General features: G+C 46.8%; 2 protein-coding genes and 1 pseudogene across 4 annotated transcripts; 1 reads left to right on the plus strand and 2 right to left on the minus strand.

Annotated features, from left to right (window-relative positions):
• Window positions 1-29299: 29299 nt before the first annotated feature.
• Window positions 29300-45105, minus strand: LOC149320260 (uncharacterized). 3 transcript variants are annotated; one of them, XM_089508308.1, is made up of 7 exons: window positions 45042-45105; window positions 39608-39800; window positions 38057-39016; window positions 37620-37765; window positions 35799-35965; window positions 34961-35081; window positions 29300-30930 (listed from the first exon to the last, which is right to left on the minus strand). In XM_089508308.1, exons 5-7 carry the CDS (start codon window positions 35871-35873, stop codon window positions 29780-29782), a joined length of 1347 nt encoding a protein of 448 aa, XP_089364434.1. In that variant the 5' UTR covers window positions 35874-35965; window positions 37620-37765; window positions 38057-39016; window positions 39608-39800; window positions 45042-45105; the 3' UTR covers window positions 29300-29779. The 3 variants fall into 3 exon arrangements, with proteins under 3 accessions (XP_089364434.1, XP_089364435.1, XP_089364433.1); XM_089508309.1 differs by lacking the exon at window positions 45042-45105 and having other exon boundaries at window positions 38057-38229; window positions 39608-39859; XM_089508307.1 differs by lacking the exon at window positions 45042-45105 and having other exon boundaries at window positions 39608-39859.
• An 8050-nt stretch (window positions 45106-53155) lies between these two features.
• Window positions 53156-56773, minus strand: LOC149320261 (uncharacterized). Its single transcript, XM_089508499.1, has 2 exons — window positions 54983-56773; window positions 53156-54709 (listed from the first exon to the last, which is right to left on the minus strand). The coding sequence occupies exons 1-2, from the start codon at window positions 55337-55339 to the stop codon at window positions 54086-54088; spliced, it is 981 nt and encodes a 326-aa protein (XP_089364625.1). The 5' UTR covers window positions 55340-56773; the 3' UTR covers window positions 53156-54085.
• Window positions 56774-134864: 78091 nt separating this feature from the next.
• On the plus strand, window positions 134865-135271 carry LOC149320262 (protein BTG3 pseudogene; annotated as a pseudogene).
• Window positions 135272-143825: the final 8554 nt, after the last annotated feature.

A 143825-nucleotide genomic window follows, 5' to 3' on the forward strand; every position in this document is an offset into this window, starting at 1 on the left:
TTCTTGAATGGCCCATATTCTCCAGCACCTTGTCCTCTTTTATGGTTATGAGGACATCTGGTCACCTGGTGCAAAGAGGGGCTACTGGGGAGTGCAGTGGCCAAAAGGGCACGCTCCTCCAGGCCCTTGCTTTCTCCCCAGGAGGAAGCCCAGCGCCAGGGCAGCCAGCAAACAGTTGCGTTTGGGGCAGGAGGGCCGAAATGGGTGCTAACCCTCCTCCAGTGCAGTCTGCACCCCCTGCACCCTCCTGGTGATGCCAAGGCACAAGGGCTGTGAAAGAGCACTGATGAGCCCAGCAATGTCCCAAGGGTTGGCATTAGTATGTCACCCCAGTGCAGTAGCATCATCAGCCCCAGTCATGGGATAGGGTCCAGATGGGGACCCCGGGGACCCCTCAGCCTTGCAGAAAGCAAAGGAATGGGGCACAGAGGAGGGGAACGATGCCACCACCCTAAGGTGCCCCCTTCTCAGCGGCTCCATCTGGCCTGATGCACCAACACCCCTACCCCGGAGGCAGTGCCAGGTTTGGGGGGGGGATGCTTGCTGTTCACCCTCCGCCTGACCCCTCCTGACCCCCCTCACCATTCTGGCCTAGCTGCATGGCACACCATACCAGCTGCCTCTCTGCTGGCCAGGACACCTCTGCCCACTGCGGCCACTGGTGGGGACCCCTTGTGGGTCTGAGGGGGCTGCTGGCCCGGTGGGCAGGGGAGGCAGTGGCCGCAGGGGAAGGGGATGAAGCAGACTGTGGCCACCACTGCACCCTCCCAGGTCACCCCATGTGAGATTTGGGAATACTCTGACTCATGCTCCACAAGCCACTTAATGTAAAAACAAGAAAGTTTATTGTAAGAACATAACAGAAAGTACCCTACAACACTTTTTTGTCAGGAATGGAAAGGTACATTAACATATGGTTTATATAACCCTCAGAAAGCAGTGGAGAAAATTAATTGGATAACACCCTCCCGGGCAGCGAGAGATCTCCTCCCCAATGATGCCATGTCCTCCAGTCCGGGACCCTTGGCAACCTCTCATAACAATTCCGTTCCCTCCCAGCGTTATCTCCCCACCGCACCTGGGACCTTGAAGCATAAACCCTTAAGCTACAGCTAGACTAAGTAATAAGAAATCATAACAGAAATATAAACCCCAACATCCCCCACCCCATATATATACACAGCAGCAACATACATATAATAGCAGCATATTAAAGTATAGTGAACATGTTAACATAACAGTCTAGTATAGGGTTGCCATATCCCGGCGGCCCCCGTGACAATCACGGTTTCGGGGGGCCCCTCCCGGTCCCGGTCCGGTTTGGGCCCCCACCCGTGCCTTGTTCCCGGTTTGGGGGCCCGCTCCAGCCATTGCCGCTGCCGCTAACGCGGCTGCTGCGGCGCCAAGACACCTCCTCCTCCGGCTCCGCCTTCCTCCTCTTCCCTCAGCGGGCGGCAGAAGCGCCGCCGCCACCGCGCCCCCACTGGGAGGGCTTGCGCGCCGCCCAGGCCTCAGCAGGGGCCAGGGGCAGCGTGCGCGCCTTCCCCACTTCCCTCTGCGCGCGTGCGCGCCTGCCTTCCCCGCGCGCCTGCCTTCCCTGCCTCCTTCCGCGCGCGCGCGCGCACCTACCTTGCTTCCCTCCGCACGCGCGCCAGCCTTCATAAGGAGGAGGAGGAGGGGGGAGAGGAGGAGGAGGAGGAGGAAGGAGCCGGAGGAAGGGTGCCTGAACTTAGGCCAGGGCAGAATTGGGGCAGAGGAGGAGGAGGAGGAGGAAACCTGAGTCAGTGGCCATTAGGTCTGCCTTTGTTTTTGGGGGGTTTTAAATTATTTTTAAAAATATAAAATACTTATTTTATTTAATATTTTAAATTTTTATTATTGCTTTTTATTTTTATTTTATTAATATTTATTATAGCTTGTTTTTATTTTATTTTATTAATATTTATTATAGCTTGTTTTTATTTTATTAATATTTATTATAGCTTGTTTTTATTTTATTTTATTAATTTTTATTATTGCTTGTTTTATTTTATTAATTTTATTATTGCTTGTTTTATTTTATTAATTTTATTATTGCTTGTTTTAGTTTATTAATTTTTATTATTGTTTGTTTTATTTTATTAATTTTATTATTGCTTGTTTTTGTTTTATTTTATTAATTTTTATTATTGCTTGTTTTTTATTTTATTACATTAATTTTTATTATCAAATATATACACCCCTGCCTTGTTTATTTTTTCATTATTTTTTATTATTAAATATACGCAAGTGCATTTTTTGTGTATTTATGGTGCTTTGAATGCTAACAAGTCTGCCTTTCTTGGACAATTATAGTGGTGATGATGATGATGATGATGATGGTGATATTGATATCAACAAGCCTCTGACTCATGCGCAGTGAAGAAAAACCACAGTCCCTTGCCCAAGTACACACTTCTGAGAAGTAAAGTTGAACCCGAGGGCAAGTACATTCCTGCCATCTGTCTAGGAATAATGCCAAAATGTCCTCCATTTTGATCATGCCTAAAAACATGCATTTATATTAACATTTTTTAAAAAAAAACCTCATTTTTTGCGCGTCCTCCATTTGTATAAAAATGTGTCCTACATTTGAAAATGCCCTACATTTGTCCTACATTTGTCCCAGTTTGGAGGTCCTCACTTATGGCAACCCTAGTCTAGTAGCAACAGGCACTTTAGGACTCAGATCCCCCTCCCAGCACAGAGACAGTGTCTGGCTGGCAGGGCGACTCCCTTACATTCCAACCTAACAGGCAAGCACAGAGTTTAACAGTCAGCCTCCTCTTTCTAGTACATTCTATTAACCCATTATACAATCAATATACCATGAACCCACTATTACCTATTAATATTTATCCTTAACCCTTAACCTATAACCCTCATGACAGAATCCCCAAATGAATAAATGAATGAAGGGGAGTTCTGACACCCCACCAGTGGCCTTAGCCCTCCACTCCTGCCCACTGACCGACCGCCAGAAGGAAGTGCAGGCAGGGCAGAAGGGTGGGAAGCGGGGCAAGGGGGGCAGTGGTATGCCAGGCATGTGGGGAAAGTACTGCACGCCTTCTGGGTCTGGGGGGGCTGCTGGCCAGTGGGAAAGGGAAGCAATGGCTGCAGGGGAGGGGACAAAGGGGTCCGTGGTCCCACTGCCAGAGGCCTCTTTAGTGGGGCTTAAAGCTGTACCCTCCTGCATGCCAACTGTGTGCTTTTTCACCTCTGACCCACAGATAACTGCAAGGGAAGGCCAGGGGCTGCAGGCTACACTCAGTACACAAGGGCCTGGCAAAAAACCCTCTGGGCATTCTTTGGCTAAAGAAAGGCTGTGAAATTCATGGGGGTCACTGTATGGCAACTGGTGACTCAAAGGCACATACTTTACCCTGAAGAAGTGTCAAGTGTGCCTCATTTGCATGAATAAGACCAGGAGTTATGAATGACCACCAAGGAATACCAACAGCTCATGCAGAAGTCAGTGGTCAGATTCCTCTGGAAAGCAGACCTTTCTATGGACTCTTTGCTTCAAGAAGGACACAAAAACCCAAGTGCTCCTTGGCAGCACTGTCCACTCTGGGCTGGGATAGTTTTGTAAAGGATGGCCACTTTGGAGCAGAGGCTCAGACAGAGACGCAGCAGGCATCTTCTCTCTGGTTGGGACCCTGAGCCCCCCAAAGTCCATTGGTTCTCTCACAATGGACACAAAGTCTGGCCCCAGAACAAACCTCCGAAAGGAATGGAATGCGCAGAGCATCGCCAGAAGAAGTTGGGCGTCCACTTCTTAGGGATACTTGCGCTGTGGACTCCTGCACGGTCTTAAGGGTGGACTAAGTGACCGCTGGGGACACCTTCCAGCTCTATGGGTCTTGGACAGAGAGGCCAAACTCTTCTCCGGTCCCAAATTCTATCCACACATTGGCCAATAAGAGATGGCTGGGATTACACCCCTAGAGACATAAATGGCATCATAAACATTCCCTGGAATTACTCTCTAGTGTTTTAGGAATGCAGCACCTATCATCCCCATCTTAGGGAGACGTGCTATCAAGGGATTACAGGAGCTCACTGTTATTGTTGCTGTTGTTGTATGCTTTCAGGTTGGCTTATGGCAACACTCTCCTAGGGTCCCTTGTCCGGATTTCTTTGGGGAGTGGGCTTGCCTCTGCTGTATGCCTCTGAGGCTGAGAGAGTGGCAATTGCCCAAGGTCTCCTGGTCAGTCTCCCTGGGTCTCCAAGTGATCCCAACCTGGCTCTCCCTGGAGAGTCCTAGTCCAATTCTGAGACCAGTATGCCATGCTGCCTCCCTCTCCCAGGACTTCCTTGGCAAGGTTTTGCAGAGAGTCGGAGGGACCACAAGGGCCACCCTGTCTGTCCCCCAATTCGGAAGAGCTTTGCCATTGCCTTCCTGGGAGAGCACCGGTTCCCCCGGCTGCCCCAGTGGGGTCCCACGGCTGAAGGGGAATTCGAACCCTGGGCCACAGTAGCTGGCCCTCCAGTGGCTATGGCCCATGGCTCCCTGGTGAGCCTTCAAGCCATCCCTGCCTTGTAGGACTAGTGACCCCAGTCCCCAGGCCTCCTTTGCCTTCCCACCTTGGCCTTACTCTGAGGTGGCTGAGAGAGTGTGACTCCCCAAGGGCTTCCCACTCAGGCCTCCTGTTCCTTTTTCTTTCCCAAGGAAGAAAAACAGAAGTCCAACGGTCAGCTGCCCCTAGAAGCAGGGAGGTACCCCTGCACTGGTGATCCCAAGAAAGGATGAGCAGGACAATGGGATTGATTGTCCAAAAACAAATCCGGCGCTGGACCATCCACCATGGATCCATCCAGTCCTCTCCCTGCCTTGAAGTCCGAATCCGAATGCAGCTGAAGGACTTTTAGGCCCTCCTTTCTGCTGAGGGCATTTAGTGTCAGGGATGGAATGGACATCAACTGAGGGTCAGACCAAAGGAGATGCTGGGCATTTGCCCAGAAGAGGTGCTCTCTCCAGTGGCAAAAGGTGTCTCTTTGTCAGAGCATGAGATTGCCCCTGCCTGTGCCTTTCGCAGGCTCGGGTTTTGGGGATTGGTCACTGGAAGGGAAACTTTGCTTTCACTGCTGGAAAGAAAACATTTCACTCTCATATAACATGAGTTACTTATAACGTCTGCTTTGACCCAGATACATCCAAAACATCGGTCCTCCATCAGGGAGACTCCAAATGTTGTGGGGTTTCAACTTCCAGAACTCCTGGCCTTTGGTTATGCTGGCTGGGGCTTCTGGGAGAAGAAGTCCAAAACTCCTGCATCTACGCTGTATTTCCTGGGAAACAACCATGCAAAAGAAAAAGAGAGAGGTACAGGCTCAAATAGATCTGGGAGATCTCAGCTGCATTCTCCTGGGTCAGGCAGCAGAGAGCTGAGAAAGGCAGCCCTCAATTGCGCAGCATAACATTTGCAAAATAACTAAAGGCTTCCAAGGCAGAGGACCCCATTAACCTTCTCCCACTCCCCCCTTTCACTCTTTCCTTGCTCTTCAATGGAGTCCCTCTTGCTGCAAAGTGGTTGTGGAACAGCGCCACCTGCTGGCTCTTTCCATGGGGATGCTTAGTTCTGGATCCGGCCATGTGGGGGCGCCCTTGCAGGGCTTTCTATGGGAGAAGCCCCAGTGGCCCTCCATAAATCAATAAATGGGGATAAAAGCCTGGTCCATGGATGGAGGAGAAGGAGCCTGAGGGCCATAGGGCCAAAGCAGGGGGCATATTTCTCAAGTCTGAAGATGACACCAAATTAGGAGGAGGAGCTAATGCCCCAGAGGACAGGATCAAAATCCAAAATGACCTAGAATCATAGAACCCTAGAGTTGGAAGAGACCCCAGGGGCCCTGATCCAGTCCAACCCCTTTATTCTGCCATGCAGGAACTCTCCATCAAAGCATCCCCATTGACAGATGGCCATCCAGCCCCTGTTTAAAGACCTCCAAAAAGAATAGACTAGAAAGCTGGGCCAAAGCTAACAAAATGAAATTCAACAGGGAGAAATGTAAGGTACTGCACTTAGGGCGGAAAAATGAAATGCACAGATATAGGATTATAGGGGAGACCTGACCTTGATAGGGACACAATAATAATAATGCTTTCTTGCTTCTGTACTTTGCTTTGCAAAAGAATCAATAGTTACAGAAGGCCCATAGATTGAGCCTACAGAGTAAAGTGCAAATGGGCTATGCTGGCCCCCACCCTTTCTTTCTGCGTGTGACTGTAGCATACGCACTCACATAATCACCCCCTCCTTCCTCTGGAGGGCTCTGAATACAATGGCCTGTGTTTAACTAGCAGCCTTGAAGAGCCTAGCTCAGCTGAGTATCTCTTTTGCAGTTATCTCTGTACATTCCAGGCTCTAAGCAAGCAAGCAAATGTAATGCCAAGAAGAAAATACAGGACCATTGAGTGAACAGTGAACGCAACCAATCGCTTGTTGTTTAGAAAACAGCCCTCTGCAAAGGGCATAAAAGGGGGGTGGCAAGAAGCCATCAGTGCTGCAGCCTTGCTGACGCCTACTTTGGTGTGCTGCTGCCCTGCGCAGAGAATAAAGCGTTTTTATTCTAGCCAGTTCGGGTTTCCTTGACTCTGCTTGTCCTCTGGCAGGCCACGGGCCTTCGGGTTCGTGGGTTTGGGGTCACCCGCTACATTTTCTGGGGGCTCGTCCGGGATCCCCCCCTGCCGTTTTGGAGGACGGAGTCAGGGAAGAGGGCGTTAGCCCCGCCACTCTGACACGACCTCGGCGGACGACGGGACTTCTGTGCGATGAGAGGGGCCCCAACTGATGACCGTTGGCAATCCTCGCACCGTCCGACGTGGCTGTCCCAGTGTTAGGTGCCGAACCAGGTGGCCAGAATAACCGCTGTGGGACGACCGGTGCACCAGAGGAAGAGGCAAGTATGAAAACAAGAGAAATGTGTTAATCAAATGTGGGAGGCTTTTGTGTGCAGTGTGCATGACCTATGAGGCTGGTACGGTTTCTGTTGCTTGCCGTGATCGTCCAGGGGCGCAGGCTACCAGTCTGAGTGTTCAAGTGGTTACTTCCCCCATTTTCCTTAAGTAACCACGAACTCCCTGTCAACTCTTGTGTGAATGGTGATTTATGTACCGCGGTTGGGAATAAATAAAAGAAAAGGAAAGTCTAGGCTATAAAAGTCGGTCTAGGTGAGGGTGATCTGAGACCCTAGTTACCGCAATGGGATCGGGGAAGTCAAAGGGACTGACCCCCTTGGATTGTATGTTAAAAAAAAAAGAAAAAAAAAGAAAACTAATAAGACGGGCTGGTGAGGGTACTCACCCAAGACCTAGCCTGCAACGGGACGGGCTGGTGAGGGTACTCACCCGAGACCTAGCCTGCAACGGGACGGGCTGGTGAGGGTACTCACCCGAGACCTAGCCTGCAACGGGACGGGCTGGTGAGGGTACTCACCCAAGACCTAGCCTGAAACGGGACGGGCTGGTGAGGGTACTCAACCGAGACCTAGCCTGCAATGGGACGGGCTGGTGAGGGTACTCACCCGAGACCTAGCCTGCAACGGGACGGGCTGGTGAGGGTACTCACCCAAGACCTAGCCTGAAACGGGACGGGCTGGTGAGGGTACTCAACCGAGACCTAGCCTGCAATGGGACGGGCTGGTGAGGGTACTCACCCGAGACCTAGCCTGCAACGGGACGGTTGGTGAGGGTACTCACCCGAGACCTAGCCTGCAACGGGACGGGCTGGTGAGGGTACTCACCCGAGACCTAGCCTGCAACGGGACGGGCTGGTGAGGGTACTCACCCGAGACCTAGCCTGCAACGGGACGGGCTGGTGAGGGTACTCACCCCAGACCTAGCCTGCAACGGGACGGGCTGGTGAGGGTACTCACCCAAGACCTAGCCTGCAACGGGACGGGCTGGTGAGGGTACTCACCCAAGACCTAGCCTGCAACGGGACGGGCTGGTGAGGGTACTCACCCGAGACCTAGCCTGCAACGGGACGGGCTGGTGAGGGTACTCACCCGAGACCTAGCCTGCAACGGGACGGGCTGGTGAGGGTACTCACCCGAGACCTAGCCTGAAACGGGACGGGCTGGTGAGGGTACTCAACCGAGACCTAGCCTGCAACGGGACGGGCTGGTGAGGGTACTCACCCGAGACCTAGCCTGCAACGGGACGGGCTGGTGAGGGTACTCACCCGAGACCTAGCCTGCAACGGGATGGGCTGGTGAGGGTACTCACCCGAGACCTAGCCTGCGATGGGACGGGCTGGTGAGGGTACTCACCCGAGACCTAGCCTGCAACGGGACGGTTGGTGAGGGTACTCAACCGAGACCTAGCCTGCAACGGGACAGGCTGGTGAGGGTACTCAACCGAGACCTAGCCTGCAACGGGACAGGCTGGTGAGGGTACTCAACCGAGACCTAGCCTGCAACGGGACGGGCTGGTGAGGGTACTCACCCGAGACCTAGCCTGCAACGGGACGGGCTGGTGAGGGTACTCAACCGAGACCTAGCCTGCAACGGGACGGGCTGGTGAGGGTACTCACCCGAGACCTAGCCTGCAACGGGACGGGCTGGTGAGGGTACTCACCCGAGACCTAGCCTGCAACGGGACGGGCTGGTGAGGGTACTCACCCGAGACCTAGCCTGCAACGGGACGGGCTGGTGAGGGTACTCAACCGAGACCTAGCCTGCAACGGGACGGGCTGGTGAGGGTACTCACCCGAGACCTAGCCTGCAACGGGACGGTTGGTGAGGGTACTCACCCGAGACCTAGTCTGCAACGGGACGGTTGGTGAGGGTACTCACCCAAGACCTAGCATGCAACGGAACGGGCTGGTGAGGGTACTCAACCGAGACCTAGCCTGCAAAGGGACGGTTGGTGAGGGTACTCACCCGAGACCTAGCCTGCAACGGGACGGGCTGGTGAGGGTACTCAACCGAGACCTAGCCTGCAACGGGACGGTTGGTGAGGGTACTCACCCGAGACCTAGCCTGCAACGGGACGGGCTGGTGAGGGTACTCACCCGAGACCTAGCCTGCAACGGGACGGTTGGTGAGGGTACTCAACCGAGACCTAGCCTGCAACGGGACAGGCTGGTGAGGGTACTCAACCGAGACCTAGCCTGCAACGGGACAGGCTGGTGAGGGTACTCAACCGAGACCTAGCCTGCAACGGGACGGGCTGGTGAGGGTACTCACCCGAGACCTAGCCTGCAACGGGACGGGCTGGTGAGGGTACTCAACCGAGACCTAGCCTGCAACGGGACGGGCTGGTGAGGGTACTCACCCGAGACCTAGCCTGCAACGGGACGGGCTGGTGAGGGTACTCACCCGAGACCTAGCCTGCAACGGGACGGGCTGGTGAGGGTACTCACCCGAGACCTAGCCTGCAACGGGACGGGCTGGTGAGGGTACTCAACCGAGACCTAGCCTGCAACGGGACGGGCTGGTGAGGGTACTCACCCGAGACCTAGCCTGCAACGGGACGGTTGGTGAGGGTACTCACCCGAGACCTAGCCTGCAACGGGACGGGCTGGTGAGGGTACTCACCCGAGACCTAGCCTGCAATGGGACGGGCTGGTGAGGGCACTCACCCGAGACCTAGCCTGCAATGGGACGGGCTGGTGAGGGTACTCAACCGAGACCTAGCCTGCAACGGGACGGTTGGTGAGGGTACTCACCCGAGACCTAGCATGCAACGGGACGGGCTGGTGAGGGTACTCAACCGAGACCTAGCCTGCAACGGGACGGTTGGTGAGGGTACTCACCCAAGACCTAGCATGCAATGGGACGGGCTGGTGAGGGTACTCAACCGAGACCTAGCCTGCAAAGGGACGGTTGGTGAGGGTACTCACCCAAGACCTAGCCTGCAATGGGACGGGCTGGTGAGGGTACTCACCCAAGACCTAGCATGCAACGGGACGGGCTGGTGAGGGTACTCAACCGAGACCTAGCCTGCAACGGGACGGTTGGTGAGGGTACTCACCCAAGACCTAGCATGCAATGGGACGGGCTGGTGAGGGTACTCAACCGAGACCTAGCCTGCAACGGGACGGTTGGTGAGGGTACTCAACCGAGACCTAGCCTGCAACGGGACGGTTGGTGAGGGTGGGTGTCCCCACCCAAGTCCTAGTCTGCAATAAGACAGACTAAATCTAGTCTGCAATGAGAGGAAAAAGTTCAAAAGGCAAAGTGCCATTGGGCTAATAAAAACAGCTGTTCAAAAGACTAGGGAGGGTGCCCCAACACCTGGTCTGCAAGGGTTAATGGAAAATCAAAAACTGGAGGCAAGATGTCTTTGGATTGAATGCTAGCAAACTTTGGAGAAAAAACACATTTCGGCAGGCACCGAAAAGCAGGGAAGTTGAAACAAACAAGCAAACCTTTTGTATGTTAGAGTAGTCACTTTTCCCTTTAGATTCCCCCATGCCAGCTATTGTGCCCTTGGACCTAAAACTTATAAAGAAAGTGTTAGCCTTTACAGCAAAGTACCAATCCAGATCAATGCTACTACATTAACGCATGGTACAATGTTGTAAAAGAAAATCTGCCATGGTTAAGGACAATGTTGCATGGTAGTTAAAATACAAACTACACGAGGAAAATCTACAATTCTGTGATTCTTCATGTGCTGAAGACATGGAGAGCAATTGTGAAGGAGACTGGCAACAGTGATGCAAGTGTGCCTAAGGCAAGAGGAAGATTCAAAACAACAACAGCAACAACAACAACAACAGAGAGGGTTCTCGAGTTTTGTGATCTATGGCCCAGTGAATGAGAACCTGAAGGAAAAAACAGAGACTGAGTAATAAAATGCTAAGAGTTTTAATTGTAAAATAAGACCCCTTTTTTCCCCAACCTATTGGAAGAGGTTAAAGTTTATGCAATCCATTGAATAGCCCATAAGTTCTAAAATGCTCCTGGAAGCCCAGTGCCTTTGAAACAGACTTTGCCTGAAACTAGAAATTTGTGATGAAGTTTGAAAAAGCCTATCTCCGTTTGCTCTGAGGACTGTGTCTAAAATTTAAAAAGGAGCAAACAGAAGATAAACCAGGAGCATGGGCAGAAGAAAGATTAAAAGCCTGGAGTGTTTAAAATGAAAAATGAAAGATGGGTGTTAGAGTAATTTAAAAGCACCCAAATGGACTGTGTATCATATAAGAAGAAGAAAAATCACATTAATGAAATACCAGTTTGTGTGAAAAACACTCCTGTTAAAGAAAAATATAATCCCAATCTGTGTGAGTTTAAAGGAACTATTATTATTATTATTATTATTAACCTTTATTTATAAAGCACTGTAAATTTACACAGTGCTATACATTATAATACATACAATGTACAACAAACTTCCACAGATTGAGTTAGAAAACAGATGAGTTTTGCTGTCCTAGAGTAACAGAGAACCTGGAGTAGCAAAGCAGGACAAGCTTGAAATTTGGTTGTGAAAGCAGTGTAACAACCACATTTAAAGAATAAAAGACGGGTTTGCAAAGTTATGCAGAACACATGAAGGAACCAAGCATGTTTGTAAAAGGAAAGAGACTCACAAGAAGCCTTTGGATTGTGGAAATCCAGGCTGAGGAAGGGTCTATGCATGGAGGCCCTGAGAGAGGAATCCTGAAATGCAATACAGAGCCCACAGCCAACCACCCAGAGAAAAGCAGGAGACAGTGAGGAAATAAATGGGACAGGATTGCTAACAGCTTTTTGGGAAAACTTTCATTGAGCAATTTAAAAAGGAAAAGTTTCCTTCTAGAGAGCCAAGGCTTTCTTTTTTTCTCCTGCCCCCCTTTATTCTTGCCATGGAGGATGAGAAAATGCTTTCAGTTCCTCAAGGCAAGGCCAGAGATAAGGCACTGTGTGCACTACAGAGAGGAGAAAGGAAGTTTGTTTTAAGAAGGCATGAGAGAGAAAAAGAGAGAGTTCTTGCAATACTCTGAAAGTGAACACTGGAGGCACTAGAGAGTCAACAAGGGTTCCAGAGCATAACAAGAGTGCTATCTTAATGAAAAAGGAGATGAAGTTACCATTGCAGGATAAGTTTTAGCTGCACTTGATAACGGCAGCAGCAACAACAACAATAAAACTACAGAGAGACATCTTGCTAAGTTGAAAGAGTCTGAGAAGGATTTCTAACAAAGAAAGGCATTTCCAGACTTTAAAGAGTTTTTCAGTTCTTGCTTTTTAAACTTTTGATGTTTATGAAATTCAACCACTTTTGAGAGTGTTTGGGACTGTTTGGATTTTGATTTTTGATTTTTGGGAAAAGGACACTGTTTCATCAATTTAGTGTTTTTGAGTTTTGGAGGTTGTAATCCTGAGTGAGTTTTAAATGTTTTGTAACCAGTCCTGAGAAGATTTGGTAAAACCAAAGAAATAAAGACTGTAAGAAAGGACAGAGAACTGATCCTAAGAAGACTGTTATAAGTGGAATATATAATATAGTAATATATATTATATATATATATCACCATAGCTCCCAGTAAGGAAGTAGACACATGATGCAAAGGATCCATGATGTCTCACAAAAGAAAGATGACAGCCCCAGAGCGTTTTTGGAGCACCTCCAAAATGCTTATTGTCAGTATAGCCCCCCCGGATCCAGAAGAATAAGACAAGTAGTGGTCATGAGCTATCTTTCCCAGTCAGCTCCAGATACCTGGAAGAAGTTGTAGAAGGACTGAGGAATGTCCCAGCCTTGGCAGACAGAGTTTACAGAGGAAAAGTGAAGAAGCAGATGCAGGAAAAAGCAAGTTTGCTGGCCCAGCAGCACTGAAGGAGGATGATGTGTCCCATTGGACTGGGAGGCCAGATGAGAGTATGTGGACTGATGATGCATGAGGATGAGGAAGAAGGCGTGGATGCGGAAAGGGTGCCATGAATAGCTCCCCTTCTATTCCGCTTCCTAGGATGTTCCTGCCATGGTAATGAGAGATGTGGAGGAAGAAGAAGACCAAAGTAGAAAACAGAATACAAGAGTCTTAGCAGACAGCTGATGGCAAGATACTGTCAAATATGGATTTTAAACCTTGCTTCTCTGGTGAAGCCACTGTATGACATGTTAAAAGGGAAAATCACTAGAGTCTGCACCTTTTTTGTGGACAGGCAAACACCAAGAAGACAACTGTAGCCCACCTGTTTTAGGATTACCAGACACCAGCAGACCTAGCATCTTGGTTCCTGGAATAAGCCTGTAGCCTGTTTCAATAAGAATAGGGACCCTGTGAGCCAAAGATAGCCAGGCTGCCTCAGAAGCATTGTGGCTATCTCTCTTTTGTTGGAAGAAGCTGTCAAACTTATTTAAACTGTTAAAGTTATCAGCTCACATTAAATTCAAACCCTGTGGGAAATTTAAAGGCCTAAGTAGAAGACAAGTTTGAGAGTGGAGAAATAATAATAACTTTATTACAGCCATTTGGTCAGCATAGTTAAAGACTGAGCCATGCTTAACTCAGCCACACTGTTTGCCATCCCAGAAGGCAAGGCCATCCCAACTTGGTCCAGAACTTGTCATTTGCATGTATAGCCTGTGTCAGACACTGAGATATTTGGCTGAACAAACTATATATATATATATATATTGACTGGCTCTCAAGTATGTGCAGAGATGTCTCCAAAGGTTGTGTGACCAGAGCCAAGTCAAAACCCCTACAAGAGACCTGTGTTACAGCCCAAAGTTGTACTTGAAGAAAACTAAACTAAATTGGGTTAAGGTTTTACCAATGGCATTGTTAAAAGTCAGGTGTACACCCACCAGGTTTTTGGGACTGTCACCTTAGGAATTGGTGTTTGGCAGACCACCATTAGCAATTCCCCAATTGCATGCAGATCCAGGAATTTTGGGTCCCAACAGGTTAGCTAAAGAGGTCCAAGCATTAGGGATTATTTTGCAACAGTTGTACAAATATGTGGGAGAAATAAGGTATCCGTTCCCCTTTACTGCTTTACATTCTTTCTCTCCAGGGGACACTGTGTGGTTAGAAGATTGGAAAACAACTACCCTGGGACCCAAGTGGAAGGGACCATTTGTGATTCTGCTGACAACTCCAACTGCAGTCAAGCTGGAAGGAGTTAAACCTTGGGTCCATTACACTCGCATCAAGAAGGACCACACCCAGCAGGGACCTGTGTGGACCATACAGACCAATAAAGACAATCCTTTGCAGGTAAAGATCACCAAACATCCTACAGATGGAGATGGAGGAAGGGGCAGCATCACAACATGAGCCCCCCTTCCGAGGTCATGATGCTAAGATCAGCCTCGAAGAAACAGGAGGAATGGCTTCTGAGGGCCATTCTGAAAGACAGAAGGGACTAATGGGAAACGGGATGTGTTGCACAATTGATGTAGAAACACAAACACAAACATTTTCATCACCCCCACCTATATGCCCACCTTGATCCAGATTAAGCTGCCTCACACTTAACCATATGGTAATCATTTGGTTAGTTGGATTCATAGTAATGATGTTCATATTCCCACCGAGATGTCACAGATTTTCAGAAAGCAGTTCTCTCTTGGTATACTCACAGAGAATTGGGAACGCTTTAAATGTATCTGACTGCTGGGTGTGTCACCAAATGCCCCTTGACTCACACACTGGGATGCCCTTTGAGGTAGTACCATTGAACTCTACTGAATTAACCAAACCATATAGAAAGGACAACAGCACGGGCTGGAGTTGGACAAAGTCAGAGCCCTCTACCCAAGGATACTATAGGATTGGTCAAAAGGTAGGACAATGGTGCTGGCAATGTAATAAAACTGCAGGACCCAGAGTGGGCACCAGTAAATGTGAAGTCAATATAAAAATAAATGGGGCATATGTCAATGGAAGCTGGATGACAGGATACACCTTGCTAAATCAGGGTATAAGTGGGTATTATGCATCATGGACAGTGTCTGCATCATGTAAAAGGTCATTCCCTGCCTTAAAAGGACATTATTTTATCTGTGGGATACGTGCATATGCCATTTTGCCTGAGAATTGGGGTGGGAATGATTAGAAATGAACTACCTGAGGGAATAATCAGAAATTACTGAGATTTGGAGGAAAGCAGGCAACTTGTAAAAGATTATGCCCCAAGGAGACACTGGAGAGGCCATAGAGGCCTATTGAACGCAGTATATAGGCTGCAGGCGGTGGTAGAAATCATGGCAAATGAGACAGGTGAAGAAGCCCTTCTTGGCCTAGCCAAAGAACAGAAAGAAATCAGAAAAATGGTGCTACGAAATAGGCTAGCGCTGGACACCATGTCAGCCAATCAGGGAGGAGTGTGTACACTCATAAAACAGGAGTGTTGTGTATACATCCCAGACAATGAAGAAGATGTCAGGCAGCATGTCGACAGAATAGCAAAAATAGCAGAGGTTCCTCACATGGGAAAAGGATGGAATCTATGGGACTGGCTGACATCCTGGTTGCCAAACTTTGGATGGTTAAAAGGTCTGTTTGGAACAGGGATAATTGTCCTCACAATAGGGCTATTGTTATGTATGTTAGTGCCATGCTTATTGCAATGTATAAAGAGAAGTATTACTAAGGCCACTGCAAGCTTTGTAGCAAAAGAAATGATGATAATGAGGGCATATGATGAACTTTCAAAGTGAAACTTGCTTTCACAACTTTCAAGAAAAAAGCGGGGAATGAGAGGGACATAATAGTGCTTTCTGCTTCTGTACATGGCTTTGCAAAAGAATCAGTGGTTACAGTAGACTCATAGAATGAGCTGCAGAGTAAAGTGCAGGTGGGCAAATGGCCCCCTACCCTTTTTTACTGCGGCACCTACTCACTTATCACCCCTCCTTTCTGTAGAGAGCTCTGAATACAATGGCCTGTGTTTAACCAGCGGCCTTGAAGAGCCTAGCTCAGTATCTCTTTTGCAGGAGCTAGCTATCTCTGTACATTCCAGGCTCCAAGCAGATGTAATGCCAAGAAGAAAATACGGGACCATTGAGTGAACAGTGAACGCAACCAATCGCTTGTTGTTTAGAAAACAGCCCTCTGCGAAGGGCATAAAAGGGGGGTGGCAAGAAGCCATCAGTGCTGCAGCCTTGCTGACGCCTACTTTGGTGTGCTGCTGCCCTGCGCAGAGGATAAAGCGTTTTTATCCTAGCCAGATCGGTCTCCTTGGCTCTGCTTGTCCTCTGGCCATGGGCCAGGGGCCTTCGGGTTCGTGGGTTTGGGGTTCCCCCACTACAAGACCTTATATCTCCTTCTCACGGAAGCTTCCAGAAGAACCTTCATCTTGCTCTCTGATTGGTCAAGAGAGCCTTCCGTAGCAGTGATGTCACTCTGCATTTGCATAAACCTCCCTTTTCTGCCTGAAGAAGACCTCCATTGACTGGAGCCCAGTCATGGCACTTTCCCAAGGCAAGGCTTGAACCTATTTCCCAATGTTGTTCTTGGGGTCTGCCTCCCAGTTGTTTCCAGGTCTTATGGTGACCTTATGGGAATCTCTGAAGGGGTTTTCCTGGCAGGTTTCTTCAGAGTGGGTTTCCCATGGCCATCCTCTGAGGCTGAGAGAGTGTGACTTGCCCAAGACTTCAGTTCTTTTGGAAACCTTTTTGCTTTATCTTCTAGAAGGCAGCTGAAGTGTTGCTTCTTACTCTGAAGAAGGAGAGGAACCTTCTGGCATCCAAAAGGCTAACACTCTCTGGAGTTATGTCTGATCATATGAATATATAGGATTGCAATACCTGTTCATTTATTAAATGGTTTCATATCATAGAATCTCATAGATATGTCCCTTAATAGCAGTTAACCAAATTAAACAGTATATAAAACAAAAACATGAAACAAGCTAGACATGGCAACTGTTACATGGATTTGTAATTGTTGACCGGCCGAACCCAAATTGTGCTCAACAGTGGTTCCTTTTCATCCTGGAGAGAAGTGACCAGTGGGGTCCCACAGGGCTCTGTCCTGGGCCCAGTGCTATTCAACATCTTTATCAATGACCTGGATGACAGAATTGGGAGCATACTTATCAAATTTGCAGATGACACCAAATTAGGAGGAACAGCTAATACTCCAGAGGACAGGACCAAGATTCAAAATGACCTGAATAGACTAGAAAGCTGGGCCAAAGCTAACAAAATGAAATTCAACACAGAGAAATGTAAGGTATTGCACTTAGGGCGGAAAAATAAAGTGCACAGATATAGGATGGGTGACACCTGGCTGAATGAAACTACGTGTGAAAGGGATCTAGGAGTCCAAGTAGACCACAAGTTGAACATGAGCAAACAGTGCGATGCGGCAGCTAAAAAGGCCAATGCAATTTTAGGCTGCATCAATAAAAGTATAGTGTCTAGATCAAGAGAAGTAATAATGCCACTGTATTCTGCTCTGGTAAGGCCCCACCTGGAATAATATTGTGTCCAGTTCTGGGCAAAGCAATTCAAAAAGGACATTGAGAAACTGGAGCCATGTGTCCAAAGGAGGGCGACTAAAATGGTGAAGGGTCTGGAAACCTTGCCCTATGAAGAACGACTCAGGGAGCTGGGGATGTTTAGCCTGGAGAAAAGAAGGTTAAGAGATGATATGAGAGCCCTGTTTAAATACTTAGAGGGGTGTCACATTGAGGAGGGAGCAAGCTTGTTTTCTTCTTTTCCAGAGACTTGAACCCGGAGCAATGGATGCAAGCTCCAGGAAAAGAGATTCCAGCTCAACATTAGGAGGAACTTCCTGACAGAAAGGGCTGAGTTTTTTTTTTTTTTTTGGGGGGGGGAGGGGGTTGACATTATATCTTTATTAAATTTTTCAACAATGTCTTCATTATTATTATCAATGCAAGTCACATAAATGCAAACTTCAGTAACACAGAAGACATTTGATCTTCTTTCTCTTCACTTCCTGCTTTAAAAGAGCTTATCTGTGTTGCCTATCAGACGTCTTTTTGTTTCTTGCAATGAAGTTATAGAATCCCCTCATTGAATTATCACATTCCCCCCCTTTTTTAATATACAAAGGGTTGTATATCCAAACATATTCTCCTAATTTTATCTAACAATGCCTATAACTTTGATTTCTTGAAAAATATTTCTTCTCCGGCTGTCTTCACATATTTTATTTTGCTGATATTTATGCCTAATATCAGATCAGGTTTTAATCCTCAGCCCACCTTTTCTCCCAATACCTCACTTTCTGCATCCAATCCTTTTCTATTCTGTCTCTCTTCTTATCCTCCAGAGAACATGAAAGTCTATCCAACTCTCTGATCCCATTCAGTCTTAACAGCCACTCGTCTACCTGTAACTTCTCCTTTGATTTCCAGTATTTGGCTCTCAATATCCTGGCCGGAGTTATCATGTATGGCATAATTCGCCATGGCTTCTTCTCATCCTCTGCCTTCATGAAATGTCTCATATCCAGAAGGTACAATTCCGGTCTTTTCTTGTATTTGATACCATAAATTTGCTGTATTCTTCTGTGTCTATCATCCCAAAACCCTTTTACCTTTTCACATTTCCACCAGATGTGGACCATCGTTCCTTTTTCTTTTTGGCAGTTCCAACAACTATCTCTTTCTATTTTGAACATCTTTTTCATCCTGACATTTGGTGAAAGAGTTTGTTTTCCCCCAAGCTTTCTAATGGGATTTCACGTCCAATATCCTTTGCTTTATTGGTTCTTTTTATCACTCTCTATCTCTGAATAATTTATAACATTTAGCTATTTTTTTATCTTCTTCTTTCATTATTAATTCATCTAATTATGTTGGTTGTATCTCAATTCCCACCGTCTTCATGTCCTCATTAAATCTATATTTTATTTGACAGTAACTATACCAATTTATTTCTTTTTCCCCAGAATCAATTCCTCCTTAGATTTCGTACAAATTTCTTGTATTTCATGTATTTTTATTATATCATTATATCTTAACCAATCTTTTTTTGAGTCCCATCTATTAGCGAAAGCCTCCTGAGTTGATACCCAACCTGGCATTTTGTAATCGCATTTTGCTTTGACCAATTTCCATGTTTCCAGCAGTGCTCTTCGAATTGGGTTGCTATTGAAGTCTTTATTCACCGAAGCTTGATTGTACCATAGGAACGCCTGGCACCCAAATCGTATGTCTGCTCCTTCCACATTGGATTTAATCCACTCCTGTGGCCATATCATGTTTCATGCCCCCCATCTATAGATGTCTATATCTGGCATGGCACCTCCTCCTCTCTCTTTCTTCTCTTTTAAATTGTTCCACTTAATTCTTGCTTTACCCCCTTTCCAAATAATTTGTTTAAGTTCTTTATTCCATTGATCTATGATTCTTGGGATAATACTAATTGGTAAATTCATAAAAAGGAATATAATCTTAGGGAGTATGGCCATTTCTATTGCATTTATTCTGACAAGGAAAGATAAATGTAGGTTTGACCATCTATACAATTCTTTACATATCTTATTCCACATTGTTTTATAATTATTATCAAAAAGATTTGTGTTGTTATTGGATAACCAGACTCCTAAATATTTTACTTTATTTGTGACTTGACATCCCGTTTTTGGTTTCAATCATTCTTTTTCTTGCTTATCCAAATTTTTTTGTCTTATCATAGATTTTCTCTTCTTGATCTTAAATCCTGATAGTATTCTGAACCAATTTAATTCACACATTAAATGTTCGGTATTATTTGTCAGGTCTTCAAGAATCACAACTGGGTCGTCGCAAAGGCTCCCACCTTTGTTTCTTCTCCCTTTATTTTAAGTCCTTTTATCCTTGAATTATTTCTAATCTTATTTAACAAAAATTCCAATACAATGATGAATAATAATGGGAGGGTGTTGCAGGAGGACGCAGATCAGGACTGCTCCTAAAAGCGTCTCCACGGCTGCGGTTCTTGGTGGAACGGGATTGCCTTTGACCCGTCCATATCTATCCTGGATATAGGAAGATATCGTATTGGTTTGTTGGGGACCCTCGGAGCAGGCCTGGGGGTTTGTTGGAAGTATTCCTCCCCCCTTGGTTTGCCGCCCCTCGCTTGGGTCGTAGAGCCAGCGCCTCCCGCAGCCGTAGCCGTTTGGTTTCAGCGGCATGCAAGAAACCCACACCCTTTTAAGAGACTCCTTTTCTTCTTTTTATCTGGCTTTGAAGTAAGATTAAGGAGACTCCTTTGCAGCCTTGGTTTCGTGGCTCCAAGGTGTTTAAATGTGATAACGGCGAAGCTTTACAAAAGCCTTTTTTGGAAAGGAGAAAATCAAGAGGAAGGTTCGCTCCTTAGCTTCTCTGTTAAAACCTTGGAAGATTCGTAAGTAAATCAGGAAGAGGATGAGGGGAAGTGCTACAAGACAATGATAAAAATAACAAATAAATCTCAGCACTAATTTATTGCTACTTGAAATTTGGTTAAGTGGTGGAAAAAGAGTGGATGAAGAAGGAAGAAGGATTTTGCAGAGCTGTATTATGAAAGGAAAATTGAACTAAAGACTTGTTTTGGTTTCTTTTTGGGGGATTGCGATGGACCTATTTAATTAAGAGAAATGACTGATGGAGTAACCTTGCAAAAACTGAAGATACTAGTGAACTGAAGCCAAATATCCTTTGCATAGGAATGAATACGTGAGGACAATTAAAGTGCTAGGAGTGGGTTAACTTTTGGAGGAAAAACTCCAGCTGTTTTTGGCAAAGTACTGATTTGTAAGAGCTTGTTGCTTTGCCATTATCTTGGAGCCTAACATGAACGGACAATCTTGGAGGGAATAATTTCAGCTGTGTAATTGAAAGAAGCACCAAGATAGTACCTAATTGCTTGGCACTCATTGGACCTTAAAAGGATTTGACAAGCAAGGAAGGGATTAATTACAGCTGTGTAAACAAAAGGATCATTACGAGAGGGCTTTGTTACCTCGCTCTTTCTTGGACATTTCAAAACTTATCGCTTACTTCTGAACTACCAGACGTGGATGGTGACGTTATAGGAGACTGTAAATTTGACCTTGGCTTATATCTTATCTTCTTCCATTACTTTGAAATTTATCTAGGGGCTTAAAGAACAACTATAATTCAAAATAGGACAGTATAAGGATACTACCTACATGGACACTAGAAGTTCAGTGCGTAAAAAGGAAATTGTAAGAGCCCTTTCCCTTTTTAAGACTAAATGCAGATGGTAATTGGTTTGCTGGGTTAGTCATTAACTGTTTCTGTTGTATTTCTTTATTGTGCCTATAATTACAAAATATACTGAGAGGGGTATTTTATAGAGCTTTGTATCTATTGGTAAGCTTTCTTTATTACTAGAAATTTACATTGTATCTAATAAGAGTTTGATTTCTCTTTCTCTTTGCTTTTACTTTCTAGAAAGATCAAAATAGCAGTATGGCTCAATCCAAAAAAGCTCTTACTCAGAGTCAATTACAATTGACTGTACCCAGGAGGAACTCAATGGAAGATAGTATTAAGGTCACGGACCCCAATATCTTGATTTTGGATGAAATTAGGAAAATTAGGCAGGAAATGAAAGAAATAAGATCAGAATTGAAGGAGGATATTAAGGAGGCTATTCAGGAAATGAGAAATGAAATGAAGGAAGTTAGGAATGAGATAAGGAAAGATATAAAGAAGGAAATAGATGTTTTAGGGAAGAGAATGGATAAAATCGATAATGATGTATCAAAAACAAAAAAGGATCTGGACACCTATAAAGAGAAGACACTAGTGTTGGAAAAATCTAACATTGAGTTGTTGCAAAGACAAGACCAGCTATGTTTGAGAGATCTAAATCAGGACTGGAAACAGAGAGAAAAAACTATTAAAATCAGAGGGGGAGAACCTGTTTGAACGTATAATTCCACCTCTTGCTGAATATATTGGTTTTCCTATTGATAGGACAGAACTTGAGATAGATAAGATCTATAGAATCCAATCTAGACAAGCTAAAGATAAGGGTATCCCGAGAGATATTGCTGTATGTTGTGTAAGAACTAGAGTCAGGGATATAATAATACAAAATAGTTATAATAAAAATCTGTTCATAGAGGACTCAGAAGCAAAAATCTTCAAAGATATCCCCCCTGCTGTGATGCTATCTCAGCAAAAATATAGATCTTTAGTCAACTTACTGAAAAATCTGGAGATTGACTTTAGGTGGGAGAGGCTAGAAGGTCTCTCTTTTGTCCTGCGACAAAAAAGATATAGGATAGACAATATTGAAAAAGCAAAGGAAATGGAAGAAAGACTGAGGAAAGAATATAAGGATGACCCCGGTAATAGAAAATTTCAAAATAATGAATGGAGATCCAGACCCAAAGAAGTGGCAAATAAATTAAATGACCAAGAGAAAGAGGAAGAATTGGACAAACAACCCGCAAGTGAAGATCTGATTGGAGCATATTAATAAGGGAAAACAATAACTGTTTTCCATATAATTAAGATCTTGAAATAAGCTTTAATTAAAACCAGTATTAAGGAAAAATATTTTTTCTCCCTTTTTTAATAATAAAATCTTAGTTTTATTTATTTTGCCTGTCTTTATTTGGAAATATAAGTAAACTTAAAATGACGATTAAATTCAGCTCTTTGAATGTTAGAGGAATAAATTCGAAATATAAGAGAAATCATGTGTTCCATTATTTGGAAAAACTCAAAAGTGACATATCCTGCATACAGGAAATTAAGATTAAAAGAAAGGAAGAACGACTTCTGAGAAATTCTAAGTTAGGGACTTGTTACTGTTCCTTAATAAATAATAAAAGAAAAGGGATTGCAATTTACGTTAATCAAAAATATGAGTCGAAAGAGATCTTTAAAGATAACAATGGACAATATGTGGCTGTGGAAGTGAAGCTGAAAGGGATAATAATGGCGAGAGCGGACATCCTTGTCTTCTTCCTCTTCTTATATTAAGTTCTTTTGTTAGTTCTCCGTTAATTTTTAGACAAGCTGACTGTTTTTTATAACTTTCTCTCACTCTATCTTGATCCTCTTCTTTCTCTTTCTTTCTTCTTTAACCTGAACCTTTGCTTTCCTTGATTCTTCTTGTCGTCTTCTTGTCTGAAAGTCAGTCGCTTGCTTTGCCTTTCGCCCCTTTCTTCTTAAACACTAACACTTTCTCTCTACTCTTACATTCATAACACACACATTACTACTTATCTGTGACTTCCTCCGCTTTGTAAGAATGATCCAACTAAATACTCTCTTATACTTTGCTCTCTCGCTTATCACCTCCTCCTTCAGTATCTTAACAATGCTATACTTTCCAAATGTCCCAACTACTATATTGTATCTGATACGAATATATTTGACACAGATAATAACCACTAGGTTTTCCAGTCTTCTTTTCTTTTCTCTATAATCATCATAGTTGAGATTATATAATACGCTATATCGCTTTTTTATTGTTTGTTTGTTTCTATACTGCTTCCTTATTTTATCTCTTTCTCCCTCTAGCAAAAATACAAATTATTTTCTTATATCATAAAAATAAAAATACAGAGTAGAATAACATAGGCGGGTTACAGACCCCCGAAAAGCAACGGCCTGCACCCGCCCCTTTCCCCGCCAGATCGGGGCCTCAGCGGCCAGAGCGGCAGCCGCTGAGGCCCCGATCCGCCGCTTTCCGGGCTGCGGGGAAGCGGCAAAAGGCCCCTTCCCCTCAGCCTGGAAAGGGGTGTCCTTGGGGCTTCAAGCCCCAAGGACACCCCGCGGCGGCAGGGAGAAGGAGAAAGGGGCCGTTTGGCCCCTTTCTCCTTTGGTCCGCTGGGCGCAGCCGTCTGAAGGCTGCGCCCAGCAGACCAAATGAGGAAGGAGCTCCAAAACGGAGCTCCTTCCAGGGTCGCGGAAAGGGCGCCCTAGGCGCCCTGCCGCGACCCAAATACGTCACAACCGCGCCGCCTCGTTTGGAGGCGGCACGGTTGTGACGTATCGATGGTGGCGGCCGTGCGGAATGGCCGCTGTTATTTTGTGCGCGCACAGCGCGCACTAGGGTTAGGGCAGTGCGGAAGCACTACCCCGCCTTAACCCTAGTACGCGCTCCGCGCGTACTTTTAAGCCCGTGTGTAACGGGCCATAGTTAGTAAATTAAAGTGCAACAAGAAGTATCGTCAGTAGATAATCAAATTATTTCCCCATTTATTCCTAATGAAGCCTAATACTTTCTCCCAGTCTTCTGACATAGTTTCTCCCAAATTTTCTCTGAATAGGCGTTACACTTTCTCCATCTGCAATAAATCATAGAGAGAGTTATTCCATCCATCCTTTTGTCTTCCATTTCCTCACATGTAAACCCTGGCGCTAGCTAACATAGACATCCATATCCTCCCATACTTCTTATCTGTATTCTCCTCCAACATGTTTAATAACATTAATCCTGTGGTTTCTTCTGGTGTAATTTCTAGCATCGTATTTATTGCGTCTATTATCTGCCTGCAGAATTCGTTCGCTTTTCTGCATTTCCACCAACAATGAAAATAGGAGCCTGCTGCTTTTTCACATTTCCAACATAAATTACTCGTTTTCTTATATATTTTGGCTATTTTTATTGGGATTTGATGCCATCTCAAGTACATTTTCAACCAGTTTTCTCTCAAGCTTTGTGCCAATGTAATTTTGATATCTTTCTTCCATATGTTTTTCCATTTATCGTAATCAATCGCGTCTCCTATGTCCTTCGCCCAGCTGAGCGAACTGTTTCTTGCTCCGTGTCCCACAATAATAATAATACTTTATAAACTTTGCCCATCATACCTTTTTTGTTTTCTCTAATTTCTAATATTTCTTCTTATTCAGATTTTTTTAAATCCCTCCTCATTCTTTTAAATCTCATCCTGTTCTCTCTTGAATTTGTCAATATTCAAACCAATTTAAACCTATTCCTTCAGCTTTTAACTCTTCCTGAGATTCATCCCTTCTCCCAGACAGCCTCACCTTGAAAAGTGGTGTTCCCAAGCCGAGTCTGAAGTCCAAAGGAACTTGCCCAACCCCTCCCTGAGCCAGCCCCCAATTCCCAAGCTAAAGCAACACAAGCGGAGGTTGCATAGATACCGAGGTTGTCTATACTTCCCTTCCCTTCTCCCAGACAGCCTCACCTTGAAGAGCGGTGTTCCCAAGCCAGCTTCTCTCCTCCTTGAGAACCAGTCTCCAGTTGCAACCCCATCCCTCTCTCCAAACGCCCTCCTTCATCTAAAAGCCACTCCATCTGTCTTCCTAACATTTCCCACTACATGCTTTCTATAACCCATTACTCTACAATACTTACCATGAACTACAACTATAACGCTTACTTTAACCCTAATAACTAAACCCTAATATTTTTACCCTTTATGACAGAACTCTTATACACTAGTTCTGACACGCAATGGGCCAGTCCCAATCCTTCAGGTATACAGCACCAGTCTGAAGTGACAATTCTCCTGTCTCAATCTTTCAGGCAAGGAGCATGATCCTGAGGTTGCAATGGGCCAGTCCCAATCCTTCAGGTAAAGAGCACCACCCTGAAGTCACAATAGTACTGTCTCAATACTTGATCCAAGGAGCATCAGGCTGAAGTCACAATGGGCCAGTCTCAATGTTTCAGGCAAGAAGCATCAGCCTCAGGTTGCAATGGTCACGTCTCAAACCTTCAAGGAAGCAGCATTAGCCTAAATTCACAATGGTCCCATCTCATTGCTGCAGGCAAGGAGCACCAGCCTGAAGTCACAATATGTCATGAATCCCTTTATTCATGCATTTATTCATTTGAAATGAAATACCATTACAGATATGCAACCTGTCCGTCTCCAACAGGTCTCTCCTCTGAATGCCTGACTTAATGCGATAATGGACTGGATGAGGGAAAACAATCTCCAATTGAATCTAGGTAAAACGGAGGTACTTGTCATAGGGACCCCTAATCCGGAAATGGAGTTATGTCAGCCAGTTCTGGATGGGTTCACACTTCTCCTGAAAGACTCAGTTTGGGAGTGCTCCTGGATTCATCACTTCATCTGATGGCTCAGGAGCTGATACGCCAACTGCGCTTCTTCCTGGAGCAGGGAGAACTTGAAACAGTAGTACATGCGCTGGTCACCTCTCGGCTCGACTTCTGTAACGCACTCTGCTTCATGGCTGATTTATTGACTTGCCTCCCTCTCCCCCTGACCCTTGCCCTTGCCATCGTTCGTGGGATGGAAATTGTTATCTCACTTTCAGAAAATGACCCATTTCTTGCCCGGAAAAAACTTTTTTCCTGTATTGCGTTTGGAAAGTTTTAAATTTTCTTGCTGTTTAATGGCTTTTTGGGGGTTGATTAATGTTTCTATAATTGGGAGGAGGGTTGGGGGTTTGAATAGTACTTCTTAAATTATATCTTATTTTATTACTGTAATCTGCTTTGATTTCCTTTGAGAAAAGGCAGGATATAAATAAACATTATTATTATTATTATTATTATTATTATTATTATTATTATTATTATTACATCCCTTCAAGGGGGTCCAAGGCCCTTTCAGTATGCTCCCACAACGGGGGGGGGGCATGTTTCTGGGGCTGTGGGTCTCTCTGATGGTCCTCCTCTGCAGGGTTGTTGTGAAGGAAAAGTATTTGAGGGAGGGTGCCCAATCTGGATCCTGTCAGCCTCTAAGGCTAGTTCCCAGGTTTCCAGGGGATTGCCAGAGCTTTGAGGTCCCTCCATCTCCCTCTTCTTGGCTTTGGCTTAGATTTTGGCTCTTCTCTCCCGCCCCAGAGCCCCCTCCCCCAGGACTCCAGAGAAAAATTCCCCCCCCCCCCTAAGAAAAATATTATATCTAATGCTATTGAACCCTATACTGTGTGATGCTTTCTATTTGGCACAAAATATACCCTCTTTGGGAGGGTATATTTCCATCTGCCTTGAAACAGGCTATAGTGAAACCACTTGTGAAGAACCCCTCCCTAGACCCCCTGCAGATGAGCAACTATAGACCGGTCTCCTTACTACCTTTTTTGGGCAAGGAGATTGAGAGGGCAGTTGCCTTTCAACTCCAAGCTGTCTTGGACGAAACCGATTATCTGGACCTATTTCAAACTGGCTTCAGGGCGGGATATGGACTGCCATGGTCGCCTTAGTTGATGATCTTCATTTGGGTATCAACAGGGGAAGTGTGACCCTGTTGGTGCTCTTGGACATCTCAGCAGCCTTCGATACCATCGACCATGGTATCCTTCTGGTACGCCTGAGAGAGTTGGGTATCGGGGGCACTGCACTCCAGTGGCTCTGTTTCTATCTCTCAGGAAGATTCCAGATGGTGGGGCTGGGGAACAGCTGCTCTCGGAAAAGAGAGCTGACATCTGGCGTCCCCCAGGGCATCATTCTGTCCCCCATGCTGTTTAATATTTACATGAAACCGCTGGGACAGATCATCCGGAAACATGGAGCACGATGTTATCAGTACACTGATGACACCCAGATCTATCTCTCCATGTCTCCAACGGATACAGTGACTAAGGATGGCACCTCTCCTCTGGATGCCTGTCTGGGATCAGTAATGGGATGGATGAGGGAAAACAAACTCAAGTGAATCCAGAGAAAACAGAGGTACTCGTGATAGGTACCTCAAGTCCAGACAGTGGAATTTGTCACCCAGTCCTGGACGGGGTCACACTTCCCCTAAAGGACAGAGTTTGCAGTCTGGGAGTACTCCTGGACTCATCCTTACAGTTATCATCGCCAAGTGGATGCTATGGCCAGGAGTGCTTGGTACCAGCTTCGGCTGATACGCCAACTGTGTCCCTGCCTGGACCGAAAGGACCTTGAAACAGTAGTACACACACTGGTAACCTTTCGTTTGGATTTCTGTAATGCGCTCTACATGGGGCTACCTTTGTACCAGGTTCGGAAGCTTCAGCTAGTTCAAACCGCTGCAGCCAGATTGGTCACTGGAACTTCCAGGTCAGACCATATAACACCTGTATTAAGATCTCTTCACTGGCTGCCAATTAGCTTCCAGGCTCAATTCAAAGTGTTGGTGATTACCTATAAAGCCGTACATGGCTTGGTCCCAAGTTACTTGAGGGAACGCCTCTCCCCACACAATTCACCCCACACTCTCAGAACAACAGGGAAGCACTTACTCGAGTACCCCAAGGTGAGACTAGCAGCCACGCACCAAAGAGCATTTACAGCGACAGCTCCTACGTATTGGAATAAACTCCCAGAAGAGATTCGACTTAGCTCTACCCTGGATGCCTTTAAGAAGGAGTTAAAAACTCATCTCTTCCGGCTAGCATACCCTCCTGATGCTTTATAAAGAAAACTACTCCCTAATACAAGTTTTACCTGGAGATGTTTAATTACGACCGATAGACTCTTTGACTGTTTTATACGTTGTTGTTTTTTAAAAAAAATTATTGTTATTGTAATTGTAATTATATTGTGCCATGATGTGATATATACATTTTGACTGAATCTGTAAACCACTTTGATGTTGTTGGAAAAGCGGGATATAAATAAAGTTTTATTGTTATTATTATTTATTTATTAAAACTCTTCCCCAAATGAGGCATCAGAAGGGAGGGTCTCTCCTCTGCCCCACTTTCCAGGAGGGAGGGGGCTCCTCAAAGCCCTTTTTGCCTTTGGATCCCCCTCCCCTCCATGGCCATACCTCCCTCCAAGGGTCCCCCCTGCCCTCTCTTCTCATAATAACCCCCCAAATACCTGGGCCCCAAGGAATCCCCTGAGAAGGGAGCAGAGAAGGAAAGAGGGAGAGGAGGCCTGCCAGGCCCCCTGCCTTACTTTAGGGGGAAAAGAGGGGCTTCCTTACTTCTTATAACCCCCCAAGGGTCCCCCAGAAGAACCTCCTGCCATTCCTCTGAATGAACAAGGGCTCTCCCCACTTCCCTCACTCATTTAGAACAGACTGTGAAAGCAGCAATGACTTCAGGGGCTGAGACTGTGCAGGCATAGATGCCCCAAAGGCCCCTCCTCAGCATGTGCAGGGATTGCCAGGGCCTGCTGCTGCTTATTCCTCTGGAGGACATTGCAGGAAAGGAAAGTATGTGCCGGGGCTTCAGCAGCCTCCCCTTCCTTCCTTCCCCCCCCCTTTCTTCCTTTGAGGAAACTGCAATGGAGCCCAAGGTGCAGAGCTGGACTCAGGAGGGAAAGGCAGGAAAGGAAGGCTCTGCTTTGGAAATAAAGCTCTCTCTGTGTATCCTGTATATGTTTGCCTCTACTGGTCTTATGGCTGGGAATGGTGCTGAAGGACTGAGGAGAGAATAAAGGGTCAGTTTTGTGCAAATGAAGAACTTCTGTGCATAAGAGTCCAGTGTGTTGAAACAGCAAAGAACTTTATTGAGAACACATAGAAATTCAGTGTTTAAGCCAGAACTGCCCACACCAATACATACAATACATTAAAACCTCAAAACCTAAAACATCACCCTCTTCCAAACCTAGCCTCACCTCAAATTCCCACAATCTATGCCCCACAGGTAACAAGCTCCCCTTTGCCATTCCCAGAAACTAGCCCTTTCTGTTAATACCGGCCTCCAACTTTCTTTAACAAACATCCCACACCTTGCAAAAGCTGTAATTCCCATAACTATTCTAGCCAGCTGTAATAAATCCCAACTCCCCATCTAGCTAACCTATACCACGAGCCACAATCCCCAGCCAAATATACAACCCAAATTAATTATCAATACTATTAGCACAGAAAACCTAATCTTAACAAAATACAACCTTAAAACATAAACAGACATATGGACAGACAAAGATGACAAGCAAAATCACAAGGGCCTTTTCTTAGCACCACTGATTGAAAATATGTTTTCTGCTTTCCTTATTGACAAAAATAATATTAATTCATTATTGGGATTTGTGTGGCTTCTCTCCTGTGTGGACTCTCTGATGTGCCAATAGGTATGACTTCCGAGAAAAACCTTTCCCACAATGCTGGCATTTGTATGGCTTCTCTCCTGTGTGGACTCTCTGATGTCTCACTAGGATTGACTTCTGAGAGAAACCTTTCCCACAATGCTGGCATTTGTATGGCTTCTCTCCTGTGTGGACTCTCTGGTGTTTCACTAGGTTTGACTTCTGAGAATAACAGTTTCCACAATGCTGGCATTTATATGGCTTCTCTCCTGTGTGGACTCTCTGATGTGTCACTAGGACTGACTTCTGAGAGAAACCTTTCCCACAATGCTGGCATTTGTATGGCTTCTCTCCTGTGTGGACTCTCTGATGTACCAATAGGTATGACTTCTGAGAGAAACCTTTCCCACAATGCTGGCATTTGTATGGTTTCTCTCCTGTGTGGATTCTCTGATGTCTCACTAAGTCTCCCTTCAAAGAAAAACATTTCCCAGAGTGCTGGCATTTGTGAGGCTTCTCTCCTGTGTGGACTCTCTCATGCAACACTAGGTTTGACTTCTGAGTAAAACATTTCCCACAATGCTGACATTTGTATGGCTTCTCTCCTGTGTGGACTCTCTGATGTGTCAATAGGCTTGACTTCAAAGAAAAACATTTCCCACAATGCTGGCATTTGTATGGCTTCTCTCCTGTGTGGACTCTCTGATGTGTCAATAGGCTTGACTTCAAAGAAAAACATTTCCCACAATGCTGGCATTTGTATGGCTTCTCTCCTGTGTGGACTCTCTGATGTGTCAATAGGCTTGACTTCAAAGAAAAACATTTCCCACAATGCTGGCATTTGTATGGCTTCTCTCCTGTGTGGACCCTTTGATGCATGACAAGGATTGATTTGTAAGCAAAACGTTTCCCACAATGCTGGCATTGGTATGGCTTCTCTCTTGTGTGGACTGTCTGATGTCTCACTAGGATTGACTTCTGAGAGAAACCTTTCCCACAATGCTGGCATTTGTATGGCTTCTCTCCTGTGTGGATTCTCTGATATGTCACTAGGTCTGACTTGTAAGCAAAATGTTTCCCACAATGCTGGCATTTATGTGACTTCTTTCTTGTGTGGACTCTTTCATGACTTACAAATTCTTCTGTAAAGAAGGACAATGACAGATGAGACTGACAATCAGAGTTAAGAGAGAAGGATGTTACCCCGTGATTTAGCCCTCAGTAACCCATCCTTATTAATAATAATAATAATAATTTGTTTTATTTATATACCGCTATTCCAAAGATCATAGCGGTGAACAGCAAGTAAGCTAATGAGCAAGTAAGCTAATTTGCCCCCCACGGTCTGGGTACTCATTTTAGCTCCCTCCTCGGAAGGATGCAAGCCTGAGTCGAGCTTGGGCCCTTTTGCTGGTCTTGAACTCGCAACCTTGTGGTTTTGAGTTAATGGCTGCAGTATTAGAGATTAAGTTAAGAAAGATTCTGTGAGTAACCCAAGCATGACCCTGCTGCTTATGCCCCTAAATCCATGGAACAATCATATCCTTACTCATAGGAGCTAGCAAAGAATGGGGACTGCCTTGAGGGAATCCGTGAAAGCAGAGAGTCAAAGGACTGTTGAAAAAATATTCCATTAAACATGTCCAAAAATACTTCGATTGACAGATGGCATCATATCCTGTGAGACTGCCATAGAGTCCTGAGTCAGAGCCCAAGGCATGATAGAAGCTAACTGCAGAGGTCCCTTCATGCTGTTTGGCACCAGAAGATGACTCAAAACCAATACAGTATACAGCTGACATGTGGATTGGATTGGATTGGATTGGAGTTGTGTGTACAAGAAAAGGTGAAGTTGATGGAAGTCGGAGAAGAGAGCTTGCAAGTATTCGTATTATTTTGCAACTCAAGAGAGAGAATCTCCAAGGATTTCCATGAAATCAACTTATTTTAAGTGTGGGAAGTGGTAAGTGCATTGCCAATATCTATATCTGGATATTTGCTTCCGTACTCTGCTGTGTTATTATTGAGCCAAGAAGGACCCGAGAGCCTTTTTGTCTGAGATATTTGTACCAAGAACCCAATGAATTCAATTTGGTTTCAGACCATTCTTCCCTTCAGGAAACATTCTAAAGCAATTTAAACCCTTTTGGACACTCGGTTTCTGCTCCCAAGCAACAATTACAGTATAAATATCTGTCCTGGGTGGCTGTTCCTTGACGTCAGTCCAATTACAGACAGACAGTCTGTGGGTTTACATGGCTAAGCACCTCAATGCAGTCGCCAACCCCACTTGTTGCAGGAGCTCCTGCCTTCTCTTCCCATTTCGAATCCTCAGCAATTGGGATCAAGATTCGCCTGGGTAAAGTATTACCACTATGAAAGTCTTTCATCTCTTGACCACTCCCACCTGATATCTAGTTCTTGAGCATATTGTTGAACCCTTGTGTGTGTGGTGTATTCTACCTTTCCCCTAAATAAATCATAAAACCTAATTCAAATGGCTTGGGAGTTCAGTGTGCTTCTGAGCCTGGCACAGTTGGGCTGAATCCTGAGGTCACTCTTGCCCCCAACCGAACTATATCTCTCTTTTCAGCTAAGTACTAAATTCCCCTAAAAGCATCGCACTTGCGGGTGTCGCCCCCAGACTCCAGCATTTCGGGTAACAAAGGGCCTCTGGAATCAACCACGAAACTAAGCAAGCTCAGGTAGGAAAAGAAACATTAGAGAACAAGCAGGTTTTGTGTCTCCCTTTCCTCCCTTCATAGATATTACTCATAATTGCTAAATGGAACCCCTAAATATGTCTGAAAAACAAGGATTTGAGCTGGTTCTGAGAAGTTCTCTCAATCCAGTTCTTAAAATCTGTCAGGTTGGTTGGCTGCCCTCAATCCCCAAGGCCCCTCTCCTGACCCTTCTGAGAGGTCCCTTCCTCTCCGCACAGAGCTAGGCGATCCTGGCTTTGCTCCTGCCTTCCCCTCCTGGCTCCCAGAGGCCTGATCCCCTTCCCTTTCTCCCTCCGCTCCCCAACCTTCCCTCTTGCTCTTCTGCACTGCTTCAGCATTTCACTTTCAGCATTTCTTCCCTGCCTTTCTGTTTTTTACATCCCCCCATCTCTCTATCACAGACAGAAACACACGCACAGAGTGTGTGTGATGCATCAAAGGGACACTTTGAGGCCCATTTTTGAGAAAGGCAGGATAATCAATACACAAATAACTCATTGGGAAAGGCAATGCAAGGGGGCTGGGACCTGAACTCCCATTTTGGTGAAGGTCAAGTGCCAGAGAGCAGCCTTAAAACAGCCTTAAGGCATCTCTAGGACAGGGATGGACCACTGTTGGGTATTGGGGGGGATCACATTGCCCCCCAGGGAATCTCAGGGCCACCCCACATTGTATTCCCTTTGGGGGTATAAATAATATTTTGCCCCTCAATATCCGACAGCATCCATTTGGGGAAGTGGTATCCATTTTACCACTGTTCTCTGAGCCATTGCAGGGCCAAGGGAGGCATTTTACCCAAGAAGCCTCTCCAGAGTCTCAAAAGGCTGGAAGAGGGGACAAAAATCCAGGAAACTTGGTCAGGGATTGGCTGAGGAGCATTTGGAGCCAAAAAGCATTTGTCTCCATGGTTCCTACCCACAAAATCCTAGAATTGACATTTTAAGATCCTCAGAAAGTGGAGAGCAATAGTCCCTCACTAAACTACAAATTCTAAGATTTCACATAAAGTTGCTATGACAATTAAACAACATGTCAAAGGGATCTAGGAGTCCTGGTAGACCACAACGTGAACATAGGTCAAAAGTGAGATGCAGCAGCTAAAAAGGCCAATGTGATCATAGGCTACATCAATGCGAGTATAGTGTTATGGCAGGGGTTTTAACTGGATGGCTCTTCTAGTTTCTTTCAACTCTATGATTCTATGGTATAGATTAAGGGAAGTAATAGTACAACTCTATTCTATTTTGGTCAGGCCCTCACTTGGAATACTGTGTCCACTTCTGGTCACCACAATTCAAAGTGGATGTTGAGAAGCTGGAGTGTATCCAAAGGAGATCAATGAAAATGGTGAAGGGTCTGGAAACCATCAAGCCCTGTGAGGAGTGGTTTAGGGAGCTGGAAATGTTTAGCCTGGAGAAGAGAAGGTTAAGAGTGTACATGATAGCCCTGTTCAAATATTTAAAGAGATACTGAAGAAGGAGCAAGCTTGCTTTCTGCTGCTCTAGAGCAAAGGACATGGAACAATGGATAAAAGCCACAGAAAAAGAGGTTCCACCTAAACTTCCTGACAGTAAGAGCTATTCAACAGAGCATGGTGGTGTCTTATTATTATTGTTGTTATTATTAATAATATTAGTTTATAAAGCGCTCCTTCTTTGAAGGTCGTTAAAGATCTTTGAAGGTCTTTAAACAAAGGCTTGGTGGCCATCTGCTGGTGATGCTTTCAATGTGATGGTGATGCATGGCAAGGGGTGGAACCAGATGATCCTTGTGGTCTATTCCAGATCTATGATTCTGTACACTATGATCCGTGAAAGGGATCTAGGAGTCCAAGTAGACCACAAGTTGAACGTGAGTCAACAGTGTGATGCGGCAGCTAAAAATGCCAATGCAGTTTTGGGCTGCATCAATAGAAGTATAGTGTCTAGAACAAGGGAAGTAATAGTGCCACTCTATTCTGCTTTGGTCAGAGCCCACCTGGAATATTGTGTCCAGTTCTGGGCACCACAATTCAAAAAGGACAGAACAATGGAAGCAAGGCACAGGAAAAAAGGTTCCACCTAAACATTAGGAGGAACTTCCTGACAGTAAGAGCTATTCAACAGTGGAATATACTCCCTCAGAGCATGGTGGCGTCTCATTATGGTTATTATTATTATTATTATTATTATTATTATTATTATTATTATTATTATTATTATTTTCTAAAGCACTCCTTCTTCAAAGGGTTTTAAAGGTCTTTGAAGGTCTTTAAACAAAGGCTGGGTGGTCATCTACTGGGGATGCTTTCAATGTGTATTCCTGCATGGCAAGGGGTTGAACCAGATGGTCCTTGTGGTGTATTCCAGCTCTATGATTCTATAATTCTAAAGTGGAATCATAGTGCCATGATAATGTAGTGAAAGGGACCTCAGTCTTCATAGGAAAGCAATGAATTCAGCTTCCTTACCCACAGAGGCCACATTCTCGTAATTCTCCATCATCACATCATTGTACATAAGTCTCTGCTTCTTCGTCAACAGTTTCCATTTGTCCTCGGTGAAATATACCGCCACATCCGCAAAGGTCACCTGCAACAGAAAATAGCCCTCATCCAGAGAGTGACTAAGCAAAAGGGGAGGAAAGCACATGGTGCATCCAAATATTATTTGATCACTTTAGAATTCAGTCCAGGAAATAAACTTTAAATGCTGTCAGCCAAAAAAAAAGCTACTGCCTTTGAGATCCAGTTTGTCTCGAATCTATTCAATATAATACACAATATAATTTAGGCCACAGCTGGGATACTGATGATGGATTAGGATACTGACTATCCCAACACATATAATACATTTAGCCACCAAAGAATTATGGTGCATTTAGACATTTCTTGTCACATTTCAGAGGCAAACATCATTTTTAATAACAGTCCTGGGGAGCACTCTGGGCTTGAAGGCCACTGGGCCCACCCCATATTTAGATACAGATATTTTCTCCCATAGCCCCTAACATTTCATAGATGGGGAAAGCAAGACACATGTGGACAAGCAACCCAGAAGGCAGTGAAGATGGCCAAAGTTGTTTATGAGGAAGATCACACAGGCTAGCAAGGGTACAATAGTTTGCTTTTGCTTCAGCCTCCTGGGAAGGGCCCTATCCTGCCTCCTTCTTTCCTCTCCTCTCCCCACTTTTGAGTTGATGGGCTGCAGACTCAATTGCACTCAGGAACTTGGACAGTATTTTATTTGTTTCCTTTCATAAATTTGCCCAGCAGTGGCACAGATGCAGCTATTATGATAGTGACTCACCAAAGAGCTGTTGTACTTCGGCAGCCTCTTTCTGTTGGAGCCCAACTCTCTCCATTTGGCCTCTGTGTCAGCCATCAGGTAGGTAGGGGATCCTGGTGGCCCTGCACTTGGTCACTTCCAGCAAGACAGGACCCAAAGCCGTGTCCAAGGAGGCCGAGATGATGTTCCTGAGAAAAGGGACCAGGGTTAGGATTGGCTTGGCAAGAAACCCTGCAGCACTCAAAGACACAGAGAACAGCATCCTGCTGGTGACACACACAGGTGACATATGCCTCCTTTGGGCTGATGCAGAGGAGGGCATCCCCTTCCTCCCTCTGCACCAAACAAAGCCCCCTGGACCTAGCATACATTCACTGCAGCTCCCCTACACAACAGATACTCCACGCCTTCTTGGAGTGGTGGGGGATTAGGGGATGGGGAATTGGAGAGGGCCCTGGTTATGTCCCCGTAGCTAGATGTGAAATGGTTGCATCAGTTGTGACACCTCCTGACCGCCCCAGTGACCCTCAGAGGAAGATGTCTTCATTTTGCTTCTCACTACATAAACACAGCTGGAAGCTTCTTCAATACCTCACACCCAACACTCTCACTAGGCATGGAATGACTATGTGGGATTGCTTCCACAATTCTATGGTAGGACCTGTGTTTACTGAATGGCCAGTTGTAGCCTGATTCCACCTGGAGCAACACTGGAGAATAGAGGGTTCTGCTGGGTCAGGCTGTCTGGCCTGGTGGTTCCTCATTCTTCCAATGGCTCACTCTCTCAGCTGTAACCTTTCCACACAATCCTGGACTGAAACATTTAAACAAAGGTCCTCTTCTAGCTCCAATGTGGTGACTTTCACACGAAAACGGGGACTTTTCAGAGCTTTCCGTGTGATTTTGGTGCCTGGCTATATTTCAGTGCATTTTTGGTGACTTTTGCCCATTTCAGCTCCAGCCCTGACTCTGAGAGCGAGGCTGGCTACAGAGCAACCAACCTTTTGGAGTGTCACACACTCACAGTTTTCAGCCAATCAGAGAGAGGACTGGAGAGTGGTTGCTGCCCCCGCCCTCAGGAAGCGCACGCTCTCTCTCTCAACCCCCGACTCCCTCTTAAGTCTAGCTTTCTTAGACTTAAGTGTACTTCCTCAGATGCATGGGAACTGTAGTTCATTGTGGCACCAGAGCTCTTTCTCACAAAACTACACTTAATCCCAGGGTTCCCTAACACTGAGCCAGGGCAGCTAAAGCAGTCTCAAACTGGATTATTTCTGCAGTGTGTCTTGGACCCAGCTCAGGCTGCATCTTCACTCCAGACTCCAGAGACAATCTAGTTTCATACCGTTTTTACTGCCATGGCCCAGTGCTATGAAATCCTGGGAATTGTAGTTAGTTGGTACACCAGAGTTTGCTGAGAGAGAAGGTTAAATGTCTCCAAAAACTAGAATTCCCAGGATTCCATAGCACTGAGCCATGGCAATTAAAAGGGTGTCAAACTGGATTTATTTCTGCAGTGCGGTTGCAGCCAAACACATTTCTATTTGGCACAAAGCTTCCTGGACCCCCTTCATGTCAAAATATATATCTTAAAAGGACTGAAAGATTCTTTGTTTGGTTCAATGGTGATTGTGAGAGTTGAAATAAGTTACAATTGTTTTTATTCAATTATGTTTACGTTTATTTGCAAAACATCCGCCATTTTAACATTATGGGAATTTTCCGGGAATTGTGACTGAATATTCTGTGTGATCTGGGGGGATTCAGCGGGTTTTGGACAAACATTTTTGGGAATTATCTTCCGGGCTTGTTGGCAACACTGCTCCGGGAATAAAGGCCTACCTTCAATACAAAGACCCTGATTCCTGCAGCTCTAGAAAGGGCTCTTCTGCAGTCCTTTATGGCCGGAGCTTCCCCGAGTCAGACGCCGTCTCCTCAGCCGTAGAGAAGGGTTGCTCTGAGTGCGAAGGAGGAGGAGGTCCACAGGGCTGAGGGAGGGAAGGCAATGGGGAAAAGGTCAGTGCCAATGGCCATGGAGGGCAGAAGGGGACAATGCTTAGGAAACTCCTCTGAGTCCCAGCCCTAAGAATGAGTGGCAGGAGTGAGTCCAGGGGGCTAAGGGGGTCTCCTTTCCCAAAGGGGGAGGCAAGGACCGATGGCCCCTCCCCAGTTAGGGCCCAAAGGGAGGGTCTCTTCCCCACCTCTCTCTCCCAGTCCCCAAAGTCCAGTCTGTCAGGGATGATGGGAGTTGTTGCTCTTCACCTCAGGCTGTAACTCACCACCTTGTTAATGAAGCTGAGCTGACCAGCTTTGGTCAGTGGTTATTGCTTTCTCCCAAAGCAGCAGAGTTTTCTGAGAATAGGCTGAAGACCCTGACAATCTTCTCCAAGCCTTCTCACTCTTCTTCTTCAGATGTCTCCAAACACCATCAGGATTCTGCTGGTTCTTGTATCTTCACTCAAGACACCAACACAACTCAGTAGTCTTAGATAAAAGATCTACTTTATTCTACTATATACAGTTACTATCTCTATATGCCCAACAATCCACAATATCTCTACACTCCACCAATACTCCACAACTACCAACAAGTTACATTAGCAAAACTGGCAATTATTATAGCAAATGTTTGTTACCACCCACTAGACAATTACCACCCAGCGGGTGTGTACTCTCACAATGATTGGTTGACTTTTGTTCATCCCATACTCAAGTCCAACCCATGAACATCATCTGATCACCTTGAACATGTAACAAGTCTCAGGTGTTACCAATATACATTCCTTAATTTTGTCCTTGGCTTCCAAGACTTCTAAATTATATCATCCTTTACACCTGTGTGATTTCTGAATTGTTCATGCTTAGTCATTCTGACTCTCACATACATATTTTATTTCTATAACTGCATGTCCCATGTTGCATTTCCTTGACACAGTCTCCACCTGGCCCTGAGTCACTGCCTCCCCTTCCTCAGACCTCCCACAGGCCCCTATAAATGTATAGGTTTATGAGTGAAGATTGCATCCTGAATTATGCTCATTTTTGGGAAGTGAAGACCTATGTAAATTCATCATATAAACCCAGTGAAAGAAATACCTCACAAAGTTCTAGTAAACACCACATACACACACAGTCCCCATAAAAAGGACTGACTGGCGCACTGTGTGTCTGGGGTTGGAAATCTCACTTCCACTTTCTGGGAAGACAATGCTGCCAGAGATGAATTTGGGGCTTTATGCCTGCAAAGCATAATAAAAAAAAAAAAAATAAATAAAATTTTTATTTATACCCCGCCCTTCCGAATGATCAGGGCGGCTAACAAATGCGTCGAAGCGCGCAAACAAAGTACAAAGTTAAAAACAGACACAATAATAACAATCCATAAAAAACAATAAAAAACCCCCATTAGCCCAACCTCACGGCCACGAGAGAGGAGGGAGGCCCACAGGATGTTTTAGTCGGGGAATGCCTGATTAAATAGGAAGGTTTTTAAACCCTTCCTAAATTGGGCCAGGGTGGTGGATGAGCGGAGCTCCGCGGGCAGCGTATTCCAGAGGGCTGGGGCAGCTGTGGAAAAAGATCTTCTGGCCGTAGCAGCCAACCTAGCCCCAGGCACCTTCAGGAGTTGCTGCCCAGATGTTCTGAGGGTGCGAGGCGGAATGTACGGGGAGAGGCGGTCCTTCAGGAATCCTGGACCCAAGCCATTTAGGGCTTTATAGGTAATAACCAATAAGCATGGGCTCAGTCTCTCAGCTGCAGCCCTTCCACACAATCCTGGACTGAAACATTTAAATAAAGGACCTCTTTCAGCTCCAGGAATAAAGACCTACCTTCAGTACAAAGACCCTGATTCCTGCAGCCTCAGAAAGGCCTCTTCTGTAGCCCTTTATGGCTGGAGCTTCCCCGGGTCAGAGGCCGTCTCCTCAGCCGTAGAAAAGGGTTGCTCTGTGTGCGAAGGTCAGTGCCAATGGCAATGGAGGGCAGAAGGTGACAATGCCTAGGAAACTCCTCTGAGTACCAGCCCTAGGAATGAGTGGCAGGAGTGAGTCCAGGGGGCTGAGGGGGTCTCTTTCCCCACCTCTCTCTCCTAGCCCCCAAAGCCCAGCCTCCCCACTGGCCCTGGTTCCCTGCCTCCCTTCCTCAGACCCCACAGGCCCCTCCCTTCCTCCCTCCCTCCCTTCCTCCCCCCTCCCTCCCAAAATGGAGGGCGTAGGCACAAAGGGACACACAGCCTTTCTTTTGGCCCAAGGAGCCTGGCCTCCTTCTCGCTCTAGAGCCTCAGGGAGAGAAAAAAAGAGCCTCTGTTCAACTAAGGCCTTAGAGAAGATTCCGGAACATTATTCCCCACAGTCACAAGAAGCACAAAATGGCTGCGGGAACACAAAATGGTTGCCTCTGCCTTGGTGTTTTGCAGTTGGAAGTTTGAGGCCTTCAGGGAACCCAAAATGGAGGATGAAAGGGCCCCAAAGTCGGAAGGGACCCCAAACAGGATTTCTGAACCTAAACCAGGGGTCGGCCTTTCTGCCGGCCCCTGTGCAGTCCTGCCGCCGATTGCCGCCGTTTCCGCGCCGCTCCGGGCGCCATTTTATTTTTCAAAATGGCGGCCGAAGTCTTGCATGACCTTTCCCAGGACAGGAAAGGTCACGCGAGACTTCGCTGCCATTTTAAAAACCAAACTGGCAGCGGAGGAGGAAGAGGAGGGCCGCGTGGCCTGGGGTGGAGGAGGCAAAGGATGAATACCGGCGTGGCCCTCCCTGCCTCCCTGCGGGGCTCCGCGCGGCCCTCCCCCGCCTCCCTGCGGGGCTCTGCGCGGCCCCGCACTGCCCACCTCCTCCTCTGTCTCCTCCGTCCTGCCCCCAGGCCGTGCGGCGCATGGAGGAGGGGGAGGAGAAGAAAAAAGAGGAGGAGGAGGAGGGAAGAAGAGCAGAAGGAGGCAGCAGGAGGAGGAAGAGGAGATGGGGCAGCAGCAGGAGGAAGAGGAGGGAGGAAGAGCAGGAGGAGGCAGCAGCAGGAGGAAGAGGAGATGGGGCAGCAGGAAGAGGAAGAGGGGGGAAGAGCAGGAGGAGGCAGCAGCAGGAGAAAGAGGAGGAAGAGGAGATGGGGGCAGCAGGAGGAGGAAGAGGAGATGGGGGCAGCAGGAGGAGGAAGAGGAGAAGGTGGTGAGTGGCCAGAGGCCACAGGGTTTTTTTTGTTGTTGTTTTATTTTGCATTCTTTTTAATTGCTAACAAGTCTCCCTTGCTTTGACAATGATAGTGTGGTGGTGATGATGATGAGTCAGCTTGAGAAGCATGCAACTACTGTTTCAGAAGCTAAGAGAGTGTGACCTTGCAAAGTGTGTTTTGTGTGCTTTTAATGCTAACAAGTCTCCCTTGCTTTGACAATGATAGTGTGGTGATGATGTTGATGATGATGATGATAATGATAATGATATGAGTCAGCTTGAGAGGCATGCACGCACTGTTTCTGAAGCCAAGAGAGTGTGACTTTCCAAAGTGCCTTTTCTGCGTGTTTTTGGTTCTTTAATGGTGATACTGATATCAGAAAGCCTCTGAGGCAAGGCCAATGTAAGTTGCTGTGATTTTTACAAACTCATGCGCAGTGAAGAAAAACCAAAGTCCCTTGACCAAGTACACACTTCTGAGAAGTACACTTGGTCCAAGAACGGTGAAACCACCTTGACATGTTCAATATGCATAGCCATGTTAAACCCAAAGGGTTTGGTTATGGAATAAGCCTCTGAAATATGCAAGAGGCCATGTTAGGTAAAGCCATGTGAAATGCACAACTGTGCTGTTGTGTGTGTTTTGGAATGCAGGTTGGGGGTGTTTGCCCAGAAAGGGACCGAGGAGGAGAGGGCGGGCACACGCCTCCTCCTCCTTGCAGGGCTTCGGTGGAGGCTCTGCCCCAGAGGGTGGCTCCGCCCCAGAGGGTGGAAGCTCCACCCCCCGGCTTTGGCCCCCCCGACTTGTCTGAGGGACACCAACCCGGTCCCCGGCTCCAAAAGGTTGCCTACCCCTGACCTAAACAAAACAGAAAGGTTTCCCTGATCGCACCCGATGGCTGTGAGAACACAAAAAGTCCCCAAACAGGATTTCCAAACCTTAACAACACCTAAACATTTTCCTGATGCTATTAAAAGGAGGAACCTGATTCCCTCCTTAATTACAATCAATAGTGAAAGATATTACTATTAATATTAAGAGTGCCCATTGTCCACAACCCAGCTCAGGTCTTGACCACTCAGGGAGGCCAGTCCAGCTGCAGGTGGCCCTCCGTCCGTCCTCCTTTCCTTCTGCATTCCTTCTCTTTTCCCCAGCATCAGCCCCTTTCCCAAGAAGGCTGCATCCACACTATAGAAATAAGGTACTTTGACACTGCTTTAAACACTCAGTGCTATGGAATCCTGGGATTTTACCTTTGGGACACTTAGCCTTCTCTGCCAGAGAGCTCTCATGCCACAACAAACTACAAATCCCAGTATTCCATAGGACGGAACCAGGAGAGTTAAAGTGGTTTCGATCTGGATTTTTGTTTGTAAAAGGATAGAAGCACCCAAGTCTAATTTTTATTCTTTTAGAAATGGTTTTGCTTTTTTTTAAATAAGCAGTTTGTTTTTCTATCTAATTCTTATTCTTCTTGTTCTTTGTAGGTTTGTTTGTTTCATTCTTGGTAATCTGAGTTATTCTGGTCTGTCTCCTTCCTTTTTGCCTGAAAATCTATTAATAAGGAAACTGGGGAGACTTTTAAAACCTCCCAAAGGAGCCACTTTTGGCCTTTTTTGCAGCACTAGCCTCCTCTTAGAAGCCAAAGCCCAATGTTTGTGAAGACTAATAATAAGGCTTGTATTAAAACTATCCTCCCATTTCTAATCCCTGTTAAAACCCATGTTCCCCAGAAAGAGCAGAGCTGTGTAATAAGAAAACCCTCTCAGAAAAGACACACAAAGAGACACACTTCCTTCCTTTTGGCCCAAGGAGCCTGGCCTCCTGAATCTGGAGCCTCAGGAGAGAAAGAGAAGCCTCTGTTCAACTGAGGCCTCAGAGAAGGTTCCAGAACATTATTCCCCACAGTCACAAGCAGCACAAAATGGACGCCAGAACACAAAATGGCTGCCCCTGCCTGAGTGCTTGGCAGTTGACATTTGAGATAGGGTTGACATAATTGTCCACTAATTTAAGGTCCTCCATTTTTCTTAAATGCCCTACATTTTGGGCTGAGTGTTGTCCTGCAGTTGTCCTACAGTTTGGTCTTGAATTTTTCCTACATTTTGTCCCTGGTTTTAGTGGTCAATTATGGCAACCCTACATTTGAGCCCTTCAGGGGGAGAGAGAGAGAGACTGAGGGGAAGAGTGGAAGGAAGTCCTGGAGGGAGGGAGCCTTGGGAGATATAGGGCCTTCCTGAAATATTTGGTGTTCGCTGCCTAACAAAGGGGTTTCTGGCCTCATAAAGGTTTGGGGGCAAACTGGATCTGAAAGACAGCAACAGTCTTTTCTCTTGCCAATGGGATTTAAAGTGTATTTCCTGGACTGGATCTCCCAGCATCCACATGGCCAGAAAGAGGAGGGGGCCCTGCCCTGCAGTAAGGCCCCTCCAATCCCTCTGAACCTAGGACTGCAACTCCCACATCTTTCTTTCTTTCTTTAGAATCATAGAGTTGGAAGAGACCGGACGGGCCATCCAGTCCAGCCCCCTGCCATGCAGGAAATCCAAATCAAAGCATCCCTGACAGATGGCCATCCAGCCTCTGCTTAAAGACCTCCAAGGAAGGAGACTCTATCACCCTCCGAGGAAGGAGTGCATTCCATTGTCGAACAGCCCTTACTGTCAGGAAGTTCCTCCTAATGTTGAGGTGGAATCTCTTTTCCAGCAGCTTGTATCCATTGTTCTGGGTCCTGTTCTCTGGAGCAGCAGAAAACAAGCTTGCTCCCTGCTCAATATGACATCTCTTCAAATATTTAAACAGGGCTATCATATCACCTCTTAACCTTCTCTTTCTTTCTTTCTTTCTCCCTAGCTACCTTGTGTTAGTGGTGTTACTCCTCTTATTGTGCCTCCAAATTGTTTCTGACTCATGGTGACCCTAAGGGAAGGCCTTCGCAGGCTTTTCTTGCCAAGATTTGTCCAGAAGTGGTTTTGCAAGTGCCTCCCTCTGAGGCTGAGAGAGTGTGACTTGCCTAAGGTCACTCAGTGGGTTTCCGTGGCCAAAAGGGCATTCAAACCCTGGGCTCCAGGGTCATAGTCTAATGCAGGGGTAGGCAACCTTTTTGAGCCGGGGGCCGGGTTGCTGTCCCTCAGACAACTAGGGGGCCGAAGCCAAAAAATAAATAATTAAATAATAAATAAATAAATAAATAAACCGGGACAAATGTAGGTCAACATTTTCAAATGGTGGACACTTTTTAAAAAAAAGTGGAGGACACGCAAAAAAAATTGCTGATTTTTTAAAAAATGTTAATATAAATGTATGTTTCTGAGGCATCTATAGACAATTGCCCCCTTGCCCCTGCACGCGAGAGGCCAAAGGCCCCGGCGGCAATCGGCGGCAGGACCGGGCTGGGGCCGGTCCCAAGGCCTCGCCGGGCCGCATCCGGCCCGCGGGCCGCAGGTTGCCTACCCCTGGTCTAATGCTCCAGCCGGTAAACCACACTGTCTCTTTGTTGAGGCTTTGTCATTTTTTGTGGTGTGGCTCCAAGTCATTGCTGACTTCTGGGGAGCCTCTCCTGGGGTTTTCGTGGCAAGAGTTGTTCAGAGGAGGTTTGCCATTGTCTTCCCTGAGGCTGAGAGAGTGTGACTTGCAAACGGTCACCTAAGTCCAAAGCAATAATTCAATCTGAGATGGCTTTAACTGCCCTGGATCAGTGCTAGGGAATTCTGGGAAATGTAGTTTTGTGAGACATTGAGCCTTCTCTTTCAGAGAGCTCTGGTGCCCCAATAAACTCCAGTTCCCAGGATTCCCTAGCACTGGGCCAGGGCAGTTAAAGCGCTCCCAAACTGGGCTATTGCTGCCGTGTGTTTTGGACCTTACTTGGCCACAAACTGTCCATAGCCTGCAATGCATCTCCTAATTCTGTTGGCAGTCCCTCCCTCCCAACACTTTCGCATTTCCCCCCAAAACCAGCGCAAAGCTGGCAGATGGAAAGAGGTTTTAAAGCAGCATTTAAATCTGTACTATTTCCTTTTAAAAGACTAAATGTCCCAAATGCTATTATCAGTTTTGCAGCTGTTATTACAGAAAGACGTAGAGTGCAAACTCCTCAAGTACCTTTATTTTCTGGAGTGAGATGGGCTTTTCCAACTGACTCACTGTGATGATCTCCAGTGGCCCTGTAATAATAATAATAATAATAATAATAATAATAATAATAATAATAATATTTTATACCCCCCTCTCTTCAGCCAAAAGGCTATCAGAGTGTCTTACAAATTGTTAATTAGACATTTAGACATTATGGCTCTTAGCCCAGCAGACCCTTAACTTCCTTAAATCACGCTGCCATCATCCAGTGAATCATAAAAGGACTTCCTTTAACCTACACTGGGACCAGTTAAGGAACCTTATTTCTACTTCTTTGCTGATCTTCCCAAGCATCAACTGAGCTAAGACACGTGTAAAAGGAGCGTCGAGTAGTAGATACTCCAAGGAGGTATTTATTATAGATAACAAAATATCTAAGGAGATATCTATTATAAATAACAACATATAACTGAAATATAAGTCATGCAAGATATTAAGAATCTTGCAGGTACAATATTTGTAAGTATATAATATTCAATTCATACAAGCTATTAAAATAATAAATAGACCTAAGCGTCCAATTCTGAGACTAACTTCCAAGATCCGCTCTTTAACTCTCTCTCTCTCGATCTCCAACCGACACAATTCCCCCAACTGTCTCTTGGTCTCTCAGGCCTTATATCTCCTTCTCACGGAAGCTTCCAGAAGAACCTTCATCTTGCTCTCTGATTGGTCAAGTGAGCCTTCCGTAGCAGTGATGTCATTCTGCATTTGCATAAACCTCCCTTTACTGCCTGAAGAAGACCTCCATTGACTGGAGCCCAGTCATTGCACTTTCCCAAGGCAAGGCTTGCCCCTATTTCCCAATGTTGTTCTTGGGGTCTGCCTTCCAGTTGTTTCCAGGTCTTATGGCAGTGATGGCGAACCTATGGCACACGTGCCAGAGGTGGCACTCAGAGCCTTCTCTGTGGGCACTTGTGCCGTCACCCCAGCACAGAGTTTGCCAGAGTTTCTTACTAGAAAGCCAGAGGGACATGGCGCTTGGCAATAAATAAGTGGGTTTTGGGTTAGTTTGGGCACTTGGCCTCTAAAAGGTTCACCATCACTGTCTTATGGTGACCTTATGGGAGTCTCTGAAGAGATTTTCTTGGCAGGTTTCTTCAGAGTGGGTTTCCCATGGTCATCCTCTGAGGCTGAGAGAGTGTGACTTGCCCAAGGTAATACTCCAGAGGACAGGATCAACATTCAAAATGATCTGAATAGACTTGAAAGCAGGGCCAAAGATAACAAAATGAAATTCAACACAGAGAAATGTAAGGTATTGCACTTAGGGCGGAAAAATAAAATGCACAGATATAGGATTATGGGGGACACCTGGCTGAATGAAACTACTTGTGAAAGGGATTTTGGAGTCCAAGTAGACCACAAGTTGAACATGAGTGAACAGTGAGATGCGGCAGCTAAAAAGGACAATGCAATTTTAGGCTGCATCAATATAAGTATAGGGTCTAGATCAAGGGAAGTAATAGTGCCACTCTATTCTACTCTGGTCAGGCCCCACCTGGAATATTGTGTCCAGTTCTGGGCCCCAAAATTCAAAAAGGATGTTGAGAAACTGGAGCATGTCCAAAGGAGGGCAACTAAAATGGTGAAGGGTCTGGAAACCATGTGCTATGAGGAAAGACTCAGGGAGCTGGGGATGTTTAGCCTGGAGAAGAGAAATTTAAGAGGTAATATGACAGCCCTGTTTAAATATTTGAAGGGATGTCATATTGAGGAGGGAGCAAGCTTGTTTCCTGCTGCTCCAGAGAACAGGACCTGGAACAATGGATGTGAGCTCCAGGAAAAGTGATTCAACCTCAACATTAGGAGGAAGGAACTGACAATAAGAGTTGTTGGACAGTGAAACATACTCCTTCCTAGGAGTGTGGAGGATTCTCTTTCCCTGGACAACTTTAAACAGAAGCTGGATCGCCATCGGTCAGCGATGCTTTGACAGAGTTCCTGCATGGCAGGGGTGGAATGGATGGTCCTAGTGGTCTCTTCCTGCTCTAGGATTCTATGAGTCTATGATTCTGAGATCACAATGGGACAGTTTCAATGCTTCAGGTGAGGAGCATCAGCCTGAGGTTGCAATGGGCCAGTCTATAGACCTCAGGAAAGAAGCCACAGCCTAAAGTCCCAATAGGCCAGTCTCAATGCTTCAGGTAAGGAGCATCAGCCTGAGATCCCAATGGGGCAGTCTGGATCCTTTAGGAAAGGAGTCTCAGTCGGAGGTTGCAATGGACCAGTCTCAGTCCTTCAGGCAACCTCCTTTTCTGGGATAGATTTTGACTTCCAGTTTTGCGCAAACATTATTCTAGCTAAGGTTGTCATATAAAACAGAGCCTTCCCATATTTATTGTCCAAATTTTCTTCAAACATCCTTAATAAATAATATTCTGGTTTTTGTTATTATTATTATTATGTTTGTATTATTATGTTGGTATTATTATTATTATTATTATTATTATTATTATTATTATTATTATGGTCCAATGTAGTTTGCAGTCAATGAACGCATTTTGGAGCCAATGACGGGGGCTACAGGGCTCCTGTAGGGAGGCAGCTTTCGGGGCTGGAGCAAGTGAGGCCCTCCTCCTCCCCCGGCCTCTACCCCTTCAGTCCTTATTCTCACAGAAGAACCCAATTGGGGAGTCCCCCATGGAGGCCCCCACCTTCCCTTCCCTTCCCTTCCCTTCCCTTCCCTTCCCTTCCCTTCCCTTCCCTTCCCTTCCCTTCCCTTCCCTGCCAAGACAGAAAGGCTCCTCTGGCTGCCAGGCCTCCTTCTCTCTCTTGGGAGTCTCCGTGGGTCTATATTTCAGAGGGGAATCAAAGGGTCTATGTGTGTGAATAGACATTTGCCTCTTTTCAGATAAGAGAGGACCATCTCTCGTGTTGAAGCTCTTTCTACTCTCCTCTCCCAAAACAGAAGGAAGCAAAGGCCCATTCCAGATGGACCTTGGCTCCACCCCCAGTACATACTGGGGACTTTAAGGGCTTGAGCCATTTCCAGAAAGGAGTAATTATTAATAATTAATTGTAATTATATGTGAGTCAGTTGGAAAAGCCCATCTCACTCCATAAAATAAACGCACTTGAAGAGTTTGCACTCTACGTCTTTCTGTAAAAATAGCCACAAAACTGATAATAGCATTTAGGCAGGTTATAAACCGCTGCTTTGAGGCGGTCTGCCGCCGCGCCGTTTGCTCCGTGCGGGAGCCGCAGCAGCCACACCGGGTGGCTCCCGCACGGACCGAAAAAGAAGCTCCAAAATGGAGCTTCTTCTTGCGGCGCCTCTGTGACGTTGCGAGGCGCCAGGGGCGCATTCGCGACGTCACAGACGCCGCGACACGTTCGGACACACAGCGTCCGATACGTAAAGATGGCGCCAGCCGTGTGGAATGGCCGGCGCGATATTCTACGGACAGAGTCCGTATTAGAGCCAGGGGCATTGTAACCCGCCTTAGTCTTTTAAAAACAAATAGTGCAAGTTTAAATGCTGCTTTAAAACGTCTTCCCTATATAAGCACAGACTTAGTAAAATAAGAATATTTTCAAAAAAATACGGATTGAGGAATGGAATATAGAATATAAAGATAAGAACATTTGATAGTATTTGATAGAGAAAAACCAGACATGGGTTGAACAAAGACAATAAAACAAAACTGAAAAGGGAGAAGGGAGGGAGGTGTTTTGTAAGGGGAAAATACAGGGAAGAGCAAAATATCAGTACAGAATATATAGGTTATGCCAAGATAATAAATAGAACATCTATTGGAAGGTATTTGAAGTTGTAAATATGATCAATCTGTAAATATCGTGTATGTTCAAGAGATGCTGGCAGAAGTTATAAGTAACTGGAAAGTACAATCGCAAATGTATGTGAATTTATAAATAAAGCCCACCTGAACCTAATAAATAAATAAATAAATTGTCACAGTGAGCTGCCATATTTTGAATTAGTTGAAGTTTCCAGACTTACTGCAAGGGCAGCCCTATGTAGAGCACATTGCAGAAGTCAAGATGTGAGCTTACCAGCGCATGAACCATAGTTTTGGGGTCTTCAGGCTCCAGATAAGGGCGCAGCTGGCGTATCAACCGAAGCTGATAACAGGCACTCTTGGCCGTCGCATCTATCTGAGCTGACATCTGGAGCAAAGGAACCAGGAGCACCCGCAAACTGCAAACAGAGTCCTTTAGGGGAACTGTGACCCCGTCCAGGAGCGGTAGACAAACCTCCATACCTGGGTTAGGGGCTCCAACAAGAAGTCTCTCTCTCTCTCTGGCTTTGCTTCGCGAACGAAGATTCAGGAAGGACTCATCCTGCGCTTTGTACAAGCGCCTTGGTGACTAGAAAGGCCAATTCGGGATAAACAGGTCCGGTTGCAGAAAGCACAGCGGAAAGTCTCCTTGGGTGATGTTTCCTGGTTGCGGTTCTTTCTGCGTTGTCATTTCTCTTTGAGGCTCATTTGGCGTGAGCTTTTGAAGAAGGCTGCAGCGTCATGGATGGTGCGTCTCCATGCCTGCCGATGCGAGGCCAGGGAGGACCATTGTTGGTGAGCTTTCTTTAGGCCACCTTTTCTAGGCCCCTCTCCATATGGAGCAAGCAGTGCTCTCCTTAAAAAAGGCTGCCAAACAAGACTATCATCCCCGGTCCGTCTCGAGCAACCAAAGTCCTGAACCGCCTGCATGCAGGGTTGGGTCTGCGGCTTCCAGTGCATCTTTACACCTGCCGTTTCGTCCCTCGCCTATCGCTACAGGGCTTTTTCGGAGATTGGATGTGTCCTTCAAGCCTGTGCAATGGATTTTTCTGGTGGAGCGCAGTGCGCACAGAACTGGCCTCACCTTTTCTTTTTTTTTAAATGTTTTTATTAATTTTTTACAAATAAAATACATCATATTGTGTTCTTACATTCCAATAATTTTTGAGTTTACCTTTATAAGCCTTCCTTGACTTCCCATCAAAATTGTATAAAAAACCAGTTCATTATCAATTGTCACTTTAGGCATCTCCTTTATAATCCTCATTGTTCTTTATATGTATTGTTCTTAAATCTATTACTACCCTCTTTGCCATGATCCATTCACCTTTTCTTATTCTTGTTACATTTTATTACTTATGTACTATTACCAAGTGAAATGGTCTCTTTATTCTTTTAATCTGTTGACTTTAAAAATTATTCATATATTATAACAGAATAGTCCCCCTCTTCTTGTTTCATGTACCTTATCCATGGTTCCCATTGTTTTTTTGATTTGTCCATTGATCCTTTATTTACCCAGCAGGTTAATTTGTCCATGTCCATATACTCATATACCTTAATTACCCATGATTTTATATCTGGTACCTTTTCCAATTTCCACACAGAGGCTAAAAGAGTCCTTGCAGCTAGGATCATGTAAAATATTATTCTTCCGTGTTTCCTTTCTAATTCACTATCCTCTACCATATTTAACAGATGCATCTTAAGATCTTTCCCAAAATTTACTTTTAGAATATTTTGAATTTGTTGGTGAACTTCAGACCAAAATTTACTGACAATCTTACATCTCCGCCAGCAGTGTATCAATGTTCCAGTCTCTTCCTTGCGCTTCCAGCATTTGTTGTTACAGTCTTTAGAAACTTTGGCTAATAATTCAGGAGTTAAGTACCATCTAAATTGCATTTTGATCAGATTTTCTTGAAGAGCATAGCTTTTAGTGAACTTCATTCGTCTTGTCCAATTTTTTCCCCATTGTGCTAGTTGAATATTTTGTCCCAGTTCCTGAGCCCATTTTATCATACAGTCTTTTATATTTTCCTGTTCAAGTTCTTGTCTCAGCAGTAATTGGTAGATTTTAGAAATTTCTTTAGTCCCTTCTTGCATTATTATCTTTTCAAACTCGGCTTCTCCCTTACCTATTCCATATAATTTTAGATCTTGATTATATTGTTCTTTTATCCTTCTGTATAAAAACCTCATCTTGTAGTTCTTCCTCAGTTTTTAATCTTCTTTTATTATTTTCATCTCTAGTCAGATCTTCATATGTTGGCCATTTTTCACATAGCATTTTTTCTCTTGTATAAAAAGCCTCATTAATAGACACCCATAGTGGGATTTTTGAAAACCACCTCCGCTTTATTTTCTGCCATACGTAGTAAATCGTTCTTCTTATAAAATGATTGCTAAATTCTTTATTGACTTTATCTTTCCCATAGAATAGGTAACTATGCAAGCCATACACCAGACCAGCTCCTTCTAGATTTAGTATTTTGTTCTTTTTTAGTCTGATCCAGTCTAGGGTCCAGGTTAGGGGGGCTGCAAAGTAATAATAATAATAATAATAATAATAATAATGTTTATTTATATACCGCTTTCCCAAATTAGATCAAAGCGGTGTATATAATATAATATAACTTTAGGTCCGGAAGTGCTAAGCCCCCTCTTTCTTTTGCATCTTGGAGTAATTTAAATCTAATCCTGGGCTTTTTAGAGTTCCATATGAATTTTGACAGTTCTTTATTCCATTTTTGGAAGGGAGTTTCATTATGAATAATCGGTACATTCTGAAATAAAAACACCATCCTTGGTAATATCATCATCTTAATAGCGGATATTCGACCCAACCAGGAAAGTTGCAATTTTTCACACCTTGTTATGTCTTTTCTGATTTTGGACCAAATCTTTTCATAGTTATTCTTAAATATATCTGAATTTTTTGTTGTAAGCCAAATTCCAAGATACTTCACTTTTTTAACTATTTGAAAATTGGATTTTTCTTTAATTTTCTCTTGTTCCTCTTCAAATATATTCATCGCTAGCATTTTTGTTTTGTCCTTATTGACCTGAAAACCTGAGTATTCACCATAATCCTTCAAAGTTGTTAGCAGATAATCTATGTCATCCACAGGATTACTTAAGGAAATATCCAAATCGTCTGCAAAGGCCATTGTTTTGTATTCCCATCCCTTGATCTTCACTCCTGCAATTTGTTTCTTTTCTCTTAATTGTTTTAGTAAGGTTTCTATTACCACCAAGAATAATAAAGGGGATAGGAGACACCCCTGTCCTACACCTTTTTGTATATCAAAAGTTTCTGTTTTTTCTCCATTTACTATTAATTTGGCCTCCTGCTTTTTGTATATATTTTGGATCCAGGTCAGGAAGTTTTCTCCCATATTCATTTCTTTTAGTGTCGCAATCATATATTTCCAATTTACTTTGTCGAAAGCTTTTTCCGCGTCCAAGAAAATCAATAATAATTTTTTATCGTAATTTTTTTCATGATATTCAATCAAATTTAGTACATTTCTTATATTATTTCTCATCAATCGATTAGGTAAAAAACCATTTTGATCCTCATGTATCCAATCTTTTAAGATGTTTTTTTAATCTTTCTGCCAGAATTTGAGCAAAAATTTTGTAGTCGGTGTTTAAAAGCGATATCGGCCTGTAATTGGATGGATTCTTCAGGTCTCTATCTTCTTTGTGAATTAGGGTAATATTTGCTTGGCGCCATGTTTCCGGAGTATTTCCCATTACTACCTCATTCATCGTCATGTGAAGTGGGTACAGCAACTGTTTCGTGAACTTCTTATAATGCTCCATGATAAAGCCATCCGGGCCTGGTGCCTTACCTGATTTGCTTTTCTTAATTGCCGCAATTATTTCCTCTTTTGATATCTCCTTATTGAGTTCTTTTTGTTGCTCATTGCTAATTTTGGGCACATGTATCTTCTGGAGATAATTTTCCACTTCTTCATCTTTTATCTTTACTTTTTGATACAGATTGGTGTAAAATTCCTTAAATATATTTTGTATTCTCTTTGGATTTTTAATTATTTTCCCCTCCAGTTGCAATTCTCCAATTTGTCTTTTTGTTCTTTCTTTTCTCAATTGGTAGGCCAAAAGTCTTCCTGGTTTATTTGCAGATTCGAAGTATTTTTGCTTGACAAAGGTAATTTTCTTTTGAATTTCTTCTTGTGTAATTGACTCTATTTGTTTCTGTAAAAATTTTATTTCTTGTTTTGCGTTCTTATCATTCGAATTAGCTTTGAGTTGATTTTCTCTTTCTTTTACTTCCTCTAATAATTTCTTCAAATTCCTCTCTTTTTTCCTTTTCAATTCGGCTCCTTTTTTCATGAATAAACCTCTAACAACAGCTTTGGAGGCATCCCATACGATTTGTGTTGGGACTTCTTTGTTCATGTTTTCTACAAAATACATTTCAATATTTTCACCCATTTCCTTTATCACATCTTCATTATTTAGTAAAGTCTCACTTAATCTCCAGGAAAATTCCCTTCTACCAATTTTTATTTCCAACCTCACTGGATTATGATCCGACCACACTTTAGGCAATATGTCCATTTTGTCAATTTTCAACCCAAGATAGGAAAAACATGTCTAGGCGTGACCACGACTTGTGTCTATTTGAGTAAAACGTGTAATCTCATGCATTTCCATATTTCATTCTCCATGCATCTTGAATTTTCATTAAATCAATTAAATCGAAAAATTCCTTTGGTAATTTACCCTGTGATTCTTTTATTTTCTTCTCTGATTTCCTATCTAGTCCCGGATTTACTACACCATTCAAGTCCCCCATTAAAATTAAATCGTCAAAATTTAATTCTTTTAAGTCATTCAACAATTTATTATAAAATTTTCCTTTACTCTCCAATACTCCATAAACTCCGACACAGATCAATATTCTACCCTGGGACTTCAATTCAATTATCAAATAGTTACCTGCATTATCTATTACAATTTCCTTTGGGTCTAATTTAGGGTCAACATACATCACCACTCCCTTCTTTTTTTGATTTGAAGCCGCAACAAGTTCTAGGCCCAATTTTGGATTTCGTAGATGTTTAATATCCTTCTTTCTTATCCTCGTCTCTTGCAAACAGATTACCTCTAACTTTTGTTTCTGTAATAGGTGAAAAATTTTTTTCCTCTTGTGTGGTGTGTTCAATCCTTGTACGTTCCATGTCAAGAGTTTTAATTTCTCCATTTTCTTGGTATTATTGAAAATCTTAATATACTTTATTGTACTTCTTCACCTACTTCCTCGTCCACATTTTCCATCTCTTCTTCATCCTCCTTCCTTATCTCTTCAGCTTCTTTTTCTTCTTCTAATCCCCCAGTGGCTCCTTCTCCATAAATCTCCGTCTCTTCAATCCGTGTTAATTTTTTCTCTTTCAGCTGTTCTAAATTTTTTGCCATCCTATGAGTCACCATTGTCCTTTTTGACCGTCTCTCTTTTTCTTCTTGTTTTTCTTCTTTTGACATATCCTGTTGACATTTAAAATGTTTCATAAATTTTCTTGCTTCTTCTACAGTCTTAATCGTAATTCTTTTTTTCCTGAACCAGAAGGTTAAACCCTCTGGTACTTCCCATCTGTATCTTATAGCTTCTTGTCTTAGTTTTATTGTTATAAATTGGTACTCTTTTCTCTTCCTTAGTTGCTTCATGGGAATGTCTTTAAATATTTTCAAAATTTGTCCTTCATATTCTAGGGGATTTTCATTGTGTTTTTTTAGAACCTCATCCCTCATAAATTTCCTCACAAAATAAACGATCACATCCCTCGGTAATTGTCTTTGTGATGCAATATAAGAGTTCACGCGAAACAACCGATCAATTTCATACTCAAAATTTACAGGGGCCTGTTACAGACTGCCAAAATAAAGCTGCTTCGGGTCTCTTTGTAGGTATGCTGTTTAAATGATGCATGCATCCTAAGAATCTGGAAGCTGCACCAAAGCTGCACTCCAGTGCTTAGGAATGGAGTGGGGCTTTGGTGCGACCTCCGGACTCTTAGGACCCATGCATCACTTAAATAGCATACCTCCAAAGAGACCCGAAGAAGCTTTATTTTGGCAGTCTGTAACAGGCCTGGATCTCTACCCAAAAATTCCGCCAAGCAATTTGATATCTTATCCATGAGGTCCTCGTCTCTCTCTCTCTTCTGGTAGTCCCCTTATCTTAATACATTTATCTCTAAATTTCTGTTCCCATATGGATTTTTCTTCCAGCTCTTCTTCAAATCTTTTCTTCATCTTCTCCATTTCAGATTCTATGTTGTCGCTCCTCTTTTCTATTTTCTGTATTTTCTGTTTTGTTGCTGTCATTTCTGTGGTTAATTTTGTAATATTTTGATTTATCTCTTTCATATCTGATCTTATTTCTTGACGAATTCCCTTTTCAGTATCTTTAATCTCAGATTTTAGCTCAGCCTTTGTCTCCATTAAATCTGTCCTTAATTTTCTTATTTCTTCCAATAGCGTTGTAATCATATCTGGTTTTTCTGCTGAATGTTTTCTCTGTGGTTGTTGCCCTTCTTGCCCGAGACTGACATTTTTACAACTTGAACTTTAACTTACAAGTATAGAATGTCCTTTTCAAAAAATCTTATCCACAGTTCAATTATCAAGGCTTCTGTCAATTCAGAAAGTGATAGCAACAATAATAACAATATTACAATATATCAGGTTTTGTTTTTTTCTCCCCTTTCTCCCTCCTCCCCCCCTTCTGTCAGAACTCCAAAGCTAATTACCAAACAAGATTCACAGTTCCTATAGTCATTGATCATCTTGCTTAGCAATTGCTTTAGAACTGTAGTTCTGCCTGCTTGTAGTGGGGGGGGGGGTTAGCGCTAGCTGGTGCTTGGGAATGATTGCTGCTATGGAATGGAATGTGATAAGGCCGAGACATCTGTAAGCGTCCTCAAGGCCACAGTGTTGGCTTCTCAGGATTCCTAGTCCTGGAAGGAGGGGGGAAAGGGCTCACAGGAAAAAAGGTGGGGAGGAGTAGCTGTTTTAACTTAGTGCTTGAGGCTTGGCTTGCCAGATTCTGCTGAAAAGTTTGTCTAGTCACATATACCTGCATTTCCAATAAAACTTCACTGCTTTGAAGCAAGTTGCTGTTCTGGATTTCTGGTGGAGGTTGCTGGGTCTTACACCTTCTTTCTTTTTCAGTATACCACTATCTCCAGATTTTTAAATAGTCAAAATCTAGACTCCCTTCTTATCCCTTCCTATATCATAGATCCAACTAGCTGTCACTACCAATTACTCCTCAAGCATCTAAGTTCCCAATGAAAAGGGAATACAGAACATCAAAGAAATGTCTCCCCCCTTTTTTCCCCCCTTTCCAGTTCAAAAGCAAATTTATATGTATATACTTTTCCTGAGATAATTCCTTAGTACATTAAAGTCTTTCTCATTTGTATCGTTAGCGATCCAAAAAGTTTCATTCACTTTTCTTATTTTCTTCCTTGTGTCCCTTTCCTAATGAGGGGACGCTGAAATCGCTAGCAAGTAAGAGCAAGCGGGAACAAGAGGGGGAGAAGAAGACGAAGCCACAAAAAAACCTACACTTCCCATATACCCTTTTGCCCTTTTACTGGACTCTTTGTTCTCAAGAAGTCTTTGTTTATGCTTACTTACTACAATTCCCAGAGTACTTTTTGTTCTTTTCAACCTTGTAGCCTCTACGCCCTTTTACTGCCGTGTTAATTATCAACAGGGGCGGAGTTGAGTGGAGATTAAACTACAATTCCCATGTCTCCTTATTCCCTTCGGTCACCGTCACTTCCTGTTTGCGTCTTGGAGGAAACTCCTTCTCTCCGAGTAGCACAGCAGCCTCCGTTAAGGGAAGAAAAAAACTACAGATCTTCTACGTTGCTCTGTCGCCTCTGGACACTCCTCCTCCCGTCCTCGTCGGCCCCTCCTCCCGTCCTCGTCGCCCCCTCCTCCCGTCCTCGTCGGCCCCTCCTCCCGTCCTCGTCGGCCCCTCCTCCCGTCCTCATCCTCTATGGTTTATTTAACTCTTTATTCGCCAAATCTTCTAGTTTAGTGTACATTAAACTTTCTTTTTTTCTTTTTTTTTCATTTAAGAGATATATTCCCAATGTTTATCATTCAATGTCCTTTCGTCACTTCTTCAGGGGTACTTACTGCTCTACCTCCTTCTCATTTAGAGTTCATTTAAGTTGTTAATTACAGATTTAAAAAAGCGAATTTACTCTCAGCCAAATCGCTTCTTCACTCCTTTTCAAAGTCCTTTTATCTTATATTTTTAAATACTTATGCCATATAAAGATGTTTGCAAAAGTATCACCTCAATCTTGATGGGAAGTCGATTAATTGATCCAATCCTGGAGATCCTTTAAAGTAAAATTGGCGGCGCCACTGTCCATTAATGGAGATTCAAAGCGGCCATGGAATGCTCTTCGGCCCCACTGGTCCCGACCCTCTCCTCCCGACAGCCGTCTGGGAAGTCTGAGAAGCGGGATCACAGGATATCGAGCCTCCGCCGAGCCCCCTTCGGCCCCCCTATGCCAAGGGGGGAACTTCAGGGTTGTCAGGCTAAGCCTAAACCCCCCCAAAAGCCGCGATGTCCGATCAGCCCTTAGCCAGCTAGCCAAGAAGCTTCTCAACGGGCGCCATTACCAACCGGAAGCCAGAACTGGCCTCACCTTTTAAACCAGAGGTTCGTCTGCTGAGGCCTTGACAAGCATGGACAGTGGCAGCGAGGTCCTCGGGTTGTAGGTTTGATTAGAGTTTCCTTCTCTGAGATGGTTGACCTTGCAGGGTTAGACGAGCACCAGCTGCCCGGGTTTGGGATTAGAGTTTTCCTTCTCCTAGGATGGTTGCCATAAGGCTAGAGAGCCCATCCTGCCCTTTGGCGCTCTTGGTCAGACCCTTTGGTTGTGACCTGTCTGGCATGGGAGGCCCCATAGGTGGCTATTATACCACCGCCAGCATAGCTCACAGCTTCATTAGGATACGCAAGCCTCTCCCCCACGACAAGGGGGTGTTACATCTATGGACCTTTCTCTGAAACCTCAATATCTCTGGCCAAGGTGGAGCTGGCAATATGTGTTTTTTTTCCCATTCCTTTAAAACAGTGACCCCCAAACTATGCCCTTTATGAAATTTTGGACTCCAGCTCCCAGAAGCCTCAGCCATGTTGGCCAACAATCTGGGATTCTGGGAGCTGAAGTCCAAAATCCCTGAAAGAGTACAGTTTAGGGACCCCTGCTTTAAAGCAATGGTTCCCAAGCTTTAGCCCTCCATATGTTGGGGTTTGTAGTTCAGTGAGGCCTAAGACCTCTCTGGCTGAATCTTCTAAATTCCCCTTCCTCAACTGCAAATCCCAGAATGCAACAAGAGGCATCCAGAGCAACTGAAGTGGCATAGCAATGCTTTAAGAGTGTAGTGTGATAGAACTGCAAACCCCAGAATGCAACAGGAAGCAGCCAGAGCAGTTAAAGTGGAATAGCAACAGTTTAAGAATATAGTGTGACAATCTCCTAAAAGCTCTCTGGCTAAGAAGTCTAAATGCCTTTCCCCTATACTGAAAATCCCAGAATGCAACAAGAGGCATCCAGAGCAACTGAAGTGGCATAGCAATGCTTTAAGAGTGTAGTGTGATAGAACTGCAAACCCCAGAATGCAATAGGAGGAAGCCAGAGCAGTCAAAGTGGAATAGCAATGCTAATATCCTCAGTCCACACTTAACTCCAAAACCCCAGAATGTAAGAGGAGGCAGCCAGAGTAGTAATAATGGGACAGGAGTACTATAGGAATAGTGGAACAGGAGAACTATATGTAGAGCCTGATGTGGCATAGTGGTTTGAGCGTTTTGGATAACAACTCTGGAGACCAGGGTTCGATTCCCAGCTTGGCCATGGAAACCCACGGAGTGACTTTGCCCAAGTCACACTCTCTCAGCCTCAGGGGAAGGCAATGGCAAACCCCCTCTGAACAAATCTGTGAAGAAAACCTCAAGATAGGGTCAACCAAAGCCAGAAATGACTTGAAGACACACAACAAACAAATGAAAGAATGTAGTGCAGTAATCTTATCTAGTCTCTGGAGCAGCAGAAAACAAGCTTGCTCCCTCCTCAATGTAAGATCCCTTTGAATATTTAAACAGGGCTATCATATCCCCTCTTAACCTTCTCTTCTTCAGGCTAAACATCCCCAGCTCCCCATGTCTCCCCTCACAGGGCTTTATGGTTTTCACAAACACCCAATCCCCCAAACGCCGCAGGCCTCCCACTCCCACGGAACCTAGGTCCAAAACACACTGCAGAAACGATCCAGTTTGAGACCACTTTCGCTGCCCTGGCTCAATGCTAGGGAACTCTGGGAACTGTAGTTTTGTGAGACATTAAGCCTCAGACAAGAGGTCCGGGGCCACAGCCAACTACAATTCCCAGGATTCCCACAGCATTCAGTCTCCTATGGCAGTTAAAAGTGGTGCCCAGCTGGACTCTTTCTGGAGTGGATGCAGCCATGTTCTCTCCCACAAGCCTTCAGAGGACAGCAAGTGCCCTGTTTTAAAGGCATCTCATGAACCCTTGCTTTGAGGACTGTTTGAATGAAGACCGCTTTCACTGCCCTGGCTCAGTGTTAGGGGAATTCTGGGAACTGTAGTTTTGTGAGACATTGAGCCATTTCTGTCAGAGAGAGCTCTGGGGCCACAATAAACTCCAGTTCCCTGGATTCCTTAGCACTGAGCCAGGGCAGTTAAAGCAGTCTCAAAGTGAGCTATTTCTGCAGTGTGTTTTGCCTCAATGTCTCACAAAATTAAGAGTTCCCAGAATTCCCTAGCATTGAACCAAGGCAGTTAAAGCAGCCTCAAACTGGGTTATCCCTGCAGTGTTTTGGACCTCCATGGGATCCTATCACTAAGGGATAACAATGGGCTCAAAACAAACATAGTGCAGAAATAACCTAGTTTGGGACCGCTTTAGCTGCCCTGTCCTAATACTAGGGGATTCTGGGAGCTGTAGTTTTATGAGACATCTGTCTTTCTCTATGAGAGAGGTCTGGTGCCACAATAAACTACACTTCCCAGGATTCCCTAGCACTGAGCCAGGGCAGCTAAAGCGCTCTCAAACTAGGTTATTCCTGCTGCGATGTTTGGACCAATGTCTCACGAAGCTAGACTTCACAGGACTCCTTAGTATTGAAGCCAGGGCAGTTAATGCGGACCTATATGTCTCCCAAAACTACACTTCCCAGAATCCCCCAGCACTGAATCCAGGGCAGTTCAGGCGGAATGAAACTGGGCTATTCCTGCTCCCCAGAATTCCCCAGCATTGAAGCCTGAGCAGTTAAAGCGGATTGTTTCTGCAGAGGCTCAAACGTCTCCCAAAACTACATCCCCCAGAATCCCCTTCGCATTGAAGCCAGGGGAAATCCCTGCCTTGGGAAGACCTTGTGCTCCCTTCCCCTTCCAGGCCACGTTCTGACCCCAGAGCCTGAGTCCCTGCCCTTCCTAGGCCTCCCTCTCCCCTCGCAGACCTCAAGGCCCACCGTCTCCATGGCGACCGAAGGATGGACGGAGGGCCAGCTCAATCCTCACGCCTTTCAGCTCCTGACACCGCCTTTTGGAAACTGGTGGAACTCTCCGGCCCCGCCCCTCACTTCCCATTGGCTCTCCCTTAGGATACGCCCTTTCCTTATTTCCTCGACTCCCTGCGTTCTCACTTTTCTTTCTTCTTCCCTGTCCGTCTTCTCTAAGTTCCACCTCCTCTACAATCTTATTGGCCTCCTAAGAGGCAGAGAAGAATTCACTCAAGCCAATAAGAATGGGGAGCAGGTGGGACTTAGAGAAGACGGACAGAGAGCAGAGAAACGTTGCGTTTGATGGGCAGGAGGGGCGGGACTTGAGAGAGCGGGGGTGTTTCTCGGCTCCTGATTGGCCCCCAAAGGACCCGCCTCCAGGGAGTCAGTAACCAGTCTTAGCGCGCTCCTATTGGCCAGGCAAGGCTCTAACGTCATCAGCAGCGCTGCCCATTGGGTGAATTCCCTGCCACTATCATCGCCATTAGTTTCAGGCTTTTCTTTTTCCCTCTCCATGCTACTAAATGGGCAAAAATAAATAACAGAATAGGGAAGAAGGAAAGCTGGTTTTACCTCACAGTCCAAAACACACTGTAGAAATAATCCAGTTTGAGACCACTTTGACTGCCTTGGCTCAATGCTAGGGGATTCTGGGAACTGTAGTTCTGTCAGACATTCAAGAGTTCTGGTGCCACAATAAACTACATTTCCCAGGATTCCCTAGCACTAAGGCAGGGCAGTGAAAGAGGCCTCAAACTGGATTATTTCTGAAGTGTTCTTTGGGAACTCTATGTCTCACAAAACTACATTTCCCAGGATTCCCTAGCACTGACTATACAATCTCACCACAAATGAACCTTTAGACCAGGGGTAGGCAACCTTTTTGAGCCGGGGGCCGGGTTGCTGTCCCTCAGGTGACTGGGGGCCAAAGCCGGGGGTGGAGCTTCCACCCTCTGGGGCGGGGCCGCATGCCAGGGGTGGAGCTTCCACCCTCCAGGGGCAGGGCCACATGCCAGGGGCAGAGCTTCCACCCTCCGGGGGCTAGGCCTCCCCATCTTTGCTAGCCCCTCACGGGGCCCCAGGCCCCGTCAGAGACAGGCAAAAAAGCTGGTGGGGGCCGCCAGCGCTGGAGGGCCCCCTGGAGGGCCCCAGCGACGGCACTGGGCCTCCCATAGGCCCCCTGCCACCTTCAGAGCCCTCATGGAGGGCCCCAGAGACCGCAGCAGGCCCCCGAGGCCCCCTGCCGCCCTCGGAGCCCTCCTGGAGTGTCACAGAGACCGCAGCGGGCCCCCCAGAGGCCCCCTGCCGCCCTCCTGGAGTGCCCCAGAGACCACAGCGGGTCCCCCCGAGGCCCCCTGCCGCCCTCGGAGCCCTCCTGGAGGGCCCCAGAGACCGCAGCGGGCCCCCCAGAGGCCCCCTGCCGCCCTCGGAGCCCTCCTGGAGTGCCACAGAGACCGCAGCGGGCCCCCCAGAGGCCCCCTGCCGCCCTCGGAGCCCTCCTGGAGTGCCACAGAGACCGCAGCGGGCCCCCCAGAGGCCCCCTGCCGCCCTCGGAGCCCTCCTGGAGTGCCACAGAGACCGCAGCGGGGCCCCCAGAGGCCCCCTGCCGCCCTCGGAGCCCTCCTGGAGTGCCACAGAGACCGCAGCGGGGCCCCCAGAGGCCCCCTGCCGCCCTCGGAGCCCTCCTGGAGTGCCACAGAGACCGCAGCGGGGCCCCCAGAGGCCCCCTGCCGCCCTCGGAGCCCTCCTGGAGTGCCCCAGAGACCGCAGCGGGCCCCCCAGAGGCCCCCTGCCGCCCTCGGAGCCCTCCTAGAGAGCCCCAGAGACCGCAGCGGGCCTCCTAGAGGCCCACCGCCGCTGCGGCCGCCCATCACAGCTTTTCGCTGCTCTGGGCGCCGCCATTTTGGGTGGCAAAATGGCGGCGCCCATAGCCCCAGAGGCCGCTATGGGCGCTGCCATTTTTTCACCCAAAATGGCGGGGAGGTCGCACGAGACTTTGCCGCCATTTTGCCGCCCAAAATGGCAGCGCCCAGAGCAGCGAAAAGCTGTGACGGGCGGCGGCAGCGGTGGAGGCAACAGCAGCCAGGGACCAGGCGGCAGGCCTCCACGGGCCGCATCCGGCCCGCGGGCCGGAGATTGCCAACCCCTGCTTTAGACCTATAGCAAGCACATTTCCTATTTTTGTACTAATTATTTCTATTCAATTTTTGTTCATATCCAACAAAAACCTCTCTCTTATTTGCCTAAAAAGAAACCAATTACATTGTTTACCTTCTCTTATTTCTTCTCACGTTTTTGATTTAATCATACTGCTTTGCTTATTTATTAAATCATTGTAATAATAATAATAATAATAATAATAAAATTTATTTTATTATTATTATTATTATTACAATGATTTAATAAATAAAACAATTATTTAAAAATAGGGCAGAGGCACTTAGAGCAGTTGTTGAACAATTAATTAAATTAATAGGAGATTGCTGGAATGTTCATCTGGAAAGATATATGTCTTGATGGACTTTTAAAAGCCTTAAAGACTGGTGATGTATTGGATCTCTTCCAGAGTCTTTTCCATAATTTGGGAAAACATCCTCTGGGTAACTGCAGAGAGCCTAGTTTTTGCTGGCTGCAGTAAGTGTTTACTAGAGGACTTCAATGTGTGTGGTGGATTGTATAGGAGAAGGAAACTGGACCCAATCCATGTTGAGCTTCAAAGGTTATAACCAAGACCTTGTTAATTGGCAGCCAGTGAAGAGACTTTAGTATAGGTTTAATATGGTCACCTTTAGATCTTCCAGTGACAACTCTGGCTGCCATATTTTAAATTAATTGAAGTTTCTGGACTTGGAACAAGGGTAACCTAGGTAAAGCACATTGCAAAAGTCAAAACGTGAGGTTACCTGCACATGCTGGGAGCCGCCTCTCATTGCTGCACAGTGGTATCGCAGCAACCAAATTGTGTGGTACTGCTGCGCAGCAAAAAAGCAGGTCCAAGAGTACCAGCAAGGTCACACTTCCCCTGTTGATACTAAAGCGAAGATCATCTCCTAAGGTGACCATAGCAGTCTCAACTCTGTATCCCATCCTGAAGCCAGTTTGAAATGGGTCTAGAAAATTGCATTCTTCCAAGACTACTTGGAGTTGAAGAGCAACTGCCCTCTCAATCACCTTGCTTAGAAATGGAAGATGGGAGACTGATCTGTAATTCAAATTGATCCAGTATGATCTTATTCATGGAGTCACTGGAGACCTCACTTATGGCCTCTGCAATAATGTCGGTGTCCAAGTCATCTTTTATCTGATAGGTTTTATCTGCAAAATGGTCAATTAAAGCGTCACCAGTGAGCTGTGATAGCTCTTATAATGGGTACTTGGGGGTGGGTACATCATTATGATCCAAGATGAGCCCCCCCCCCACTTCAACAGTCCCATTATACTTTTCTTTCCTTGGCACTTTCACTCCTTCCTTCCTTCCTTCCTTCCTTCCTTCCTTCCTTCCTTCCTTCTCCTCCTTTAACCTCCAGCCAGCCAGGCAGAGAGCTGAGCCAAGCCAGAAGCATCCCTCTTTCTCCCCCAATTCCTCCAGAGGCCAAAGAAGGCAGCAAAGGCAAGGCAGCAGTGACAGGGGCACAGCCAGATCCCCCCCCCCAAAGCCAGAGGACGCCAGCCAGGAGAGAGCCCGCTCCCTTAACATCCCTGGCTCCCAGTGGCAGGAACACAGTGGTGACTGGTGGCTGTCGCTGCGGGTGCCACTATAAAGGGTCCCTTCAGCCTGCCCCGGGAACAACCCTCACCGGTCCAAGGCCAGAGGATGCCAATTGGCTGTTCTCTTTTTCCTTGTGTACTATTATTTCCTATGTTCTTGGACAGATCTGTGGTAGGACACTTGGAGGGAGATGGGCATGGACAAGGAGAGTATCATTCAGATGGCGACTTGGGGGAGGCAAGGGATATTGATTGTGGAGTGGCTATACAAGGGTATGTGTGGGGTAACGGAAGATATGGCGCTAACAGGGTGAAATGTCGTTACAGAGGAAGGAGAGATCGATGTTTGATATCTCTCTTCCGTTCCATTCACCCTGCTATCCCAAAAGGGCTGGAGAGCATGCCAAATTAACCACAGAACCTTTCCCTGCTTTTGTGTAATGCCAGGTCAGTCAAAAATAAGTCCATGATACACATAGTCCATGATCACCTACTGGACGAAGAGGCTGACCTGGCTTGTTTCACGGAGACCTGGCTGGGTGATGATAGCTCAGCCATCTGGGATCAGGCCTTACCAGCCGGGTTCTCCGTCACTGAGCAGGTAAAGGGATGTGGGCGATGGGGGAAGTGGCTTTGGACCATAAAGACAATCTTGCCTTGGCCAGGATACCTATCCGTAAGATGGACCACATCGAATGTATTTACCTCAGCTTAAAGACCAGGGAAAGTCTGGGCATTCTGTTGGTTGACCGTCCACCCCGTTCCTTAACAGACTCCCTAGCCGATCTGACACAACTTGTCTCGGAGCTGCTGCTGGAGTTGCCTAGGCTCACCCACAAGCCCACAAAAAGCTATGGATGCCAGCCATGAAAGCCTTTGACTTCACCTTCGACATTACATTGGACTCAAAGGCCCACAAGAATGGACTGGATGGAATGAGCCTGCAAATAATTGTTCCTGCGAAGCATAAGAAAGAGATTAAAGGGTGCATAAATAAAGCAGTTTGACACCATTTTTACTTCCATGGCTGAACACTATGGAATTCTGGGGGTGCATCTGCCTCCATTCCAAGTATGCTTACACAAAAAGACTAGCTTAATCCATTTGAGGGATTCAACACTCTGGACAGTGATCATGCTGGTAAATGTGTCTATTATTTTTACCTGGTAGACAGAGAATTGATCATAGAATCCTAGAGTTGGAAGAAGAGACCCCAAGGGCCACCCAGTCCAGCCCCATTCAGCCATGCAGGAACTCACAACCAAAGCACATCTGACAGATGACCATCCAGCCTCTGTTTAAAAACCTCCAAAGAAGGAGACTACACCGCAAGCCTAAGAAGTGACCCAATGTCATAACGGCAAAGGACAACAAGGCACTGCAACAGACAGAACATTCAAGAAAATGTACAGTATTACATACATTTGTTTCATATGGCTTATTGACAGCTATATTGCATATACTGTACTATGTTTTATTATGTGTTGTTGTTGTTGTGTGCCTTCAAGTTGTTTCTGACTTATGGCAACCCTAAGACATTCACCTATCTTTGGGTTTCCTTGGCAAATTTCTTCAGAGTGGGTTTGCCATTGCCATCCTCTGAGGCTGAGAGAGTGTCACTTGTGTGAGGTCACCCAGTGGGCTTCTATGGCCCAGCCATGAGTGCCCTAGTCCAACACTCAAGCCACTAAGCCAAGCTAGCTCTCATTTTTAATTATTTTAAATATTATCTCATTTTATTATGTACTCAACTGTATTCTTCTGATGCAGCTAGCTTCATTAAAATGCCTTGTTGGCTTGCAATATACCTATAGAACTCTGAGCAAATGCTTAAAGCCATACTTTACTAGCAACAACCTCTTGCTGGATCTATATTTAAATTATTCCTTTCATCTGTCCCTTATGCTGAAATTAAGGAGGGGGAACCCTTCCAACATTTGCATTGTGTCCTCAAGGAGCCCATTTGTTTGGAAAAGTGGGATGAAGTCTATGTTTACATAAAGAAGAAGTGGGGAAGATATCCCATTTATAAGTATCTGGGGGGCAAAGAAAGAAAGTGAGCAGAAATCAGAGCACCAGAGGATAAGACGATCATGTAGACATTGGAAAGGCAAGCTGATTAAAATATGGAAAAAGAACTATTTAAAGAAGATATGCTTTAGTGAGTAAATGAATCGATGAAAGGTTAGTTTTAGGAAGTATCAAATGTACTTTATGAGTGGTTTCTTTGTTTGTTTTCTATGTATTGTTATTTTTTGTATGTATGTATTTTTTAGGAATAAATTTTATTTTTTAAAAAGCTTGTGAAACGGAGTTGTCTGTCAGGAAGGGTGATATGATCCCCATTTCACCTTCTTCCCCCAGTTTCTGGAAGTTGCCCTAGGTCTCCTCCTCCTCCTCCTCTGGCCTTTGCAGAATCTTGCAGCCTAGATGGTTCTTTGTCTCCATGCCCCCACCTTTACAACCCCCAGAATTACCATAGAAACAGAACTAAACCATTTGTCATCTTCCTACTGGCCATTCCTTACTGGACACTTCAACAGTCAGGAGGCCAGGAGTCCAGGTCTCCAGCCGTTTCTTTGGTTTCAGCATGGCAGGTAGGCAATGAGGATACCTAGCTGTTCGGATGGACCCTCAGTTCATTTGGAGAAAGGATAAAGTCACAGGGCTAGCCTAGGGAAGGGGAAACTCTTGGAAACGGAGGGAGAAAAGGGTGACAGTAAATCAATAAAAGGGGGAGTAAAGGAGATCCAGAACTAGAGGACACAGTGCTGCCCCAATAAGATCAGCAGGACTTACGTTGACCAAAACCTTCCAGGTTCAGTAGGACCTTGCCTTGACCAAGAAGACAAGAAGTACTGAATCTCTATATGTGAAATTTGAGTGAAAACACCAAGAATTGAGAGGAAGAGGAGCAAAGACACAGCAGAACTGAGGGGGTTATCTTATTTATTTATAGCACAGGGAAGTACTGAAGTGTCTTGGAAAGGTGACAGGAGGTTTGGAGGCCCTTGAATTTAGAAGACTGCCAGTGTTGTCTCGTGGTTTGAGTGTTCGACTATGGCTCTGGAGACCAGGGTTCGAGTCCCAGTTGAGCCATAAAACCCACAGGATGAGCTTGGACACGCATCACTTGCTCTCAGCCTCAGAGGAAGGCAATGGCAAACCTCCTATGAACAAATCTTGCCAAGAAACCCTATGACAGGTTTGCCTTAGGGTTGCCGTAAGTTGGAAATGTCTTGAAAAGCACACAACAACGGACTCATTGAAGAGTAGTTCTGATGTCTACAGAAAATAGAGATATGTATCTGTATTAGAAGAAGCCTTCAACTGATAGACTATTTAATTCAGATGCTTATTTTTACTCTTGTTTTGGTTTGAGTTGCATAACAGACATTAGACCTCCAGGCACCTTCAGTTCAGTTCAGTTCTAGCCAACTGACTGTTGCTCTGGAATCCATGTCGCATCAAAACATTCTCTGGCCTCCTAGGATCCGGGGGTTACTCTGGAATGATGAGATGGTCCTAGTTCTATGGAGTCTCTTGGTTGCAAGATGGATCGACCCAATCCCCCTGGTTTATTTTCTCTTAGGATGGATCTACACTATAGAAATACAATGAGCCCTTGGCATCCACTGAGGTTTGGCTTCCACAATACCTTATGCATACCAAAATCCATGGGTGCTCAAGTCCCACTGAATGCAATGGCATAATCAATTGGTGTAGTTTAGGTCATGTCGCTGCTCCTGTGCAATGCCAGGTCTGTCAACAACAAGACCCACATCCTCCAGGATCTGCTGGAGGACTCTAAGTGTGACCTGGCTTGCATTACCAAGACCTGGCTGGGGCCTGAAGGGGATGCGGTGTGGGCTCAGGCCCTGCCCGCTGGGTTCTCGGTGAAGGATCAGTGCAGGTTAGGTGGGCGGGGGGGTGTGTGGCCTTGATACATAGGAACACCGTGTCCCTCACCAGGAACCACATCCGACAGACCTCCTATATCGAGTGTATTTACCTGACCCTAAAGGCTAGGGACAGTCTAGGGATTCTGTTAGTGTATCGGCCACCCCGTGCATTAGCGGACTCCCTTAACGAGCTGACACAGCTGATCGCTGAGCTGTTGTTGGAGACACCCAGGCTTCTTGTCCTGGGTGACTTCAACATCTCCCTCACGGCCAGCCATGTTCCATCCGGTGCGGCTCGGGAATTCATGGAGACCATGGCGGCCATGGGCCTGTCCCAGCTGATACAGGGTCCTACGCACTGTGTGGGTAATACCCTCGATTTGGTCTTCTGTTCGGAGGCGGAGAATCCGTGGGTGGAAATAGTTAATGTTTCCCCCGTGTCATGGACGGATCACTTCCTGGTAGAGGTGAAACTCAAGGCCTCTACCCAGATCTCCCCCGGGGGTGGTGGACCTGTTAGGATGGTCCACCCTCGAAGGCTGATGGAACCTGAGAGGTTCCAAGAAGCCTTAGGGGGGCTCACGGTTGGAAATGACGGCGACTCTGTTGATGCCCTCACCGGTATTTGGAATACCGGTCTTTCTAGGGCTATACACAGGATCGCTCCCAAGCGCCCTCTCAGGCCCGCTTCCAAGCGTAAGCCCTGGTATACGGAAGACCTCCGGGCAAGGAAGCGAGTTCTGCGACGGCTAGAGTACCGTTGGCGCAAACACCTTCGCTTACACGACAAGACTCTCCTAGACCAACTGTTAAAGGACTACGGAGAGGCAATACGAGCAACAAAGAATTCGTTCTATGGTGCTCGTATTGCGTCCGCTGAGTCGCGTCCGGCAGAGTTGTTCAGGGTGGTCAGGGAGCTAACTCAGCTCCCTCCCGCCCTGAACCAGATCCTTGAACCTTCTAAGGCCTGCTGTGACTTGTTTAACGACTTTTTTTGCGGATAAAACTTCTCATATAAGCGAAGGTCTGAACGCCGACATTATAGCAGAACCTAGAGTAGAAGTGTCCAGAGCCTCCGTGGACTATGTTAAACTGGATCAGTTTGAGTTGGTGAGTACCGAGGATGTGGACAAGATCCTCGGAAGTGTCCGGAAAACAACCTGCTCTCTTGATCCCTGCCCCTCGTGGTTAGCAGCCCAGGGGGGACCGGCTTTAACATTGTTGTTACGCCGGATAATTAATACATCTCTGAGGGATGGGCTATTTCCATCGGATCTTAAATTGGCCATTGTAAAACCGAACCTAAAAAAGCCCTCCCTCGACCCCCTGGTTCATAATAATTATCGGCCTGTTTCGCTGCTACCGTTTTTGGGAAAGGTGATCGAGAGGGCGGTTGCGATCCAGCTTCAGGCGGTCTTGGATGAAACGGATTATCTGGACCCATTTCAAACTGGCTTCCGGGCGGGTTACGGGGTTGAGACTGCCATGGTCGCCCTGGTCGATGATCTCCGTCTGAGCATCGATGGGGGAAGCGTGTCCCTGTTGGTGCTCTTGGACATCTCAGCGGCTTTCGATACCATAGACCATGGTATCCTTCTGGAGCGCCTGGCAGAGGTGGGAATCGGGGGCACTGCGCTCCAGTGGTTCCGTTCCTACCTCTCCGGGAGGTCCCAGATGGTGCAGCTGGGAGACGTGTGCTCTGATGAGAGGCCCCTTAAAACTGGGGTCCCTCAAGGAGCCATTCTGTCTCCCATGCTATTTAATATTTACATGAAACCGCTGGGAGAGATCATCCGGAGACATGGGTTATCAGTACGCTGACGACACCCAAATTATTTTCTCTATGTCTCCGACTGATGCAGTGACCGGGGATGGCGTCTCTCCCCTCGTGGCCTGTCTAGAGTCAGTAATGGGCTGGATGAGGGAAAACCGACTCAAATTGAATCCAGAGAAAACGGAGGTACTAGTGATAGGTTCCCCTGGTCCAGGAATGGCGGTGGTTCCACCTGTCCTGAACGGGGTCACGCTCCCTGTGAAGGACTCTGTGCGCAGTCTGGGAGTGCTCCTTGACTCGTCGCTTCACCTGACTGCTCAGGTGAATGCGACGGTCAAGAGCACCTGTTATCAGCTTTGGCTGATTCGCCAGCTGCGCCCATACCTGGCCCAGAGGGACCTAGAAACTGTTGTACATGCTCTGGTAACTTCGAGACTGGATTTCTGCAATGTACTCTACATGGGGCAACCCTTATACCAAACTCGGAAGCTGCAAATGGTGCAGAACATGGCAGCCCGGCTGGTCACTGGTGCTCCCAGGACCAGCCATATAACACCGGTTCTGAAAGACCTCCATTGGCTGCCCATTCGCTTCCGTGCCCAATATAAGGCGTTGGTAATCACCTATAAAGCCCTAAATGGCTTGGGCCCAGGATACCTGAAGGACCGCCTCTCCCCGTACATTCCGCCTCGCACCCTCAGAACGTCTGGGCAGCAATTACTGAAGGTGCCTGGGGCTAGGTTGGCCTCCACTACACGGAGGTCATTCTCCACAGCTGCCCCAGCCCTTTGGAATACGCTGCCCACCGAGCTCCGCTCGTCTACCACCCTGGCCCAATTCAGGAAGGATTTAAAGACCTTCCTGTTCCAACAGGCATTCCCCGAATAAAATCCTGTGGGCCTCCCTCCTCTTCCGTGGCCAAGAGGTTGGGCTATGGGGCTTTTGTTGGTTTTTTTCTGTATGATTACTGTATTGTATTTTAACTCTTGTCTTGATGTGTTTTGATTGTATTTTAACCCATGTTGTAAGCCACCCTGATTTTTAGAAGGGCGGGATATAAATAAAAAATTTTATTTTATTTTTTTATGTGTCTTCTTATGGCTGATCAGGAAGGGCCACCATTGATGCGCTTATCTTCTTCCTTTGTGTGTATTACAGATCTGTCGCCAAACACACAGCCAACCGAGGGTTCAACCCAAACATCTCAGAGCATCTCCTCAGTGGTGATGACCATGCCAAGAGCAAATGGAGGGCAAGCTTCTTGGAGCATTAGTGCAACTTCACCTCCATCGCTGAGTGCCACTTCTGTCCGGGATGAGTCCATTCTGCCGAACCCTGAAGAAGCCTTTAGCTCTGACTATATGCCTCACCCTCAGCAGCAAGGAGCATTCAGGCTTCATTTTCCTACCCAAGCTGCACCTTATCTTTCCCTCCAGGACAGAGGGAGAAGAAGCCGGCTTCCCAGGCCTATGCCTAGGAAGTTTCCCTATGAAAAGCTTCCAATAGTTGGACGTGACATGGAGCAGTTGTATGTTTCCCACCTGCATCCCGTACCCAGACTCCAGCTGGTACTGATCCAACTTCCAAAGCACTTTCCAGTTCAGCCAGCCCCCTTCCAGGACAAGACAGGCCTCTTTTTACTCCCAGGCAACTTTGGCCCCCATTCCCCTCGCAGAGGGAAATCCCAATTTGCAGGCGTTCCCCGTCCCTCCTGTCCCAAACAACAGCGTCGTTTCCCTCCTGGAAGAAGCAAAACCCAACCTTGTCCAGAGCCCTCCTGCGACCAGGGGACCTTCTGCAGCCTCACTATCAAAAGCCATGAATGTAGAAGACTCTGAAGGTAGATGCCTCTCTTTCTGGAAAATATAGATTAGGCCTGGGAGATGTGGGCTGGTCCGGGGGGTGCTTTCCTTCTGCTGAGACCTTCTAAGAGCCAGACGATTGATTGATTGTACTTATATCCAGCCTTTCTCTCAAATGGGATCCAAGGTGGCTTAGAATAATTTTTAAAAGTACACAACTAAAACATTAATCTACAAAAGTTTTTAAAAAAGGAATTACAGTATATACTCATGTATAAGTCTAGAAATTTTAGTAAAAAAAATGACCCCAAAAATCTGAGTCGACTTATTCACAGATCAAAGTACATACTGTACTTTAACTCTCATAAAAATAGAAACCATCCCCTGGGGAAACATAAGAGTGTAATTGTCCTGGAAGCACCAATCTTCCTCTAGTCTCTTATCCATCTGTCCTTTAGTGTGAACAGAAGCAGTTATGCATACTGCAATTTTGTAAGCTCTTTGGCATTATTTTCCCTTGCTTCATTCATCCTTTAGATCCTTTGGTACATGACCCTAAGTCTTACTCTCGACTTATCCTTGGGTGGTATCAAAATCCATCATTTTGGCCACTAAACCTGCCCTCAACTTATACATGAGATCGACTTATAGTGGAGTATATACGGTAAATGTCAGCTTTATTAAAAATATGATTAAAATGTCTATAACACTAAAAACATATTAAAACACGGTGTGTGTATGTGTCTCTCTGTATGTGTGTGCATACACTGCGAGCCCTCCATATCTGTGGATTCTGCATCCATGGATTCAACCATCCACAGCTTGAAATTATTCCAAAATCATCATCATCATCATCCAAAAACAAAGCTTGATTTTTCCATTTTGTATGAGGGACACCATTATATATAATGGAACTTAAGCATCCAGGGATTTTGGTATCCATGGAGGAACTTACTCCCAGCGGATACCAAAGACTCACCGCTTCACACACTGCAATAAGCATAGAAGGACATGGCTGGAAGGGCACTGCAAGTTCTGAAAAATAGGGCTGGTTTTCTGTAATGCAATTATAGATCCATAACCTAGAATTCTGATCAGTAACTGCTCCATATTCACTAACAATATGTCATCATGACTGTAGCAAGATCCCATGAATGCCCCCCCCCCCCAAATCTACATAAGGGATGTGTGGGGTTGGGAGTGACAAAAATCTCTACAGAAAGGCTTTTTTTCCAGCCTTGTCCTACAGGCCTTTCTTGCCCTCAGAGCTTTGCCCTGATGGGCCTTTGCTGATAGATATGGGACAGGGAACTGGGATAAAATGGTTCTGTGTTCCTCTCTTTCAGCAGCAAAGCTCTCTTCTGGGGAACAGCATTCCTGTGATGGAGGCCTCCTTATGGACTCAGACGGGGCAAAGCATAAGGAGCAAGATGCTGGAAAGGTGAGCCAGAAGCCACATGGGTCTCTAGCCAAGAAAGCATCTCCTCAACCTCACAGCATTGCTCTTCAGAAAACCCCAACAACTGCTCTAGAGCCTCAAGAAATCAAAGACATCTTGGCTGCAGAAAAGCAACTCAGCTCTAAAACTCACAAAAAAACAGATGATTCAAAACCATCTAAGTTCAGCAAGAAAAGAAAAACAATGTCCACAGAAGGAGAGACATTACCAAAAAAGCCAAAGATGGACCCAGATAAGTCCCAGGTTCCTAAATCTCCAGAGCCACCACTGATCTCTTTGCAGAGTGAGAAAAAGGACCTTTGTTCTGAGAAACCAGGAGACAAAGAAGGGAATCTCCAAAGGAAAAAGTTGCCCCAGAAGAAACAAGGAGCCAAGGACAATGCGATGGTGACGGCTGCTCCAAAGGCAAAGCCCCAAGACCTAAAATCTGAGAAAGGTTTGTCTAAGACTGTAGATCAAGGCAAAGGGAAGCCTAACGCTCCTGTCCCAGGCGTTCAAGGGAAGAAGAGAGATGTGAAAACGGCAAAAGCAGAACCCCCCAAGACAATCCCCAAGAGCAGTCTGGCTCTGCAAATGATGGAGTCCGTCCATGTGTTCTACCCCTTGGGGAAGAAGCTTCCAAGTGTCCCCAGGAAAAGGACTCACCCTGAAAAGAGGCCACCATCGTGAGCCATTGCAGAGAAACCCCTGCCTATACTGGCCTTCTTGGGGGGAGGCATGGGGAAGCCACTGCCCAAAATACCACGGAGCCCGAGCTCAAGATCAGTAGCGGAGCCACCAGGATCTTCCTTGCCTCAGCCAACCTTACCCAAAATGAAGCCGTCTCTGCCGAAACAGGTGCCTTTCCCTTCTGTGCCATCACGGCCATACGCAGGGACCTCAACCAAAGCCACACAGCTCAGGCCACCAGAAGCTCTCTGCTCCCAGCTGCCACCACCAGCAACAAGGAAGCCAGCCCTACTCAGGCCTGCCGACATACCCTTTTTTGCAACCCAGATACCTCGTCCCAAGCCACCTTTCTCTCAGCCTTTCCAAACCAGAAGAGACAGAGTGCGTCACCCCAAAACGACAACTCTCCATTCTGGGCCAGCTTTGACCATGGAGAAGATTCGGAAGTCTACCTACAGACCTTCCGCGCCCCCAGCCAGAAGAAGTGACCTTCTCCCTGTTGACCCTCCTCCATCTCCGCCCTACAAAGGGGACACCTTCATCCCATGGAGGACACCCCCTCCTGACCTGGAGGTCTCCAAGCCCATCACTGAGGAGCAGCAGCCCATCCGAGAGAAGATGAAGCGCCAGGCCCAGAGGGAGAGGGCAGAGGCGGCCTGATGGACAAACTGGGCAGGGACAGGTTTAGGGAAAGGGAGAAAGAAAGGGCGATTGCCGACCACTACGGCTACCCTTAGGCTGAGAACTCTTAAAACTAAAAGAGCTTTATTTAGGCACTGAATAGCTTCCCACCCTACAATTAGGGACACATTAGTTCATTTGTGGTCAACTGTCATCAAGTCAACTTCGACTTATGGGGACCCTATAAATGACAGACCTCCGAATCTCACCTTTTTTATCAACCACCTTGCTTAAGTCCTGCAGGCTCAGGGCAATCATGATTGAGTCTATCCTTTCATTCATAGTCTTGGAAAATTATCCTGCCTTTAGTTTCATTAGTATTTTTAAAGCATATTCACATTTATTTCCAATAAAATATATATATTCCTATTTATTATTGCCTTGATTGTTACCTTTAAGGTAACAAATGGGTTAGACTAGCAAGCTTAGGTCAGTGGAGGTGGGAGTGCCATGCCACACAAGAAAGGCATATTGACCCCAATAGAATCACTAGGTGGGAAACCAATCCCAAGGGCATGCAAACATAGGAACGAACAGTCCCGCTGACATGACGACTCTACAGAGTGGTGTAGAAATACTGAGACATAGTGAAACAGTCACCAATGCAGGTGAAACATGCCCATTGGTAGAAAAACAGGCTTGCCAACTAACCATATGTTGCACAGACTGTAGGTAAACTTTGCTGGTCCATAATAAATGGCAGGTGTAAACTAAGGGCAGGGGAAAACCCTGACCTAGATAGCACAGATTTCTTGGTAAAGAAGATTATGCCAAAGCCATAGAATAGGTGAGTGACATGAAATATAAGGAATCTCACTACTGTGAGTGGCTATTGGAAGATACCAAGCACAAAGGTCTGGTATACAGACATTGTCTAATCCGAAAAGTGGATTGAATCCAACATGAAGGGCAAAGAGCTCACAACAATGCAAGGCTGCACAGGCCGGGACATTGGTATCCAGGAAAGAGGGGCTAACAAAGTCCTCAAACTTGAGGCGTGTCATTCAAAGAATCTTGAAAGTAGGAAACGGGCAGTGGCCTGATAAAGCCTCTCAAAGCCATGATTTGGAGATTCTGGCAGTGACAGACACAGCCTAGAACGCTAGTTAGTCTAGGGCTAAATGTTCTCTTTAGAGAGTATGAAAAAGACAATCTGTGGTCAACAATGAGATGGTTGGAAAGTGCATTCATAGAGAGAGAGCCTAATGACATCGAACTGGAGAAGAGCTCCAGCAATGATTCCTGGAACAACGGTGGACACCAGAGAGGAGGAATATTACCTCATTAAGTCACAACAAATTTCTGACTAGAATAGAGGAGATTGCAAGATCCAATTGTTGTGGCACACAAGACACGCTGTATCTGAGCATAATGTTCCAGGCTATCAGCATGAAGCATGCAGATCTTGGTGAAAACGAGAAAGAAAAACAACAGTAGCTGGTATGATGCCAACAAGACTAGTCACAGCATTGTAAAAGTGAAGGGATACCACACTGTCAGGTTGAAAGAAGTCTCTGTGGGGATGGTATCCCATGGCATGATGTCCTGTAGAAGCTGTATCAAGGATATTGAGAGATGGCAAGAACAGCCAGAACTGGTGGTCAAACAGTATAGCAGGAGTGAACTGGTGTCAATCCATCATGAATGGGCCCTAGGAACAAAAATGTTCAGAGCAGTGGAGCTGGAATAGACGTTAAGAGCCACAAAGTCCAATTCTAGCCAGCTGGTGCAAAACACCAGGCAATATGACAGAAATCATAATCATAATAATGGGGAGGAGATTTTTAATACAAGCCTTCTTCTTATTCTTCACAAACATTGGGCTTTGGCTTCTAAGAGGAGGATTGCCCCCCCAAAAAAGGCCAAAAGTAGTTCCATTTGGAGGTTTCAAAAGTCTCTTCAGTTATCTAATTAAGAGATTTTTACGCATGAATGAAGTTGACAAACTAGACCATCTCATATTGCCAAGAATGAATCAAACAAACAACAACAAAAATAAGGATTAGACAGAAAAACAAAGTGCTTAGTTTTGAAAGTAAAACCATTATTAAAAGGGGGAAAACCAGACTTGGGTGCTTCTACCCTTTTACAACCAGCTCAGGCTGTATCTGCACTGCAGAAATATTCCAGTTTGAAACCGTGTTAACTCTCCTGGCTCCATCCTGTGGAATCCTGGGATTTGTAGTTTGTTGCAGCACCAGAGATCCAGAGCCACCCAAGGCAAGACTCTCCAGGGCTCTCTTGGCCCTCCGTTGCTTGCGAATACAGTGGACCCCTGGTATACGGGGGGATCCTTTCCGGACTCCCCCCCCCGCATATACCAAAATCCACGTATGCTCAAGTCCGCGTGCAGCAACATTGGGGACAAAAGTCCCTCTGCTCCCCTCCCCTCCCCAACTTTTCCCTCCTCGCCGCCACGGTCGGGGGAAAGGCCGTTTGGGGGTGTTGGAGGCCAAGAGGCCTCCAGCCCACCATCCGGCCCTTCTGTGGAGGTGGCAGTGATTGTGGCGGTGGCAGTGAAGAGGAAGCGGAAGAGCAGCGCCAGAAGCTGCCTCTCCACCTCGGCCTGCACGCCACCGCTGTCGCTACTGCGGAAGGGCCGGGTGGTCACCGGCACAAAAGGGCCAGGTTTGGGTGTTGGAGGCCAAGAAGCCTCCAGCGCAGCACCCAGCCCTCGTGCAGAGGCAGCGGCGGAGAGGAGGCCTCTGGCGCTCTCCTCGGCCTCCTCTCCGCCACCACCATCACCACCACAGAAGGTGCCATAGCTCCACTGCCGCTGCCAAGGCGAAAGGGCCAGGTGCAGCCTGGAGGCCTCTTGTCTAGCTTGTTTCATGTTTTTGTTTTATACACTGTTTAATGTGGTTAACTGCTATTAAGGGGCATAGCTATGCGATTCTATGATATGGGGTGCACTATAAACCTTTTAATAAATGAACAGGTATGGCAATCCTATATATTCATATGATCAGACATAAATCCAGAGAATGTTAGCCTTTTGGATGCCAGAAGGTTCCTCTCATTCTTCAATGCAAGATGCAACACTTCAGCTGCCTTTTATAGGATAAAGCAAAAAGGCTCCCAAAAGAACTGAAGCCTTGGGCAAGTCACACTCTCTCAGCCTCAGAGGATGACCATGGGAAACCCACTCTGAAGAAACCTGCCAAGAAAATCTCTTCAGAGACTCCCATAAGGTCACCATAAGACAGTGATGGTGAACCTTTTAGAGGCCAAGTGCCCAAACTAACCCAAAACCCACTTATTTATTGCCAAGCGCCATGTCCCTCTGGCTTTCTAGTAAGAAACTCTGGCAAACTCTGTGCTGGGGTGACGGCACAAGTGCCCACAGAGAAGGCTCTGAGTGCCACCTCTGGCACGTGTGCCATAGGTTCGCCATCACTGCCATAAGACCTGGAAACAACTGGAAGGCAGACCCCAAGAACAACATTGGGAAATAGGGGCAAGCCTTGCCTTGGGAAAGTGCAATGACTGGGCTCCAGTCAATGGAGGTCTTCTTCAGGCAGTAAAGGGAGGTTTATGCAAATGCAGAATGACATCACTGCTACGGAAGGCTCACTTGACCAATCAGAGAGCAAGATAAAGGTTCTTCTGGAAGCTTCCGTGAGAAGGAGATATAAGGCCTGAGAGACCAAGAGACAGTTGGGGGAATTGTGTCGGTTGGAGATCGAGAGAGAGAGAGTTAAAGAGCGGATCTTGGAAGTTAGTCTCAGAATTGGACGCTTAGGTCTATTTATTATTTTAATAGCTTGTATGAATTGAATATTATATACTTACAAATATTGTACCTGCAAGATTCTTAATATCTTGCATGACTTATATTTCAGTTATATGTTGTTATTTATAATAGATATCTCCTTAGATATTTTGTTATCTATAATAAATACCTCCTTGGAGTATCTACTACTCGACGCTCCTTTTACACGTGTCTTAGCTCAGTTGATGCTTGGGAAGATCAGCAAAGAAGTAGAAATAAGGTTCCTTAACTGGTCCCAGTGTAGGTTAAAGGAAGTCCTTTTATGATTCACTGGATGATGGCAGCGTGATTTAAGGAAGTTAAGGGTCTGCTGGGCTAAGAGCCATAATGTCTAAATGTCTAATTAACAATTTGTAAGACACTCTGATAGCCTTTTGGCTGAAGAGAGGGGGGTATAAAATATTATTATTATTATTATTATTATTATTATTATTATTATTATTATTACAGGGCCACTGGAGATCATCACAGTGAGTCAGTTGGAAAAGCCCATCTCACTCCAGAAAATAAAGGTACTTGAGGAGTTTGCACTCTACGTCTTTCTGTAATAACAGCTGCAAAACTGATAATAGCATTTGGGACATTTAGTCTTTTATAAACAAATATTGCAGATTTAAATGCTGCTTTAAAACCTCTTTCCATCTGCCAGCTTTGCGCTGGTTTTGGGGGGAAATGCGAAAGTGTTGGGAGGGAGGGACTGCCAACAGAATTAGGAGATGCATTGCAGGCTATGGACAGTTTGTGGCCAAGAAAGGTCCAAAACACACGGCAGCAATAGCCCAGTTTGGGAGCGCTTTAACTGCCCTGGCCCAGTGCTAGGGAATCCTGGGAACTGGAGTTTCTTGGGGCACCAGAGCTCTCTGAAAGAGAAGGCTCAATGTTTCACAAAACTACATTTCCCATGATTCCCTAGCACTGAGCCACGGCAGTTAAACTGGTCCCAGTCCTGCAGCTGGACTGGCCTCCCTGAGCTGGGTTGTGGACGATGGGCACTGTTAATATTAATATATTTCACTATTGATTGTAATTAAGGAGAGAATCAGGTTCCTCCTTTCAATAGCATCAGGAAAATGTTTAGGTGTTGTTAAGGTTAGAAAATCCTCTTTTGTGACTTTTTATGTTCTCACAGCCATCAGGTGCCATGAGGAAAACCTTTTTGTGTTGTTTAGGCTTAGAAATCCTGTTTGGGGTCCCTTCCAACTTTGGGGCCCTTTCATTCTCCATTTTGGGTTCCCTGAAGGCCTCAAACTGCCATCTGCCAAGCACTGATGCAGAGGCAACCGTTTTGCGTTCTGGCGGCCATATTGTGCTGCTTGTGACTGTGGGAAATAACGTTTCGGAACCTTCTCTGAGGTCTCTTCAGTTGAACCGAGAGGCTCCTCTTTCTCTCCCTGAGGCTCCAGAGAGAGAAGGAGGCCAGGCTTCTTGGGCCAAAGGGAAGGCAGTGTGTTCCTTTCTGCCTCTGGCCCTCCATTTTGGGGAGAAGGAAGGAAGGAAGGCAGGCAGGCAGGAAGGAAGGAAGGGGCCGGTGGGGGTTGAGGAAGGTGAAGCAGGGGACCCAGGGCCAGTGGGAAGCTGGGCTTTGGGGGCTGGGAGAGAGAGGTGGGGAGAGAGACCCTCCATTTGGGCCCTAGTTGGGTATGTCACCAGCAGGATGCTGTTCTCTGTCTCTCTGAGTGCTGCAGGGTTTCTTGCCAAGCCAATCTTAACCCTGGGCACTTTTCCAGGACCTTCATCTCGGCCTCCTTGTACACGGCTTTCGGGCCTCTCTTTCTGGAAGTCACCCAAGTGCAGGTAAGGTAAGGAGCATCAGATTGAAGTCACAATGGGCCAGCCTCCATCCTTCAGGTAAGGAGCATCAGATTGAAGACACAATGGGCCAGCCTCCATCCTTCAGGTAAGGAGCATCAGATTGAAGACACAATGGGCCAGCCTCCATCCTTCAGGTAAGGAGCATCAGATTGAAGTCACAATAGGACAGCCTCCATCCTTCAGGTAAGGAGCATCAGGTTGAAGTCACAAGAGGACAGCCTCCATCCTTCAGGTAAGGAGCATCAGATTGAAGTCACAATGGGCCAGCCTCCATCCTTCAGGTAAGGAGCATCAGGTTGAAGACACAATGGGCCAGCCTCCATCCTTCAGGTAAGGAGCATCAGATTGAAGACACAATGGGCCAGCCTCCATCCTTCAGGTAAGGAGCATCAGATTGAAGACACAATGGGCCAGCCTCCATCCTTCAGGTAAGGAGCATCAGATTGAAGTCACAATAGGACAGCCTCCATCCTTCAGGTAAGGAGCATCAGGTTGAAGTCACAAGAGGACAGCCTCCATCCTTCAGGTAAGGAGCATCAGATTGAAGTCACAATAGGACAGCCTCCATCCTTCAGGTAAGGAGCATCAGATTGAAGTCACAATGGGACAGCCTCCATCCTTCAGGTAAGGAGCATCAGATTGAAGTGACAATGGGCCAGCCTCCATCCTTCAGGTGAGGAGCATGAGATTGAAGTGACAACGGGACAGCCTCCATCCTTCAGGTAAGGAGCATCAGGTTGAAGTCACAAGAGGACAGCCTCCATCCTTCAGGTAAGGAGCATCAGATTGAAGTGACAATGGGCCAGCCTCCATCCTTCAGGTAAGGAGCATCAGATTGAAGTCACAATAGTACAGCCTCCATCCTTCAGGTAAGGAGCATCAGATTGAAGTGACAATGGGCCAGCCTCCATCCTTCAGGTAAGGGGCATCAGGTTGAAGTCACAATAGGACAGCCTCCATCCTTCAGGTAAGGTGCATCAAATTGAAGTCACAATGGGCCAGCCTCCATCCTTCAGGTAAGGAGCATCAGACTGAAGTCACAATAGGACAGCCTCCATCCTTCAGGTAAGGAGCATCAGACTGAAGTCACAAGAGGACAGCCTCCATCCTTCAGGTAAGGAGCATCAGATTGAAGTCACAATGGGCCAGCCTCCATCCTTCAGGTAAGGAGCATCAGGTTGAAGTCACAAGAGGACAGCCTCCATCCTTCAGGTAAGGAGCAACAGGTTGAAGTGACAATGGGCCAGCCTCCATCCTTCAGGTAAGGAGCATCAGGTTGAAGTCACAAGAGGACAGCCTCCATCCTTCAGGTAAGGAGCATCTGGTTGAAGTCACAATAGGACAGCCTCCATCCTTCAGGTAAGGAGCATCAGATTGAAGTGACAATGGGCCAGCCTCCATCCTTCAGGTAAGCAGCATCAGGTTGAAGTCACAAGAGGACAGCCTCCATCCTTCAGGTAAGGAGCATCAGATGGAAGTGACAATGGGCCAGCCTCCATCCTTCAGGTAAGGAGCATCAGATTGAAGTCACAATAGGACAGCCTCCATCCTTCAGGTAAGGAGCATCAGATTGAAGTCACAATGGGCCAGCCTCCATCCTTCAGGTAAGGAGCATCAGATTGAAGTCACAATAGGACAGCCTCCATCCTTCATGTAAGGAACATCAGATTGAAGTCACAATGGGCCAGCCTCCATCCTTCAGGTAAGGAGCATCAGATTGAAGTCACAAGAGGACAGCCTCCATCCTTCAGGTAAGGAGCATCAGATTGAAGTCACAATGGGCCAGCATCCATCCTTCAGGTAAGGAGCATCAGGTTGAAGTCACAAGAGGACAGCCTCCATCCTTCAGGTAAGGAGCATCAGGTTGAAGTCACAATGGGCCAGCCTCCATCCTTCAGGTAAGGAGCATCAGGTTGAAGTCACAAGAGGACAGCCTCTATCCTTCAGGTAAGGAGCATCAGATTGAAGTGACAATGGGCCAGCCTCCATCCTTCAGGTAAGGAGCATCAGATTGAAGTGACAATGGGCCAGCCTCCATCCTTCAGGTTAGGAGCATCAGACTGAAGTCACAATAGGACAGCCTCCATCCTTCAGGTAAGGAGCATCAGGTTGAAGTCACAAGAGGACAGCCTCCATCCTTCAGGTAAGGAGCATCAGATTGAAGTGACAATGGGCCAGCCTCCATCCTTCAGGTAAGGAGCATCAGATTGAAGTCACAATGGGACAGCCTCCATCCTTCAGGTAAGGAGCATCAGGTTAAAGTCACAATGGGCCAGCCTCCATCCTTCAGGTAAGGAGCATCAGGTTGAAGTCACAAGAGGACAGCCTCCATCCTTCAGGTAAGGAGCATCAGATTGAAGTCACAATAGTACAGCCTCCATCCTTCAGGTAAGGAGCATCAGATTGAAGTGACAATGGGCCAGCCTCCATCCTTCAGGTTAGGAGCATCAGACTGAGGTCACAATAGGACAGCCTCCATCCTTCAGGTAAGGAGCATCAGGTTGAAGTCACAAGAGGACAGCCTCCATCCTTCAGGTAAGGAGCATCAGATTGAAGTGACAATGGGCCAGCCTCCATCCTTCAGGTAAGGAGCATCAGATTGAAGTCACAATGGGACAGCCTCCATCCTTCAGGTAAGGAGCATCAGATTGAAGTCACAATAGGACAGCCTCCATCCTTCAGGTAAGGAGCATCAGGTTGAAGTCACAAGAGGACAGCCTCCATCCTTCAGGTAAGGAGCATCAGATTGAAGTCACAATAGTACAGCCTCCATCCTTCAGGTAAGGAGCATCAGATTGAAGTGACAATGGGCCAGCCTCCATCCTTCAGGTAAGGAGCATCAGGTTGAAGTCACAAGAGGACAGCCTCCATCCTTCAGGTAAGGAGCATCAGGTTGAAGTCACAAGAGGACAACCTCCATCCTTCAGGTAAGGAGCATCAGATTGAAGTGACAATGGGCCAGCCTCCATCCTTCAGGTAAGGAGCATCAGGTTGAAGTCACAAGAGGACAGCCTCCATCCTTCAGGTAAGGAGCATCAGGTTGAAGTCACAAGAGGACAACCTCCATCCTTCAGGTAAGGAGCATCAGATTGAAGTCACAATGGGACAGCCTCCATCCTTCAGGTAAGGAGCATCAGATTGAAGTCACAATGGGACAGCCTCCATCCTTCAGGTAAGGAGCATTAGAATGAAGTCACAATAAGACAGCCTCCATCCTTCTGGTAAGGAGCATAAGAGGACAGCCTCCATCCTTCAGGTAAGGAGCATCAGATTGAAGTCACAATAGGACAGCCTCCATCCTTCAGGTAAGGAGCATCAGATTGAAGTGACAATGGGCCAGCCTCCATCCTTCAGGTAAGGAGCATCAGATTGAAGTGACAATGGGCCAGCCTCCATCCTTCAGGTAAGGAGCATCAGGTTGAAGTCACAATAGGACAGCCCCCATCCTTCAGGTAAGGAGCATCAGATTGAAGTGACAATGGGCCAGCCTCCATCCGTCAGGTAAGGAGCATCAGGTTGAAGTCACAAGAGGACAGCCTCCATCCTTCAGGTAAGGAGCATTAGATTGAAGTCACAATAAGACAGCCTCCATCCTTCAGGTAAGGAGCATCAGATTGAAGTCACAATGGGACAGCCTCCATCCTTCAGGTAAGGAGCATCAGATTGAAGTCACAATAGGACAGCCTCCATCCTTCAGGTAAGGAGCATCAGGTTGAAGTCACAAGAGGACAGCCTCCATCCTTCAGGTAAGGAGCATCAGATTGAAGTCACAATAGTACAGCCTCCATCCTTCAGGTAAGGAGCATCAGATTGAAGTGACAATGGGCCAGCCTCCATCCTTCAGGTAAGGAGCATCAGGTTGAAGTCACAAGAGGACAGCCTCCATCCTTCAGGTAAGGAGCATCAGGTTGAAGTCACAAGAGGACAACCTCCATCCTTCAGGTAAGGAGCATCAGATTGAAGTGACAATGGGCCAGCCTCCATCCTTCAGGTAAGGAGCATCAGGTTGAAGTCACAAGAGGACAGCCTCCATCCTTCAGGTAAGGAGCATCAGGTTGAAGTCACAAGAGGACAACCTCCATCCTTCAGGTAAGGAGCATCAGATTGAAGTCACAATGGGACAGCCTCCATCCTTCAGGTAAGGAGCATCAGATTGAAGTCACAATGGGACAGCCTCCATCCTTCAGGTAAGGAGCATTAGAATGAAGTCACAATAAGACAGCCTCCATCCTTCAGGTAAGGAGCATAAGAGGACAGCCTCCATCCTTCAGGTAAGGAGCATCAGATTGAAGTCACAATAGGACAGCCTCCATCCTTCAGGTAAGGAGCATCAGATTGAAGTGACAATGGGCCAGCCTCCATCCTTCAGGTAAGGAGCATCAGATTGAAGTGACAATGGGCCAGCCTCCATCCTTCAGGTAAGGAGCATCAGATTGAAGTGACAATGGGCCAGCCTCCATCCTTCAGGTTAGGAGCATCAGACTGAGGTCACAATAGGACAGCCTCCATCCTTCAGGTAAGGAGCATCAGGTTGAAGTCACAAGAGGACAGCCTCCATCCTTCAGGTAAGGAGCATCAGATTGAAGTGACAATGGGCCAGCCTCCATCCTTCAGGTAAGGAGCATCAGATTGAAGTCACAATGGGACAGCCTCCATCCTTCAGGTAAGGAGCATCAGATTGAAGTCACAATAGGACAGCCTCCATCCTTCAGGTAAGGAGCATCAGGTTGAAGTCACAAGAGGACAGCCTCCATCCTTCAGGTAAGGAGCATCAGATTGAAGTCACAATAGTACAGCCTCCATCCTTCAGGTAAGGAGCATCAGATTGAAGTGACAATGGGCCAGCCTCCATCCTTCAGGTAAGGAGCATCAGGTTGAAGTCACAAGAGGACAGCCTCCATCCTTCAGGTAAGGAGCATCAGGTTGAAGTCACAAGAGGACAACCTCCATCCTTCAGGTAAGGAGCATCAGATTGAAGTGACAATGGGCCAGCCTCCATCCTTCAGGTAAGGAGCATCAGGTTGAAGTCACAAGAGGACAGCCTCCATCCTTCAGGTAAGGAGCATCAGGTTGAAGTCACAAGAGGACAACCTCCATCCTTCAGGTAAGGAGCATCAGATTGAAGTCACAATGGGACAGCCTCCATCCTTCAGGTAAGGAGCATCAGATTGAAGTCACAATGGGACAGCCTCCATCCTTCAGGTAAGGAGCATTAGAATGAAGTCACAATAAGACAGCCTCCATCCTTCAGGTAAGGAGCATAAGAGGACAGCCTCCATCCTTCAGGTAAGGAGCATCAGATTGAAGTCACAATAGGACAGCCTCCATCCTTCAGGTAAGGAGCATCAGATTGAAGTGACAATGGGCCAGCCTCCATCCTTCAGGTAAGGAGCATCAGATTGAAGTGACAATGGGCCAGCCTCCATCCTTCAGGTAAGGAGCATCAGGTTGAAGTCACAATAGGACAGCCCCCATCCTTCAGGTAAGGAGCATCAGATTGAAGTGACAATGGGCCAGCCTCCATCCGTCAGGTAAGGAGCATCAGGTTGAAGTCACAAGAGGACAGCCTCCATCCTTCAGGTAAGGAGCATTAGATTGAAGTCACAATAAGACAGCCTCCATCCTTCAGGTAAGGAGCATCAGATTGAAGTCACAATGGGACAGCCTCCATCCTTCAGGTAAGGAGCATCAGATTGAAGTCACAATAGGACAGCCTCCATCCTTCAGGTAAGGAGCATCAGGTTGAAGTCACAAGAGGACAGCCTCCATCCTTCAGGTAAGGAGCATCAGATTGAAGTCACAATAGTACAGCCTCCATCCTTCAGGTAAGGAGCATCAGATTGAAGTGACAATGGGCCAGCCTCCATCCTTCAGGTAAGGAGCATCAGGTTGAAGTCACAAGAGGACAGCCTCCATCCTTCAGGTAAGGAGCATCAGGTTGAAGTCACAAGAGGACAACCTCCATCCTTCAGGTAAGGAGCATCAGATTGAAGTGACAATGGGCCAGCCTCCATCCTTCAGGTAAGGAGCATCAGGTTGAAGTCACAAGAGGACAGCCTCCATCCTTCAGGTAAGGAGCATCAGGTTGAAGTCACAAGAGGACAACCTCCATCCTTCAGGTAAGGAGCATCAGATTGAAGTCACAATGGGACAGCCTCCATCCTTCAGGTAAGGAGCATCAGATTGAAGTCACAATGGGACAGCCTCCATCCTTCAGGTAAGGAGCATTAGAATGAAGTCACAATAAGACAGCCTCCATCCTTCAGGTAAGGAGCATAAGAGGACAGCCTCCATCCTTCAGGTAAGGAGCATCAGATTGAAGTCACAATAGGACAGCCTCCATCCTTCAGGTAAGGAGCATCAGATTGAAGTGACAATGGGCCAGCCTCCATCCTTCAGGTAAGGAGCATCAGATTGAAGTGACAATGGGCCAGCCTCCATCCTTCAGGTAAGGAGCATCAGGTTGAAGTCACAATAGGACAGCCCCCATCCTTCAGGTAAGGAGCATCAGATTGAAGTGACAATGGGCCAGCCTCCATCCGTCAGGTAAGGAGCATCAGGTTGAAGTCACAAGAGGACAGCCTCCATCCTTCAGGTAAGGAGCATTACATTGAAGTCACAATAGGACAGCCTCCATCCTTCAGGTAAGGAGCATCAGGTTGAAGTCACAATAGGACAGCCTCCATCCTTCAGGTAAGGAGCATCAGATTGAAGTGACAATGGGCCATTCTCCATCCTTCAGGTAAGGAGCATCAGATTGAAGTGACAATGGGCCAGCCTCCATCCTTCAGGTAAGGAGCATCAGGTTGAAGTCACAAGAGGACAGCCTCCATCCTTCAAGTAAGGAGCATCAGGTTGAAGTCACAAGAGGACAACCTCCATCATTCAGGTAAAGAGCATCAGATTGAAGTGACAATGGGCCAGCCTCCATCCTTCAGGTAAGGAGCATCAGATTGAAGTCACAATGGGACAGCCTCCATCCTTCAGGTAAGGAGCATTAGAATGAAGTCACAATAGGACAGCCTCCATCCTTCAGGTAAGGAGCATCAGGTTGAAGTCACAAGAGGACAGCCTCCATCCTTCAGGTAAGGAGCATCAGATTGAAGTCACAATAGGACAGCCTCCATCCTTCAGGTAAGGAGCATCAGATTGAAGTGACAATGGGCCAGCCTCCATCCGTCAGGTAAGGAGCATCAGGTTGAAGTCACAAGAGGACAGCCTCCATCCTTCAGGTAAGGAGCATTAGATTGAAGTCACAATAGGACAGCCTCCATCCTTCAGGTAAGGAGCATCAGATTGAAGTCACAATGGGCCAGCCTCCATCCTTCAGGTAAGGAGCATCAGATTGAAGTCACAATAGGACAGCCTCCATCCTTCAGGTAAGGAGCATCAGATTGAAGTGACAATGGGCCAGCCTCCATCCTTCAGGTAAGGAGCATCAGGTTGAAGTCACAAGAGGACAGCCTCCATCCTTCAGGTAAGGAGCATCAGATTGAAGTCACAATGGGCCAGCCTCCATCCTTCAGGGAAGGAGCATCAGGTTGAAGTCACAATAGGACAGCCTCCATCCTTTAGGTAAGGAGCATCAGATTGAAATCACAATGGGCCAGCCTCCATCCTTCAGGTAAGGAGCATCAGGTTGAAGTCACAAGAGGACAGCCTCCATCCTTCAGGTAAGGAGCATCAGATTGAAGTCACAATAGGACAGCCTCCATCCTTCATGTAAGGAACATCAGATTGAAGTCACAATGGGACAGCCTCCATCCTTCAGGTAAGGAGCATCAGATTGAAGTCACAAGAGGACAGCCTCCATCTTTCAGGTAAGGAGCATCAGATTGAAGTCACAATGGGCCAGCCTCCATCCTTCAGGTAAGGAGCATCAGGTTGAAGTCACAAGAGGACAGCCTCCATCCTTCAGGTAAGGAGCATCAGGTTGAAGTCACAATAGGACAGCCTCCATCCTTCAGGTAAGGAGCATCAGATTGAAGTGACAATGGGCCAGCCTCCATCCTTCAGGTAAGGAGCATCAGGTTGAAGTCACAAGAGGACAGCCTCCATCCTTCAGGTAAGGAGCATCAGATTGAAGTGACAATGGGCCAGCCTCCATCCTTCAGGTAAGGAGCATCAGATTGAAGTCACAATGGGACAGCCTCCATCCTTCAGGTAAGGAGCATCAGATTGAAGTCACAATAGGACAGCCTCCATCCTTCAGGTAAGGAGCATCAGGTTGAAGTCACAAGAGGACAGCCTCCATCCTTCAGGTAAGGAGCATCAGATTGAAGTGACAATGGGCCAGCCTCCATCCTTCAGGTAAGGAGCATCAGATTGAAGTGACAATGGGACAGCCTCCATCCTTCAGGTAAGGAGCATCAGATTGAAGTCACAACAGGACAGCCTCCATCCTTCAGGTAAGGAGCATCAGGTTGAAGTCACAAGAGGACAGCCTCCATCCTTCAGGTAAGGAGCATCAGATTGAAGTCACAATAGTACAGCCTCCATCCTTCAGGTAAGGAGCATCAGATTGAAGTGACAATGGGCCAGCCTCCATCCTTCAGGTAAGGAGCATCAGGTTGAAGTCACAAGAGGACAGCCTCCATCCTTCAGGTAAGGAGCATCAGGTTGAAGTCACAAGAGGACAACCTCCATCCTTCAGGTAAGGAGCATCAGATTGAAGTGACAATGGGCCAGCCTCCATCCTTCAGGTAAGGAGCATCAGATTGAAGTCACAATGGGACAGCCTCCATCCTTCAGGTAAGCAGCATTAGAATGAAGTCACAATAGGACAGCCTCCATCCTTCAGGTAAGGAGCATCAGGTTGAAGTCACAAGAGGACAGCCTCCATCCTTCAGGTAAGGAGCATCAGATTGAAGTGACAATGGGCCAGCCTCCATCCTTCAGGTAAGGAGCATCAGATTGAAGTGACAATGGGCCAGCCTCCATCCTTCAGGTAAGGAGCATCAGATTGAAGTCACAATAGTACAGCCTCCATCCTTCAGGTAAGGAGCTTCAGGTTGAAGTCACAAGAGGACAGCCTCCATCCTTCAGGTAAGGAGCATCAGATTGAAGTGACAATGGGCCAGCCTCCATCCTTCAGGTAAGGAGCATCAGATTGAAGTCACAATGGGACAGCCTCCATCCTTCAGGTAAGGAGCATCAGATTGAAGTCACAATAGGACAGCCTCCATCCTTCAGGTAAGGAGCATCAGGTTGAAGTCACAAGAGGACAGCCTCCATCCTTCAGGTAAGGAGCATCAGATTGAAGTCACAATAGTACAGCCTCCATCCTTCAGGTAAGGAGCATCAGATTGAAGTGACAATGGGCCAGCCTCCATCCTTCAGGGAAGGAGCATCAGGTTGAAGTCACAATAGGACAGCCTCCATCCTTCAGGTAAGGAGCATCAGATTGAAGTCACAATAGGACAGCCTCCATCCTTCAGGTAAGGAGCATCAGGTTGAAGTCACAAGAGGACAGCCTCCATCCTTCAGGTAAGGAGCATCAGATTGAAGTCACAAGAGGACAGCCTCCATCCTTCAGGTAAGGAGCATCAGATTGAAGTCACAATAGGACAGCCTCCATCCTTCAGGTAAGGAGCATCAGATTGAAGTCACAATGGGCCAGCCTCCATCCTTCAGGTAAGGAGCATCAGATTGAAGTCACAATAGGACAGCCTCCATCCTTCATGTAAGGAACATCAGATTGAAGTCACAATGGGACAGCCTCCATCCTTCAGGTAAGGAGCATCAGATTGAAGTCACAATGGGACAGCCTCCATCCTTCAGGTAAGGAGCATCAGATTGAAGTCACAATAGGACAGCCTCCATCCTTCAGGTAAGGAGCATCAGGTTGAAGTCACAAGAGGACAGCCTCCATCCTTCAGGTAAGGAGCATCAGATTGAAGTGACAATGGGCCAGCCTCCATCCTTCAGGTAAGGAGCATCAGATTGAAGTGACAATGGGACAGCCTCCATCCTTCAGGTAAGGAGCATCAGATTGAAGTCACAACAGGACAGCCTCCATCCTTCAGGTAAGGAGCATCAGGTTGAAGTCACAAGAGGACAGCCTCCATCCTTCAGGTAAGGAGCATCAGATTGAAGTCACAATAGTACAGCCTCCATCCTTCAGGTAAGGAGCATCAGATTGAAGTGACAATGGGCCAGCCTCCATCCTTCAGGTAAGGAGCATCAGGTTGAAGTCACAAGAGGACAGCCTCCATCCTTCAGGTAAGGAGCATCAGGTTGAAGTCACAAGAGGACAACCTCCATCCTTCAGGTAAGGAGCATCAGATTGAAGTGACAATGGGCCAGCCTCCATCCTTCAGGTAAGGAGCATCAGATTGAAGTCACAATGGGACAGCCTCCATCCTTCAGGTAAGCAGCATTAGAATGAAGTCACAATAGGACAGCCTCCATCCTTCAGGTAAGGAGCATCAGGTTGAAGTCACAAGAGGACAGCCTCCATCCTTCAGGTAAGGAGCATCAGATTGAAGTGACAATGGGCCAGCCTCCATCCTTCAGGTAAGGAGCATCAGATTGAAGTGACAATGGGCCAGCCTCCATCCTTCAGGTAAGGAGCATCAGATTGAAGTCACAATAGTACAGCCTCCATCCTTCAGGTAAGGAGCTTCAGGTTGAAGTCACAAGAGGACAGCCTCCATCCTTCAGGTAAGGAGCATCAGATTGAAGTGACAATGGGCCAGCCTCCATCCTTCAGGTAAGGAGCATCAGATTGAAGTCACAATGGGACAGCCTCCATCCTTCAGGTAAGGAGCATCAGATTGAAGTCACAATAGGACAGCCTCCATCCTTCAGGTAAGGAGCATCAGGTTGAAGTCACAAGAGGACAGCCTCCATCCTTCAGGTAAGGAGCATCAGATTGAAGTCACAATAGTACAGCCTCCATCCTTCAGGTAAGGAGCATCAGATTGAAGTGACAATGGGCCAGCCTCCATCCTTCAGGGAAGGAGCATCAGGTTGAAGTCACAATAGGACAGCCTCCATCCTTCAGGTAAGGAGCATCAGATTGAAGTCACAATAGGACAGCCTCCATCCTTCAGGTAAGGAGCATCAGGTTGAAGTCACAAGAGGACAGCCTCCATCCTTCAGGTAAGGAGCATCAGATTGAAGTCACAAGAGGACAGCCTCCATCCTTCAGGTAAGGAGCATCAGATTGAAGTCACAATAGGACAGCCTCCATCCTTCAGGTAAGGAGCATCAGATTGAAGTCACAATGGGCCAGCCTCCATCCTTCAGGTAAGGAGCATCAGATTGAAGTCACAATAGGACAGCCTCCATCCTTCATGTAAGGAACATCAGATTGAAGTCACAATGGGACAGCCTCCATCCTTCAGGTAAGGAGCATCAGATTGAAGTCACAAGAGGACAGCCTCCATCCTTCAGGTAAGGAGCATCAGATTGAAGTCACAATGGGCCAGCCTCCATCCTTCAGGTAAGGAGCATCAGGTTGAAGTCACAAGAGGACAGCCTCCATCCTTCAGGTAAGGAGAATCAGGTTGAAGTCACAAGAGGACAACCTCCATCCTTCAGGTAAGGAGCATCAGATTGAAGTGACAATGGGCCAGCCTCCATCCTTCAGGGAAGGAGCATCAGGTTGAAGTCACAATAGGGCAGCCTCCATCCTTCAGGTAAGGAGCATCAGATTGAAGTCACAATGGGCCAGCCTCCATCCTTCAGGTAAGGAGCATCAGATTGAAGTGACAATGGGCCAGCCTCCATCCTTCAGGGAAGGAGCATCAGGTTGAAGTCACAATAGGGCAGCCTCCATCCTTCAGGTAAGGAGCATCAGATTGAAGTCACAATGGGCCAGCCTCCATCCTTCAGGTAAGGAGCATCAGATTGAAGTCACAATAGGACAGCCTCCATCCTTCAGGTAAGGAGCATCAGATTGAAGTCACAATGGGCCAGCCTCCATCCTTCAGGTAAGGAGCATCAGATTGAAGTCACAATAGGACAGCCTCCATCCTTCATGTAAGGAACATCAGATTGAAGTCACAATGGGACAGCCTCCATCCTTCAGGTAAGGAGCATCAGATTGAAGTCACAAGAGGACAGCCTCCATCCTTCAGGTAAGGAGCATCAGATTGAAGTCACAATGGGCCAGCCTCCATCCTTCAGGTAAGGAGCATCAGGTTGAAGTCACAAGAGGACAGCCTCCATCCTTCAGGTAAGGAGAATCAGGTTGAAGTCACAAGAGGACAGCCTCCATCCTTCAGGTAAGGAGCATCAGATTGAAGTGACAATGGGCCAGCCTCCATCCTTCAGGTAAGGAGCATCAGGTTGAAGTCACAAGAGGACAGCCTCCATCCTTCAGGTAAGGAGCATCAGATTGAAGTGACAATGGGCCAGCCTCCATCCTTCAGGTAAGGAGCATCAGGTTGAAGTCACAAGAGGACAGCCTCCATCCTTCAGGTAAGGAGCATCAGGTTGAAGTCACAAGAGGACAACCTCCATCCTTCAGGTAAGGAGCATCAGATTGAAGTGACAATGGGCCAGCCTCCATCCTTCAGGTAAGGAGCATCAGATTGAAGTCACAATGGGACAGCCTCCATCCTTCAGGTAAGGAGCATCAGGTTGAAGTCACAAGAGGACAACCTCCATCCTTCAGGTAAGGAGCATCAGATTGAAGTGACAATGGGCCAGCCTCCATCCTTCAGGTAAGGAGCATCAGATTGAAGTCACAATGGGACAGCCTCCATCCTTCAGGTAAGGAGCATTAGAATGAAGTCACAATAGGACAGCCTCCATCCTTCAGGTAAGGAGCATCAGGTTGAAGTCACAAGAGGACAGCCTCCATCCTTCAGGTAAGGAGCATCAGATTGAAGTCACAATAGTACAGCCTCCATCCTTCAGGTAAGGAGCATCAGGTTGAAGTCACAAGAGGACAGCCTCCATCCTTCAGGTAAGGAGCATCAGGTTGAAGTCACAAGAGGACAACCTCCATCCTTCAGGTAAGGAGCATCAGATTGAAGTGACAATGGGCCAGCCTCCATCCTTCAGGTAAGGAGCATCAGGTTGAAGTCACAATGGGCCAGCCTCCATCCTTCAGGTAAGGAGCATCAGATTGAAGTCACAATGGGACAGCCTCCATCCTTCAGGTAAGGAGCATCAGATTGAAGTCACAAGAGGACAGCCTCCATCCTTCAGGTAAGGAGCATCAGATTGAAGTCACAATGGGCCAGCCTCCATCCTTCAGGTAAGGAGCATCAGGTTGAAGTCACAAGAGGACAGCCTCCATCCTTCAGGTAAGGAGCATCAGATTGAAGTGACAATGGGCCAGCCTCGATCCTTCAGGTAAGGAGCATCAGGTTGAAGTCACAAGAGGACAGCCTCCATCCTTCAGGTAAGGAGCATCAGATTGAAGTGACAATGGGCCAGCCTCCATCCTTCAGGTAAGGAGCATCAGATTGAAGTCACAATGGGACAGCCTCCATCCTTCAGGTAAGGAGTATCAGATTGAAGTCACAAAAGGACAGCCTCCATCCTTCAGGTAAGGAGCATCAGGTTGAAGTCACAAGAGGACAGCCTCCATCCTTCAGGTAAGGAGCATCAGATTGAAGTGACAATGGGCCAGCCTTCATCCTTCAGGTAACGAGCATCAGATTGAAGTCACAATGGGACAGCCTCCATCCTTCAGGTAAGGAGCATCAGATTGAAGTCACAATAGGACAGCCTCCATCCTTCAGGTAAGGAGCATCAGGTTGAAGTCACAAGAGGACAGCCTCCATCCTTCAGGTAAGGAGCATCAGATTGAAGTCACAATAGGACAGCCTCCATCCTTCAGGTAAGGAGCATCAGATTGAAGTGACAATGGGCCAGCCTCCATCCTTCAGGTAAGGAGCATCAGGTTGAAGTGACAAGAGGACAGCCTCCATCCTTCAGGTAAGGAGCATCAGGTTGAAGTCACAAGAGGACAACCTCCATCCTTCAGGTAAGGAGCATCAGATTGAAGTGACAATGGGCCAGCCTCCATCCTTCAGGTAAGGAGCATCAGATTGAAGTCACAATGGGACAGCCTCCATCCTTCAGGTAAGGAGCATTAGAATGAAGTCACAATAGGACAGCCTCCATCCTTCAGGTAAGGAGCATCAGGTTGAAGTCACAAGAGGACAGCCTCCATCCTTCAGGTAAGGAGCATCAGATTGAAGTCACAATAGTACAGCCTCCATCCTTCAGGTAAGGAGCATCAGATTGAAGTGACAATGGGCCAGCCTCCATCCTTCAGGTAAGGAGCATCAGGTTGAAGTTACAAGAGGACAGCCTCCATCCTTCAGGTAAGGAGCATCAGGTTGAAGTCACAAGAGGACAACCTCCATCCTTCAGGTAAGGAGCATCAGATTGAAGTGACAATGGGCCAGCCTCCATCCTTCAGGTAAGGAGCATCAGATTGAAGTCACAATGGGACAGCCTCCATCCTTCAGGTAAGGAGCATCAGATTGAAGTCACAATAGGACAGCCTCCATCCTTCAGGTAAGGAGCATCAGATTGAAGTGACAATGGGCCAGCCTCCATCCTTCAGGTAAGGAGCATCAGATTGAAGTGACAATGGGCCAGCCTCCATCCTTCAGGTAAGGAGCATCAGATTGAAGTCACAATGGGACAGCCTCCATCCTTCAGGTAAGGAGCATCAGGTTGAAGTCACAAGAGGACAACCTCCATCCTTCAGGTAAGGAGCATCAGATTGAAGTGACAATGGGCCAGCCTCCATCCTTCAGGTAAGGAGCATCAGATTGAAGTCACAATGGGCCAGCCTCCATCCTTCAGGTAAGGAGCATCAGATTGAAGTCACAATGGGACAGCCTCCATCCTTCAGGTAAGGAGCATCAGATTGAAGTCACAAGAGGACAGCCTCCATCCTTCAGGTAAGGAGCATCAGATTGAAGTCACAATGGGCCAGCCTCCATCCTTCAGGTAAGGAGCATCAGGTTGAAGTCACAAGAGGACAGCCTCCATCCTTCAGGTAAGGAGCATCAGGTTGAAGTCACAAGAGGACAGCCTCCATCCTTCAGGTAAGGAGCATCAGATTGAAGTGACAATGGGCCAGCCTCCATCCTTCAGGTAAGGAGCATCAGATTGAAGTGACAATGGGCCAGCCTCCATCCTTCAGGTAAGGAGCATCAGATTGAAGTCACAATGGGACAGCCTCCATCCTTCAGGTAAGGAGCATCAGATTGAAGTCACAATAGGACAGCCTCCATCCTTCAGGTAAGGAGCATCAGGTTGAAGTCACAAGAGGACAGCCTCCATCCTTCAGGTAAGGAGCATCAGATTGAAGTGACAATGGGCCAGCCTTCATCCTTCAAGTAACGAGCATCAGATTGAAGTCACAATGGGACAGCCTCCATCCTTCAGGTAAGGAGCATCAGATTGAAGTCACAATAGGACAGCCTCCATCCTTCAGGTAAGGAGCATCAGGTTGAAGTCACAAGAGGACAGCCTCCATCCTTCAGGTAAGGAGCATCAGATTGAAGTCACAATAGGACAGCCTCCATCCTTCAGGTAAGGAGCATCAGATTGAAGTGACAATGGGCCAGCCTCCATCCTTCAGGTAAGGAGCATCAGGTTGAAGTCACAAGAGGACAGCCTCCATCCTTCAGGTAAGGAGCATCAGGTTGAAGTCACAAGAGGACAACCTCCATCCTTCAGGTAAGGAGCATCAGATTGAAGTGACAATGGGCCAGCCTCCATCCTTCAGGTAAGGAGCATTAGAATGAAGTCACAATAGGACAGCCTCCATCCTTCAGGTAAGGAGCATCAGGTTGAAGTCACAAGAGGACAGCCTCCATCCTTCAGGTAAGGAGCATCAGATTGAAGTCACAATAGTACAGCCTCCATCCTTCAGGTAAGGAGCATCAGATTGAAGTGACAATGGGCCAGCCTCCATCCTTCAGGTAAGGAGCATCAGGTTGAAGTCACAAGAGGACAGCCTCCATCCTTCAGGTAAGGAGCATCAGGTTGAAGTCACAAGAGGACAACCTCCATCCTTCAGGTAAGGAGCATCAGATTGAAGTGACAATGGGCCAGCCTCCATCCTTCAGGTAAGGAGCATCAGATTGAAGTGACAATGGGCCAGCCTCCATCCTTCAGGTAAGGAGCATCAGATTGAAGTGACAATGGGCCAGCCTCCATCCTTCAGGTAAGGAGCATCAGGTTGAAGTCACAATAGGACAGCCTCCATCCTTCAGGTAAGGAGCATCAGATTGAAGTGACAATGGGCCAGCCTCCATCCGTCAGGTAAGGAGCATCAGGTTGAAGTCACAATAGGACAGCCTCCATCCTTCAGGTAAGGAGCATCAGATTGAAGTGACAATGGGCCAGCCTCCATCCTTCAGGTAAGGAGCATCAGATTGAAGTGACAATGGGCCAGCCTCCATCCTTCAGGTAAGGAGCATCAGGTTGAAGTCACAAGAGGACAGCCTCCATCCTTCAGGTAAGGAGCATCAGGTTGAAGTCACAAGAGGACAACCTCCATCCTTCAGGTAAGGAGCATCAGATTGAAGTGACAATGGGCCAGCCTCCATCCTTCAGGTAAGGAGCATCAGATTGAAGTGACAATGGGACAGCCTCCATCCTTCAGGTAAGGAGCATTAGAATGAAGTCACAATAGGACATCCTCCATCCTTCAGGTAAGGAGCATGAGGTTGAAGTCACAAGAGGACAGCCTCCATCCTTCAGGTAAGGAGCATCAGATTGAAGTCACAATAGGACAGCCTCCATCCTTCAGGTAAGGAGCATCAGATTGACGTGACAATGGGCCAGCCTCCATCCTTCAGGTAAGGAGCATCAGATTGAAGTGACAATGGGCCAGCCTCCATCCTTCAGGTAAGGAGCATCAGGTTGAAGTCACAATAGGACAGCCTCCATCCTTCAGGTAAGGAGCATCAGATTGAAGTGACAATGGGCCAGCCTCCATCCGTCAGGTAAGGAGCATCAGGTTGAAGTCACAAGAGGACAGCCTCCATCCTTCAGGTAAGGAGCATTAGATTGAAGTCACAATAGGACAGCCTCCATCCTTCAGGGAAGGAGCATCAGGTTGAAGTCACAATAGGACAGCCTCCATCCTTCAGGTAAGGAGCATCAGATTGAAGTGACAATGGGCCAGCCTCCATCCTTCAGGTAAGGAGCATCAGATTGAAGTGACAATGGGCCAGCCTCCATCCTTCAGGTAAGGAGCATCAGATTGAAGTGACAATGGGCCAGCCTCCATCCTTCAGGTAAGGAGCATCAGGTTGAAGTCACAAGAGGACAGCCTCCATCCTTCAGGTAAGGAGCATCAGATTGAAGTGACAAAGGGCCAGCCTCCATCCTTCAGGTAAGGAGCATCAGATTGAAGTCACAATGGGACAGCCTCCATCCTTCAGGTAAGGAGCATTAGAATGAAGTCACAACAGGACAGCCTCCATCCTTCAGGTAAGGAGCATCAGGTTGAAGTCACAAGAGGACAGCCTCCATCCTTCAGGTAAGGAGCATCAGATTGAAGTCACAATAGGACAGCCTCCATCCTTCAGGTAAGGAGCATCAGATTGAAGTGACAATGGGCCAGCCTCCATTCTTCAGGTAAGGAGCATCAGACTGAAGTCACAATAGGACAGCCTCCATCCTTCAGGTAAGGAGCATCAGGTTGAAGTCACAAGAGGACAGCCTCCATCCTTCAGGTAAGGAGCATCAGATTGAAGTGACAATGTGCCAGCCTCCATCCTTCAGGTAAGGAGCATCAGGTTGAAGTCACAATGGGCCAGCCTCCATCCTTCAGGTAAGGAGCATCAGATTGAAGTGACAATGGGCCAGCCTCCATCCTTCAGGTAAGGAGCATCAGATTGAAGTGACAATGGGCCAGCCTCCATCCTTCAGGTGAGGAGCATCAGGCTGAGGTCACAATGGGCCAGCCTCCATCCTTCAGGTAAGGAGCATCAGATTGAAGTCACAATGGCCAGCCTCCATCCTTCAGGTAAGGAGCATCAGATTGAAGTCACAATGGGCCAACCGCCATCCTTCAGGTAAGGAGCATCAGGCTGAGGTCACAATGGGCCAGCCTCCATCCTTCAGGTAAGGAGCATCAGATTGAAGTCACAAGAGGACAGCCTCCATCCTTCAGGTAAGGAGCATCAGATTGAAGTGACAATGCGCCAGCCTCCATCCTTCAGGTAAGGAGCATCAGATTGAAGTCACAAGAGGACAGCCTCCATCCTTCAGGGAAGGAGCATCAGGTTGAAGTCACAATGGGCCAGCCTCCATCCTTCAGGTAAGGAGCATCAGGTTGAAGTCACAAGAGGACAGCCTCCATCCTTCAGGTAAGGAGCATCAGATTGAAGTGACAATGGGCCAGCCTCGATCCTTCAGGTAAGGAGCATCAGGTTGAAGTCACAAGAGGACAGCCTCCATCCTTCAGGTAAGGAGCATCAGATTGAAGTGACAATGGGCCAGCCTCCATCCTTCAGGTAAGGAGCATCAGATTGAAGTCACAATGGTACAGCCTCCATCCTTCAGGTAAGGAGCATCAGACTGAAGTCACAATAGGACAGCCTCCATCCTTCAGGTAAGGAGCATCAGGTTGAAGTCACAAGAGGACAGCCTCCATCCTTCAGGTAAGGAGCATCAGATTGAAGTGACAATGGGCCAGCCTTCATCCTTCAGGTAACGAGCATCAGATTGAAGTCACAATGGGACAGCCTCCATCCTTCAGGTAAGGAGCATCAGATTGAAGTCACAATAGGACAGCCTCCATCCTTCAGGTAAGGAGCATCAGGTTGAAGTCACAAGTGGGCAGCCTCCATCCTTCAGGTAAGGAGCATCAGATTGAAGTCACAATAGGACAGCCTCCATCCTTCAGGTAAGGAGCATCAGATTGAAGTGACAATGGGCCAGCCTCCATCCTTCAGGTAAGGAGCATCAGGTTGAAGTCACAAGAGGACAGCCTCCATCCTTCAGGTAAGGAGCATCAGGTTGAAGTCACAAGAGAACAACCTCCATCCTTCAGGTAAGGAGCATCAGATTGAAGTGACAATGGGCCAGCCTCCATCCTTCAGGTAAGGAGCATCAGATTGAAGTCACAATGGGACAGCCTCCATCCTTCAGGTAAGGAGCATTAGAATGAAGTCACAATAGGACAGCCTCCATCCTTCAGGTAAGGAGCATCAGGTTGAAGTCACAAGAGGACAGCCTCCATCCTTCAGGTAAGGAGCATCAGATTGAAGTCACAATAGTACAGCCTCCATCCTTCAGGTAAGGAGCATCAGATTGAAGTGACAATGGGCCAGCCTCCATCCTTCAGGTAAGGAGCATCAGGTTGAAGTCACAAGAGGACAGCCTCCATCCTTCAGGTAAGGAGCATCAGGTTGAAGTCACAAGAGGACAACCTCCATCCTTCAGGTAAGGAGCATCAGATTGAAGTGACAATGGGCCAGCCTCCATCCTTCAGGTAAGGAGCATCAGATTGAAGTCACAATGGGACAGCCTCCATCCTTCAGGTAAGGAGCATCAGATTGAAGTCACAATAGGACAGCCTCCATCCTTCAGGTAAGGAGCATCAGATTGAAGTGACAATGGGCCAGCCTCCATCCTTCAGGTAAGGAGCATCAGATTGAAGTCACAATGGGCCAGCCTCCATCCTTCAGGTAAGGAGCATCAGATTGAAGTGACAATGGGACAGCCTCCATCCTTCAGGTAAGGAGCATCAGGTTGAAGTCACAAGAGGACAACCTCCATCCTTCAGGTAAGGAGCATCAGATTGAAGTCACAATGGGCCAGCCTCCATCCTTCAGGTAAGGAGCATCAGATTGAAGTCACAATGGGCCAGCCTCCATCCTTCAGGTAAGGAGCATCAGATTGAAGTCACAAGAGGACAGCCTCCATCCTTCAGGTAAGGAGCATCAGATTGAAGTCACAATGGGCCAGCCTCCATCCTTCAGGTAAGGAGCATCAGGTTGAAGTCACAAGAGGACAGCCTCCATCCTTCAGGTAAGGAGCATCAGGTTGAAGTCACAAGAGGACAGCCTCCATCCTTCAGGTAAGGAGCATCAGATTGAAGTGACAATGGGCCAGCCTCCATGCTTCAGGTAAGGAGCATCAGGTTGAAGTCACAAGAGGACAGCCTCCATCCTTCAGGTAAGGAGCATCAGATTGAAGTCACAATAGGACAGCCTCCATCCTTCAGGTAAGGAGCATCAGGTTGAAGTCACAAGAGGACAGCCTCCATCCTTCAGGTAAGGAGCATCAGATTGAAGTCACAATAGGACAGCCTCCATCCTTCAGGTAAGGAGCATCAGATTGAAGTGACAATGGGCCAGCCTCCATCCTTCAGGTAAGGAGCATCAGGTTGAAGTCACAAGAGGACAGCCTCCATCCTTCAGGTAAGGAGCATCAGGTTGAAGTCACAAGAGGACAACCTCCATCCTTCAGGTAAGGAGCATCAGATTGAAGTGACAATGGGCCAGCCTCCATCCTTCAGGTAAGGAGCATCAGATTGAAGTCACAATAGTACAGCCTCCATCCTTCAGGTAAGGAGCATCAGATTGAAGTGACAATGGGCCAGCCTCCATCCTTCAGGGAAGGAGCATCAGGTTGAAGTCACAATAGGACAGCCTCCATCCTTCAGGTAAGGAGCATCAGATTGAAGTCACAATAGGACAGCCTCCATCCTTCAGGTAAGGAGCATCAGGTTGAAGTCACAAGAGGACAGCCTCCATCCTTCAGGTAAGGAGCATCAGATTGAAGTCACAAGAGGACAGCCTCCATCCTTCAGGTAAGGAGCATCAGATTGAAGTCACAATAGGACAGCCTCCATCCTTCAGGTAAGGAGCATCAGATTGAAGTCACAATGGGCCAGCCTCCATCCTTCAGGTAAGGAGCATCAGATTGAAGTCACAATAGGACAGCCTCCATCCTTCATGTAAGGAACATCAGATTGAAGTCACAATGGGACAGCCTCCATCCTTCAGGTAAGGAGCATCAGATTGAAGTCACAAGAGGACAGCCTCCATCCTTCAGGTAAGGAGCATCAGATTGAAGTCACAATGGGCCAGCCTCCATCCTTCAGGTAAGGAGCATCAGGTTGAAGTCACAAGAGGACAGCCTCCATCCTTCAGGTAAGGAGAATCAGGTTGAAGTCACAAGAGGACAACCTCCATCCTTCAGGTAAGGAGCATCAGATTGAAGTGACAATGGGCCAGCCTCCATCCTTCAGGGAAGGAGCATCAGGTTGAAGTCACAATAGGGCAGCCTCCATCCTTCAGGTAAGGAGCATCAGATTGAAGTCACAATGGGCCAGCCTCCATCCTTCAGGTAAGGAGCATCAGATTGAAGTGACAATGGGCCAGCCTCCATCCTTCATGTAAGGAACATCAGATTGAAGTCACAATGGGACAGCCTCCATCCTTCAGGTAAGGAGCATCAGATTGAAGTCACAAGAGGACAGCCTCCATCCTTCAGGTAAGGAGCATCAGATTGAAGTCACAATGGGCCAGCCTCCATCCTTCAGGTAAGGAGCATCAGGTTGAAGTCACAAGAGGACAGCCTCCATCCTTCAGGTAAGGAGAATCAGGTTGAAGTCACAAGAGGACAGCCTCCATCCTTCAGGTAAGGAGCATCAGATTGAAGTGACAATGGGCCAGCCTCCATCCTTCAGGTAAGGAGCATCAGGTTGAAGTCACAAGAGGACAGCCTCCATCCTTCAGGTAAGGAGCATCAGATTGAAGTGACAATGGGCCAGCCTCCATCCTTCAGGTAAGGAGCATCAGGTTGAAGTCACAAGAGGACAGCCTCCATCCTTCAGGTAAGGAGCATCAGGTTGAAGTCACAAGAGGACAACCTCCATCCTTCAGGTAAGGAGCATCAGATTGAAGTGACAATGGGCCAGCCTCCATCCTTCAGGTAAGGAGCATCAGATTGAAGTCACAATGGGACAGCCTCCATCCTTCAGGTAAGGAGCATCAGGTTGAAGTCACAAGAGGACAACCTCCATCCTTCAGGTAAGGAGCATCAGATTGAAGTGACAATGGGCCAGCCTCCATCCTTCAGGTAAGGAGCATCAGATTGAAGTCACAATGGGACAGCCTCCATCCTTCAGGTAAGGAGCATTAGAATGAAGTCACAATAGGACAGCCTCCATCCTTCAGGTAAGGAGCATCAGGTTGAAGTCACAAGAGGACAGCCTCCATCCTTCAGGTAAGGAGCATCAGATTGAAGTCACAATAGTACAGCCTCCATCCTTCAGGTAAGGAGCATCAGGTTGAAGTCACAAGAGGACAGCCCTCCATCCTTCAGGTAAGGAGCATCAGGTTGAAGTCACAAGAGGACAACCTCCATCCTTCAGGTAAGGAGCATCAGATTGAAGTGACAATGGGCCAGCCTCCATCCTTCAGGTAAGGAGCATCAGGTTGAAGTCACAATGGGCCAGCCTCCATCCTTCAGGTAAGGAGCATCAGATTGAAGTCACAATGGGACAGCCTCCATCCTTCAGGTAAGGAGCATCAGATTGAAGTCACAAGAGGACAGCCTCCATCCTTCAGGTAAGGAGCATCAGATTGAAGTCACAATGGGCCAGCCTCCATCCTTCAGGTAAGGAGCATCAGGTTGAAGTCACAAGAGGACAGCCTCCATCCTTCAGGTAAGGAGCATCAGATTGAAGTGACAATGGGCCAGCCTCGATCCTTCAGGTAAGGAGCATCAGGTTGAAGTCACAAGAGGACAGCCTCCATCCTTCAGGTAAGGAGCATCAGATTGAAGTGACAATGGGCCAGCCTCCATCCTTCAGGTAAGGAGCATCAGATTGAAGTCACAATGGGACAGCCTCCATCCTTCAGGTAAGGAGTATCAGATTGAAGTCACAAAAGGACAGCCTCCATCCTTCAGGTAAGGAGCATCAGGTTGAAGTCACAAGAGGACAGCCTCCATCCTTCAGGTAAGGAGCATCAGATTGAAGTGACAATGGGCCAGCCTTCATCCTTCAGGTAACGAGCATCAGATTGAAGTCACAATGGGACAGCCTCCATCCTTCAGGTAAGGAGCATCAGATTGAAGTCACAATAGGACAGCCTCCATCCTTCAGGTAAGGAGCATCAGGTTGAAGTCACAAGAGGACAGCCTCCATCCTTCAGGTAAGGAGCATCAGATTGAAGTCACAATAGGACAGCCTCCATCCTTCAGGTAAGGAGCATCAGATTGAAGTGACAATGGGCCAGCCTCCATCCTTCAGGTAAGGAGCATCAGGTTGAAGTGACAAGAGGACAGCCTCCATCCTTCAGGTAAGGAGCATCAGGTTGAAGTCACAAGAGGACAACCTCCATCCTTCAGGTAAGGAGCATCAGATTGAAGTGACAATGGGCCAGCCTCCATCCTTCAGGTAAGGAGCATCAGATTGAAGTCACAATGGGACAGCCTCCATCCTTCAGGTAAGGAGCATTAGAATGAAGTCACAATAGGACAGCCTCCATCCTTCAGGTAAGGAGCATCAGGTTGAAGTCACAAGAGGACAGCCTCCATCCTTCAGGTAAGGAGCATCAGATTGAAGTCACAATAGTACAGCCTCCATCCTTCAGGTAAGGAGCATCAGATTGAAGTGACAATGGGCCAGCCTCCATCCTTCAGGTAAGGAGCATCAGGTTGAAGTTACAAGAGGACAGCCTCCATCCTTCAGGTAAGGAGCATCAGGTTGAAGTCACAAGAGGACAACCTCCATCCTTCAGGTAAGGAGCATCAGATTGAAGTGACAATGGGCCAGCCTTCATCCTTCAGGTAACGAGCATCAGATTGAAGTCACAATGGGACAGCCTCCATCCTTCAGGTAAGGAGCATCAGATTGAAGTCACAATAGGACAGCCTCCATCCTTCAGGTAAGGAGCATCAGGTTGAAGTCACAAGAGGACAGCCTCCATCCTTCAGGTAAGGAGCATCAGATTGAAGTCACAATAGGACAGCCTCCATCCTTCAGGTAAGGAGCATCAGATTGAAGTGACAATGGGCCAGCCTCCATCCTTCAGGTAAGGAGCATCAGGTTGAAGTGACAAGAGGACAGCCTCCATCCTTCAGGTAAGGAGCATCAGGTTGAAGTCACAAGAGGACAACCTCCATCCTTCAGGTAAGGAGCATCAGATTGAAGTGACAATGGGCCAGCCTCCATCCTTCAGGTAAGGAGCATCAGATTGAAGTCACAATGGGACAGCCTCCATCCTTCAGGTAAGGAGCATTAGAATGAAGTCACAATAGGACAGCCTCCATCCTTCAGGTAAGGAGCATCAGGTTGAAGTCACAAGAGGACAGCCTCCATCCTTCAGGTAAGGAGCATCAGATTGAAGTCACAATAGTACAGCCTCCATCCTTCAGGTAAGGAGCATCAGATTGAAGTGACAATGGGCCAGCCTCCATCCTTCAGGTAAGGAGCATCAGGTTGAAGTTACAAGAGGACAGCCTCCATCCTTCAGGTAAGGAGCATCAGGTTGAAGTCACAAGAGGACAACCTCCATCCTTCAGGTAAGGAGCATCAGATTGAAGTGACAATGGGCCAGCCTCCATCCTTCAGGTAAGGAGCATCAGATTGAAGTCACAATGGGACAGCCTCCATCCTTCAGGTAAGGAGCATCAGATTGAAGTCACAATAGGACAGCCTCCATCCTTCAGGTAAGGAGCATCAGATTGAAGTGACAATGGGCCAGCCTCCATCCTTCAGGTAAGGAGCATCAGATTGAAGTGACAATGGGCCAGCCTCCATCCTTCAGGTAAGGAGCATCAGATTGAAGTCACAATGGGACAGCCTCCATCCTTCAGGTAAGGAGCATCAGGTTGAAGTCACAAGAGGACAACCTCCATCCTTCAGGTAAGGAGCATCAGATTGAAGTGACAATGGGCCAGCCTCCATCCTTCAGGTAAGGAGCATCAGATTGAAGTCACAATGGGCCAGCCTCCATCCTTCAGGTAAGGAGCATCAGATTGAAGTCACAATGGGACAGCCTCCATCCTTCAGGTAAGGAGCATCAGATTGAAGTCACAAGAGGACAGCCTCCATCCTTCAGGTAAGGAGCATCAGATTGAAGTCACAATGGGCCAGCCTCCATCCTTCAGGTAAGGAGCATCAGGTTGAAGTCACAAGAGGACAGCCTCCATCCTTCAGGTAAGGAGCATCAGGTTGAAGTCACAAGAGGACAGCCTCCATCCTTCAGGTAAGGAGCATCAGATTGAAGTGACAATGGGCCAGCCTCCATCCTTCAGGTAAGGAGCATCAGATTGAAGTGACAATGGGCCAGCCTCCATCCTTCAGGTAAGGAGCATCAGATTGAAGTCACAATGGGACAGCCTCCATCCTTCAGGTAAGGAGCATCAGATTGAAGTCACAATAGGACAGCCTCCATCCTTCAGGTAAGGAGCATCAGGTTGAAGTCACAAGAGGACAGCCTCCATCCTTCAGGTAAGGAGCATCAGATTGAAGTGACAATGGGCCAGCCTTCATCCTTCAAGTAACGAGCATCAGATTGAAGTCACAATGGGACAGCCTCCATCCTTCAGGTAAGGAGCATCAGATTGAAGTCACAATAGGACAGCCTCCATCCTTCAGGTAAGGAGCATCAGGTTGAAGTCACAAGAGGACAGCCTCCATCCTTCAGGTAAGGAGCATCAGATTGAAGTCACAATAGGACAGCCTCCATCCTTCAGGTAAGGAGCATCAGATTGAAGTGACAATGGGCCAGCCTCCATCCTTCAGGTAAGCAGCATCAGGTTGAAGTCACAAGAGGACAGCCTCCATCCTTCAGGTAAGGAGCATCAGGTTGAAGTCACAAGAGGACAACCTCCATCCTTCAGGTAAGGAGCATCAGATTGAAGTGACAATGGGCCAGCCTCCATCCTTCAGGTAAGGAGCATTAGAATGAAGTCACAATAGGATAGCCTCCATCCTTCAGGTAAGGAGCATCAGGTTGAAGTCACAAGAGGACAGCCTCCATCCTTCAGGTAAGGAGCATCAGATTGAAGTCACAATAGTACAGCCTCCATCCTTCAGGTAAGGAGCATCAGATTGAAGTGACAATGGGCCAGCCTCCATCCTTCAGGTAAGGAGCATCAGGTTGAAGTCACAAGAGGACAGCCTCCATCCTTCAGGTAAGGAGCATCAGGTTGAAGTCACAAGAGGACAACCTCCATCCTTCAGGTAAGGAGCATCAGATTGAAGTCACAATAGTACAGCCTCCATCCTTCAGGTAAGGAGCATCAGATTGAAGTGACAATGGGCCAGCCTCCATCCTTCAGGTAAGGAGCATCAGGTTGAAGTTACAAGAGGACAGCCTCCATCCTTCAGGTAAGGAGCATCAGGTTGAAGTCACAAGAGGACAACCTCCATCCTTCAGGTAAGGAGCATCAGATTGAAGTGACAATGGGCCAGCCTTCATCCTTCAGGTAACGAGCATCAGATTGAAGTCACAATGGGACAGCCTCCATCCTTCAGGTAAGGAGCATCAGATTGAAGTCACAATAGGACAGCCTCCATCCTTCAGGTAAGGAGCATCAGGTTGAAGTCACAAGAGGACAGCCTCCATCCTTCAGGTAAGGAGCATCAGATTGAAGTCACAATAGGACAGCCTCCATCCTTCAGGTAAGGAGCATCAGATTGAAGTGACAATGGGCCAGCCTCCATCCTTCAGGTAAGGAGCATCAGGTTGAAGTGACAAGAGGACAGCCTCCATCCTTCAGGTAAGGAGCATCAGGTTGAAGTCACAAGAGGACAACCTCCATCCTTCAGGTAAGGAGCATCAGATTGAAGTGACAATGGGCCAGCCTCCATCCTTCAGGTAAGGAGCATCAGATTGAAGTCACAATGGGACAGCCTCCATCCTTCAGGTAAGGAGCATTAGAATGAAGTCACAATAGGACAGCCTCCATCCTTCAGGTAAGGAGCATCAGGTTGAAGTCACAAGAGGACAGCCTCCATCCTTCAGGTAAGGAGCATCAGATTGAAGTCACAATAGTACAGCCTCCATCCTTCAGGTAAGGAGCATCAGATTGAAGTGACAATGGGCCAGCCTCCATCCTTCAGGTAAGGAGCATCAGGTTGAAGTTACAAGAGGACAGCCTCCATCCTTCAGGTAAGGAGCATCAGGTTGAAGTCACAAGAGGACAACCTCCATCCTTCAGGTAAGGAGCATCAGATTGAAGTGACAATGGGCCAGCCTCCATCCTTCAGGTAAGGAGCATCAGATTGAAGTCACAATGGGACAGCCTCCATCCTTCAGGTAAGGAGCATCAGATTGAAGTCACAATAGGACAGCCTCCATCCTTCAGGTAAGGAGCATCAGATTGAAGTGACAATGGGCCAGCCTCCATCCTTCAGGTAAGGAGCATCAGATTGAAGTGACAATGGGCCAGCCTCCATCCTTCAGGTAAGGAGCATCAGATTGAAGTCACAATGGGACAGCCTCCATCCTTCAGGTAAGGAGCATCAGGTTGAAGTCACAAGAGGACAACCTCCATCCTTCAGGTAAGGAGCATCAGATTGAAGTGACAATGGGCCAGCCTCCATCCTTCAGGTAAGGAGCATCAGATTGAAGTCACAATGGGCCAGCCTCCATCCTTCAGGTAAGGAGCATCAGATTGAAGTCACAATGGGACAGCCTCCATCCTTCAGGTAAGGAGCATCAGATTGAAGTCACAAGAGGACAGCCTCCATCCTTCAGGTAAGGAGCATCAGATTGAAGTCACAATGGGCCAGCCTCCATCCTTCAGGTAAGGAGCATCAGGTTGAAGTCACAAGAGGACAGCCTCCATCCTTCAGGTAAGGAGCATCAGGTTGAAGTCACAAGAGGACAGCCTCCATCCTTCAGGTAAGGAGCATCAGATTGAAGTGACAATGGGCCAGCCTCCATCCTTCAGGTAAGGAGCATCAGATTGAAGTGACAATGGGCCAGCCTCCATCCTTCAGGTAAGGAGCATCAGATTGAAGTCACAATGGGACAGCCTCCATCCTTCAGGTAAGGAGCATCAGATTGAAGTCACAATAGGACAGCCTCCATCCTTCAGGTAAGGAGCATCAGGTTGAAGTCACAAGAGGACAGCCTCCATCCTTCAGGTAAGGAGCATCAGATTGAAGTGACAATGGGCCAGCCTTCATCCTTCAAGTAACGAGCATCAGATTGAAGTCACAATGGGACAGCCTCCATCCTTCAGGTAAGGAGCATCAGATTGAAGTCACAATAGGACAGCCTCCATCCTTCAGGTAAGGAGCATCAGGTTGAAGTCACAAGAGGACAGCCTCCATCCTTCAGGTAAGGAGCATCAGATTGAAGTCACAATAGGACAGCCTCCATCCTTCAGGTAAGGAGCATCAGATTGAAGTGACAATGGGCCAGCCTCCATCCTTCAGGTAAGCAGCATCAGGTTGAAGTCACAAGAGGACAGCCTCCATCCTTCAGGTAAGGAGCATCAGGTTGAAGTCACAAGAGGACAACCTCCATCCTTCAGGTAAGGAGCATCAGATTGAAGTGACAATGGGCCAGCCTCCATCCTTCAGGTAAGGAGCATTAGAATGAAGTCACAATAGGATAGCCTCCATCCTTCAGGTAAGGAGCATCAGGTTGAAGTCACAAGAGGACAGCCTCCATCCTTCAGGTAAGGAGCATCAGATTGAAGTCACAATAGTACAGCCTCCATCCTTCAGGTAAGGAGCATCAGATTGAAGTGACAATGGGCCAGCCTCCATCCTTCAGGTAAGGAGCATCAGGTTGAAGTCACAAGAGGACAGCCTCCATCCTTCAGGTAAGGAGCATCAGGTTGAAGTCACAAGAGGACAACCTCCATCCTTCAGGTAAGGAGCATCAGATTGAAGTGACAATGGGCCAGCCTCCATCCTTCAGGTAAGGAGCATCAGATTGAAGTGACAATGGGCCAGCCTCCATCCTTCAGGTAAGGAGCATCAGATTGAAGTGACAATGGGCCAGCCTCCATCCTTCAGGTAAGGAGCATCAGGTTGAAGTCACAATAGGACAGCCTCCATCCTTCAGGTAAGGAGCATCAGATTGAAGTGACAATGGGCCAGCCTCCATCCGTCAGGTAAGGAGCATCAGGTTGAAGTCACAATAGGACAGCCTCCATCCTTCAGGTAAGGAGCATCAGATTGAAGTGACAATGGGCCAGCCTCCATCCTTCAGGTAAGGAGCATCAGATTGAAGTGACAATGGGCCAGCCTCCATCCTTCAGGTAAGGAGCATCAGGTTGAAGTCACAAGAGGACAGCCTCCATCCTTCAGGTAAGGAGCATCAGGTTGAAGTCACAAGAGGACAACCTCCATCCTTCAGGTAAGGAGCATCAGATTGAAGTGACAATGGGCCAGCCTCCATCCTTCAGGTAAGGAGCATCAGATTGAAGTGACAATGGGACAGCCTCCATCCTTCAGGTAAGGAGCATTAGAATGAAGTCACAATAGGACATCCTCCATCCTTCAGGTAAGGAGCATGAGGTTGAAGTCACAAGAGGACAGCCTCCATCCTTCAGGTAAGGAGCATCAGATTGAAGTCACAATAGGACAGCCTCCATCCTTCAGGTAAGGAGCATCAGATTGACGTGACAATGGGCCAGCCTCCATCCTTCAGGTAAGGAGCATCAGATTGAAGTGACAATGGGCCAGCCTCCATCCTTCAGGTAAGGAGCATCAGGTTGAAGTCACAATAGGACAGCCTCCATCCTTCAGGTAAGGAGCATCAGATTGAAGTGACAATGGGCCAGCCTCCATCCGTCAGGTAAGGAGCATCAGGTTGAAGTCACAAGAGGACAGCCTCCATCCTTCAGGTAAGGAGCATTAGATTGAAGTCACAATAGGACAGCCTCCATCCTTCAGGGAAGGAGCATCAGGTTGAAGTCACAATAGGACAGCCTCCATCCTTCAGGTAAGGAGCATCAGATTGAAGTGACAATGGGCCAGCCTCCATCCTTCAGGTAAGGAGCATCAGATTGAAGTGACAATGGGCCAGCCTCCATCCTTCAGGTAAGGAGCATCAGATTGAAGTGACAATGGGCCAGCCTCCATCCTTCAGGTAAGGAGCATCAGGTTGAAGTCACAAGAGGACAGCCTCCATCCTTCAGGTAAGGAGCATCAGATTGAAGTGACAAAGGGCCAGCCTCCATCCTTCAGGTAAGGAGCATCAGATTGAAGTCACAATGGGACAGCCTCCATCCTTCAGGTAAGGAGCATTAGAATGAAGTCACAACAGGACAGCCTCCATCCTTCAGGTAAGGAGCATCAGGTTGAAGTCACAAGAGGACAGCCTCCATCCTTCAGGTAAGGAGCATCAGATTGAAGTCACAATAGGACAGCCTCCATCCTTCAGGTAAGGAGCATCAGATTGAAGTGACAATGGGCCAGCCTCCATTCTTCAGGTAAGGAGCATCAGACTGAAGTCACAATAGGACAGCCTCCATCCTTCAGGTAAGGAGCATCAGGTTGAAGTCACAAGAGGACAGCCTCCATCCTTCAGGTAAGGAGCATCAGATTGAAGTGACAATGTGCCAGCCTCCATCCTTCAGGTAAGGAGCATCAGGTTGAAGTCACAATGGGCCAGCCTCCATCCTTCAGGTAAGGAGCATCAGATTGAAGTGACAATGGGCCAGCCTCCATCCTTCAGGTAAGGAGCATCAGATTGAAGTGACAATGGGCCAGCCTCCATCCTTCAGGTGAGGAGCATCAGGCTGAGGTCACAATGGGCCAGCCTCCATCCTTCAGGTAAGGAGCATCAGATTGAAGTCACAATGGCCAGCCTCCATCCTTCAGGTAAGGAGCATCAGATTGAAGTCACAATGGGCCAACCGCCATCCTTCAGGTAAGGAGCATCAGGCTGAGGTCACAATGGGCCAGCCTCCATCCTTCAGGTAAGGAGCATCAGATTGAAGTCACAAGAGGACAGCCTCCATCCTTCAGGTAAGGAGCATCAGATTGAAGTGACAATGCGCCAGCCTCCATCCTTCAGGTAAGGAGCATCAGATTGAAGTCACAAGAGGACAGCCTCCATCCTTCAGGTAAGGAGCATCAGATTGAAGTCACAATGGGCCAGCCTCCATCCTTCAGGTAAGGAGCATCAGGTTGAAGTCACAAGAGGACAGCCTCCATCCTTCAGGTAAGGAGCATCAGGTTGAAGTCACAAGAGGACAGCCTCCATCCTTCAGGTAAGGAGCATCAGATTGAAGTGACAATGGGCCAGCCTCCATCCTTCAGGTAAGGAGCATCAGATTGAAGTGACAATGGGCCAGCCTCCATCCTTCAGGTAAGGAGCATCAGATTGAAGTCACAATGGGACAGCCTCCATCCTTCAGGTAAGGAGCATCAGATTGAAGTCACAATAGGACAGCCTCCATCCTTCAGGTAAGGAGCATCAGGTTGAAGTCACAAGAGGACAGCCTCCATCCTTCAGGTAAGGAGCATCAGATTGAAGTGACAATGGGCCAGCCTTCATCCTTCAAGTAACGAGCATCAGATTGAAGTCACAATGGGACAGCCTCCATCCTTCAGGTAAGGAGCATCAGATTGAAGTCACAATAGGACAGCCTCCATCCTTCAGGTAAGGAGCATCAGGTTGAAGTCACAAGAGGACAGCCTCCATCCTTCAGGTAAGGAGCATCAGATTGAAGTCACAATAGGACAGCCTCCATCCTTCAGGTAAGGAGCATCAGATTGAAGTGACAATGGGCCAGCCTCCATCCTTCAGGTAAGGAGCATCAGGTTGAAGTCACAAGAGGACAGCCTCCATCCTTCAGGTAAGGAGCATCAGGTTGAAGTCACAAGAGGACAACCTCCATCCTTCAGGTAAGGAGCATCAGATTGAAGTGACAATGGGCCAGCCTCCATCCTTCAGGTAAGGAGCATTAGAATGAAGTCACAATAGGACAGCCTCCATCCTTCAGGTAAGGAGCATCAGGTTGAAGTCACAAGAGGACAGCCTCCATCCTTCAGGTAAGGAGCATCAGATTGAAGTCACAATAGTACAGCCTCCATCCTTCAGGTAAGGAGCATCAGATTGAAGTGACAATGGGCCAGCCTCCATCCTTCAGGTAAGGAGCATCAGGTTGAAGTCACAAGAGGACAGCCTCCATCCTTCAGGTAAGGAGCATCAGGTTGAAGTCACAAGAGGACAACCTCCATCCTTCAGGTAAGGAGCATCAGATTGAAGTGACAATGGGCCAGCCTCCATCCTTCAGGTAAGGAGCATCAGATTGAAGTGACAATGGGCCAGCCTCCATCCTTCAGGTAAGGAGCATCAGATTGAAGTGACAATGGGCCAGCCTCCATCCTTCAGGTAAGGAGCATCAGGTTGAAGTCACAATAGGACAGCCTCCATCCTTCAGGTAAGGAGCATCAGATTGAAGTGACAATGGGCCAGCCTCCATCCGTCAGGTAAGGAGCATCAGGTTGAAGTCACAATAGGACAGCCTCCATCCTTCAGGTAAGGAGCATCAGATTGAAGTGACAATGGGCCAGCCTCCATCCTTCAGGTAAGGAGCATCAGATTGAAGTGACAATGGGCCAGCCTCCATCCTTCAGGTAAGGAGCATCAGGTTGAAGTCACAAGAGGACAGCCTCCATCCTTCAGGTAAGGAGCATCAGGTTGAAGTCACAAGAGGACAACCTCCATCCTTCAGGTAAGGAGCATCAGATTGAAGTGACAATGGGCCAGCCTCCATCCTTCAGGTAAGGAGCATCAGATTGAAGTGACAATGGGACAGCCTCCATCCTTCAGGTAAGGAGCATTAGAATGAAGTCACAATAGGACATCCTCCATCCTTCAGGTAAGGAGCATGAGGTTGAAGTCACAAGAGGACAGCCTCCATCCTTCAGGTAAGGAGCATCAGATTGAAGTCACAATAGGACAGCCTCCATCCTTCAGGTAAGGAGCATCAGATTGACGTGACAATGGGCCAGCCTCCATCCTTCAGGTAAGGAGCATCAGATTGAAGTGACAATGGGCCAGCCTCCATCCTTCAGGTAAGGAGCATCAGGTTGAAGTCACAATAGGACAGCCTCCATCCTTCAGGTAAGGAGCATCAGATTGAAGTGACAATGGGCCAGCCTCCATCCGTCAGGTAAGGATCATCAGGTTGAAGTCACAAGAGGACAGCCTCCATCCTTCAGGTAAGGAGCATTAGATTGAAGTCACAATAGGACAGCCTCCATCCTTCAGGGAAGGAGCATCAGGTTGAAGTCACAGCCTCCATCCTTCAGGTAAGGAGCATCAGATTGAAGTGACAATGGGCCAGCCTCCATCCTTCAGGTAAGGAGCATCAGATTGAAGTGACAATGGGCCAGCCTCCATCCTTCAGGTAAGGAGCATCAGATTGAAGTGACAATGGGCCAGCCTCCATCCTTCAGGTAAGGAGCATCAGGTTGAAGTCACAAGAGGACAGCCTCCATCCTTCAGGTAAGGAGCATCAGATTGAAGTGACAAAGGGCCAGCCTCCATCCTTCAGGTAAGGAGCATCAGATTGAAGTCACAATGGGACAGCCTCCATCCTTCAGGTAAGGAGCATTAGAATGAAGTCACAACAGGACAGCCTCCATCCTTCAGGTAAGGAGCATCAGGTTGAAGTCACAAGAGGACAGCCTCCATCCTTCAGGTAAGGAGCATCAGATTGAAGTCACAATAGGACAGCCTCCATCCTTCAGGTAAGGAGCATCAGATTGAAGTGACAATGGGCCAGCCTCCATTCTTCAGGTAAGGAGCATCAGACTGAAGTCACAATAGGACAGCCTCCATCCTTCAGGTAAGGAGCATCAGGTTGAAGTCACAAGAGGACAGCCTCCATCCTTCAGGTAAGGAGCATCAGATTGAAGTGACAATGTGCCAGCCTCCATCCTTCAGGTAAGGAGCATCAGGTTGAAGTCACAATGGGCCAGCCTCCATCCTTCAGGTAAGGAGCATCAGATTGAAGTGACAATGGGCCAGCCTCCATCCTTCAGGTAAGGAGCATCAGATTGAAGTGACAATGGGCCAGCCTCCATCCTTCAGGTGAGGAGCATCAGGCTGAGGTCACAATGGGCCAGCCTCCATCCTTCAGGTAAGGAGCATCAGATTGAAGTCACAATGGCCAGCCTCCATCCTTCAGGTAAGGAGCATCAGATTGAAGTCACAATGGGCCAACCGCCATCCTTCAGGTAAGGAGCATCAGGCTGAGGTCACAATGGGCCAGCCTCCATCCTTCAGGTAAGGAGCATCAGATTGAAGTCACAAGAGGACAGCCTCCATCCTTCAGGTAAGGAGCATCAGATTGAAGTGACAATGCGCCAGCCTCCATCCTTCAGGTAAGGAGCATCAGATTGAAGTCACAATGGGCCAGCCTCCATCCTTCAGGTAAGGAGCATCAGGTTGAAGTCACAAGAGGACAGCCTCCATCCTTCAGGTAAGGAGCATCAGATTGAAGTGACAATGGGCCAGCCTCGATCCTTCAGGTAAGGAGCATCAGGTTGAAGTCACAAGAGGACAGCCTCCATCCTTCAGGTAAGGAGCATCAGATTGAAGTGACAATGGGCCAGCCTCCATCCTTCAGGTAAGGAGCATCAGATTGAAGTCACAATGGTACAGCCTCCATCCTTCAGGTAAGGAGCATCAGACTGAAGTCACAATAGGACAGCCTCCATCCTTCAGGTAAGGAGCATCAGGTTGAAGTCACAAGAGGACAGCCTCCATCCTTCAGGTAAGGAGCATCAGATTGAAGTGACAATGGGCCAGCCTTCATCCTTCAGGTAACGAGCATCAGATTGAAGTCACAATGGGACAGCCTCCATCCTTCAGGTAAGGAGCATCAGATTGAAGTCACAATAGGACAGCCTCCATCCTTCAGGTAAGGAGCATCAGGTTGAAGTCACAAGTGGGCAGCCTCCATCCTTCAGGTAAGGAGCATCAGATTGAAGTCACAATAGGACAGCCTCCATCCTTCAGGTAAGGAGCATCAGATTGAAGTGACAATGGGCCAGCCTCCATCCTTCAGGTAAGGAGCATCAGGTTGAAGTCACAAGAGGACAGCCTCCATCCTTCAGGTAAGGAGCATCAGGTTGAAGTCACAAGAGGACAACCTCCATCCTTCAGGTAAGGAGCATCAGATTGAAGTGACAATGGGCCAGCCTCCATCCTTCAGGTAAGGAGCATCAGATTGAAGTCACAATGGGACAGCCTCCATCCTTCAGGTAAGGAGCATTAGAATGAAGTCACAATAGGACAGCCTCCATCCTTCAGGTAAGGAGCATCAGGTTGAAGTCACAAGAGGACAGCCTCCATCCTTCAGGTAAGGAGCATCAGATTGAAGTCACAATAGTACAGCCTCCATCCTTCAGGTAAGGAGCATCAGATTGAAGTGACAATGGGCCAGCCTCCATCCTTCAGGTAAGGAGCATCAGGTTGAAGTCACAAGAGGACAGCCTCCATCCTTCAGGTAAGGAGCATCAGGTTGAAGTCACAAGAGGACAACCTCCATCCTTCAGGTAAGGAGCATCAGATTGAAGTGACAATGGGCCAGCCTCCAGCCTTCAGGTAAGGAGCATCAGATTGAAGTCACAATGGGACAGCCTCCATCCTTCAGGTAAGGAGCATCAGATTGAAGTCACAATAGGACAGCCTCCATCCTTCAGGTAAGGAGCATCAGATTGAAGTGACAATGGGCCAGCCTCCATCCTTCAGGTAAGGAGCATCAGATTGAAGTCACAATGGGCCAGCCTCCATCCTTCAGGTAAGGAGCATCAGATTGAAGTGACAATGGGACAGCCTCCATCCTTCAGGTAAGGAGCATCAGGTTGAAGTCACAAGAGGACAACCTCCATCCTTCAGGTAAGGAGCATCAGATTGAAGTCACAATGGGCCAGCCTCCATCCTTCAGGTAAGGAGCATCAGATTGAAGTCACAATGGGCCAGCCTCCATCCTTCAGGTAAGGAGCATCAGATTGAAGTCACAAGAGGACAGCCTCCATCCTTCAGGTAAGGAGCATCAGATTGAAGTCACAATGGGCCAGCCTCCATCCTTCAGGTAAGGAGCATCAGGTTGAAGTCACAAGAGGACAGCCTCCATCCTTCAGGTAAGGAGCATCAGGTTGAAGTCACAAGAGGACAGCCTCCATCCTTCAGGTAAGGAGCATCAGATTGAAGTGACAATGGGCCAGCCTCCATCCTTCAGGTAAGGAGCATCAGGTTGAAGTCACAAGAGGACAGCCTCCATCCTTCAGGTAAGGAGCATCAGATTGAAGTCACAAGAGGACAGCCTCCATCCTTCAGGTAAGGAGCATCAGGTTGAAGTCACAAGAGGACAACCTCCATCCTTCAGGTAAGGAGCATCAGATTGAAGTCACAATGGGCCAGCCTCCATCCTTCAGGTAAGGAGCATCAGATTGAAGTCACAATGGGACAGCCTCCATCCTTCAGGTAAGGAGCATCAGGTTGAAGTCACAATAGGACAGCCTCCATCCTTCAGGTAAGGAGCATCAGGTTGAAGTCACAAGAGGACAGCCTCCATCCTTCAGGTAAGGAGCATCAGATTGAAGTCACAATAGTACAGCCTCCATCCTTCAGGTAAGGAGCATCAGATTGAAGTGACAATGGGCCAGCCTCCATCCTTCAGGTAAGGAGCATCAGGTTGAAGTCACAAGAGGACAGCCTCCATCCTTCAGGTAAGGAGCATCAGGTTGAAGTCACAAGAGGACAACCTCCATCCTTCAGGTAAGGAGCATCAGATTGAAGTGACAATGGGCCAGCCTCCATCCTTCAGGTAAGGAGCATCAGATTGAAGTCACAATGGGACAGCCTCCATCCTTCAGGTAAGGAGCATCAGATTGAAGTCACAATAGGACAGCCTCCATCCTTCAGGTAAGGAGCATCAGGTTGAAGTCACAAGAGGACAACCTCCATCCTTCAGGTAAGGAGCATCAGATTGAAGTGACAATGGGCCAGCCTCCATCCTTCAGGTAAGGAGCATCAGATTGAAGTCACAATGGGCCAGCCTCCATCCTTCAGGTAAGGAGCATCAGATTGAAGTCACAATGGGACAGCCTCCATCCTTCAGGTAAGGAGCATCAGACTGAAGTCACAAGAGGACAGCCTCCATCCTTCAGGTAAGGAGCATCAGATTGAAGTCACAATGGGCCAGCCTCCATCCTTCAGGTAAGGAGCATCAGGTTGAAGTCACAAGAGGACAGCCTCCATCCTTCAGGTAAGGAGCATCAGATTGAAGTGACAATGGGCCAGCCTCCATCCTTCAGGTAAGGAGCATCAGGTTGAAGTCACAAGAGGACAGCCTCCATCCTTCAGGTAAGGAGCATCAGATTGAAGTGACAATGGGCCAGCCTCCATCCTTCAGGTAAGGAGCATCAGATTGAAGTCACAATGGGACAGCCTCCATCCTTCAGGTAAGGAGCATCAGATTGAAGTCACAATGGGACAGCCTCCATCCTTCAGGTAAGGAGCATCAGGTTGAAGTCACAAGAGGACAGCCTCCATCCTTCAGGTAAGGAGCATCAGATTGAAGTCACAATAGGACAGCCTCCATCCTTCAGGTAAGGAGCATCAGATTGAAGTGACAATGGGCCAGCCTCCATCCTTCAGGTAAGGAGCATCAGGTTGAAGTCACAAGAGGACAGCCTCCATCCTTCAGGTAAGGAGCATCAGGTTGAAGTCACAAGAGGACAACCTCCATCCTTCAGGTAAGGAGCATCAGATTGAAGTGACAATGGGCCAGCCTCCATCCTTCAGGTAAGGAGCATTAGAATGAAGTCACAATAGGACAGCCTCCATCCTTCAGGTAAGGAGCATCAGGTTGAAGTCACAAGAGGACAGCCTCCATCCTTCAGGTAAGGAGCATCAGATTGAAGTCACAATAGTACAGCCTCCATCCTTCAGGTAAGGAGCATCAGATTGAAGTGACAATGGGCCAGCCTCCATCCTTCAGGTAAGGAGCATCAGGTTGAAGTCACAAGAGGACAGCCTCCATCCTTCAGGTAAGGAGCATCAGGTTGAAGTCACAAGAGGACAACCTCCATCCTTCAGGTAAGGAGCATCAGATTGAAGTGACAATGGGCCAGCCTCCATCCTTCAGGTAAGGAGCATCAGATTGAAGTGAGAATGGGCCAGCCTCCATCCTTCAGGTAAGGAGCATCAGATTGAAGTGACAATGGGCCAGCCTCCATCCTTCAGGTAAGGAGCATCAGGTTGAAGTCACAATAGGACAGCCTCCATCCTTCAGGTAAGGAGCATCAGATTGAAGTGACAATGGGCCAGCCTCCATCCGTCAGGTAAGGAGCATCAGGTTGAAGTCACAATAGGACAGCCTCCATCCTTCAGGTAAGGAGCATCAGATTGAAGTGACAATGGGCCAGCCTCCATCCTTCAGGTAAGGAGCATCAGATTGAAGTGACAATGGGCCAGCCTCCATCCTTCAGGTAAGGAGCATCAGGTTGAAGTCACAAGAGGACAGCCTCCATCCTTCAGGTAAGGAGCATCAGGTTGAAGTCACAAGAGGACAACCTCCATCCTTCAGGTAAGGAGCATCAGATTGAAGTGACAATGGGCCAGCCTCCATCCTTCAGGTAAGGAGCATCAGATTGAAGTGACAATGGGACAGCCTCCATCCTTCAGGTAAGGAGCATTAGAATGAAGTCACAATAGGACATCCTCCATCCTTCAGGTAAGGAGCATGAGGTTGAAGTCACAAGAGGACAGCCTCCATCCTTCAGGTAAGGAGCATCAGATTGAAGTCACAATAGGACAGCCTCCATCCTTCAGGTAAGGAGCATCAGATTGACGTGACAATGGGCCAGCCTCCATCCTTCAGGTAAGGAGCATCAGATTGAAGTGACAATGGGCCAGCCTCCATCCTTCAGGTAAGGAGCATCAGGTTGAAGTCACAATAGGACAGCCTCCATCCTTCAGGTAAGGAGCATCAGATTGAAGTGACAATGGGCCAGCCTCCATCCGTCAGGTAAGGAGCATCAGGTTGAAGTCACAAGAGGACAGCCTCCATCCTTCAGGTAAGGAGCATTAGATTGAAGTCACAATAGGACAGCCTCCATCCTTCAGGGAAGGAGCATCAGGTTGAAGTCACAATAGGACAGCCTCCATCCTTCAGGTAAGGAGCATCAGATTGAAGTGACAATGGGCCAGCCTCCATCCTTCAGGTAAGGAGCATCAGATTGAAGTGACAATGGGCCAGCCTCCATCCTTCAGGTAAGGAGCATCAGATTGAAGTGACAATGGGCCAGCCTCCATCCTTCAGGTAAGGAGCATCAGGTTGAAGTCACAAGAGGACAGCCTCCATCCTTCAGGTAAGGAGCATCAGATTGAAGTGACAAAGGGCCAGCCTCCATCCTTCAGGTAAGGAGCATCAGATTGAAGTCACAATGGGACAGCCTCCATCCTTCAGGTAAGGAGCATTAGAATGAAGTCACAACAGGACAGCCTCCATCCTTCAGGTAAGGAGCATCAGGTTGAAGTCACAAGAGGACAGCCTCCATCCTTCAGGTAAGGAGCATCAGATTGAAGTCACAATAGGACAGCCTCCATCCTTCAGGTAAGGAGCATCAGATTGAAGTGACAATGGGCCAGCCTCCATTCTTCAGGTAAGGAGCATCAGACTGAAGTCACAATAGGACAGCCTCCATCCTTCAGGTAAGGAGCATCAGGTTGAAGTCACAAGAGGACAGCCTCCATCCTTCAGGTAAGGAGCATCAGATTGAAGTGACAATGTGCCAGCCTCCATCCTTCAGGTAAGGAGCATCAGGTTGAAGTCACAATGGGCCAGCCTCCATCCTTCAGGTAAGGAGCATCAGATTGAAGTGACAATGGGCCAGCCTCCATCCTTCAGGTAAGGAGCATCAGATTGAAGTAACAATGGGCCAGCCTCCATCCTTCAGGTGAGGAGCATCAGGCTGAGGTCACAATGGGCCAGCCTCCATCCTTCAGGTAAGGAGCATCAGATTGAAGTCACAATGGCCAGCCTCCATCCTTCAGGTAAGGAGCATCAGATTGAAGTCACAATGGGCCAACCGCCATCCTTCAGGTAAGGAGCATCAGGCTGAGGTCACAATGGGCCAGCCTCCATCCTTCAGGTAAGGAGCATCAGATTGAAGTCACAAGAGGACAGCCTCCATCCTTCAGGTAAGGAGCATCAGATTGAAGTGACAATGCGCCAGCCTCCATCCTTCAGGTAAGGAGCATCAGATTGAAGTCACAAGAGGACAGCCTCCATCCTTCAGGTAAGGAGCATCAGATTGAAGTCACAATGGGCCAGCCTCCATCCTTCAGGTAAGGAGCATCAGGTTGAAGTCACAAGAGGACAGCCTCCATCCTTCAGGTAAGGAGCATCAGATTGAAGTGACAATGGGCCAGCCTCGATCCTTCAGGTAAGGAGCATCAGGTTGAAGTCACAAGAGGACAGCCTCCATCCTTCAGGTAAGGAGCATCAGATTGAAGTGACAATGGGCCAGCCTCCATCCTTCAGGTAAGGAGCATCAGATTGAAGTCACAATGGTACAGCCTCCATCCTTCAGGTAAGGAGCATCAGACTGAAGTCACAATAGGACAGCCTCCATCCTTCAGGTAAGGAGCATCAGGTTGAAGTCACAAGAGGACAGCCTCCATCCTTCAGGTAAGGAGCATCAGATTGAAGTGACAATGGGCCAGCCTTCATCCTTCAGGTAACGAGCATCAGATTGAAGTCACAATGGGACAGCCTCCATCCTTCAGGTAAGGAGCATCAGATTGAAGTCACAATAGGACAGCCTCCATCCTTCAGGTAAGGAGCATCAGGTTGAAGTCACAAGTGGGCAGCCTCCATCCTTCAGGTAAGGAGCATCAGATTGAAGTCACAATAGGACAGCCTCCATCCTTCAGGTAAGGAGCATCAGATTGAAGTGACAATGGGCCAGCCTCCATCCTTCAGGTAAGGAGCATCAGGTTGAAGTCACAAGAGGACAGCCTCCATCCTTCAGGTAAGGAGCATCAGGTTGAAGTCACAAGAGGACAACCTCCATCCTTCAGGTAAGGAGCATCAGATTGAAGTGACAATGGGCCAGCCTCCATCCTTCAGGTAAGGAGCATCAGATTGAAGTCACAATGGGACAGCCTCCATCCTTCAGGTAAGGAGCATTAGAATGAAGTCACAATAGGACAGCCTCCATCCTTCAGGTAAGGAGCATCAGGTTGAAGTCACAAGAGGACAGCCTCCATCCTTCAGGTAAGGAGCATCAGATTGAAGTCACAATAGTACAGCCTCCATCCTTCAGGTAAGGAGCATCAGATTGAAGTGACAATGGGCCAGCCTCCATCCTTCAGGTAAGGAGCATCAGGTTGAAGTCACAAGAGGACAGCCTCCATCCTTCAGGTAAGGAGCATCAGGTTGAAGTCACAAGAGGACAACCTCCATCCTTCAGGTAAGGAGCATCAGATTGAAGTGACAATGGGCCAGCCTCCAGCCTTCAGGTAAGGAGCATCAGATTGAAGTCACAATGGGACAGCCTCCATCCTTCAGGTAAGGAGCATCAGATTGAAGTCACAATAGGACAGCCTCCATCCTTCAGGTAAGGAGCATCAGATTGAAGTGACAATGGGCCAGCCTCCATCCTTCAGGTAAGGAGCATCAGATTGAAGTCACAATGGGCCAGCCTCCATCCTTCAGGTAAGGAGCATCAGATTGAAGTGACAATGGGACAGCCTCCATCCTTCAGGTAAGGAGCATCAGGTTGAAGTCACAAGAGGACAACCTCCATCCTTCAGGTAAGGAGCATCAGATTGAAGTCACAATGGGCCAGCCTCCATCCTTCAGGTAAGGAGCATCAGATTGAAGTCACAATGGGCCAGCCTCCATCCTTCAGGTAAGGAGCATCAGATTGAAGTCACAAGAGGACAGCCTCCATCCTTCAGGTAAGGAGCATCAGATTGAAGTCACAATGGGCCAGCCTCCATCCTTCAGGTAAGGAGCATCAGGTTGAAGTCACAAGAGGACAGCCTCCATCCTTCAGGTAAGGAGCATCAGGTTGAAGTCACAAGAGGACAGCCTCCATCCTTCAGGTAAGGAGCATCAGATTGAAGTGACAATGGGCCAGCCTCCATCCTTCAGGTAAGGAGCATCAGGTTGAAGTCACAAGAGGACAGCCTCCATCCTTCAGGTAAGGAGCATCAGATTGAAGTCACAATAGGACAGCCTCCATCCTTCAGGTAAGGAGCATCAGGTTGAAGTCACAAGAGGACAGCCTCCATCCTTCAGGTAAGGAGCATCAGATTGAAGTCACAATAGGACAGCCTCCATCCTTCAGGTAAGGAGCATCAGATTGAAGTGACAATGGGCCAGCCTCCATCCTTCAGGTAAGGAGCATCAGGTTGAAGTCACAAGAGGACAGCCTCCATCCTTCAGGTAAGGAGCATCAGGTTGAAGTCACAAGAGGACAACCTCCATCCTTCAGGTAAGGAGCATCAGATTGAAGTGACAATGGGCCAGCCTCCATCCTTCAGGTAAGGAGCATCAGATTGAAGTCACAATGGGACAGCCTCCATCCTTCAGGTAAGGAGCATCAGGTTGAAGTCACAATAGGACAGCCTCCATCCTTCAGGTAAGGAGCATCAGGTTGAAGTCACAAGAGGACAGCCTCCATCCTTCAGGTAAGGAGCATCAGATTGAAGTCACAATAGTACAGCCTCCATCCTTCAGGTAAGGAGCATCAGATTGAAGTGACAATGGGCCAGCCTCCATCCTTCAGGTAAGGAGCATCAGGTTGAAGTCACAAGAGGACAGCCTCCATCCTTCAGGTAAGGAGCATCAGGTTGAAGTCACAAGAGGACAACCTCCATCCTTCAGGTAAGGAGCATCAGATTGAAGTGACAATGGGCCAGCCTCCATCCTTCAGGTAAGGAGCATCAGATTGAAGTCACAATGGGACAGCCTCCATCCTTCAGGTAAGGAGCATCAGATTGAAGTCACAATAGGACAGCCTCCATCCTTCAGGTAAGGAGCATCAGGTTGAAGTCACAAGAGGACAACCTCCATCCTTCAGGTAAGGAGCATCAGATTGAAGTGACAATGGGCCAGCCTCCATCCTTCAGGTAAGGAGCATCAGATTGAAGTCACAATGGGCCAGCCTCCATCCTTCAGGTAAGGAGCATCAGATTGAAGTCACAAGAGGGCAGCCTCCATCCTTCAGGTAAGGAGCATCAGATTGAAGTCACAATGGGCCAGCCTCCATCCTTCAGGTAAGGAGCATCAGGTTGAAGTCACAAGAGGACAGCCTCCATCCTTCAGGTAAGGAGCATCAGGTTGAAGTCACAAGAGGACAGCCTCCATCCTTCAGGTAAGGAGCATCAGATTGAAGTGACAATGGGCCAGCCTCCATCCTTCAGGTAAGGAGCATCAGGTTGAAGTCACAAGAGGACAGCCTCCATCCTTCAGGTAAGGAGCATCAGGTTGAAGTCACAAGAGGACAGCCTCCATCCTTCAGGTAAGGAGCATCAGATTGAAGTCACAATGGGACAGCCTCCATCCTTCAGGTAAGGAGCATCAGGTTGAAGTCACAAGAGGACAGCCTCCATCCTTCAGGTAAGGAGCATCAGATTGAAGTCACAATAGGACAGCCTCCATCCTTCAGGTAAGGAGCATCAGGTTGAAGTCACAAGAGGACAGCCTCCATCCTTCAGGTAAGGAGCATCAGATTGAAGTCACAATAGGACAGCCTCCATCCTTCAGGTAAGGAGCATCAGATTGAAGTGACAATGGGCCAGCCTCCATCCTTCAGGTAAGGAGCATCAGGTTGAAGTCACAAGAGGACAGCCTCCATCCTTCAGGTAAGGAGCATCAGGTTGAAGTCACAAGAGGACAACCTCCATCCTTCAGGTAAGGAGCATCAGATTGAAGTGACAATGGGCCAGCCTCCATCCTTCAGGTAAGGAGCATCAGATTGAAGTCACAATGGGACAGCCTCCATCCTTCAGGTAAGGAGCATCAGGTTGAAGTCACAATAGGACAGCCTCCATCCTTCAGGTAAGGAGCATCAGGTTGAAGTCACAAGAGGACAGCCTCCATCCTTCAGGTAAGGAGCATCAGATTGAAGTCACAATAGTACAGCCTCCATCCTTCAGGTAAGGAGCATCAGATTGAAGTGACAATGGGCCAGCCTCCATCCTTCAGGTAAGGAGCATCAGGTTGAAGTCACAAGAGGACAGCCTCCATCCTTCAGGTAAGGAGCATCAGGTTGAAGTCACAAGAGGACAACCTCCATCCTTCAGGTAAGGAGCATCAGATTGAAGTGACAATGGGCCAGCCTCCATCCTTCAGGTAAGGAGCATCAGATTGAAGTCACAATGGGACAGCCTCCATCCTTCAGGTAAGGAGCATCAGGTTGAAGTCACAAGAGGACAACCTCCATCCTTCAGGTAAGGAGCATCAGATTGAAGTGACAATGGGCCAGCCTCCATCCTTCAGGTAAGGAGCATCAGATTGAAGTCACAATGGGCCAGCCTCCATCCTTCAGGTAAGGAGCATCAGATTGAAGTCACAATGGGACAGCCTCCATCCTTCAGGTAAGGAGCATCAGATTGAAGTCACAAGAGGACAGCCTCCATCCTTCAGGTAAGGAGCATCAGATTGAAGTCACAATGGGCCAGCCTCCATCCTTCAGGTAAGGAGCATCAGGTTGAAGTCACAAGAGGACAGCCTCCATCCTTCAGGTAAGGAGCATCAGGTTGAAGTCACAAGAGGACAGCCTCCATCCTTCAGGTAAGGAGCATCAGATTGAAGTGACAATGGGCCAGCCTCCATCCTTCAGGTAAGGAGCATCAGGTTGAAGTCACAAGAGGACAGCCTCCATCCTTCAGGTAAGGAGCATCAGATTGAAGTGACAATGGGCCAGCCTCCATCCTTCAGGTAAGGAGCATCAGATTGAAGTCACAATGGGACAGCCTCCATCCTTCAGGTAAGGAGCATCAGATTGAAGTCACAATAGGACAGCCTCCATCCTTCAGGTAAGGAGCATCAGGTTGAAGTCACAAGAGGACAGCCTCCATCCTTCAGGTAAGGAGCATCAGATTGAAGTCACAATAGGACAGCCTCCATCCTTCAGGTAAGGAGCATCAGATTGAAGTGACAATGGGCCAGCCTCCATCCTTCAGGTAAGGAGCATCAGGTTGAAGTCACAAGAGGACAGCCTCCATCCTTCAGGTAAGGAGCATCAGGTTGAAGTCACAAGAGGACAACCTCCATCCTTCAGGTAAGGAGCATCAGATTGAAGTGACAATGGGCCAGCCTCCATCCTTCAGGTAAGGAGCATTAGAATGAAGTCACAATAGGACAGCCTCCATCCTTCAGGTAAGGAGCATCAGGTTGAAGTCACAAGAGGACAGCCTCCATCCTTCAGGTAAGGAGCATCAGATTGAAGTCACAATAGTACAGCCTCCATCCTTCAGGTAAGGAGCATCAGATTGAAGTGACAATGGGCCAGCCTCCATCCTTCAGGTAAGGAGCATCAGGTTGAAGTCACAAGAGGACAGCCTCCATCCTTCAGGTAAGGAGCATCAGGTTGAAGTCACAAGAGGACAACCTCCATCCTTCAGGTAAGGAGCATCAGATTGAAGTGACAATGGGCCAGCCTCCATCCTTCAGGTAAGGAGCATCAGATTGAAGTCACAATGGGACAGCCTCCATCCTTCAGGTAAGGAGCATCAGATTGAAGTGACAATGGGCCAGCCTCCATCCTTCAGGTAAGGAGCATCAGATTGAAGTGACAATGGGCCAGCCTCCATCCTTCAGGTAAGGAGCATCAGGTTGAAGTCACAATAGGACAGCCTCCATCCTTCAGGTAAGGAGCATCAGATTGAAGTGACAATGGGCCAGCCTCCATCCGTCAGGTAAGGAGCATCAGGTTGAAGTCACAATAGGACAGCCTCCATCCTTCAGGTAAGGAGCATCAGATTGAAGTGACAATGGGCCAGCCTCCATCCTTCAGGTAAGGAGCATCAGATTGAAGTGACAATGGGCCAGCCTCCATCCTTCAGGTAAGGAGCATCAGATTGAAGTGACAATGGGCCAGCCTCCATCCTTCAGGTAAGGAGCATCAGGTTGAAGTCACAAGAGGACAGCCTCCATCCTTCAGGTAAGGAGCATCAGGTTGAAGTCACAAGAGGACAACCTCCATCCTTCAGGTAAGGAGCATCAGATTGAAGTGACAATGGGCCAGCCTCCATCCTTCAAGTAAGGAGCATCAGATTGAAGTGACAATGGGACAGCCTCCATCCTTCAGGTAAGGAGCATTAGAATGAAGTCACAATAGGACATCCTCCATCCTTCAGGTAAGGAGCATGAGGTTGAAGTCACAAGAGGACAGCCTCCATCCTTCAGGTAAGGAGCATCAGATTGAAGTCACAATAGGACAGCCTCCATCCTTCAGGTAAGGAGCATCAGATTGAAGTGACAATGGGCCAGCCTCCATCCTTCAGGTAAGGAGCATCAGGTTGAAGTCACAATAGGACAGCCTCCATCCTTCAGGTAAGGAGCATCAGATTGAAGTGACAATGGGCCAGCCTCCATCCGTCAGGTAAGGAGCATCAGGTTGAAGTCACAAGAGGACAGCCTCCATCCTTCAGGTAAGGAGCATTAGATTGAAGTCACAATAGGACAGCCTCCATCCTTCAGGTAAGGAGCATCAGGTTGAAGTCACAATAGGACAGCCTCCATCCTTCAGGTAAGGAGCATCAGATTGAAGTGACAATGGGCCAGCCTCCATCCTTCAGGTAAGGAGCATCAGATTGAAGTGACAATGGGCCAGCCTCCATCCTTCAGGTAAGGAGCATCAGATTGAAGTGACAATGGGCCAGCCTCCATCCTTCAGGTAAGGAGCATCAGATTGAAGTCACAATAGGACAGCCTCCATCCTTCAGGTAAGGAGCATCAGATTGAAGTGACAATGGGCCAGCCTCCATCCTTCAGGTAAGGAGCATCAGGTTGAAGTCACAAGAGGACAGCCTCCATCCTTCAGGTAAGGAGCATCAGATTGAAGTGACAAAGGGCCAGCCTCCATCCTTCAGGTAAGGAGCATCAGATTGAAGTCACAATGGGACAGCCTCCATCCTTCAGGTAAGGAGCATTAGAATGAAGTCACAAGAGGACAGCCTCCATCCTTCAGGTAAGGAGCATCAGGTTGAAGTCACAAGAAGACAGCCTCCATCCTTCAGGTAAGGAGCATCAGATTGAAGTCACAATAGGACAGCCTCCATCCTTCAGGTAAGGAGCATCAGATTGAAGTGACAATGGGCCAGCCTCCATTCTTCAGGTAAGGAGCATCAGACTGAAGTCACAATAGGACAGCCTCCATCCTTCAGGTAAGGAGCATCAGATTGAAGTGACAATGGGCCAGCCTCCATCCGTCAGGTAAGGAGCATCAGGTTGAAGTCACAAGAGGACAGCCTCCATCCTTCAGGTAAGGAGCATTAGATTGAAGTCACAATAGGACAGCCTCCATCCTTCAGGTAAGGAGCATCAGGTTGAAGTCACAATAGGACAGCCTCCATCCTTCAGGTAAGGAGCATCAGATTGAAGTGACAATGGGCCAGCCTCCATCCTTCAGGTAAGGAGCATCAGATTGAAGTGACAATGGGCCAGCCTCCATCCTTCAGGTAAGGAGCATCAGATTGAAGTGACAATGGGCCAGCCTCCATCCTTCAGGTAAGGAGCATCAGATTGAAGTCACAATAGGACAGCCTCCATCCTTCAGGTAAGGAGCATCAGATTGAAGTGACAATGGGCCAGCCTCCATCCTTCAGGTAAGGAGCATCAGGTTGAAGTCACAAGAGGACAGCCTCCATCCTTCAGGTAAGGAGCATCAGATTGAAGTGACAAAGGGCCAGCCTCCATCCTTCAGGTAAGGAGCATCAGATTGAAGTCACAATGGGACAGCCTCCATCCTTCAGGTAAGGAGCATTAGATTGAAGTCACAATAGGACAGCCTCCATCCTTCAGGTAAGGAGCATCAGGTTGAAGTCACAATAGGACAGCCTCCATCCTTCAGGTAAGGAGCATCAGATTGAAGTGACAATGGGCCAGCCTCCATCCTTCAGGTAAGGAGCATCAGATTGAAGTGACAATGGGCCAGCCTCCATCCTTCAGGTAAGGAGCATCAGATTGAAGTGACAATGGGCCAGCCTCCATCCTTCAGGTAAGGAGCATCAGATTGAAGTCACAATAGGACAGCCTCCATCCTTCAGGTAAGGAGCATCAGATTGAAGTGACAATGGGCCAGCCTCCATCCTTCAGGTAAGGAGCATCAGGTTGAAGTCACAAGAGGACAGCCTCCATCCTTCAGGTAAGGAGCATCAGATTGAAGTGACAAAGGGCCAGCCTCCATCCTTCAGGTAAGGAGCATCAGATTGAAGTCACAATGGGACAGCCTCCATCCTTCAGGTAAGGAGCATTAGAATGAAGTCACAAGAGGACAGCCTCCATCCTTCAGGTAAGGAGCATCAGGTTGAAGTCACAAGAGGACAGCCTCCATCCTTCAGGTAAGGAGCATCAGATTGAAGTCACAATAGGACAGCCTCCATCCTTCAGGTAAGGAGCATCAGATTGAAGTGACAATGGGCCAGCCTCCATCCTTCAGGTAAGGAGCATCAGATTGAAGTGACAATGGGCCAGCCTCCATCCTTCAGGTGAGGAGCATCAGGCTGAGGTCACAATGGGCCAGCCTCCATCCTTCAGGTAAGGAGCATCAGATTGAAGTCACAATGGCCAGCCTCCATCCTTCAGGTAAGGAGCATCAGATTGAAGTCACAATGGGCCAACCGCCATCCTTCAGGTAAGGAGCATCAGGCTGAGGTCACAATGGGCCAGCCTCCATCCTTCAGGTAAGGAGCATCAGATTGAAGTCACAAGAGGACAGCCTCCATCCTTCAGGTAAGGAGCATCAGATTGAAGTGACAATGCGCCAGCCTCCATCCTTCAGGTAAGGAGCATCAGGTTGAAGTCACAAGAGGACAGCCTCCATCCTTCAGGTAAGGAGCATCAGGTTGAAGTCACAATGGGCCAGCCTCCATCCTTCAGGTAAGGAGCATCAGATTGAAGTGACAATGGGCCAGCCTCCATCCTTCAGGTAAGGGGCATCAGATTGAAGTCACAATGGGCCAGCCTCCATCCTTCAGGTAAGGAGCATCAGGCTGAGGTCACAATGGGCCAGCCTCCATCCTTCAGGTAAGGACCATCAGATTGAAGTCACAATGGCCAGCCTCCATCCTTCAGGTAAGGAGCATCAGATTGAAGTCACAATAGGACAGCCTCCATCCTTCAGGTAAGGAGCATCAGACTGAAGTCACAATAGGACAGCCTCCTTCCTTCAGGTAAGGAGCATCAGATTGAAGTCACAATGGGCCAACCTCCATCCTTCAGGTAAGGAGCATCAGATTGAAGTCACAATGGGCCAACCTCCATCCTTCAGGTAAGGAGCATCAGGCTGAGGTCACAATGGGCCAGCCTCCATCCTTCAGGTAAGGAGCATCAGATTGAAGTCTGACAGATCTTTCTAACATACTTATGTAGTTGTGCATGCAGTTATGAACCCTTTCTACCACGTAAGCATATCCGCACACACAGAAAGGCACAGCCGCACACTTCCTGCACATGTCATTTTGGGCCATGTGTTGGCAATTGTATTGTATGGATATTAAAACTGAGTTCTTGTTTCCCAGTTGCAGAGGTGTCAAAATACACAAACGATCATAACAAAATAAAAACGATGGTAAAGATATCATTCTGGAATGTGAAAGGCTTGAATTCAAAATATAAGCGTAACGTAATTTTCATTATCTAGAAAAACCTATAAATGACATTGTATGTATTCAAGAGACCAAACCTAAGAGCAGCAAGGAAAGGCTTCTTAGAAACCCTCAACTGGGAAGATGCTATCGTTCATCTAGAGATAATAATAATGAGAACAAAAAGGAGTAGCCATCTATGGAAATAATAAACACGGCTCTAGAGAGATGTTGAAAGATGAACATGGATCTTGTAGAGCAGTAGAGATAAAAACCAAGGATGTTTTGGCAGCAGGGATAATATGCGCCCCTAAAGAAAACAGGGAGACCCTCTCTACTCAAACCCACAAAGAGTGACAAAACACAGAGCACAGAAATATATTGCTGCTAGGAGACTTCAATGCAGTTGTCGAACCTTAAACCGACAGAAAACCCAACAGGACCCAGCGTTTTATAAGGAAATCACAAGGTAAACTGAGGACTTTTCCATGGAGGATGTTTGGAGATGTGAGTATAAGCAAGCCAGAGAATACACCTTTTATTCTGAAGCACAGACTACGATGATGATGATGATGATGATGATGGCTTAGTTTCTTATGCATCCAGAAACCACTAAAACCCCTCCTTTTCTGCGAGTGCATTTGGACTGTGTCTGTGCTTAGGTAAAACACACACCTTCTTTGTAGGTAGAAAAAAGGAGGAGGAAGAACCTAGATAGGTTTTATGTTAATGAAACCAAGAGTTGTAGTTGGTCCACTCAGGTGCCTTTTATAATAACATCAACAGAGGCTGAACGGGATTAAAATGGGGAGCTCTGGGGGGTAAACGAAGCCATAGACCTGGAATTGCTCACTACTTTTCTTTTTTATCCTTGTTTAGCGAGGTTTTGGTTTCCTCAATTACTAGCAAAGTCATTGAAGCATTGAGGAAGCTGCAAGCTTTATGGAATGAAATGGGCATCAACACAGAACAGCAAAAGGAGCGCATGCAGACAGCAAAGTCCCACATTGAGGCATGGAGCAAAGCGGCAACTGCATAATGTATTTATAATGTGGTTCTTGGTTAGGGTTAGGGTTACAAGAGGCTACATGGATACAACTCTAGCAGCCTGTGTAGTTCTTAAGCTTAAGAGCCTTTGAGAAATGTTTGCCGAAATCTCAGTGGATCAAGAGGAGCTTTGCCAAGTCGGCACATAGGTCTGTTTTTAGGGTTCAGGAGGTCTCCTCTATTTTGGACAGAGACTCAGTTTAGGACTGAGCCCAGGCTCACGGCTGGCGCCTTGAAGACGAAGAGAGACGCTCCTTGCTTCTTCAGGGAATGTTTAAGGGGCCTCAAACTGGCGGCTGCAAGAAGCCCCTTTCCAGATGGACAGAAATAGCAACGCACCCAAACTATGCCATAATTCAATTTTTCCCTACTTCTAGCGAACCTCTCCATTGACGCCCGCTTGTTGCGGGGGAGAGGCTTGCCTACCCCAGTGAAGTTGTGAGCTATGCAGGCGGTGGTATAACAACCACCGGCAGGGCCTCCCATGCCAGAGAGGTCACAACCGAAGGGAGAGCCAAGAGCGCCAAAGGGTGCAACCATCCTAGGAGAAGGAAAACTCTCATCCCAAACCCGGGTGGATGGTGCTCATCTAACCCTGCAAGGTCAACCATCTCAGAGAAGGAAACTCTAATCAAACCTACAACCCGAGGACCTCGCTGCCACTGTCCATGCTTGTCAAGGCCTCAGCAGACGAACCTCTGGTTTAAAGGGTGAGGCCAGTTCTGTGCACACTGCGCTCCACCAGAAAAATCCATTGCACAGGCTTGAAGGACACATCCAATCTCCGAAAAAGCCCTGTAGCGATAGGCGAGGGACGAAACGGCAGGTGTAAAGATGCACTGGAAGCCGCAGACCCAACCCTGCATGCAGGCGGTTCAGGACTTTGGTTGCTCGAGACGGACCGGGGATGATAGTCTTGTTCGGCAGCATCTTGAATGACCAAGCAGCCTTTTTTAAGGAGAGCACTGCTTGCTCCATATGGAGAGGGGCCTAGAAAAGGTGGCCTAAAGAAAGCTCATCCCCATCTACCCTCATCGCCTTGTAAGATGTAAACTAAATCTTCATTTTAAGTTTTCATATCTCTATTCACTATGGAAAAAGAAAATGAAGGAACACTGCCATTTTTGGATGTCCTAGTCATCTGCAAACCGAACCTATGTTTGGGTCACACAGTATACTGAAAACCCACACATACAGACCAATAGATACCTGCACAAGAACTCCAACCATCACCCAGGACAAAAAAGGAGCACAATCAGTAGCAGAACATGCCACAAACCATCCTGGGCATAAAATACTGTCTGAAAACACTGAAATCCTGGACCATGCCAACCACTCCCATGTCAGGATGCACAGGGGAGCCATTGAGATCCAAAAACACCTGGACAATTTCAACATGAAAGAGGAAACCCTGAAAGTGAACAAGGTTTGGCTCCCAGTCCTGAGGAATAGCAAAATCAGGACTCAGCAAATGGGAAACCACTCATCAGAAGAGCCAGGGGCTTTCCCAGCAGATCATGCTCCCCAATTAGCAGACGCTCATCCTCCTCTTTTGCATGAGCCTCCCAGAACAAGACACAGGCAAATCCCTCCTGCGTTCCCAGGCTCACACAGGAGATACACAGACCCACTTTTTCCAGCCAAAGCATTCTCTGAAGATGCCAGATGCCACAGATGCTGTGGGCAAAACGTCAGGAAGAAACTCTGCTAGAACATGGCCACAGAGCCCGAAAAACTCACAAAAAAACATGGATGCTGGCCATGAAAGTCTTCGACTTTATATTATTATTATTATTATTATTATTATGGTCTTACAACGAAACCGGTCGGGGTGGAGTAGGGGTTTTATTCCGCTATAGACCAGACCTTCGGATTGTGAGGAAAATAGAAGTGGAACCGGGGCAACTGCTAGTTGTGGACTTCAATCTACAATTGAACAGGAAGCAGAAAGGTTCAGGGCACAGACGATTTCGGATGTGCGTGGTTTATGCTCCGGTAACGCTGACTGAAAGGAAACGGCTGTGGCAGTCATTGAGGGATTATGTGGAGACAAGGAGGGATTTGATGATTTTAGGGGACTTTAATAACAGAACTAGATTGGCAGACCATTTCAATTTAACAAGGGATAACCTGGGGAAAGGGAAGAGAGAAAGCCCTCTCACAAATGAAGAACGAGGCTTACAAGACTTATTAGCTAAAGAGTTGAATTTAGAAGATAAAGGTCTTTTAATAGAGAACCAGTTGGATTTTTTCCCATCTTGGAGGAGGAAAACTTTCATTTCAAACTATCCTTTGTTGCAAGGAGTGGCGTTTACCTTTTTCCACCCGCGTTTTGCAAGTCGTTTAGACCAAATTTGGGCAGAAAAATGTTTGATTCCGGAAAGTACCAAAGTAATTCTGACTCCATGGTCTGATCATGGGATGCTTAGGATAGGATTCCGGATGGGAACCAAAGTAGAGAAGGGGAGGCCTCTTTGGAGGATCTCACCCCGAATGATGGAGGACGAAAGATGTGTCCTAGAGCTGGAAAAGAAAATCGCTCTTCTGCAATTGTTAAAAGGAAAAGGAGACTTTGTCCCAGTTTCATGGTGGGAAGAGCTCAAGAGAGCCATGAAAGAATGGTGTGTGCAGTTACTGAAGGGCTATTATAAACAAGAGCTAAAAGATTACCAAGAAGCACTTTATCTCTTTTTGAAGATCCATTATAGGATTAGTAAGGGGTTTCCTTATGATCAGCAAAAGTTGGATCAAGCCAAGATGAAGATTAGAGACTATCACAAACAACAGAGGAAGATCAGGGTAGAAAGGCAGAGGAATAGGACAAAAGGACCGGTTTTGGAGAAAGGAGAATGGGAAAAAGACAGGATAGGAAAGATTAGAAGTGAGGAAATGACTAGCCTCCAGAATAAGAAAGACGGTCAGACCGTAAGCAATACTAGGGAGATGCTTTCGCTGATGGGACAGCTGTATGGAGAATTGTACGAGGGACAAAACATTGAGGCCAAGACGATAGATAACTTCTTGAAAAGGGTGAACAGGGATAGCCATCAGGGCCTCTTGACGGCAGAGGAGAAGGAAGGGTTTTGTAGACCCATCACACCGGAGGAGGTCAAGAGAGTGATTGCGGAAGGGAGGGTCAAGTCGGCCCCTGGCCCCGACGGTCTCAATTATAGCTTCTACAAAAGGTTTAAAGAGACCATGAGTACCATCTTGGCAGGAGTTTTTAACACCGCTCTGGAGACAGAGAACTTGGGAGACAGTTTTTATACTGGTCTCCTTATTTTCCTGCCCAAGGCAGGAGATGCCACGCTTCCAGAAAACTGGCGTCCCATCACCCTCACTAATGTGGACTACAGGATTTTGGCCAAAGTCCTGAATAATAGACTGGTAAAGGTCATATCGAAACTGGTGGTAGGTACTCAGACGAGTGCGGTGCCTGGGAGGAAAATGACAGCATTCTTAGCTTTGTGGAGAGAATTCTTCCAAGGGACGGGGAACATTAAGGACACGAACGGGATCCTGCAAGTAGATCAATCTAAAGCCTTCGACCGAGTAAATCAAAACTACTTGTGGAAGGTTTTGGAGTTTAAAGGGATTCCTGTAGGTTTTATTAGGTGGCTTCAACTTTTGTATAGGAGAGCCGAAGTGATTCCACAGGTTAACGGATGTAGAGGCCAAAGGATTCGGATAAGATCAGGCTTAAGACAAGGCTGTCCGCTGAGTCCATTGCTCTTTGTTTTGGCAATAGACCCATTACTGACCCTGGTCCAACAAGACCTTGGCATCAGAGGGTTTATCCCTTTCCCGACAGCGTTGGCTGACGGCGAGGCAGGCGTTAAAGCGCTGAAAGCGGTAGCTCACACAGATGACGTTTATGTCTTTATATCAAAGAAAGAGGAGGTGGAGAGAGCGGTCACCTGTCTGAAAGACTATGGAAAGGCTTCGGGGGCCATGGTCAATGAGGCTAAAAGCAAAATCTATTATGTGGATAGGGCAAGAGAGACGATTCACGCTCAGAGTTTAGAGAATACACTAATGGAACAGGAGACATCCATCGCAGGCCATATGGAAATGGTTCAAAGGGGAGAAAGCCATAATAAGGTTAAAAGCCATGAAAGACGACGTAGGAAAGGCAGTCCGGTTTCTCTGTCGCATAGTGAAGACACGGAATGAGAAAGTGGACAAAGAGCGGGTGGAGAAGTTCGGTGAGCACCTAATTGCCATTTTGTGCGAGCGTTACACTGGCCATTGGTACCCGGAGAAGCCTATGAAAGGACAGGCGTACAGGTATATCCGGATCAATAGGAATTCCCCTGTAGACAAGTCGCTCCTGAAAGCTTGCAAAGAGAGTGGTTTGCAATATTGAGAATTAAAATTACCCTGGAATTCACACTCTGGATTGACCCTGGAGATGTCTGCTACAGACTCAGTGAGAGCTCCCACCATTTCACAGTGAAGGAAGAAGAAGAAGAGAGCAGTAGCAGCAGTGTATCATGTCATGATATAATTGTAATTTGAAATTACTGTAATTTTTTGTAAATTGTGGGGATGTTCTCACTTAAGATTTGAAACGGTTTAAGATAAAACGGTTTTAATAAAATCGATTAAAAAAAACACTGTTCTTATCCCGCTTTCCGAACCGCTTTTTTTATCGTGCCCATTTGGCAATTTAAATCGATGTATTTACCTGCAAGCGTTCTTACTTGGCTTGAAATCGGTGTTTAAATAAAGCGGTTTTTCTTCTCCATACCTTATTTGGAGCTGTCAATCAATAGTACGTCAGAATGACGTAAGCTTAAACCGGATTATTTGGAAGCGATTTATCTTTTGGCATCATTTCCACATATGTTGACCGTTTGTAAATCGCTTTATTTTTGGCGGTTTTTTTAAAAAAGTGGACCAATCAGGGCGCTTAATCGATCAAACGTCATAAGCGCTGTTAGCCTTATATACATTTCCCTCCTTCCCCTCCCACTTGTACCTGGTTCACCTTTGCTCGAGATCTCAGCAATCATGGATCGTCGTCAGAAATTTGAGTATATGTTTTCATTGATCACATTGCTTATTGAGAAACTTATGGTCCAATGCGGAGCAGTTTTGACATTGTGTGACAGCGGAGAGCATGCTGCAGAAATGAGAAGTTATATTTTAATTTTGGATGAAATGCTTCCTTTCTTTCGGCAAGGCGCCCAGATCTGCTTTCAGCCGATGGCTAGAAGGTGGTGGATATACCCCAAGTCTGATGTGCACTGGAACGTCTACGCTAGAACTGTCTGGTCTGACTCTAATTGGAGGCAGTTCTTCAGAATGCCACGCGCGGTTTTCAAAATGATTGCTGACGAGCTGCGTCCCCATCTTTCCCGGCAAAACACACGGTTCCGTAAGGCAGTTCCTGTAGAAAAGCAAATTGCCATGGCCATATTGTACCTGGCACATGGTGGTTCATATGCCACAGTTGGAACTTTTTTCGGTGTTGGAAAGTCAACAGCATACAAGGCTATCATTGAGGTGTTCCTGTGTATGGAAATGGTTCTACTGTGGAGGGCTGTCTATCTAGGAGACTATAGAAAGGTCTGTCTATCTATCTATCTATCTATCTATCTATCTATCTATCTATCTATTCATCTCAATATCTTCCATCCATCCATCCATGCATCCTTCCATCCATCCATCCATCCATCTACTTAACTGTCTGCCTATCTATCTATCTATCTATCTATCTATCTATCTATCTATTTATATATACCAGTCTGTCATTGTCTCAGCTAATCTGTCATTGTCTCAGCTAGTATCTCTGACTGCCTGCCTGCCTGTCGTTGTGTCTTTTTATCCATCCATCTATCTATCTATGTATCTATCTTCTTAAAAATTTAAATTTAGATCATCTACAGCATGTGCTGTGCTTATTATATTTCTAATGTTATTTTTCTGGTCTATTTTGCAATCACAGAATATGTCTGGCTTTGAAGCGCTGGGGTTTCCCCAGGTGATTGGAGCAATTGACGGATGCCACATGACGATCAAGGCACCTGCTCACGAGGGACCGCAGTACATAAATCGGAAACAGCAACACTCTATGATTCTACAGGCAACATGTGATCACACTGGAAGATTTATAGATCTGTTCTGTGGACATGCAGGAACAAATCACGACAGTCATGTCCTGCAGGAATCCCCTATCTACCACGCATTAAAAGCTGGACTGTATGTTCCCGGTTGTCCGACATTGACAATTAAAGGGCAACAGGTCGGGCCGCTTCTTTTGGGCGATGGTGGATATCCCATAAAGCCTTTCTTGCTCATTCCGTTTAAGATCGGGCATTCCAGGAGGGAGGGAGTTTATAATAAGAGATTATCTCGAGCGAGGATCGTGGTTGAAAGATCATTTGGGCGTTTGAAATCTAGATTTCAAGCACTGCTTAAAGGTCTAGACCTGTCTCTTGAAAATTTACCTTCTGCCATTTTAACTTGCTGTATTCTGCATAACATCATAGAGAGCAATGGAGAAGTCCTACTGGGACAAAACACTTCTCCTGAGACATATGTCATTGACCCAACCACTTATATGACTGATCAACAGGAGAGGGAAAAGGGGGAGAGGATTAGAGATGCCTTTGTGGAGTATTTTAATTCATAACTTCAGTTACAGTATTAAAAATGTTATATTGAAATTTACTTAAGCAAAAAACATTTATGTACTGCCTATGATAATGTCCTTGTATAGTGCATTTTCACATATTTTTGGTCATGAAAATAAAGTTATGTTCGTAATCGCAAGTTGTCTAACTTCATTGTACTTTACATTTAGTTAAAGCTGATACACATTGCAGTAACAGTTATTAATACTTTCTCCATGGTTGCAATGAGGACTAGTAGACCACATGTACACGTGATCAGCACTCTTCCCGGTACATCACGGCCATTTATGTGTTTTAAATTGATGAAATGCAACAGCTTAATCCACCATTGTCAATTAATAAAACGAAAAATGGCTTTTGCATTTCATCATTATTATCTTAACTAGTGCACATATATCTATCCAACCATCCATCCATGCTTGCAGCCCATCTCTCCTACAACACTTTCCAAAGCACCATGTCCCTCACAGCAAAGTCCAGCCAGCAAGTGCTGCGCTTTACTATTGGCCACAGAATTTGGCGCTCCAGTTTCAAAACGAACAGGTTACACTCTCCGTTGGAATGCAACGGGTCAATGGTCGCTTAATCTCTTATTGGATGAAGCGCCTCATACATATTGCATTGTACGTTCATGATCCCTATGTTAACTTCAGCACCCGTTAGCACCATTCCAATATGTGCTTTATAGCTTCCTATTCTGCACTTTCAAGAGCCTTTAAAATCTATTTTGCAGCAATTACTTCTTTTGGAACTTGGAGCGCCAACTTCATAACATTTATTTCCTCCCAGGCAGCGCTGCAAGGCGAAGTTGACCCATTACACATTAAGCATTGCCTTTTCGGCTACCTCCTGCTGTTTTCCCTGGGGAGTATATAAGGGGCTGTTTCCAGGGTCAGGACTTGTGGGTAGTGAAGATGGCGGCGGAAAGAGTAAGGAGGTTCATGTACCGGCGGACAGAGGAGGTTGAAATGATGCTTGGTATCCTTAGGGATACCCCTGGTGTGATTCCCCAACTCATGCAGTCCACTCCTCGGAAAAACATTCATATTTTCCAGAGAGTGGCTGCTGGGCTGAGGACACAGGGAGGGTATGTACGGGACGGGCACATGGCCCGCCGCAAATTTAAATATTTAAAAGGGGCATTTTATGCCCTGATAGAGAGATTTGGGCCAAATCCCCCTCCCTCGGAGCTTCAAAAGTTCCCACATTTCCAGATGATGAGGGAATTGTGGGAAATTGCGGGGAGTCCTCATCCAAAGGAGAGATTTCCTGCAGGTAATTAATTTTATAATATTATTTATAGTTATTTAATAATGATTAATAAGATTAGATTAATTAATTAATTTATCTAAATTTAAGTAGAAGTTCAGTTTATACATTAATTAACAAACTTAATTACTTCTATTTCAACTAATTTCATTTCATTTATTACATTAACTTAATTTACTTTGGGGCTTAAAATATGCACTGATATATTAATGTAGATTTATATATATATCATCACATACACATGTTTTGGATCAATATTGTTTACAGAAAACAATTATTATATTGTTATTGATAATAGCATGTACTTTTACAAAGCACATGATTTAAACACATCTACTTAAAGTTATTAATATTACATCATTATTAATATTTTTAATAATATTTATTTTTTTACTACAGAAATTAATAGATTTTAGTTAAATTGTATTATTTGAAAACAACTGACCATGAAATAGATTTGACATGCTGTCCCTACGTCTATGAGGAAACATAGCCATGTTATTCTCTGACTGTTCCTCTAAGAGGAAAACATAGCATCAGGGTCACATATTCACGGCCTATGCAGGATGGAATCATGCAGGAATTAATATATTTTATAAAAATTACATTATTTGAAAACCATATATAACCTCTACATCTTTCTTACAATGCAGGGAGGAATGCATCTCCACCTCCTCCCAGGGCTCGCGAGGCAATTCCTGAGGGAGATTTGGGTAAGTTGTCCTTTTAACAAAAGTTAATTCCTATATTAAAAATTAGCAATAAAATATAGATTTATTTCAATATTAACACACAGCTATGTTCCTGTATTCAGATGTTTAACATTTACATATGTGTGAGTGTATATAGATTTGGCTTTAAATGTCAGGGTCTTCAGCCTATTCTCTGTAACTCTGCTGCTTTAGAGCAAAGCTTTAACCACTGGCCAAAACTGGTCAGCGCCGGTGCGTAACAAAGTGGTGAGTTCGAGCCAGAGGTGAAGAGCAACAACTCCCATCATCCCTGACAAGGGTTATGGGCCCAGTTACTGCAGCACCCAGCATCCACAGAAGCTGAAAGTTCCAGAGAGTGGAAGACAGTTTTGTGGAAGACAGATCAGAGCAAGCTGTTTGCGCTGCACTGATAAGCTCCGTGAGTAACTCCTCCTGTGTTTTGATTAAGGCCGAAAGGGGTCAGCTGTGCAAACTCAGAAGGACTGTGTCAATTGAGTCACTGCACAAATTAGGATGGAGATTTTGAAGTTTAGTAAATTGAATAGAAGCAACTACTCCACCTGGAAGATTTATGCCCAGTCTCTGCTAGTAAAAGAAAGTTTGTGGGCCACAGTTGAAGCCGGGCTGCCAGCTGATGCAAATGCAGCCACGAAAGAGAAAGATAACAAAACCAAAGCCTGTCTTTTTCTAATGCTGGAAGAAGACTTGATTAATAACTTAAGGGATAAACAAACCGCGAAAGATGTGTGGGAAACACTTCAAAGATTACACACACCTTCGACTGCCTTTGCAGAAATGCTATGGTCTAAGAGAATTTATAGGCAGAAGATGGCAAAAGGGCACTGTGTGATAGAACATTTGAAAACGATGCAAGACTTGTTTGTGCAGGCTGAGCTAAGAGGAGTTAAAATAAGTAGAGAACAGCAGTGCTACATATTGATTGAATCATTAGACCCTTCTTGGGGGAACATTACCAACAGTTTGCAAAACTTACCGGAAGCAGAGTTGACTAGAGACTTAATTGTGGCCAGGATCTTGGAAGAAAACCAGAGGAGACAGTCTGAGAGAAATGACGCAGCAACTTCTAAGAGTGTGCCAAGTGAGCAAGCCAAGCCTGATGTGCGTGGGCTGGAGCAGGCAGCTTCTTCGAGGGAACAAAGAAAATGTTTCTACTGCAAGAAGATTGGACATCTGCAGAGGCACTGCAAGCAGTTGGCTGCTGAGAGAAGCAAGCAAGAGAGCAGATGGCAACCACGGCACGATCAGAGGCAGAAGCAGTCCAAGCCGCCATTTTTGAAGGACAATAGAAATAATAATAAGGTGTTTGCCACCATGATCAAGGAAAAACAAAATGCAAACTCCAAATGGCTTGTAGATTCAGGAGCTTCGACCTCCATGTGTAATAACATTAACTTAATTAGTGATAAGAAGCCAGCCAATGTAAATGCTGTAGTTTTGGCTGATGGGAATGAGCTCAGTACTGTAAATCAAATGGGGACAGTTTACATTCCAGGGCTAAAAGAAAACTTTAATGATGTTTTGCATGTAAAGGAATTAGAAAACAATTTGTTATCAGTGAGCAGATTAACAGACAGAGACTACATAGTCACATCTGAAAAGAACTTGTGTAAAATAACCTTGAATGGGGAACTGCGTGGCATAGGCTTGAAAAAGGATAAACTTTATTTCTTGGAAGAAAATGTTGATAATTACAAGGTTGAGAATGCTAATAGTATTGATAATGTTCCGATGCACAAAGACTGCATACATGAGCTCCATAGAAAATTTGGCCATGCAAGTTTCAAGTGTTTAAAGAATTTAATAAGCATGTGTCCAGATCTAAAAGTGGCAGAATGCAAAAATCATTTAGACTGTACTTTTTGTAATCAAGTGAAGGTCAGAGCTTTTCCAGTTGCTAAGAGATCTAAGAGAATTGCTCAAAGACCATTTCAATTTGTACATGCTGATGTAGCCCAAGCAAATTGTTTGTCTTTAGGAGGAAGCAGGTATTTCCTAGTAATTGTGGATAGATATTCAAGATATGCTTTTGTAAGAATATTGAAAAATAAGTCTGATGCTGGGCAAAGTTTGAAAGCATGGGTAAGAATGGTAGAAAGACAATTTGATAGCAGAGTTGGGACTATTGTTACAGATAGAGGAGGCGAATTTTTAAACAACCAGCTGTATAATTGGTTCCAGAAGGTGGGGATAAGGCATGAAACCACTAACCCTGCTTGTCCTAGTGAGGATGGTTTAGCTGAAAGGAAAATCCAGGACATTAAAAGGATTTCTGCTTGTTTGATGGCAGATGCAGGGGTTAGAGAAAGCTTCTGGGGTGAAGCAACTCTGACTGCCATACACATAAGCAACAGGTTGTTTCATTCTGAGATTGAAGACATTCCCTACAGAGTGTTGTATGGGAGAGTGCCAAATTTCAAGTATTTAAGAGTTTTTGGACAATATGCACATGTGTACATACCTGCTTGTTTTAGGAGAAAAGGAGAACCAAAAAGCAAAAGGCTAATGTTCTTAGGATATTCAGGAAATAGCTATAAGTTTCTTTTGGGAAGAAGAGAAGTACAGTACTCCAGGTCTGCAAATTTTGAGAGACATGCTGGCTGGGACAAGCTGCATGCCAATAAAGAAGTGTTCTTGAGGCTAGGAAGCTCAAGTGAGCAGGAAGCCCAGACTGAACCAACTTCAGGAAACGGAGGGGTTTCAGTCAAGCCAGAAGCCTCTACTAGCAGTAGTGGTAGTACCTCAGATGGGGAGACACAAACAAGACCAGTAACCACTAGGATGACAGAAGACAAAAGGTATAGCAGAAAGACAACAACTTCTAGTGCAGACAGTGATGAGGAGAGAGGCAGAACGGCAGAATTCATACCCAGGCGTAGTCACAGAGTTAGGAAGTCACCAGATAGGTTTGTTGTGACACAGGCAAGAGCTTGTACAGTTATAGAAGAGCCTGAGAGTTTTGAAGAGTTAGAAACCTTTTCTAGGGAAGAACAGGAAAGATGGTGTGAAGCAATGGATAGTGAATTTAGTTGCCTAGTGAACAAAAATGTTTTTGAAATTGTGGATAGACCCAGAGATAAGAAAGTGATTGGTTGTAAATGAGTGTATAAGAGAAAGGAAATGCCTGATGGAAGCATTAAGTACAAAGCAAGATTAGTAGCTAAGGGTTTTGCTCAACAGCAATATGAGAATTTTGACAAGACTTACTCTCCAACAGCAAAGCCAGAAAGTTTGAGAATGGTTTAGCTGTAGCAGCAAGAAGGAATTTAGTTGTGGAACATTTTGATTTTGAAATGGCTTATTTAAATGCAACTTTGGATGAAGAAATTTTTATGGAACAGCCACAAGGTTTTGAAGAGAATGGAAGTCAGAAGGTTTATAGATTGAAGAAGGCATTATATGGTTTAAAACAGAGTGCCAGAGCTTGGAATTTGTGCATTAATGACGAGTTGGTTAAGTTAGGATACAAAAGAAGCGTAGCAGATGCTTGTGTTTATACAAAAGGAGACATAGTGTTGGTGATTTATGTGGATGACTTGTGCGTGGCAGCAAAGTCTAAACAGGAAATAGAGTCAGTGAAAAGAGAATTGTCTGAAAAGTTTGTTTTAAAAGATCTAGGTTTGTTGAAATCTTATTTGGGCATTAATGTTGAATGGACACAAGAAGGACATTGTTTGTTAAGCCAGAGAAAGAAGATAGAGAACTTGATTGAAAAGTGTGGACTACAGAGTGCTAAGATAGTTAGAGCTCCAATGACAACTGGTTTCGTTTCTGAGCCAACAACCAGAGATTTTGAGGACAAGACATTTTTCAGGAGCATAATAGGATCTCTACAATTCATTTCTTGCCACACTAGACCAGACATTTCATATGCCGTGAACGTTTTATCCAGAAGACTTTGTGATCCTAAAGTTGAGGATTGGACAGCTGTGAAACACTTGTTAAGATATTTGAAAGGGACTTTAGACAAAAAGTTAATCATCAGAAGCAGTAATGCAGATTTAGATTGCTATGTAGACAGTTTGTTTGCGTCAGAGTTAGAAGACAAGAAGTCAGTCACAGGAATGATAATCAAATATAGTGAAAGTCCAATAGTATGGAGAAGCAGAAAACGAAGAAACGTAGCGTTAAGCACATCTGAAGCAGAATCTGCAGCTTTGAACGAAATTGTGAATGAGGTACAATGGCTTGAACAATTGTTAAATGACTTAAACGAAAATTTCAGAGTACCTGTAGAAATTCAAGAAGATTCACAATCATGCATAGCAATGGCTGAAACAGAAAGTTTGAAGAACAGAACCAAATATGTGGGTGTAAGGTACCAAAATGTAAGAGACATGGTTCAAAAAGGAGAAATAGAATTGAGGTACATAGAAACACAAAATAACATTGCAGATTTGTTTACTAAAGCTTTAACGGTGGAAAAACATGAAA

Source organism: Sceloporus occidentalis, unplaced genomic scaffold (genome assembly GCF_023333645.1).
Source record: "Sceloporus occidentalis isolate IW3139 unplaced genomic scaffold, rSceOcc1.0.p SCAF_2, whole genome shotgun sequence".
Lineage (NCBI taxonomy): Eukaryota > Metazoa > Chordata > Lepidosauria > Squamata > Phrynosomatidae > Sceloporus > Sceloporus occidentalis.

Excerpts from the sequence above, each read along its gene's own strand:
- LOC149320260 (XM_089508308.1), bottom strand. The coding sequence starts at position 35,873 with ATGGCTGACACAGAGGCCAAATGGAGAGAGTTGGGCTCCAACAGAAAG. Across the intron at positions 35,082-35,798 it reads CGAAGTACAACAGCTCTTTG|GTGACCTTTGCGGATGTGGC; the intron begins GTGAGTCACTAT and ends TTTCTGTTGCAG. Across the intron at positions 30,931-34,960 it reads CGAGAATGTGGCCTCTGTGG|AAGAATTTGTAAGTCATGAA; the intron begins GTAAGGAAGCTG and ends CCTTCTTTACAG.
- LOC149320261 (XM_089508499.1), bottom strand. The coding sequence starts at position 55,339 with ATGATTACAACGCTATTGGAAGAAATAAGAAAATTAAGGACAGATTTA. Across the intron at positions 54,710-54,982 it reads AGAGACGAGGACCTCATGGA|GCCCCTGTAAATTTTGAGTA; the intron begins TAAGATATCAAA and ends AGTCTGTAACAG.